Source organism: Athene noctua, chromosome 1, assembly GCF_965140245.1.
Source record: "Athene noctua chromosome 1, bAthNoc1.hap1.1, whole genome shotgun sequence".
Lineage (NCBI taxonomy): Eukaryota > Metazoa > Chordata > Aves > Strigiformes > Strigidae > Athene > Athene noctua.
This window is the reverse complement of record NC_134037.1, coordinates 194856631-195000809: the sequence shown is the minus strand read 5'-3', so window position 1 is coordinate 195000809 and position 144179 is coordinate 194856631. Positions and strand designations below refer to the sequence as shown.

Sequence of the window (144179 nt, the reverse complement as noted above, 5' to 3'; positions counted from 1 at the left end):
TTTGTTGCAGCTAATGGATACAAAGGTCAAAGAGTGTACATGAATTTAAGTCTGTCCTGTTAGAAAAATACATAAAAGAATTAAATTAAGACTGTACGGGCAGTCTTAGCTTTAACATTCAGGTGGTTCAACATTTTTTAACTTTTATGAAGCTTACTATTTTATATAAGTGGATTTCTAATACTATGTCTCTGTGTATATATATGCACATCTACTCTCAGGCTGTTGAAAAAAATTTCTTGGAGGATATTTTTAACAAGATACAGATTTCCCACCAAATGTGCTGGTTATTGATGAGAAAACCAGAAACAGATAACAGAATAAAAAATATAAATTGTTTAGCTTTCAATAAAAATGCTTAGGTTTACTTCATTCTTTTGTTAATTATGGTGTGGGATTTTTTAAAATTTGATTTTTCAAAAGAAGGGGCACTCCCCTATCCTTTTTTTTTTTTTATTCTTGTTGGTGTCATTGAAATATATGGCTTTGCTCTCTTTTATTCAAGAAAAAACAAAACAGCATGGGGAACATCGGAGGGGAAAAAACAATAAAATTTTGACATTTCCCATGAAAACTAAATTACTTCTTCAACCAGCCGAAATAGGCACCCAGGAACATGCTGATGCTTTTCAAATTGTAGTAGATAGAGGTACTTAATCACTAGTTTAAGTAGAAAATGGGCATCAAGGGAATTTTTCATGGGGTGATTTAGCTATACGCAAATCTGTTGTGCACTGTAGTACTGAGGCACCCAGGAGTTGAACACTGTAGAGCTTGTCAAGGGATTAGGTAACAATAAAGATTTAGAGCCAGGACAAAACTAGATGTAGGTGGGGAATAATATCCTGGTCAATATATCCTCTGGTATAGACAGATAGATAAACATGTAGATAAAACTTACTACAGCAATGTTCAAGCAAAATGCACCACAGGCAAGGAATTGAAGAGAGACTCCCACAAGACACTGACAGCTTTTTCTCTTTTTCTGCCACTTTACTGAATATTTATTGTATTAGAAGCATCATGGCAAAACCTCAGGATCGAGTCCATTGTGAACCCAAACCTTCAGGGAATGCAATTTGCAATATTTCTCATCACTAATGTGAATTCCACAGAGCTTGTGGGTGCATGTTATTTAGTAGATAATTTATATGTGTGGACTAAAAGCAGTACTGATGTAAAGTATATGCATAAGGCAGTTTTTATAAACAAACTAAAGGTGTAAATAAATTGTAAGTTCATGTATTCATAGAGTCAGTATTATGCATCATAAAATGGTCTACATTAAGATATAGTCTGTCATCCTCCAAGTATATGCATCAATTTCTATCATGCTCATAATGGCTCAGTTAGTACCTGTAAAGTAGCTATAGTAAAACCACACTGAGCTTCCAGAATGTGAGGAAACAATTTATGTTCTTATCCTTGGACTCCTCTGCATGGGGACAGGTGTTTTTTGGTACAGGAAGGTTCTCCTGAACGACCCTAGACTGATGAGGGGTTGGTGTGGGGACAGAGCAGTCAGTATGGAAAACAAACCAGAAGTGTATTATAGAAACATAGTGTCACAGCCATTTTGCTCAGAGGGAGGAGAGCTGTAAGTACCCTTTGGATGAGCAGGAAAGCTACAAGTATTTGAGCCTGTGTGTTAGCAAGCTCTGAGCACCAGCGTGTTGATTTACTCAATGCTAGACCTAGACACGTGTCCTGTGGAGAGAGTCTTGCTGGGCTTATTTAGAGGTCTGTCCCTAAAAACTGTCAGGAGCATCAAAGGGGAAATGAAGCACAGTTATATAGTAGTCAAGAATGTTTTGCTCAGGAGGATAAGTCATAACAAAACTTTCATGATGAAAGGTAATCAGGATCTCTACTAAGTTTTGGGGATTTTTTAAATCTGAACTGGAAGAAAAAATGTATAAAACTATGTTGGTTAGAGTGCTCCCTTCATGTGTAATTGACCAGTCCCTGTCATGTTTGAGAGGAAACAAAGATTTAGACCAAGATTTTCCAGGTGTCCTAGGTCTTGCCCTTGTCAGTTTCTCCATGCCAAAGATTCCTCACCGTCTGCACAAACCAGAGTAGCTCCAGCAGAGGTGACTAGAAGGGAAACTGCAAAGCAATTGATGAACTGTTGGTCACCTGGGATGCACTGGGCGAGGGTGGGATCCTCAAAACTTATCTGTAGGCACCTAAAATAGGTTAGGCCAAGATAAGCTGTTCCAGAGGGTGATTACATGTTTCCCTTAGGATGGGCTAAACTGATCTCCAGAGGTGCATAACTCTCTGCACTGAGGAAGTTTTTCTGACTAGCAAAGAGGAATGAATCCCATCTCTGTGTGTTAGTCCCTTCAGGACTAACAGTACCTTTAGGCCTGATCTGGCAGAAAGCCCCACCTCTCACATGTCTGACAAATGACCAGTCAGTGGGGATTTCTCCTCCTAATTTTAATGAAAAATTTCAGCTGGTTTCACAGTCACCTCCATGCAAAGCTGAAACACTAAGAACTTTACATAGGACAGGAAAATCATTCCTCAATTATCTGTATTGAACAGTGTCAGAGCAATGTTGAACTTGAAGTGTACATGAAAACAAATCAAAGCAGTGATCCTCCTTAGTTTTTGTACCACATGTTGAGCTCTGTGTGTATCACTGGGTGTGAAAACTGTCTCCCCAAGTCAAGGGCTTAAAAACCAAGTATTTCAGTCCTCTGCCTCAGTTTGTCATCTTAAAATCAATGAGATATAACATATTTTTTTCTCTCCTTTATCTTTCACGCATGTCCTTTGTGGATTGTAAGTGTCTGGGAAAGTCTTTACTATACTACAAAAGTTCTCCTAATCCGGTGTATATGTAATACACAGGAATAATGACAATTAATATCAATATTGCAGTTCATTAGATTTACTGAGTTCTGGCCCATGAGTTGATGGGAAAGAGTTTCTTTAAAAATGCAAAGTCAAAGTTATTTTTGACTGTGTTTTTTGGTTGTTTCATTTGGGGCATTTCTGCAATGCAGAGTGAGGGAAGACCTGCATTTGCCTGGCTCATGCTCTGAGCTGAAAGTCCTGTGAGTGTGATGGAACAGATTTGAGCCCGAGGTATAAGTGGTACTGAGAATTAGGATCACAGAATCATAGAATCATAGAATAGTTTGTGTTGGAAGGAACCTTTAAAGATCACCTATTTCCAACCCCCCTGCCCTGGGCAGGGACACCTTCCACTAGACCAGGCTGCTCAAAGCCCCGTCCAACCTGGCCTGGAACACTGCCAGGGAGGGGGCAGCCACAGCTGCTCTGGGAAACCTGTGCCAGTGCCTCACCACCCTCACAGTAAAGAATTTCCTCCTGTATCAGGATACCCTGATACAGGCTCAGTGTAGTATTTTTATGAGCATGTGGCCCGGTTTTCTGCCAGATCTGGGGCCTGGCAATGAGGCTTATGTCATGTAAGTTGTAGCTTTAAGTAGGCTTTGAAATCTTTAGGACTTAAGTTGGCTGGAACAAAATCTATCTCCACCAAATAAACCCTAAGACCCTTAGTGGTGATAGAACTTTTAATGTAAATGGTCAAATAGGGGAAGGCACACTTTGTCCTAGACCAAGTGCTCTTCAGGAGGGTGGACTGCCAGGACAGAAAAGCTGGAGTCACAGTGGAGTCAGTGCCATGAAGAACAGGAGTGCAAAAAGTAGTACAGCACGGTTTACACAGAGCAGCAAACCAAACTGTGTGCTTGAGGAAGGACATGTCCCTGAGCAGCGTGACATGGTGATTCCTCTCAGTGTGACACGGTGATGCCTCTCAGCTGAGTGTTGTAACACATGGGCCTTAAAGATCTGGCTTGACCAGCACTCCAGGGATGCCGATCAGCTACAGAGGATTCTTCACGAGTTGAGAACACATGATTACTTTTTATATGCAAGATACTCTAATTATCCTATAGGGATTCATTTCAGGTTACAGAATTTTTATTTAAAACCATTTAATTTTCAGTGGCTGTCACTTGAAGTGGACAAAGCAGATGAGTACAGGAAAATTACTTAGCACAGATTCAGACCCTTCATCATTTGCATACACTCATATAACATAATTTTTATCTTCTCATACAGAATGGCAGCAAAACTCTAATATGTATAGAATACAGTGAATTGCTAGTGTCAGACCATTAATAATATTTTGAACAAATATATAATTTTACATTATACTTGTACTCATTTTCTGGATAAATAAATAGCAAATATTCAGGTTCAAGTGTGTGACACAATATTGTAATACCTCCTATACTAAACTTTTATGGGCAATAACCAAAATGTCCACAGTTATTGTAGTAAAGAGTGGAAAAACAAACAAAAAAAGATTCCAAGACTTCTGGGAAAGGATGCAAATTCATATGCTTTAGGGCATAAAACAGTCTGTGGATTAGGAGGAAATTTTCCCTGTGGGCAAGTTGTCTCTGTAACAACCTACTGCAGAGTTTCTGGCATGCTTGTCTGAAGCTAGCCAATTTTATAAACAGTTTACTGAAGGAGGTGGAAAACTTGTCTGATCCAGTGTGTCCTCTGTGTACTCACATGAAAAATGAGACCCTCTTATATTATGCCTACTATGAGCAGTTTCATCAGCTGTAACTCTGTTCTTGATACTTTTTCAAATGTAAATTAAACCTACCAGTGAATAAGGTTTCCACCTTCCCCTCTTCCTATTCCTCTCCCCATTACAGAGGACTGTAAAATGCTATCTCCTTATACTCCAAACAGATAACATGTCTGGCAAATAATACCTGTAACTTAGCAGAGTGCCCTCAGTAGTTGGCAGTAGTGTAGGAAAAGTCTCGACAAGTCTCTGCTCAGTTTTCCCTGTAGCACTGAGTGATACAGCTGAGGCTCCTCTTCACCTGCCTGATGATTGTGATTGCAGGGATTTTCCATGAGAAGGCGTCTTTAAGTAAAATGGTAATTAAAACTCATTACATGAGCCCCATCAGAGGGGGACAACATTTTAGAAGGTCTGAGCAGAAGCTACAAGTTCATTGCCTCAGGAGAGGGTAAGCTGTGCTTTCTCAGTGCCTATGCAACGTGTTTTATGTGGGCTTTTTAGTCATGGGGGCTCTAAGCTATGGTCTCCAACAGTAATAAATATAGAAGTGGTCCATTTAAGCTTTCACACATGCCTTACACTTCTTCTCTCCACCCTTGTGAGAATGTGAACCCACTCAGGGAACTCAAAGGAAAGCTGTACCCCCACCTTAAGGGGAGGATGCAAGTTACAAAGTATGGGTATTCAGCCTTCTTCTCAAGACGTCTCCACTGGGACAATGGTCCTACTCCTCAGAAGGAGAAGGGGAGAGCTGCAGAACCAGCACTGTTACCAGCATTTAATGCTATATTTCTTACTTTGATTTTGGGCATCTCAGTGTGAAGTCAGTGAAAGCTGCAGGGATTCAGCACACTGGAAAATCAGACCCAGCTTGTCTTAAATTGACTATCCAGAGCAGAAAGCCACTCTGGAAAAAAATTTACTCCAATTCTTTTAATACATTTAATACATTTTATTGCCAAATTTTTTATTTAAAGGTGTAACAGCACTTTCCCATCACAATCGTTTTGGTACATCTATTGTTTTCTGTGAATATGGAATATTATTTTTTGTATTGCTGGTTAGTAACTTTTGCTGCATCTCAAACTTTCTGGTTTATTTCTATGGAGGTAGTATAAATCACCTGTCTTGGGATTTTCCACTGTGCTGCACAGAAGCAGTCGGTAAGGATGTGGTGAGGGTGAGATTTGTCAGTGAGGTTTGGTGCATGGATGGTCCCAAGTCACCTGGTCTTAAACTTGTACAAGCCTTGGTTATAGCCCATCCCTGGGGCCTACAGTAAGATATAGGCTCTGACTCCCACCGTGTTATCCAGCCAACTAGAAGTACCTCTGGTTACAGAGCAATTTTCACAGCAGGACTAATTTTTGGAGCACTGACAGAAGTTTTGAGGGCTATTAGTTCAAATAAATTTGAAAACTGCTGGATTATAGGACAATTTACAGTTTAGCAAGCTGTTGCCTGAGGATTTTTTAGCAAAATAAAATAAAAAAGGAGAACAAAATAGAAGCATATGAGTTTATGCTAAAATTGTCCTTCGACTTGGGGCATTTCAATTTTAACTCAGAGTGGAGATTTTGGGAACTCAGAATTTTTACAAAGCAAACCCAAATCCAAGTGTCTCAAATTGACCACCAAAAGTCAGAAGCCACTTCTGACACTTTTTGGTTTTATTTTGTGTATGAATTATTAAACTGCTATGAATTACCCATTCATCTTCAGGCTTCTAAACTGAATCTGAAAGACTGTACATTCTGTATAATACAGAAAAGTGAGATTATGCAGATGGAAAGTACTTCTCTGCTGCAGTTTTCTCCTAAGATGCCTTACAAATACTAAGCATCCAGCCCAGAATGCAGCTGGGTGTTATTCAAGTACTTATTGAGGGATGGTACAGGGAGATGTTGTATGCATGGAGATAGGAATATCTGAGGTTCCCTCCAAGAGGCAATAATTCCAGGAAGCTGTGCTCAGAGAAAGGTGTGATGCTCCTTTCAGCGGTGATACTAAGCTTGCCAATTTGTTTGAATGCCAGTACCTAAGCATTTAATGATTGTTTTCCCCTTCCCCAAGAACTTCTATGGAGATTGTAAAACATTTATGCTAGGACTACTAATACATAATTTTACAACCTACCAGTAAGACCTTCAGGGGCCTTCCTCCAAAATACTTGCTGCTAGTCTGGTGATGACCAAAGTTTGCTGAATGTGTTATTAAGTAATATCCATTAATTCAATAATCCACCATAAATTAGGACTCTAAGAGGCTTTCTGTATTAACTGTTACAGATTTCACTGAAACTTTATCACATGACAGTTTTCAATTTCAGTGAGCTGCTCCAGGTCAGCAAGTAAAAGGCAGTAACAAAGCAAAACAAAACATGTAACAAATTCAATGAGCATCTATTATCAGCCTGATTACACACTGCGCCACACAGAGTCCTAATGATTTCATTGAGGCTCCATGCAGCATAAGGAGTCTCCCATGCAGATTAGTTTACAAGATCAGGGTCTCCATATGGAACATCTCCTCCCTCCACCCCTTCCCATTCTGTATAGAGTAGTGTAAAACAAAGGCCTGCCTTTCTGCATATTTACAAGGTTTATTTGTCAGTAGGCTTGTACAATGACTTAAACAATAATAGCTGAGAAAATATTCCTCAGTGCTATTTGAAGCCTGTCTTGTCTTTTCTTACTTTAGTCACTCACTGAAATCTTCTCTGTCCAGTCACCTTTCTAATAACCATGTTGATGCATTCCTGCTGCCAGTGTTATGTATAGATGCCTAAATCCATTCAGTTCCCAGGCATCCTTTCGTGCAGTGTAAGGACTGTGTGTGTAATATTAACTAAAAAATATCAAATGTCAGAAACTTCATATTGATACTTTGATCAGAAGCAACATGAGACTGAAAGTTTTTGAACAACAAACCATTTGAGAGTGTGTAACATGCTTGTGAAAATATTCATAGCATAATTAGATAAATAACAGATCCAGTGTCTATTTTTACTTTCCCTTGATGAGAAGCTTTGCAGGAGAGACTGCTGGTAGTTAATTCTCCCTAACAACAATCTGTGTAATCACAAACCCCAATTAGCTGTGCCTGTTCTATGCTATACAAACTATTTCCTTAGCGCTTCACATCACTACTTTGTAATTAGCTTTCATCTACACGAGCTTTGACTAAAAAAATATAAAAGAGTGTAAGTGATTGTACTGCCACTCAGTATTCTGCGAAATAATCGCTAGCGATTTCAATCAGATTAATTTTATCACCCGTATTAAGGAAAATTACCTCCCTCTTCACTCTCTACAGCTGAGGGCTATTTCATTTCCTGAGATGTTCATAAAAGCATAATATAAAGCAATCTGTAATTGTAAATATCCTTCCCTAATAACTTTGAGATATTTCCTTAATACATCTTTACATTTGGAGTTTCCGTTCCATAAAATACAGTAACAAGTGCTCTATTATGTTTTAAGTGTGTGCTGTTAAGCTGGACAACTTAGCGCTGTCCTTCCTGTTTTTACATAGGGTTATATTTAACTTGCAGATAATGGGAACAAGGTTTAAAAGTGATGGAGCGGAATAATGGCGTTACAGCAATAATATATCTTGCCTTTGTGAGGAATAGAACTTTACGGCCTATTTCAGGTCAGCCAACACCAATTCCATTTTTCACAGCCTGACAACTTTCACCTTCACCCACACTCCAGATGGGTAGTAAAAACTACTTTCCAAACAAGACTGAGGTTTGGCTAAACCTGTGCTCCACACCTGGGGAGAGCCCTTCTGATACTTAAAATCCAAATAAAATAATATAAAATAAAATAAAAAGATCAGCCTGCAGTAGCCACACGCCACTGGCTCATGTGGTGAACCCCTCAGGTACTCACAGAGAAAAGCAAGCGGCTCAGATCCTACAGAAGGGGTCATAGCAGGGGAATTTCTGCAACTGCAATGCTTGCGCGTTCAACTTCTTCAGGGAGGACATGGCATTAGCACAGATTTAGCACCTGGTTTATGGGAAATGTGAAGTGTGTGCTAGGAGGATCACAGCAGCCCAGTATATCACCACCACCAATATTCATTAAGGTTCTCAAGCCACCAGCACTTTTTGCTGAACGCAGATTTAGGAGACGTGCACTTGGGATAGCTTGTGTGGGTAGCTCCCACCCAGGGCAGCTCGGAACACAACTGACTGTTCCCTGAGTTGATCAGACTCCTGTTTTTATCTGTAAGCTTTGCTCCTGAATGTACCAGAATATATATAAAAAAAAAACCCAACCAAACAAAACCAAAACCCCAAACAAAAGCGCACAAAAAAACCCACAAAAAGAACTGGGTGACTAAAGTACACTCTCAGCTATGCATATATGTGTTTGCATTGCAGGCCTTGCCCCCAGCATCCCCAGATGCTCCCATTGGGACCAATGCAGCCCAAGGCTGTTTGAAGTTGTCCCTGTTCTCCTCAGAAAGCAGTCTTCCAACCTTTCAAAAGTAAAAGCATCTCATTGTCTGAGCAGCCTCGTTTATATATGTTTCATATTTTGCTTTAGCTGGTTTATCCCTTGGACTATCTCACTTGTCCCTAATTACTGCAGCATGAGAGCTGTCTGTACACAGGAATTCCACCTGTCACGCTGGAGAGATGACTAAAATGTGACAAAGACTGAGATAGGTGAGGAAGCATCCCAGCTGGAGAGGATAAGTCTCCCTGCCTGCTGTGGTGTAGTCTGAATTGTTCCCAAATAGCAAAGCCCCAGGGGGAAATAAGGTGTTTGCGTAGCAAATCACGGGTTTTTCCGGCACACTGTGAAACGCCGCACATTGTTGTACGTTCCTTGGCATGTTAAGACTCTGTACTGTGTGTGAGATGAATAACATAATGTGTCTTGCAATCTTATCAATGGGATGGGGTTTGTTAGAGAGGCGATACTGTTTTTCAGTGTCATGGCGTCAGGATAGGCATGATGTTACAGATAACAGCTTGCTGAAATCAAATGTATTGTACTCACCCTTCTCTCCACAAGAGCAAGATAAACTTTCCAAACTTTTTAAGCAGGTATGGGAAGAACTTCATTCTCCTCTAGAGCAATATCTTGACTGTTTACAAACATGGCTCTTTGTATACATGGATGTATACACCAGATAGAGAGGTTGCAATGGGTTAATTTCCTTTGCTGTTCTCCTAAGACAGAGGACAGACACGTAACCTCCAGTCTTTCCCAGTATGTTTCCATAATGGTAGAAGACACTGAAGACCAGGTTATACACTTCACTTGAGCATGATGGAAATCCTAAAGAATTATCAGGAAGTGATTTTTCAATTGCCTGAGTCTCTGCAGGAATCCCTGTGCCTGAAACTTTTCCAAGGATATTGTCAAGAAAGAGGCCTGGAGCTGGTATATCCCCACATGGCACAGGTATTCCCAGCAGAACTGTCAGCTTCCACTCCCTTTTTTTCTGCTAAAGGAGCATGCAGGGACAGGGACACATCAGGCAGAAACATTGAATCTCCTGGGGAAAATGAGACAGAATCAGTGTAAGAAGAAAGGCTCAAGTTTATAGATCTCCAGAAAACTCAAACATATGCTGAATTTTCATTTTCTCATGCTTAAATTTCCACTTCTGAGAAGGCCGGCTAATAAACAAAGGCATCTATTACAGTTATACAAATGTTGCATCCCCACTGTTTTATATTGTCAGGAAATAAAGTGAAATTAGTCAAAATTCAGCATCCCTGGCAAATATCTGAAACTCTTTTCTATGTGGAATGAGGGTACGGCTAGGGCTGAAAGAACATGTGTTTTCAGTCCCACTGAAAATTTCACTGTCTTCATATTCGCTTTTATCCCATTTTGGAACAGAAAGCAAACGTTGACTACTGAAACTTCTGAAAATCACGAAGTTCAGAAATGTCAAAACATGTCACTTTAATATTTCTGATCTAAAGGAAATGCTGAATATTACAAAACTGCAATACCAAATAATATTTTTTGAATGAAATCAAAGCATTTCATTTTAGCTCAGTTCAATACTGATGTAAATCTCTCTGAAATGATCTTGATACCTCACAAGAGCCAGGGTTTAGATGCCTTGCATTACTAATTTTTCACTACAGACAGATTTTACAAGTGTGCCATAAAGTACATCATCCATCATATAAATTCCCAGGTTCACCCCAAATAAGACATTCAAGCGCATCTTGTGATATATAATCCACTAAGGACATGTTTCTGGATGGATCTTGGTCACCAAGATGTTAGGCCCAACAACACTGTAGAGCAATACAGATGAATGTTGAATTGATCTGAAACTAAATATTTAGTTTAGTTCAACAAGCTGAAGAGTTTTGAATTGTGTTGATCCAATCCCAAGCAAGACACTCTTCCAGATCTCTAAAGGCTGGTGATGTAATTGTTCAATGTTATACTGAATGACGTGTATCTGTACAGTGGTCATTCTTAAAAATAATCTGGTCTTCATTGGGGTAAAATAATATGCATTACTGAGTAGTTATACTGATGACCTCTGCCACTTTATCATTATAGTTTAGAATACTTTGAGTTATTTCACTGAGATAAAGTTAGCTAACATAGTGACAAGTTTTCTGACCACTATAAATACATATTGCTGTCACATTTAAACTAGTAGATAATTAATGCAGAGCCAGCTGCTACTAATATACTGTACTAAGACTTGTTAATACAAGGCTCTAATAAAGCTGTTAATACTGATAATACCATACAGCATTTAAAATTGTTGCAAAATTTTCCTTAGAATTGTCTCCTTACTACAGAGAATTTTGTTACGTTTTGGGTTTCTTTTTATAATTAAACTCCAACAGCATACATCATGTTATCTGTCATAAATAAAGTCAGACCTTGCCTCAAGGGTCTTGCAGCTTAAAAGGCAAGAACAAAAAAAAAGTCAAGATGTGTTAGAAATCTAAAACAAGTAGGATTCATTTTTTGCCTTGTAACAGAAGCTGAAGACCCAGTCAAGTGCAGGGCTTCATTGTTTGTATGCACACTGCAGACAGATAAGAAAAGATAGTCTTTGTCCTGAAGAGCTTGAATTAAAATAATATAGATCTAGAGGAAAGTATGGCTTAACAAAATTGCTTTTTGCTTGTAAGAGTCTCTTCATTCTGCTTTTCACTCAAACCTAAGAAAATCTGCAGTAAGGATGGACCTTTAAAGTCACAAACAAAACCTCTTGAAATCTGTGGAAGTTTTGGAGTATGATCTTAAAAATTGAACACCAGTTACCCAGATGTCTGAGGAATATCCTACCATAAATGAAAGGAAGGCATTCTCTGCTAATTCACTCACTGTTACAATAAAGCTAACTGAAAATGAGAATAGTTCTGATCATCAGAGTCAGAAATTGGTATTCCAACAGTTTCATAACAGAAATTGGTTTGCCTCCATTTTACTAAATTATACTGTTCAGTAGTTAGAAACTCATTTTATAAGCAAATACGTACTTACCTATTTTTTAAGGCTCTGACCCGCTGCTCATCTTAATGGCTTATAACTAAGAGTGTTCCAACTGGTTGATACCATCTGTCTGAATCTGCTAGACAAAAGGGTAGCGGACTAGATCTGTGGCTCTAGCTCATTTAGTTTATATTCAAGAAACTGCGACATTAGTCTTCAGTATGGAACACTGTTGAAATATTATGAAAGCCAAATGATTGTTTTTCTTTAACAGGAGAAAAAAGAAAAAAAAAAAAAAGATAACACAACCAGCGAGTAATTAAACAGGAATAAAAAAGAATGACATGGCAGCTGTGGACTGTGTTATTCTCTGGTCCCTAGATACAGATGAACATTGAAATAGCCTGTCTTCTGGGGATTCAAAAAGAGGCACAGAAGGGGAAAAGTAGGTTTCTGAGTGCCCAAACTTAAAACCATCTCACTAAAATAAAGGCAACATGAAAGAGGAGTAGATGGCTGCTCTGAATTGTGTCTGGAGACTGGATTTGTGTGCTTGTGTATCATAGCTGTGGATGGTCTATGGTGGGTTCCCATGTGAATTCAAGGAATACAATCACCTCCAGTAAGTGGAAAAGACTGTCAGTGATAGATGGAAAAACCCTCTCTGCTGCAGGAGGTGTCAGAAGACCGCTCAGCACACGGATGCTAACTGCCTTCAGGCATAAGCAAAAGGCAAGTTTGTGTCAGTGACCAACATAGTTTCTGACATGCAATGCCCATGACATTCAATATTAAGGGTAAGAGAGATCAATGCCTCATTTTATAGAACTCAAAGTTTATGCTCTAAAAGCCTGTGTAGAACATAGTTTTCACCCTAAGAGTTAAACACTGACTAAACCCTTTTCAACATAAAGGGTCCAATTTGCTAATGATTTGTGTCCATGCACAAATCAACTTAATAGCACTATTTCTGGAAATATTACAAGCAGAGAGATAAGTTTCACATTCATCAAAGCTGTTTAAATCCATTTGGAACCTTTTTTTTTTTAAAAAAAAAAGAAGCATTAAAAAGATTTAGCAGTTTAAGGAGAGATCAAGGCTATTTTCATACAATTATTTGAAATTGTTAAAAACTGCCTCTGCGTTTTCTAAAATGCACATTGTGATGCCATTAGGGCAGATCTGACAGGAGTGTAGACAATGGATTTTTTTCTCCCTTGTATTGTTTGGAGTTGCTTTAAGGACTCGACTCTGGCCATTTGGATCCACAGCTGTCTTGTTCCCTTGAGAAACAGATATTATTAGTTGTAATTTGTGAAGAATCAGAAAATTATTTCTTTTTTGACACTGATGACTATACTTACACTGCAAACTCTTATCAACCAAAAAGCTGTCTTTAAAAAGACTTGGTGTTAGCAAGAATTTTTTTTCTCCTCAGCAGGAGAGATTATCACAGAGTATCATGGTAAAAATTAACGATTTCTTTTTCCTTTTTTTCCCCCCAAAATTAATTAAACATATACTTAGTTTGTTGCATAATATAATTTGTCTGTGTTTTATAGGGCTTATCAATGCCTGTGGGAGTTCTGAGCACCTTCACTGAAAGAAACCTATACAATAATATTTTCCCCCACATCTCATTTGTCCTAAATCAGGCAACATAGTTAAACATACAATGAACTAAGTTTCCATTACTCCTCTGTTATTCAGCCCTGCAACAGCCATCAAAATTAAAATTTCCTTTTACTCCAATCTAATTAAAATTAATTGAAAGCACATGCTTTAAGTCAGCTTGCCATACTGTCAATATAATCAGTTTGTCTTATTCTAGATAAAGCCATACCTGCTTGCTAAAGGTATACACGTTCTGCCTTCTTCACTCACCTTTGAATATTAATAAACTACCCAGAAGGCAGGTGAGAACAGTTTTCTCAGTCAGTGCTTTGGCTTTCGGTGAAAAATACCTTCAGAAGATAAAACAGTAGTCCTACTACCCAGAGACCCCAGCCAGGCCATGAAAAGAAGCTGAAATGGTCTTTTAAGGGATGACTCCTTCCGTGTTTTGGGAAATACACGATCATTGTGATTTAAGAAAGTGAGTCTGTAGGAAAAGAGATGAGGAAGACAGACACAGGAATGAAGAATGCACACTGGAAATGTTTAGCTTGCACAGATAAACAACCAACATCTAATGGCATCATAAATCACGAGACAAAACTCCTTTCTTTGTCTGGCACAAGGACTGCCAGATAATTCTACAGGCTACTGATTGTACATAATATATGCCTGCTTGTTGAATGAGAGAGTTAAAAATAATAATCTGATAAATATTTCTGAAGTACTCAAAAAAGCAAGTATCTTTTTTCTTTTCCTATACTTCCAGTCATTTCCCTGCCTGCTTGTCTTCTTTTGGTTGACAGAGTTTTGTAGGTGAGATACAGGCACAAGTATGTGCACACACACAAACATGCACATATGTGCATGCATGCTTACTGTGTGTTTTGGAGGCACTACTTTGTCCCGGAAACAATTCCATTTTTCCCATTTCCAATAAATATGGTAACTAGGAACAAAAATGCAGCTTAAAAATCAAAGGACAGACTTTCCTGGCACTGCCAGATACAGATGATGTAATGTAGGTAAATCAGGAAAATCAGTTTCTCTTATGCCTCTTCCTTTCTGTTTGTTTGCTTTTGTAAAAATAGATTCCTTCCTTAAGGATTAATCACTTTGCACATCTCTAGACCAGCATTAAGTGAGTAGAATCAGTCCACTAATGCCCTCCATTTCCACTGTAACTTTCATCAAAAGATCTCGGAAGATGCTACTACAATATATAATCCTCACAATGCCAGCACGAGTATTAGCAGCTCTTTTTTACAAGTAAAATCACAACTGATTTTTGGCAGCAGTGCAAATATAATCAACCCCCTTGCTTTCCCCTTCTCCCTTTCCAAGGTCCTAAATGTATGTGTTTGTTCCCACCTCTACATCTTGCCCTGGTCCAGCACAAGTGTTAGTGAGCCATGGATAAGACAGCTTATAGTGAGCCAGGATAAGAGAGCTACATATGCTGAAAAAATACCTTTCTTTGGAGGCAGAGAAGCCTCTGTTTCAGACAAGTCAGTGCCCAGCTGTGACTCACCAAGTACATGTTTATGCCAATACAGCACCAGGATAGAAACAAGCGGCCAGGAGAACAGAAGGGCAGTACTGTGCTTGGTGAAGCTATCACACCATTGAATATCTACCTGTAATCTAAAAAACTATTTAGATCTAGGGTCCTGTCTCAGATTAAGATCAAAAATGAAATCTTTAGTTGCTCAAGGTCACAGGGAAAGTCAGCAGACACAGCATACTGTCCCAGAGGTCTGCTTACTGGGTCTGAATTGCCCTGACAGAGAAACCCTGTTTAAAATAGCTCTTTAAAAGTTTTCAGTGACTTGCTTCTCAGGATATATAATTGCACATTACTTGTGGCATTTTAATCACTTCTGAAAGTACTGTCTGGAATTGTAAAGTTATTTGAAGACAAAGCAATCTCCAGCATGCATAGTTTAAAGTGGGCAAACGGTAGAACTCTGCACTGCTCACAGGAACATTAACTAGGCCTTTTTCCCCCTCCTTCCCTAAACTGCATGCCAAAAGATGTATGATCCACTTTCTGAGCCAGGTCACCTTTAAGAGCACAGTGACACGCCACAGAATTATTCTCCAGTCCTCACCAGAGATGTCTGCAAGTGCAAAGCCTGTGACAAAGGACTGAAATGACAGCACTTTGACTCACTTCTACATTGTGTTTGTTTAGGAAGGTCCTAGAAATTGTATTTCACCAACCACATTCGCTATCAACACACAATTATCTGGCTTAATCATGTGGAACAGTGGCAAATTCACCTGGGGCTTAAGAACTAATGACATTCTCGTCTGAGCTGCTTTAGTGAAATGGCCTAGCACCTGAAGCAGGAACAGCAAGATTGCTCAAGAAAATTTGGTTTTCTTTTTTCATTTCACAGCATAGGGGCTCTGCTCAAATCAACAAACGCTCCTGATTAAATAGCTGTGGTAGTTGACTTATTTGCACTTGTGTGTATGGCTCTGAATGTACATTGAGAATCCCTAACCTTTACAGGAAAAGAATTGTCTGTGACTTGTTTTTAATATATTGTCTTTTTGACATAGAGAATAGTCAAATAATTTTGTGTTTGATGATTGTGGTATGATGATATCTGTAAGTCTGGGCAACCCCAAATATTCCAAAACTAGGACAGGGGCAACAGCAAAAAAAACCCCACCTTTTCTCACGCTGAATGTATTTGTGTCTATTTTTGTCTGCAGTCTGGGCAGGGCCATTTAAATTCTGCTTGCTCAACAGAAATTCAGACCCTTATGTTGGCCTCCCTCCTAGTATACAGGAGATGAGTTGTGTTGCTGCTGACTATGCTGCTCAATCTCAAAAGTTTACAGGCTGGCAAAGATGAGAAATTGAGTGTTCAGCATCCTGAAATGCTCCAGAAAAGGGGTAAGAAGTGTTGGAGGATCACCCGCTCCTCCTATTTCGGCTGTGGGAAAGAAACTAGCCCCATTTCCATGATTTAAGTCGGAAAGAAAATTCAGAAAGTAGGTGACACTGTCACACTCACTTTTCATAGTCATCTTTAACACTTCATGCTCAAGGACTCTGTCTGAGCAAAACACCCACAGACTTGCACAGACAACCACAAAACAAAGCAGCCCAAAATCAGGCTTGGTATGAACACTTTCCCTGCTATAAAAATAAATTAGCATTAACTACAACATGGATATTGGCTCAGATTGATATACAAATGAAATTTAGTTCATATGGATAGCTGCACAGCCACCCACCCACTCAAAGCTGATTCTGCATTCGACTAATAATAATGTTGTATCCTACTAATGCAGCATCAGCACTATGCTATATTTTAAGCAGAAGCCCCTTGTACAGCTGCTATAACCTTATTACTTCCATGAGCATGAGAAACATTCATGTAAAGTTGTGTGTGAACCAGTTTTTGCTCGATAAGACTATGTAGCCCACATTTTGAAAGCCCAGTGTCCTATCACTCATTGCCTGGCCCATTGTAACAAAGCTCTGGCTGCAAAATCTTTGGTAATTGCTGCAGGAATCAGTGATTCAGAATCCTCTTGGGGAGTAGCACTATTGCAGATAGTCCTGTTAGGTTATGTGCAAATACGCATTTCCCCTTATGGGTTAGTGCCTAGATACAGTCAGGCATAAATCTGACCAAAAGAGTTTTGCTGAAAGATAGCAAAGGCAAGTCCAGTTTCGTAAATACAGGGCTACAAAGCATCCATAGCTTCAGAGGTCCACAAGGAAATGATTCAATATAGTCACAAATGAAGTGAGTTTGGTTTGAGGTTGGTCTCCAGTGGAACTGGTTGCTGACCTGTTGTGCCATTTAACTGTAAAGAGCTGAAAGTTTGCAGCAGATGGACTGAGATAGGAAAGAGTAGAGGTGCAGAATTATTCAGATTAGCTTTAATGTAATGTTCAAGCATCTCAGGAGGAGGCTATAGTATTCTTTTGTTTGCTGTGGTACTATAGGAGCTACATCAACATAAAACTAAGTAAACCAAGAAAAAATTGGAGGCTATGAGGGAAATCTTCATAACAAGCTTTCTGTGCTGCAGAATGCTGAGGCTTACCTGAAGAGCCCACTACAGCCATCAGAATAAGCTGTAACCACCACTACCTTTGAAGCCCTTAGCATATTGCACTGTCCATGGAACCTCTCAAGTGTCCAAAGATGGTTTCTGACACATACTTCAACATTACTGCTGTTGATCTCATGGGGAGCTTTGGGTTTCTAGATGCCCCAAGGACAGTCCACCTATTTAATTAACAAGCACCAGGCTTGGCATTGTGTCAGCAACTGCATGACAGTCTGCCCTTGGTCTCTGCAACAAGGCTTTGCATGACTGCAGAGATTATTTCCTCCTTGATGTCTCACTCTGTCATAATTGTAGTTTCGTTAGCACTGCAGATCACTGCGTGTTTTAAATCTTAGCTCACCACTAGTATAAATCATTATAGCTAGACTGAAGTCAACAGTTACAGCAAATAATATTGACAGAGAGTCCAGACAGTAAATCCAACTCACTGACATGAAGAAAGTGCTTTTTCAATATATCTGTGTTACTGCTTCTGTAAGACTCCTATGTGCTCTAGGAAAAGGCCATGCTTTAACACCGGAATATCTAACATCTGAGGGAGAAGGCCATAGTTACCAAACTGGTTGTATTTCGGCGACAGATAGGGGGATAAATGCAGTCATCATGGATTTGTATGGCTTCTGTGTCACCAGTGCATTGCCATCAAGAGCAGTTAAGTCAGAGTTCAAGAATTTGAGGACACAATAAATTCACTGTATGCCAGTAGAAGAGTGTCACTGATAATGAGGAAAAGTTGCTTCCAAATGGTCTTACCCTATGGTTGTTTTGGACATTTTGCTGTTAAGGCTGTAGTATTGGTTAAATGACAGAGAAGTAGAAAATATAAGACTGGGTGCATTAATGCAGGTATGTACATGAGCCCTATCATTAAAGCATTTCATGCCAGTCCCTACACAGAAGTTACTATACGTACATCACTTATCACTAATACTAGGTTTCATTGGGCATATCTGAATCAGGAAATAATATGGTAATTTTCACAGTCACCAAGTGGAAAATATTTATGGTGCAGCAGTTTAATATATCTGTATTTTATATTTCTAAGATTGTACCTGATGACATAATAAGAGTTTGAGTTTAAATAACAGCTGGATGATTTCATGAAGAAAAAAAATCTGCACTGGTAGAAAGCTTACTCCTTTATAAAAAACATTCTCCACGTTCATCAGGATTGCCAGCCTGGGGCAAGCTTAATTAAAGTCAATGGAGAAAAAAATTGAATACTTAAAAGTGCTATTTGGGGCTCACAGAGCTTGAATGACTCAAAATATGAAATATTCAATTACTAATAATTGTGAGGTTTTGTTTGGAGACTCCACACTTCACATCCTTCCCCTTTCTTTCTCTGCTAGACAGAAGGGTTAAAAGAGAAGAAAATTAGCAGCTCAGCTGCAGGGGTGAAGAGGCACCCACATTTCCTCAGCCCTTCACTCTTCATCACCCTGGTCTCTCCTTTGATTTGGACCTTATGCTTGCTCACTTGCTCATTTGCTCCTTCCCTCCGTCCATGAAACACGCTCTCCTCTCAGTCTTTCTTTTTTACTTGTGCAGAGTGTGATCATGATTCATGAGGCAATGATCTGACTTTGAACGTGACCTTACATTTAGCAGCTCTGTTGGCTTAGGTGCCTGGGAGAGTTTGAATTTCTTACTGACTTGGACATACCATTTAACAAACCCAAATGCTTCAAATGGTGATTTGGAGGAAATGGTACCAGGACTTACTCTTCAACACAAGTTCAACAGGCTTTGTAAAGGGATAATTTGTTGGGCAAGGGCAATGAAACTTTAAGTGGTTTTATTTACTGAATTGCAGTATTAGAGGAGGTGAGCTCAAATTTAAATATATCCCCTGCTCAAAGGTGCATCAATTCCAAATATTCAGTTTTATATCATGGGAGGCAGAGCTCGTTGGGATCAATGCTTCAGTAAAAGTGCTGTGCAAGAGGTCAAGCATTTTCCTCAATGTTAGAATTAAAACCAAACCAAACCAATGTTTTGATCAATGTATTAAAATAGGACACAAAAGAACTGAACTCAGACTGCCAGACTAACGTTAAAAGTTTCCTACTTTATTTCAAATATACTCCAAGTACTATGAACAAAGAACAGCTTGGGCTCAGTTTTGGGCTGTTCAACAATTCCAGAATTACTGGAAGAAACAAGAGTAAGTTCATTAAGTGTCTGATAAGGACAGGCTATTTGAGTGAATTTTTTTTTAGCATATTTTGCTTTCTTACAATAAAAGAAAATCCTAACCTGGAGAAATGGCAAATTAATTAACATATTCTCCAGTACTTAACGACAACTCAGTTGAAGGCAACTCTTAAAATATGAAACCCTTGACATTGCCAGCATAGAAAAATAAAGTACATGTTTCTCAGTGGGTACCAGGGACCTATATTATGTCCTACTGTTGGTTACAGAATTTTCAATATTTTCTTATCCTTTTTCACTCATATGAACTGCAGCTTATAGCAGTGGTAATCATTTCCTGTGTTTGAAAAAGAGATGAAAGCATTCATGGATGAAAGCAAGTTGGATTTAATCTCCTTCTCTCTCATCCAGTGCACTGTACTGATCATTTTCCAAAAAAACAAGACTTAAGCTCATTTTTGTCATGACAAAACTAGTTTCATAATAATCAGATGGCAATTCCTAGTGTACACAATTCTAATATAATTACCAGGAGGAAATGTAGAGGGAGTTGCAGGTTTGAGATAAAGAAAAGCCTGTGAATTTTGTATTAATGTCTCAGACTCTCTTATTTGTGCAAGTAATCAATCTTTCGGGGAGTAGAATAGTAATTCTTTGTGAAAAAATGACAAGAGTCTGAGGAAGAAAGAAGATAATCTGAGTTTCATTCTGTACACAGCAGGTCAGCTGTGATTGACAAAGCTCATCACAAAACTATAGCTCCTGGAATAATCCCAATAGCAGAGTTTCATTTGCAGCCGAAGCAGTGTTAATGACATGTTTAACAGCTGCTTGTTGAAGTTTGGAATCTGCATTAACCTGCAGAGCAGTGAACAGAGAAATGAGGGGAAGTATTGAAATCAAGCCTTCATTATGCTGACAGCCCAGGGTACAGGGTAGCCAGGGGTTTGTGGAGCAGGAGGGCGGAGAGGCGCAGGTTTGGAGGGTTCAGTTGCAGATAAGGATGGTCAAAGAGATGACAGTGTCTGATCAGTGAACACGAAAAGCTGCAAAAAGGAACTGACGTGCTTGACTCAAGACACCAAGGAAGGGAAAATTAGACAACTGGAATGAACAAAAAGGGAGAGGTGGAGAATGAAAGGCTGACAGCATGGCTTGTGAAGAGGAGAACCAACAGCACCATGCCTGGCAGGCTATCACATCCTTCAGCCAGCCCGTTCTCCAAGACTGTAGTTGTTCTCTTTAATCAAAGGCCTTTGCCTACCCTATAAAAGGGACCAATTTCACAGCCCTTTGTCTCCTGTTGATATCCATTTCAAGATAAAAGTATATTTCCTATTGAAGAAACAATGACATGACACTGAGTGCCTTCCCATGACACACTGGTATCCAGCAACTAGAAATTTAGAAATCCTGGTCTGACTCCAATCTTCCTGCAACAATGCACATGTTAAGAGCCAGAGTGTGTGCTTGAGTTGCTCATATACTGTACTGTTCTATGCCAACCACTTCTCTCATACTGCTAATTCTAATGTCAGTGACACACAAGCAAAGAGCAAAGGCCTGAAGTCTTTGATCTCTACATGCATGCTTCAAAATCTTGGCAGTGCCCGCAGGCATCTTTTGATGGAGATGGCAATTAATAGAGACATATACATGCAGTACCTTTACAGGTTAAACAAAATGCTTCACTCTGTGTTTTGTTACCCTGAGCACTAGCATCAGCTTTGGCTTCCGCTAAAAGTCATTGGAAGGCCATCCCTAACACCAGTTATGTTGACCTTCATTCTCTGAGGGGCTGCTTAGTGTTTTCTGTTGGACTGGGTTGTTCTCTGTTGTTTCATGATATAAATGGGATACATCTAGTCCTTTAGAAAACCATATAATTTAGACATGAAATTGTAGGTGGAAGGCACTTAACTTCCACCTCAGTCCCAGACTCTTAGGTTTCCAGGCAGGTAAAGCCAAGCACGTTACAGCTTGAGCTGAAGAGCTCCCCAGGCACCTGGCAATATGTCTTTCCAAAGACAGACACTTGAAAACATAGTCACATTTCTGGTTAAGTTAGTCTAGCTAGGCTAGTCTCAGTAGACCCATCACAGTGCCTCTAATCTACTACTATAGGTACCTTTACCATTAATGGTAAAGGATGGTCCCTTGACCATTCCTGAGAAGCTGGAAAAGAATTTTGTCTTTCAAGAATATTTGGAATTCAAAGCCAAGACATCCCAAGGGTAAGCACAGGCCATGAAAAGCAAATACAAATTTGGAGGTGCAAGTCTGACCCAAGTTTAGAGGTCACACTAACAGTAAGGTCTACCATTCAAACTGCCTGTGATTTTCTTTACATCCCTACAGCTCCAGTGTTTTATTTGTTACCTCTTTTTTATTTTTAATTCATATATCTTTGTCTCTAGTGAGGGTCAAAATCTCTGCCCTGGAACAACATTGTCTGGGAAGCAAGCCAAAACACAGTTGATGCTCTCTCAAAACAACAGGAGAAAGCAGAACAACATTGAATTGGTATGGTCCAGAGGCTAGAGCAGGAGTCAGAGACCTGAGTTATATAAATACCTTCAGAGTGACTTATCATAAGACCAAGGGCAATATTTCCTGACATTCCAAGTCAGAAGGGTTTTCGTTTACAGAAAAATCAAACTTAGGCTAAATATTTAATGTTCCTATGGTCATTTTCTCTCACTTGCTTCATTGCATGTGGTGAACAAGTTTGAAAGTATTTTGGTGGGAAGCCTTTTCACAAGCATTTTTGCAGACAACCTTCTGACATCTTAAGGCACATAGCAACCCAAACACTGCACTAGGGCAAAAATAGAGATAGAAACATATGTAAGGTAGAAGTAATATATGTCATCTCTTGCAGTTAAAATCTTCTGCCACCACAGAAAATATATGTATTTTGTCTGTCTAGCCTCTTGTCCAGAAAAATCTTCTCATCCAGTAAAAAGTTGCACTTACTCTCTCAGCTGTCCTGTGGACTTAGGTGTTTAAAATCAGAAAAACTTTCATTTTAATTTTCTTATGTTTAAACAGACATTTGCTTACAATGAATAATGTCAGACACTGCTTTTAGTCTTCTTTATGCATACCTGCTAGCTATTGCATTATCAGAAGACTTAGTATTGTTAATTTGTCCCCTAAAACATATGCGACGGATTTACACAGATCCTGATGGTTTTGACAGTAAAATCTACTCCTGGGACAGTCTCCTTAATCCATGTTCCCAAACCAACCTGAGGGCAAAGACTTAATGATAGTAAGCTGTTGAACGTGAAAATAAATAACAAACAAAAGGAAATGAGATGTATCTATGGAACAATTTGTCAGTGTGTTTATATGCCTTTGTTTTGATTTTCACAACTACTTTTTAAATAAAATGAATATGTTAGATAGAGAATTTTCCCAGTGAGAGTTTAGGAATCTGTATTATTTTCAGCTCAGCCTTTAATTTTGCAGTGGCCAAGAAGTTTATTACAGAGAATATAAAGTCAGAGACGGGTTTAGTTTTTGAATCTAAATACACAGAGATTCACAGTGACCAGAACTAACCACCAGTACAGTGGCTACTCCATTCTGCTTCACAATATCAAACTATTATAACTGATATTGAATTTTTGCATAATTTATGAATTTGAATCTTTTCTATATGATAATAATAAACATTGAGGGGTCTGGTAGTATCATATACTACTTATGCTCTCCATACCTGACATTATCAAGTGCTTTATCTTCTCTCATTCATCTTCTCTGCAATAAAGTTAGCTAATACATACTAGTAGTACAGTTGTAACAGTAAAATCTCAATTTAACTTGGCTGTGCAGAGGTTGGAAGACCAGGCTTTGCAGGAGCTGGGAGACAGAGTATGTAGAGGCTACAGTCTATGGGAGTTTCCTTAGAGATAAATATTTCCCAGTGTAAGCAAGCAGCATTTAAATCAAAACAGAAGTCAGTACAACTTTGTTTGAAAATACCCTTTGGGAAATAATACTGTTGTGATAAATTTTGCTGTTGCCTTCTCCAGTGACCATGACTCTATCAGATCTACTTAATGTTCTCCATTAATATTATCCAGCTTTGCAAGTGCTTTAGAGAGGCAAAACAGTATCACAGTATCTGAAGCGTGGAGAGATGAAGGGCCTTACCTGAGACGCCCTCATCAGACCAGAAGTACACTCTTGCCTATCCCCTCAGCCACACATATTCCCTATGCACAATACTCAGCAACCTGACAGTTGAACTAGCCAGGCTTTCAGCCTTGTCCAAGTAAATTGTCAGCAGTATTCCAGGAAATTGGGATAAACACGCATAAAAATTACAATGAAGCTACTGAAATTTCCTCACAGCCAGCAGTGGGAGTTAGATATACAAGAAATTTACATAATTTTCGCTTGTTTACTGCCCACCGAGCACCCTTACTGAAAAATCCTTTGAAACAAAGGATATTAACCTGTCATTGTATTTATGCTTTATCACAAATAAGTCTCTCCACAGACAGTGGGATCAACTCTTTGCACAATAAGGAATTATCAAAACAGGGATTGCCCAGTAGGAAAAGGGGAATATGCATAAGATAGAGAAAAAATTGATTTTCATCCTGTTTTGGTTCAAAAATATTGTGACCCTTATGTGGCTTTTTTACAGTTGTTTAATTTCAGACCAAGGAAAATAATTTTTTTAAAAAGTCAACTTTTGACCAAATACATCACATATACACACTAGCCTAATTTGGTGTAAGGAAGCAAGACAATTTTGACACTTTTTAGAGGGAGCATATGCTATATTTACCATTAGCATTTCAGGGCCTTTTTTATAGCCAGATAAGAATGAGGTGGCAGTAACATAAATGAGAATCAAACTCCATACCTGTCTGAACAAATTTCTTGCACTAATGGGTTGAATTACAGGAGATGATCTTGTTGCCATATGTGCATTTTTCTCCTCTTAACCATATGGCTTTATTGCTAAGCAAAATATTTCTAGATTTCTATTTTTTTCATCCTCAAGCTGGGACAAATGTCAGCATTTTGAAATTTTTCCCACATTAAGAATCAGGGGGAAAAATTGTACCAAAGCAGTTAAAGTATTTCCTTTACGTTTCAGACTTTTACAAAAGTTCATAGTATAATTAGTCTAGCTTACAAAGCAATCAGTTATTTTGAGCTGGAAATAGGAATTTTATACAGAGAAGGTCAGAACAGAGTGATAATTTATTGGGATTTTGAGAAGTTTGAGTTTGAATGAATCAGCATATTTAGAAAATAAATACTATTTAAGTTGAACATTTTTTCCACTCATCTCCAAATAAACATAAAGCATGCTTTGTGATTTGAAAGAAAACAAATAAGCTTTATTTTAGTGCAGGAAGTGACTTAGGGAAAATGTGAAAGTGGGAGAGGGAAGTAGACAGAGGTAGGTTTTGTAGAGGATCAGAGGTTTCAAATCAGGCATGGAACAAGACACAGGAAGAAGTAATGAAAATGAGCAAATAAATGGGGAATGGCAAAGCACATAACACAAAAGATAAGGAGCTTTGTTAAGGACCGTGATTTCACCTGTAGCAAAGAGAGAAAATGTGAAGTCCTCACTTTGTCATTAACCTAGCTATGACATAAGAAAATTGCTGCCCTTATTTCGATTTGATCCAAGAAGGGTTGATGAAACCCTGTGGTCATGAGAGAACGTTAAACTGGGCCTGTGGTTTTAACACCCATTATCACATATAACACACTGGGTGCATTCCTGGAATGTATTTCCTGGTTTAGTTTCAACCAAAAGGATTGTTTTACATGCCCTGGGACTACCCCATGATGTGAACCAAACTGGTAAGAAGACCCTGGGGCAAATTTGCTTCAACAGCACACTCCTGAGCTGAAAAAGAAATACTGATGTACCAAATCTTTGGCTAGCTTTGTACAGAAGGATAGAATGAGTCAGATCAACCCTCCTTTGAAATGGCTTCCTAACTGAAATGAGAAACAGTAGAGAACTATCGGGATGAGTGACAGCCGCCTTTTAGCATTTTCCCACCAATGTCCTGCTCACATTGCAATACGAAAATACGAGTGATCCTTCATGTTTCTCTTGATCACAGGCATGAAAGAAAGATCAAGACCACTGATAACCTGGAGAGTTAGGACAGAAAAAATATGGGGAAATGATCTCCACCACACTGTAAGGCAGAGGAGCTGGTTCTCTGCCACATTTTCGGGAAGAATGAAGCAAGCAGTGCTGCCCTCCAGTGCCCATGTCTATTTATCAAACATATATAAAATTATACTTGTTTCTTTTCTGAGTTAAGTAAAGGTGGCCCATCCACCTGTGTCCAAACCAGTAATTGATGTCCTTTTAATAGAGTAAATGTCATTTTATGATTCCAAGTCCTGTATCCCTACACTGATCCATGGTCCCTGGGGGTGGGATCTCAACCTCCCACACACATGGGCTGATGGTAGTGTCCATGAGGTTCCTCCTACACCTCTGGCAACATGACTAAACACTCAGTCCAGGTGGAAGGATGACACTATTCCAAACCAACAAACTCCAAGTTAATAAACTCCAATCCTCTTAAATTTATCCCTACTTCCACCAGTTTCTCTTGGTCTTTGATAGTACTGATGACCACAATCTCATGCTAGTCGATATTACGTTGTGGGTAAAAGTCATCTGCATCAGTCGACCCATTTTCCCAACCCAGTTATAAAGGTCCACATAAGCCAGACAGCACCACCCTTAAATGCTGTCGGACTGAGATCAACTTTACCCATGGGCATGGGCACTGGGCAAGCCACTAATAGTTGATGCCAAAAATTAGTTACACCTGTTTAAATTCTATTAATTATTGATGAAGCCACTTGATAGGGAGGAAATAACTAAAACTCAATCACACTGGGCCAGAGGCCAACTTAGCTACCCTGAAGGCCATCCAGCGGGACCATGAGGAGGTGTGACCTCTGTTGGGCATGTTCCCCATCTACATGACCCAACAATATAAAACTTTTCCCAGTCACATATTCCAAAATATGGTTATTCCATGTTAAGAAAGAAGACACCTCGGACATTCACCTTGCCACAGCTGAAGGGACAGAAAGAGCCTGCTCTTGTTTTAGCAAAAGTCTTCCCATTCCTGAAGTGTCCTTAAATAACTTGGAAAGAGAGACCTTATCCTGTTCAAGCCTGTAACATTGATCTAAAAGCAGATGCGTTCTCTGTGAGTATCAGTAAGAGCAAAGATATGGGCAATTATTGCATATTTCATAATATGCATATTTTAGGTTTTAAGAACTGAGTTAATTTATGTTTTCCCTGATATTTTTAAAGGTCATCTATCCTTTTCTTTAAAAGATCAAAAGTATGAACTAATACCGTAGTAGATGTTCAAGCCTGCAAAGTGTCCCTCCTCTATGACATGACTTAGGTGTTTGTTCCTTTTCTTGCTTTGATCTTTTTCCAGTAGCATGCAGGCACTATAATCTTTAAGTCTGAACTGAACTTGCAAACCCCTAATGACTGAGCAGACTAAAAACTGAACAAAAGTAGTCTTTTCCATTCATTGTTAGTAGGAATAGAGGAGTCTTCCGCAATTTATGCCATCAGCATGGAAGATGTCCATGATTATTTACCTTTAAATGAAAGAAGTTTTACTACAGCTTCTGCTAAAGCTAAATTTTAGCCAGTTTTGCCATGCAGCTGCCCTCACAGAAAGCTACTGTGTTCAGGACCAACAGTTCAATAATTGTCTGGGAAGAGAAACATTAGATTAATCCTTCAATGGCAAACAGAAATTGAGTCCTTTCTTCTGCCTAGCATGGTATGAAATGTGCTCAGGAAGAATCTTAAAAAAAAAAAAAAAAAAGAAAGAAAGATAGTTGTCTTACAAAACCATAAGATAAGAATTTAGGGGAGAAATTAAAAGGTATTTCTGGAAGGTAGGAGCTGATGCAATTTGGCCATTAGTATCTCTAATGGATTTTGGAGCATCATTATCTCGAGCGATGCTCTGGTGTCCGAGTCAGCTGCAATGGTGGTGTTCACTAAATGGGCAGCTGGTTTCCTTCTAGACCAGTTATTTGTATCACTTTGGCCATTTCCTCACTGCAGACACACACACCATGTTTCATTAAAGCCAGAGGCTCTCACAGTGCTTCATGAGAGGTATGAGAGGTATGAAGATGGTGAGGCAGACAGAAGGGGTTAGACAAGGGATCTTTAGAAGACCCTAGGCCCATAAGTACCCAGTTCCCATGGATGTGGGAGTTTTTGAGGCCCTGTACTGACATTTCCAAATCAAAATTTACAGTAACTGGGCAAAAAAACTTAATATTCGACTTTTTTTTAGACAGTTGTATTTTCCCATGGAAGTGGACTAAGACATTTTTAATTCTTGCTCAGGATGAAAAGCTATTGAATGTTGACAGCCTGAATGTCAACCTGGTCAAGTCATACTTTTAGTATGTGCTAAAGCATGTTACAGGGTATACATACATACAAGCACTTTCTCCTTCAATTTAGAAGTATGACACATGGTTCTGTACAATGACAGTGACTCATTACTTAAGTTTTTGTTTATTATGTGGGTAGAAGTTTAGGAACTCCACATCATCCTTTATTATAATGTGTACAGATTTAGTTATTTAAGAGCAAAATAATGATCCATTAAAAAACAGCTATCTGGGGGACTGGCGTGAGCAATAAATCTATCTGATAAATTTAGCTTTCTTTTTCACAATCCAGCCATTATGAAAATCTCTTTTAAAGTCTATGAAATTATCTGAAGCAGAGCACTGTGGATATCTGATACACGCTCTCCAGGGGAATTTGGAGACTGCAGCATGTTCTGAAAGACCAATGAACTTACTGCCCCTTTCTATGTTGTCAACAAGAACTGCTCTCCTAGAGAGATAGCAGCCAGATCTCAGTAAGAAAAAGGGTTGAGAGCTGCTCTTTTGTTCTGGGATGGTTAATCTGAGTTTCTTATTCAGTCACCTTTTTGGTAGGGATGGGCTCTGCTTCTAGCCAAATTTTTCAGGCAAACTTGAAAACTAATATTTTATTTTCTACATATATGTTTGGGTATTTCAAATTCACTTCCCATTAGATATGTACATGTAATGTCAGACAAAAAGGACACTCCAGACTGCAAGAAATTGATTTCTTGAAATGTGATCACATCAGTATGCAGGAGGTGTTTTTGGCATACTTCTTTAGCTTTTGTTTTGTTTCAATCTGTTATAGTTTGGGTTTGTACTATTCATACATCTCCAATTTAAAAAATAATTTTTAAAAAATGTTACCCAGCAAAAGGCACTGGTATATGCAGAATTTGCCCAGAAACAATCATACCAGAAGTGACTGATAGCCACAAATTGTTTTGCTGACTCTGCAATATCATTAAATAAATAGCAGTCCTCTTCTTGCTCAGGCAACCAATGCACAGCACCAAAGCTAAAATCTTACTTGAGCTTTGGTTATCAGAAAGGAGGAAACCAATTCTCTAAGTCAGGAGTAGATGAGTGCACATCAGAGCAATGTTATGGCCATTTAATCGTTTTTCCATAAGAAAAGATTAAAATGCCTTAGTTATGCTAGATTAAATGCTCATTCGATAATTGCAATGGACAGTATGCTTTCAGAGTAGGACAATTAAATTAAAAGAAAGACAACTACAGAAAATGTACTAGTGGTAGAATTAGACAATGTTTCATCAGTCCCCAATGTCTCTACAGTAATGAACCTGTCAAAAGATAATAATATTTTAGTGAAAGGTGTGATTGGATAAGTCACGTTATTTATTAACTGTTACCCTAAAATATCACTTTTGTCTTATTATTAAAGAATGGTTAGAGGGCAGCAGGGATGCCTGACATAAAGCATTAAAATACGGATTATGGCTATAACAGGCCGTGGAGTGTATATGCTGTGCTGTAAACTCTGTAGCATAACTTGCTAATACCTGATGACTAGGAGCATTCAAGAAACCATAAACCAGCAGACTTTATACAAGTTCTTTGGACTTATTTGGTAATTCAGTAGTGTATTTAGCTAACTCCCTGGAGCTATGTTTGTCAAAACATCTTAACCATCCAGTGTCTATATCCTTAGCTTCTAAACTTGATTTTCAAACCATTGCAATTAAACTTTTTTTTTTTCTTTTTTTTTATGATGGTGATAATGGTAGTAGACAGAGGTGTGTTACTGAAAAAGAACTATACAGCAGCAAACACCAGCAAAACACCAGTCAAAGATCACAGCAAGCTCTCTGGTATTCCTATAGTACCTGCTTTTTATTGCAAGCCCTGGCTAGGTAATCTAGCTGCATGGTAAAGAAGGGATCTTTATAAGTCCACTACACAGGATAATGAAGAGGGAGGAAATAAGCAGTGGCACAACAGATGACAGCAAAAGAGCTATTATGAGAGGGGAGGGATGTGGCTACTATAATGAGGAGACTATATCAAAACCACAGATAGCATGTACACAGAAAGGAGCACTCAAAACATTTCCTCCTTTGTTTTCATAAAAGCAACAGAAATGAAAAATCAGGAATCCAGACTTCTCAAGAAATGCCTGACATTTTTACAAAAAAAGCAAGACACAAATAATTTTGTATTTATTTTATTTTCTTCTATCCGTATTTCCTCAGCTTGAGATCAGTGTTTACGAGTAGAATTATGCCAAATCATATTGCCCTGTAGCAGTTGCTAGTTACTCACGATATTCTGTCTTTCCTGTGGCTGTTAGATCACATCACACTGATAAAATGCAAGATATAGAGCTGAATACAGTAGAAGCTTTTAAACAGCAAACTGTATCACCTTTAACTAACTGTATGAGAGTGCCTAAAACTGTGCCTCAACTTCATTCTCAAGCAAAATGTATCTTGCATTTCCAGAAATTTTTTGGATTAAGAGAAGGTGAAAGGTTACCAATTAAACAAGAAAAAGCTAACTTTGTGGAAGCAGGAAAAACTATCTAAAGTAAACCCATTCATTGATAAAAATGCAATTACTCCTGTTAGACGCAACTTGATCCAAAGTGCTAAGTGTGGGTTTACAATCCCTCATGTTCCTTGAAATATAAAACCTTCAATAAATCAGGGGCACCAGCAAGTTGTTGACTTTTTCCATCATTGTCAGGAGAACTTCTGTTAAATGCATTAATTCAGGGAATAGCAGTGCAATACTGGACAACGGCAAACTGACAAAGTCCCACAAACACACCTAAACTTTCAAGCCTCATATGAAAGGCTGCTCATGGAAAAATCAAGGGTTTTATAGAAGAAAACATAAAGGATGCATGACACAGTGGGACAGGTATCAGGAGTGTGCATCTCACCTCAACTTCATCAGTACCGTTGCATCCTCGGCACACCCTCTTACCAGCCCACAGATGGGGCATTCAGGACTGTTTGAGACACACAACAGACAAGTGTGCAAATACACACCCATGTGGAAAAAAAAAGATCCCACAGAGTACATGTGTGCATATGTAATTCTTGTGCTTTACTCTTCATATTGAGTAAATTCCACCATCTTTTTAAAAATTGTTTAATGTTATCAAAACCAGAACAGACACAAAGTTACTGAGAAAACCCAAACCCTGGAGCTGAGGCTACTCCCCTGTTTGGTTAATTATACAAATCTTATTCCATTTTCCTTTCTGTGAAATCTGAAATCCTGAAAGGTTTCCTGACCTGGTTTGCATTTATGAAATTATAGCTGAATCAATATTCTGGTACCAGATTTCTGCCATACTCAGAATTATCATGAAGACCCTTTTTCATGGAAAACCAAGGCTCATCACTGCTGGAGAAAGGATGTCAAATATTTTATACCGTTTGACTCTTCTAAGGATTATTAGTGCCAACCTAATATGCAAGTGGGAGTATCAGAAATACACAGATTATACATATTTAAACCCTAACATGGGATTATATGAGAGCACCTACTATCGCAGAATTTGCCATTGACACAACATTATTGAGATAATATGGCTGTAGCAACTAAGGACACCACACCTAACACCATATCCAGTTTCACAGGAGGGGAGGAGAATGGACATAAGCAAAGCAAATTTGTGATTTACTGCAAAGCTGAATGAACTGTTGTCCAGAACAAACACATGCAAAATATACAAAGAAGAACAGTGTACCCTCCTAATCTGGAGACCTCCACACACAATGGGAACTGAAGAAGAGGTTTCTGAGGTGTTTTGTGGAAGGGCTGTTAAACATTTATTTGCATCTTTATGGCTGGCAATTAGACAGTGTAAATACCTATCTAATACCCACACACATACCTCTACACATTTACAGGATACTCTTGCCCCAAGGAAGTTTTTAGACCACATGGCACCCTTTGGAAACAGCTGCTTTAATGGTACAGAAGATAACCCACAGCTCAGGTTTCTAGAAAAGCATGTAGCCAAAAGAAAAAATGGCAGAGAAAAGATGGCAGAGAAAAAAAAAATGTTTTCAGCTTACAATAGATGGATACTATTTCTAGTGTCAAAGAAAGAGTTAATCTAATTCCCTAAAGCTCCTTATAAAATGACAGTTCTTAAAAGGGTTGTACCTACACTTATAGCTAATGATGCAAGATGCAAGGAAGTGGAGAATCAGGCCCACTTGACTCTAATCCTACAGAGTAAAATATATATTTGTACATTAATCAGAGCATGCACATAAATACCTATATAACAATACATAAGGAAATGAACAGATTAAAGCACAGAAAAGTCCAGATGCTGGAAAAGATTTTGCGTCCTTATTTTTAGCAGCCAGCATCAGCAAGATTGTCTTTCAAAGGAAGGAGAGAAACTGGCTTCACAAAGACACTTGCGTTTCAGGTCAGCGGTACTTAGGGAGTATTTCTGTTCCCAGATGGCTTCCTGAGTGTATTTATAAGATGCAAAAAAAGGACCTGCGAGTATTTCCGCACTCACTGCATTTTAATCTGGACAAGGGATTAAAGGGAGGTTCTTCCCATTGCTTGCATAACAGTCGCTAACCCACTTCACATACCGATGCCTGTCTGAACAATTTCCATGCCAAAAGGACAGAAGAAACTTGGTCCCTGAAGCCCTACTAGAAAACCAAAGATGTACATGTACATCAGCACCAAGGATCAGACACAAGTTATTGCCAGTCTCTGTTATTTACTCCTGAAATTCTTCGCACAAAGCAACAACAATGTACAATGATCTGATAAACAGTACTGCTTTATTTTTTTTCTTTCAAGGTCAGTTCCAAGAAACCCTTGCTAGAATCAGCTAATTAATTTTTGGCCTCTTTAACTACAGGGTATTTGAAGCCACATGTTATGAATCATTTTCAGTTGAGATATTAAAATCAGATTACAAGAGAAAAGCCTTGTAAATATTTGCCTTCAAATGAGGCTAAGAATAAATATATATTCAGTAATTCATCCATATTTAGCAGATATTAAAGAGACAAAGCATAGCTTTAAATTCACTTATCATTTTATACAAAGAGGGGAAATATGAAACTTGGCTTGATTAGCTTGTTTCTTCCTATGCTTTGTAATACCTTATTAAAATTTGAACTTTGAAATTGATATTATCAGTCAAATAATGTCAGCAGAAATATTTAATCTGTGGTTAGAGCTTTATTAATAGAACTTTTATTTGAAGTGTTTTATGTCCAAAGAGAAAAAAATAATAAAAAAGAAAGCCTGAAATGGACTTGGAAGATTGATTTGACTTCATTGGTTCCATTTTGAAACTCTGCATAACTTACTGTTAAAGAAAAGTCCCTAAATCCAGCTTCCACATGCAAAGACCTCAGACTTAAAAGACTACTGTGCTCTCACTAGTGAAACTGCTCCTTTTTGACTGGGAGGTATTCAGGTCTTTGTGCCACACAAGGTTCCACTGGCCTACCACCCTAGGCAGGCAAAGGCTGTTGTGTTCACTCAGAAAGACTCACAAAAGATCTTTTCTCTTTTCCTCCCCTACTGAAAACGTTTTAACCATTAAAGAATGTCGACACATAGAAGTGAAACAGAGAAATCATTGCTTCTTGCCTCTTTTTGACAAACAAGTAGTGTTAACAGATGAAATGAATTTGTAGACCTCTGATAGACCAAACCCCAAAATTAAAGATAATTATTCTGACAAAAAATGAGGATGACATTGCAGAGCCTCCAAGGGTGACATTAGAAATAAAAATCACTTCAGAATTTCACTTATAGATGAGCCGCATTTATGGAAATCTGAGTGACTGTCATTCATTGTATTCCATTTTGCACTATAGTAATGTCATTGGAAATAGATTTCAGTTTCCCCATAAAAGTATCTTTTCATCTCCACTGACACATGCACCAAACATTGCAGAATGCACCCTATAAAGAAATATATATGAGAGGGAGAATCATGAAGTCTTGCTGTGCATTCTTGTTTTTTCAGTAAATATTCTAGTTGTCAGTCCTGTCAGTTATGAATTTGCAAGGATAGGTTTTATCTTGAAAATAGGAGAGGGAGAGAGAAAGGAGAAGGGGAAGGGGGAAAGGTAAAGGGAGAGAGAATAGGGAAATGGAAGGGAAAGGGGGAGGGGGGAAAGGGAAAGGGAAAGGGAAAGGGAAAGGGAAAGGGAAAGGGAAAGGGAAAGGGAAAGGGAAAGGGAAAGGGAAAAAGGGAAAGAGGGAAAGGGAAAGGGAAAGGGGATGGGAAAGAGGGAAAGGGAAAGGGAAAGGGGATGGGAAAGAGAAATGGAAAGGGAAAGGGAAAGGGAAACAGAAACAGAAACAGAAACAAACAGAAACAGAAGGGGGAGAAAAAAGAAGGAAGGAAGGAAGGAAGGAAGGAAGGAAGGAAGGAAGGAAGGAAGGAAGGAAGGAAGGAAGGAAGGAAGGAAGGAAGGAAGGAAGGAAGGAAGGAAGGAAGGAAGGAAGGAAGGAAGGAAGGAAGGAAGGAAGGAAGGAAGGAAGGAAGGAAGGAAGGAAGGAAGGAAGGAAAGAAAAGAGAGGGAAGAAATAAATATAAACTGAAAGAATGAAGAAAGAGAAAGGAGAAATGTGTCCTAACAGGCAAATTCTAATGAGACCCCCAGGTTCTCAGTGTATGTGAAGAAATAAAAATAAAAATGTTGATTTCACAGGCAATCTGATTTCAAAAGTGTTTGATAATCTTAAGTTCTTTTCAAAAAATGCAATGCCTCCATTCATTACTTTGTTACCACCAAAATATTCCTTATGTAAGGACAAAATAGAAGAATTCTGCTTCTATTCTTTCTTTCTCTTTCTTTCTCTTTTCCACACATACATAGGTCTGAATATTTGATTAATACAAAAACTACAGGTCACAGCACTTATGAACAAAGTAGGAAAAGATAATGCTTGCCACTTTGGCATGGTTTTACTCAAGCCAAAACCAGTACAAAGCCGAAAACCCAAGAAATACCTGCAAAGATCTGACCATCCTTATTTAAAATTAAAACAAAACAAAAAACCTTTCAGGTCTCTATCTCCCTGCTGATTTGCAAATGCCTGGCTTTGATAATACTCTATGTTATGAGTAGAGGTTGTGGCATTATCCACTGTGAGCAGTTCATGAAGACAGGCACTAAAAAGAGGACTTTGAATTCTCTACTTGACATTTTCTTTGAGAACGAAATTTATGGTATGTGTTAGAAATCACTCTATAGTAGCAGGTATAGTAGCAGGTGTTTCACTCCTTGAATAAAAACTTGAATAAAACCACACTGCCACAACTGATGTTTCCATATATCGCAAAGGGGGCTAAATAACTTGCTTTTCCAGGACTATGGAAGTGAGGATGAGAAGAGGGATGAAGGGAGCTTATTACAAGCATGAAGTATTAAAAGATGTGATAAAACCACCAAAGTTTGTAACAGGGAAGGTTTTACTCTGTTGCTGGTGCTGTTTTACAACCAGTTTGCAGGAACAGAAAACCTCTGTGTCTAATGCTCTCCCTGGCAATGCTCCTTTTGCCCCCCCAGCCCCATGCACAGGTGCCTGCTGGGTGCAGTCCAAGGCAGGAGTACCACATGCCATCTGCGGCATCCCTCGGGATACCCCAGATCATCATAGAAATTAACTTGGATTTTTATTTCAAGCAGCATTAACTCTATTCCTCTTCCTAACCTACCCACTCAGCAACGGTCTTTATTCAGGTATGGACAAAACCAAACCAAACAAGGAGAACACAGTTCCTGCCAACCAAACACCAACCAGGGGCAGAAGCTTTTGGTCCAACTGTCCTTCAATTTACAGAAGCAGCTTTTCATGTAAAACAGGAAAAACTCTAGAAAATTCAGAAGTAAAGGTTTCTGCTTTGTGCTCCCCCAGCCTCAATCTTGTTTCCTTTCCGTTTGGGGATTTTCTTCTTTGTAACAATAGGCATTGCTTGGTACCTACAGATGCTACTGTTAATAGCACTCAGCCGGAAGGATAGCAGTTTACTTTGTTGTAACAATGTTAGCATTCACACTTTCTTAGTAGACCTTTACCATGTGACATTACTGGTACACTAAAGCAAGTCTTTAAATTTTAGTACTTTTATAACTAAAAAAAGGCTACCAGATTTAAAATTGGTCACAACAGTGAAGAAAAGGGCTGATATCTGTGACACAGGATCAACTTTCTTAAAAAGCATCCATTGCTAATGAATGTAGTCTAAATATTTAGCTATTATTTGGTTTAATTCATTTCCAAATACCAAAGAGCTACTAAACAAACTATTCCTGTTTATCCTAATATTCACAAATTTGTCTTTATTTTAGGAGAATTTAAAAACAACAGTGACATTAAATGGGCGATTGTCAGAAGGAACCAAGGGGTCTGGATCCCAGGTGTCACTGCTCTGCAAAGGAAGTTCTTCCCCACACAATAGAGGGAGCTTTTCAGAGTCCTGCCTCAAATTAACAATAATATTAAAGGCAAGTGTGGCATGATTATATCAGCACTTCTAGTATCTTCTCTACAGAACCCCAATATGCTGTATTAATTCAATGTTTCCCTTGGGATCGAGGCACAAAATAGCATGAAAAGATGCAAAATAGCATGCTGCTGTTGTTAGCAGGGGAACTTAATTGTGATATTTTCTATAGCACTGCAATCTCCTTAAGAACCAGAGGGCACAGTTAGTTTAATAATGTTTGCATGTGATGATGGCTCCAGTACGCATCCTCTGGGCAAGTCCACAGGATATAGCAACCAGTTGGGATTATCAAACTGAAGTGTGCATAGGCATCTCCTCTGAAAAGTGGCTATGATCAGAATACCCCGTTTTGTTGGGCACACAGGGCTGCTGAAAATCATTTCCCACTGGCAGAGGAGTACAGCCCGGTCATTGACCTGAGAGTTACCTTCCTTCCCTTTTGCTGAGCTGGTGGCCAGAGCAGGCATGCAGAGGACATGGTGGGAGCTGGATGTTTGGAAAGGTGTGAGGAGTGGCAGGGGAAACTGAATTATGAAGGAGAGAGGCAGCTGCTCAGGAAGGGCGGGAAGAAGGTGGCGGCTCACCAGGCTGAGCCTTCTGTTCTGCTGAGGAGGAGCAGAGGCTGCATGTGTACTCTTCCAGTAGGTATGTCAAGCGTATGATTGCTGCTGATGGAGAAAGAGTTTCAGAGAACGAGCACATTCTTTGTAATGCAAAGGAGATGTTTCATTATGAACTGGATGAGGAGCGTTACTCCAGCTCCGTGGATGCATGAAACAGAGAGGTGGCATCCTGACCCATATGGCGTGACCCAGCTGTCGAGGCACCATGGCTGCACAAGCCAGAAAGCTGGCTTTCTGAAAACATCTCATAAGAGTCAGCTTCTAGGCTTTTATATTCAAATCCTTAAATTCAAGTGTGTGGCAAGTCCCAGACGGAGTTTACCCTACAGTTGCTCAGTGTGCAAGCCCAATTATGACCTCAGCATTTGAAACAATATCTGAAATACATTTTAAGCAAGAAAGTAGCAAAGCCCCTTACTTCAGTATGCAGCTTAGACAAAATTACAGACTAGCCGGCATCTTTTTGGATTATAATACCACCTACACAGCCACAGTGTGAATCTTGCCCTGACGAAAACCTTCAATGTTCCGGTTGTGAGTGTTGTTGAGAAAATTTTAACCTCCCTGAGGGAACTTTTTTTCTAACGGGTTAAAAAAATTTCTATACAGCATCAATTCTGCAGTTTTCCCTTTTAATGAGTGAAACCAAAGTGCAGGGTCCAACTTTCCTGCCACTCTTTTACCATACAAAAACAATGCTGGCGTGTGCTTCACACTGCCTACCCCCGTCACCCAGTGGGTGAATTTTGTAGCCTGCCTTGTTAGTGGCACAGCAGGCCGCCAAAAGGAAACCGAGTTGTTTGTATGAGATGAGATGTTGGGCTGCCAACTGTTATAAATCTTGTGCTACTTACAGCTTCGGCTTTTCTTCAAGCCTACTCCACCCCCTGCTGTGGTTTCAACTGTTGGAGCAACATTAGGAGGCACAACTGAAAGCAGTAATATTGGCATTTGTGGGGAAATAAGAGAAAATGTGAGGAGGTGGCTAAACAAAAATGTTTCATTGAAAGAACTGTAAGTACAAGACCTGTAGTCACAGAGATTTGGGTCCTGTGACAGCAGAAAGAGGAATTGCCCCCTGTAATATTTACCTGTAGCTGTACCCATTGCCACCGGCTTGTTTTGTTAAGTGTAACTGCTCGTAACCTCACACGTGCTTCCTCACTGTCATATCATATTAAATGAGCTATAATTGTCGTCTATTAGAGTGCAATAACCTAAAAGTGATAGTGCATGACAGCACCTGTCAACACGTCATGGAGGATTGTATGGAATGCTGAATTATACCCATTTTATACCACATTAATGAGGCAGCTCATTCTTATCCAGTCATAAATAAACAGGTTTCAATTTCTTTATACATCATGAGAAGCTTTTTTTTTTTTTTTTCTTTTGCACAGAGACCCACAGAAGTAACAATAAGATGATCTATTGCCTGAAAAGGAGTATCAGATTGTGGTCATTAATGACAGTGATTGTGTTATTTTTATCATTATTAATTGCTCTATGAAAACATCTTGCTGTGACTGTTTCTCTCCATTTTTCTGGAGAAGAAAATAGGGAAAAACATAAAGAAAAAAAAGATTGGTTGTCCCTAACAAAGTTATAATATAAAATAAATGAATTGTTTGATTGCTTCAGCAGCACCCAAAGGATGGACTGATACTGGCAGAAACTTGCTCTCCTTAAGATCAATGGCTGTGCTGGAGCCTGGTTCTTCATAAACTCTTTAAGTCAGGTTTGAAATGGGAATGGAAAGAGAAAAAAGGAAAATGACAATAGGGAGAGGAAAGACAGAGTGAGAGGCTTTCAGCCAAATCAAAAGAAAAGCAAACGTATCAAAGTGCATGTATAGTGCCTATTATTTTCTGTAACCTAACTGGATCAAGGTGTCTTCATTTTGAATAGCTGCTTAGCCTTCAGAACCATAAATAACTGCCTGTACTCTTGTGCTGAGCCCGCGTGAGGAGAGGTCGACACAGTCCCCTGCAAGTGAAGATGTTTCCTCCCCGACCCAGGCAGAAGTCCTGTGCACCAAATACACCAGGTTGGTGATGCTGAAAGATGGATGTGGGAAGGCTGGTCATGTTAGGCATTTTTTTTCCTTTTCTTGCTCAAAGTTACTCAGCTAATGAATGAAGAGTAGCCCATTCACAAATTCTTAAGCGTATATATGGTATGACATGCAGAAATAAAGCACACTTCTTAAGAGAGAGGACCAATAAAGAGTAGATGGTATTTATAAGAGATACAATATTTTCAGCATAAGGAAAATTAAGGAGTTGGGAGGAAAGAACCAGCTGCTAAAACAATCACTAAATCCCGTTCCTTTGCCAGGCACCTCTTGCAAGGCTTGTGTGTTGGGTGTCTTTTGGGACCCTGGGAAATAGCCTCTGCTCCTTTGTTATCTTTGAAATGTTGCAGGAAGAAAAGCAAGCTTGAAAGCACAGCCCACAGGAGGCATGTCTGCTTTTCCCTAGTGAGCAAAAATGAGAGATCCATCCTTGGGACCTGACACCCAGGCAGCCAGTGGGACCAGACACTGATCTCAATCGTCCTTGGCTCCACATGGGACCCTCAAGTGGCTCTCTGCTCCCATGGTCACTACCAGTTTGCTGCAGGAATGATGACTTATCTGAATACTCTGACACCATACATTATTTTATTCTGGTTTATTTCACAGGACTGGTCATTAGTAATTTTGCCAGTAGAGTTTTGGATGGACTGCTTAAGGATAACTACTTTCTTAATTTGTCAAGCCTTGTTTATTATTTACATATCACCTTAAAAAAGCCTACAGAATCACTTCACTTGAGTACTTTCTCTATAATCTTTGCTTTATAACAGAGGAGTGGATTTAGAATTATGCCCTTCATCTCCAACGGAACTGAGTTAAAAATCATTATTTAAAAATCATATCATCATTTCCCTCAGAAGTTGTTTGCAACCTTTCTTCGAACAAATGCACTATCCTGTGAAAGCAAAGTGGAAGGACAGGGGGAACCAGTGTTATTAGGTACTAGACAAACAGATCAGGTCAAAATCGTTCCTAACTTTGGCTTGATTTGGCTAATAACTTTGACTGAAAAAAAATTTATTTAAAAAAAGATAAATTCTTTTCACATTTTCACAATATTTCAACATTTTGTTCAAAACTTATTTCTAAGCTCTCTAAATTAAAAATGCATTTAATGAGCATTTCAATTCCCGCAACTAAACGAACCATTAACTTTGACTTCAATCCCAGATCACTTTTTTTAAACTTTTTTTTCATTTTGCCAAGAAAGCAGATAAAATTTTATGTTTCAGGTCAATCCAAAATTAATGATTTTTTTCTTCAGTTTGACCAGTGAACTGAAAAATCAATTATTCACACAACCCCACTTTAAAATGGCTTGGAACTGTCTAATTGCGCATGTAGGCAGTTACTTTGTATGATCTTATTAGCACTCTCCTAATTCTTGCTCTTTCCCCTCCTAACTGTTGTTGTGTCTTGTTCCAAGTCAAACCATAGACTGTTGCGGACAGACACTTTGCCTTTCTGTACGCCTGAAATGCATGTGTAGGGCAATCATCCCTACACCAGTGGTATATAAGTGGCACAGGGCTGTGTCCATTACATGTCCATCAGCCCTCCCTAACACCTAGATGTTTTCCTTGTCACTGCAAGTGACATTCCCAGCATGTGGGATTCATGGCCTTCTATTTTCTCCTGAAATTAATAATTCAGTTTTACAGACTAATTATTTAACCTTTCGTATTGTGTCTGTCCACTGCCATCTGAACTAGAAGTCAGCTCAAGGAAGGAAACTCAACAGAAAACTTACAAATGTCCATAGCAGGAGGAGAGCTAAGTGTTTGATTTTGAAACTGGAAAGCAGATGAAAGAAGTAGCAAATGAGAGAGAAGGTTGGAAGAGTTTCTTTTCTGCCTGCTCGCCAATGCTGGCAAAGGAAGAATAGATAAACGAATGAATAGCTCTTGCTGTACATATAATTACCAGATCATTCAAATACATCTTTATCTTTCACTGTCTCTTCCAGCTTTTTTGTTGTTTGGTTTGTTTGTTGTTTTTTTCTTTCTTTCTTTTTGAAAGAAACATGTGATACTGTTTTTCTGGTCTCTGCTTAGACTGGTCTGAGTTTATTTCAGTGGACTTACACCTCATTTACAGTGTAGTAGCAAAGCTTTCTTTGCAACCCAAGAATAACACTTTCATTGAGATGTGCTGTAAAAATGTTCGATCCCTCCTCAGACCCAAATGGCTATTTCACCTTGATCCAGACAAATGGCAGATGCTGCCAAAAGCTCACTGTAGCAGAGACAGAGTAGAAAGCAAGGTTTCATTCATACAATAGTCCACAGATCATCCATAAATAACTTCTATGTTGATTTGGGGGTTTCTTTAATGATTTTTAGTGTCCTTACAAAGTTTTACCGCATTCCTCTTCACCCCATAACTAACAATGCAGTTGTAACAAATCTGCCTTCAAACACCATGATACGCAGCCTGAAAAAACATGTTTCTCTCTGAAAGAGGACTTACTGGCAGCTTACAAAACAAGCCTCTCTCTATTTGTAAAGCATTTCCCATATATCCTCTGTACATATAAATCATAGCTCTCTGCCTCTGACCGAAGCTGACCCAGAATCCCTGCATTAGACTACTGTGTACTGTTTCAGTGCATTGAAGAAAGGCTGGTAGGGACAACCATGATCAATTGTCATGAAGTTTCCACAGAAATCTTGATGCTAGCCTAGAGAAGTGACCTTTCTTGTCCTGTCCCCTGACATCCACGCTGTTACTTTCCATCAGCAAAGAACTACAACTGTAGATCTTCTTTGGGATCCTAGTTTAGAAGTTAAGAGATGGCAAATATAGCCATAGAAAAACCATCACAAGTCCAGACCCCAAGACTAGCCAAGACATTAGTTCAAAAGAAGACAACATTTTTGATGCCAGTTATGTCCTCCACTACCCTGGGTGCAGGCCACAATCCTGCTCAAAGCATCTGAGAAGCAATCAGCACCTGAGGCCAGAGGGACAACTCAGAGCAACATTCTACATTGCCAGCAGAAAACTACAGACCACTTCATATGTAGGAACATACTATGGAATAAATTGTACCTACTTAATTAACTGTACTTTGCAGTTCTATATTATTAGCTGCTGAGGGCAACTGGCGGCTTGGCACTGTAGGCAGCGTGGATTACATATGCAGCCTGAACCTGCTAATTGAGTCTGAGCGAGTGTATGCAGCTCGGCTGGCTGATGTCCCAGACCCTCCTGCACCGTGAGCAAAAGTGTCTCTGGGTCTTCTGCAGGACACCCGGTGCAACTATGTAGGTTCAAGTAGCATCACCTCTGTAACCTACACGTGGGGAACAACTTGCAAAGCACTTGTTCACTGCATGATACCAAATCTGAGCTGTGATTTGCAAGGGCTGTGCTGGCTATGGAAGGAAGCTTTCTTCTCCATGGCTGCATTTCTAAGTGAATTTTTATCTGACACCCGAGTGCCACCCACATTTGCCAGCTGACGCCCTGAGTCAGGCTCTGCTCCTAGTTTCGTAAATTCCATGGAGACCCCAGGGACGGCCAAAGCGCAAGAGTAACTAGATCTGGGGCCTTGGTTTTGGTTTTTGGTGGGGTTTTTTGCTACTCCTTCTTTATGCCAGCAGAGTTTAGAAGGATCAGTACAAATGATACAGACTTGTGTAACGTCTGACATCAATTTCAGCAAAATCTGAGCTCTCTACAAAAGAAGTTTGCAGTTTAATTAGAATGGCTTACATCCAGCAAATGTGTTCAGAATAAACAAAAATTAGAGCATAGGGATGATTTTTTTTTTTTTTCCTAACAGTAGCTCAAATACAGAGAGGGGAGAATTTAATTAAATCCACACAGTCCGGCAGCTGCTTGTGGTTGGAGGCCAAGGGGAGACCCTGCAGGCTACGTTAGATAGGGTGCATGTTGTCCAATGTGTTAGTGGGAAAAGGGAGGGAACGATATTAAGCCTCTGCCCAAAACCCTTCTTTTTGTGGTCCCAACTCTGCATAAAGTACTGGACAGGATATATGAAGCCTGATTCATAGATTATTTCCCATCTTTTGAACTCCTCTTCTTGCTGCAAGTATCATGGGTAAAACACGTTAGCTTTTATCTGAGCCTTTCTCAGCACCCCATAAAACACAGCTTTGTGCACTAGAGCACAAACAACACCAATAAAAGTGGTGCACTTAAGGGCAAGATTTTATGGATCCATCTGCCAAGCATTTCTTCACAAGAGGAGAAACACATCATGAGTCTAAGCAGAGGCCAGGTCTCACCAACCTGTTTGTTGCCAGCAAAACATCAAGCCATCCCCATGATTGCCTGACCTGGTTTCTACATTTTAGAGCTGAATCTGAAGAAATCACTGAGACACTGACTCTGAGGGAGCACTTCAGGGAACAGAGCATGGCAGGAGATGATGCTGAGAGCACTGAAGCACTTTCCTTGTTCACCCTTCACCAGTCAGGGTCCTCACCTGCAGAGTGATCTGAGTCCCTCCCAGGCTGAAGGAGAGGGAAAAACATACATCAGATTCATAATCAGTCAAGGAGGTGTCACATTGAGCCTTCCTGATCTCTGGGAATGGCAGAGTGGAGTAACAGTCATTGCCACTGAGTAAAACTGGTAAATGGCATGCAGAAAACATAAGGGCATTGCTCAACTACATGGCTAAGTAAATGGGACCCCACAGTCACAGAATTACGGAGTTATTTTAGTTGGACGGTACATTTGGAGGTCATCTGGTTTGACCACCTTCTCAAGACTGAGCTAGCTTTGACATGAGTAAATCAGACCTACTGTAGTGAGGGGGCTCAATCAGGCATGAAGAAGAACATGTTTTTTAGAGCCCTCACAACCCTCTCTGACATCCTCAGTCCCCTGGAACACACAGAAGCTGCCCGAGTCTCTGATGGGGAACCAGGGAGAGACAAGTAGCCCATGCAGTGTTCAAGCTGCCATGTAGCACGCATCAAGCCTTACCATTTGTCTGGGACAAAACTCTATGAAGTGGACCCATGCCAGTTTTCCCAGAAAGCAAGGCAATTGAAAACAAGCCCAGTGTTCATGTCACCAGCATGTCTAGACCATGCCTAAGAGGAGATTTCTGTGAGGTGCTGAATTCCCCTCTGTCTCTTCATATAGGCTGTGCTTACTGTCACAAAAGACATACTTCACAAGAGTAGTCTGGGGTCAAAACATATACAAAATGTCTTCAAATGTGTGTCCTTCCCACTGTCTCCCGTTCTTGGTTTTCCTCTCTTCCCTCTTCCCCCACTGCTTTTTCTGATGTATAGACTTCTGATTTTGCTTGGGAAAGGTGACCATTTAACCTCTGCCTCCCCAGGCCTCCAAACACTTTCCCAGCTGCAAACACAAGGGCAGAGTACAGTCGAGCACTCACCAGGAGGGCCCATGCCCTGGGAGAGATGTACTATTTGCACAGACAAAAGCTCCTCCTGCACACCTAGGTGTCAGCAAAACCTGACCACCCAAGTGTTTGTGCAAAGAGAATAAAAGGAGCAAGAACGTGATCAGATGGAATCGCGAGCCAGCTTTAGCAAACATGGGCTCTAATTAATTTTTTCCTCCCATTGTTTACTCAGCTTTGCATGTAACTGAGAGCTGAACTGGGCTTATCAGTAATTACTAACAGTTCTGGAAACTTTACACGCTATTGTGCTGTGTTACTATACAGGGTAGTGATCCATGGAGATGGGTGTCCGTTCATTGCTAAGCAATTTTTTAAAAAATCAGAAAACTCCTCCAAGCTTCTATTAGTGTTGCTGCGATGGAGGGGGAAAAAGGGGAGAAGCAAAGGGTGGCAGCACATCTGCTTCAGATCTAATTATGAAATTTTCCCTGACATAGTAGTGGCATGCTACCTCGGCGGCAGTGTCAGAGGATGCTCTGCCTGCAGCCAGGCTCCTTTCCCGGCTCTGGAATTGCATTTTCCCATTCCATAGTGACACCTGCTGGGAGCAACTGAGCGGAGACTCCCCCGCTGCTCCGCTTGTCAAGGGGCTGCGGAGTGCAAAATGAAGGGTCTACGGCAATCAGGCAGATTGATTGCCCTCCTTTCCTTGCAGATTGAGCCGAGCTCTTATCAGAGGGAAAACGGATCTCTGCGGCGTGATTAATGCTCAGAAACGCCCCACGCAAACAGCCCCTCAGAAGCGGTTGCTGGAGCATCAACCGGAGGGCTGCGAGAGAATGGAGCAAAGGAGATCAGAGGGATGTTTGGGTGCAGAGGGCCAAATTTAGCCCATGTGGCAAGAAGGCGACAGCAAGGGTGAATCTGTCTGTCCCCTTTGCAGAAGCTGAAAGGTCACGCGGGAGAAAAGGTCATATTACACTTGCTGTTTGCTGACAGTCTGTCTGTAAATATTGGTCACTGTAGGAAGACAAGATCCCGGCTCAGTACCTTTGGTCTGAGTCGATACGGCCATTCTGATAGCAGCCTTAACTGTGGCTTCTCTGTGCTTTCTACTCTCCTTTCATCCTGAGGATTTCACTGCTCCTGCTCAGCATTTAGATCCCGTCATGCCTGGCATGTGGGCAGCAATAACTGGGGAAACGGAAAAATCTTGCCCTAACCCTGCACTTTCCCTGACTCAAAGCTGAAGGGAAGAGACGACCCAGCAGGAAAAGTGCCAAAATGTTTTAGAAATAAACGACAGACACCAGAGTCATCACACATTTTCCTAGGCAGGATAGTAATTTCTGTAATATATTTTTAACCGTGAGGAGTGATGGGAGGGAAGCCACTTAAATCTAATGCAAACGGAGGATTTGTCAGTTACGCAGTTTGTATAATGTCATACGTAGAAAATGTTACAAAAGTGAAGGGATTGTGGAGAGGAGAGACATTTCTAAAATTGGAGGCCGCCTTTTAGGGCTTTAGCCCCCTCACTCTTCCAGATCACTGGGAACGTTTTTCTCCAAGGAAGGGCAGGAGCCGATCTCAAAAACTGTGACAGCTCTCTAAGCTACATGTTACTTAAGAAACTTCTCTCTTCTTCTCACTGCTACCTCTTCCAGTTCTTGCCAACTGCTGCTTCTCCTCATTTCAGCTCTTCAGTGATCCCCAACCATTTTAACCACAGCAGGGCAGTTTCCAAATGATTCCAGGCTGTTTTCTTCTTTCCTTCAAGGCAGCAGCAGCTTCTGTAACCAAAAACCTTATCTAATATGGAGGCTTCCTGCTGTTTCAGTTTTGGTTCCAGCCTTGGCTTAAAAGGTGGGACCATTTGCCCAGCTGATGCACAGTGACAGCATCAGTTATGAGCACGTCTGGAAATTCTTCAGAATTTCCAGCACTGGTTCAATAGGGTTAATTGTGCTGACCTCATTTAAAAAGCACTTTGAGATCTTATGAATGAATATAAGCATTTTAAAAACCCCATGTATTATAGTTATTAATATGTATTACTCTCACAGCTAATTATTTAAGCAAGAAATTATTGAAGCACCCGTTTATAGCAAAAAGTAGCCCAGCACCACAGGAACAGGAGTCTGGTAGGCTGTAAAGAGCTTTTAGCACAACATCTGGGGCTGTCCTGCCCCAGAAATGGCCTTTGTCGTTATTAAGGTAATGCAAGACTCCTGTGAAGGGTAAAACGTGCTCAAGCGAATTAGCCTCTGCCCTGTGAAGGCCGATGAAACCCCAAAAATAAACAGCGACGCCGAGATACCTTTAAATGGATAAACCCTGAGCTAACAGCAAATGCTCCGCGACGGGAGGAGAAAAGCCAGGCTCTCATTAGCGCTAACAAGGCGCTTTCTCTGGAAGCAGCTCCCGGCAGAGCTCCTTTCGAGGGGAAATGAAGCCCCCCGGTGGCCGCCGACCGCTTTGCAGCCCCCGCTGGCCGCCCGCCTGCAGCCCGGCCCGGTCCGCACCGCTCCCGCACCGCACCGCTCCCGCTCCCGCACCGCACCGCTCCCACGCTGCTTCCCGCACCGCATCTGCTCCCGCACCCGCTCCTGCACCCACTCCCGCTCCCGCACCGCTCCCACACCAGTTCCCACACCACACCCACTCCCACACCCACTCCCGCACGGCTCCCGCACCCTTCTCCTGCACCACTCCTGTGCCCACTGCCACTTCCACATCCCCACCGCTCCCGCTCCTGCTCCCGCACCGCTCCCGCAACCGGGCTCCTGCGCTTCAGCCCCGCTGCCCCACAGCTCTGCGGCGAACCCCGCGGTTTTGCCGCAGCCTGCTTGCCCCTTGGCTCAGGGCAGACCTCGCCGCAGCAACACACCCCTGGCCCACACATCCCCACTCCAAAAATGTCGTTGTCTTCCTCCAGCCCGCTTTTATGAGTCTCTAGGTGAGAGTGAACAGTGGCAGGTTGACAGATGTAGGCATCAGCTGATGGGATTTCCATCCTGCATTCAACGTATGGGTTATGGCTTGCACAGGGGTGGTGTGGATATTACCTGTGTTCCCTCTTAGGCTGAACAGCAAATACAAATGTCTATAAACACAATGCTGGCTGCAGTTCTTTCACAGAGAAAGCAGTTGGCAGGCATTCCTGTCTCATGAGGGGAGAGTTTGTTTTTGCCAAACGTTTGTGTTGCGCTGAAGAACAGGTAGTTCAGAAACTCACCGCCGTACAAGTGTCCTTTCCAAACTTAAAGCCACGCCTGTGTCATTCTTCATCGGCAGAACCCAGGTGCACTGAAAAGCTGGCACGGGCCAAATTCTTTTTGTTAAATTGCACTCTCAGGGCTCTGTCTTTTTCTATTATTGGGCAGGTTTTCGACACTCTTGCATCTAAAGGTATCCCTATGTCTAGACATACAGGTGATAATTGAACATGCGGTGTATTTGTGCTGGAATAAGGAGCTGACCAAATAACCCAAGCATATGACTGATCAAAGAGTTTCAGATACCAAGATGTAGGGCATTATCTGTTAACTTTGGTCTCTCTCGTTCATGAATTTCCTCTGTTTCTGAGTGCAGAAGCTCCTTATTAAATTAAAGAGCCCATAGCTGATTCATGCAGTCTTCAAGGGATGTGCTCATTTCCCTGGAGAGTGGAGACATGGGTACAGATTACCAAGGGCAATTTGAAGGGTATTTCACAGGCATTGAAATACACATAGAATTTGTTGGGGTTCTCTTCTGCAGAGAAAAAATGTCAGACATGCCTTTTTATAGCAATTGATAATTGGAATATAATTACTTAATATTCCCATACATCTGAATTACAAAGTAATGCTTCTTACCGCAGAAAGGTTATCCACATATTTTCCTACTGGTTGAATCACAGGTTAGACTTATGAGAGGGTCTCATGTACTCGAACCAGCTGTCACCAACCTGTCTTTGAGCGTGTATGTCATTGCCTTGAGACAGATTTCTGTGGGACTGTTTGTACATTAAGGTACCACTACGTTTTCATTAGGGCTAGAAAAACTAAGCTGATAGGGGTTAGGCTTCTTTTTATCAGGCTAGAGCTTTTTTTTCCTGATAGTGACTAGAAGAAAGTGTCTCCTGTGGATTACGTTCTCTCTAGATACAGAGAGTTAGTGGTCTATCTGAAACGTCTTCCAAGGGAATGTGAAGCTCTTTACAGCTTCCATGCAGGACTGTATCAATCCAGCTGAAGAGCCAAACCCACACATTACCACATTCTGGTCTGAATCCCACCAGGCTCATTTCCTCAGATGCAGCTAACATTTGGGAAACCCAAGAATTAATGGTGCATTTTGCAACCTCAAGAACAAAACAAGCGATTGGACCTACAGTAAGGGTACTGCAGTATTGACACACTGGGCCTTGTTTCTGTGGGTAAATCAGAGAGCATAGTCCAGGCTGTAGTTCCTCCTCTCTCTTTGACCAACTCTGTCTTGCATACCACAGTATAGTCACCATCAGTTGGCAGAGCGCAGGACATGAGATAGCTTTCTGGAGCTGGTTGGCACATCCACACTGCATTTCTACATAGACGTCTCTGGAGACTGAATTTGAAGATGTATCCTCCCACATCTGGACCTCAGGGTGGGTCCTGGAGCAGCTCACATAGCTGTGCAGGCCCATCTCAGCACCAGGCACATCTGGGACTGTTGTGTGCATGGCAGCAGCACACCAGGGCCTCGAAGCATGCAGTGCTCCGAGGGAGCCTTAACACTTCCCTCCCTAAAGCCTGAGGGAAGGCTGAAAGGGTGCTCTTGTACCGGATTATGTGATGTACATGCCAGCGAAACAAGTTACATTATAACCTTAGCACTAGTCCTGGAACATAGAGGAATATGCTGTTCATATTGCTTTGACTAGCAAGTTGCTATTTAAAGTTCAGGGCAAAGCTTTAAACCCCGAAAAGGTTTTGATGTAATTGCTGGGGATTGGGGGTAACAATGATGAACAACAGAGACAAGACTTTAAGAAAAAGGAGTGGAAAAAGGATTATGTTGGAAACTTCAGTTTCCTAATCAATACCTACTGGAGCTTCTGGGTAAGCACTATCACGCATTTCCTGAGAGAGGTTAAATGCAAGCTGATCACAACAGCTCCTTAGTTTAATACATCTATCAGGGTTAACAATGACCTTGGTATGAGATCAGTCACTTTCTTTCCTATGGAAAATTCTCCTATTCTCCATTAATAAAATAATTAAATTTCCCGCAGTGTAAAGTATTTATTGGCTAATTCTTCTTGGGAGTCGCTTGTCTTGACTTTGTTCAATGTTTTGTAAAATTCAAGATTAGGCCCCTTATATTAAAAGCAGGATTCAAATCTATTTCAAATCTCATAATGGCATCCTCTCCTGCTACAAAATATCGTCCTGGACTGAATATGAGATGACAAAATTAGTCCTTTTTAAGAAGCAATCATCAAAGATCAATGATCATCAAAGCGCTTTACTTGGGGGAAAAAAGAAAGAGGACAATTTCAAGATAGCACAGACAGTCAATGAGACTGGAGTGCTTGAAGCTGGTGGAATTTTTTTAAGTCATTCACAAATACTATATCTACCCTTGACAGGTCATTTCATTCTATTTAGCACTTTTTATTCTCTGTGGTTTATAAGCTCTTAAGCAAATGTAAGAGGGAGGAAAAGCTAACGTGTCTGATAATACACTATATCAGGCTGACAACCTAACTGAATTTCCCCTGTGGTGCTAGCAAAACGCTGTTCCAAAAAGTAATAATGCACACAAAAAAAAAGAAAAGGGGGGGGGGGAAAAAGGAAAAAAGGGGGAAAAAAGGATCATAGAGATCATGCCGTCACATTTAATTTCAGAGAACAAAACCTGAAGCTGATTTCTCTTTAGATCAGTTGTATACCAGTTGGAACATGGGTGCCTAGCACTGCGACAGAGTAATATGATCTGAGCTTTAAATAGCTGCCAAATAACCATGTGGTGGCTGGCAGCATTAAACGTGTTGCAATGAGAATGATCTGTTTCAAAGTAAAGCCACATAACAGAGGATAAGTCAATCTGATGTGGTATAGAAAAGGAGGGGGGAACGTTTTCCATTATCTGTCTGTGTTTCTTTCTGGTTTAAATGTGTTTCCATCTTAAAGATGCATTAATCTAAGGTCTTTTTCTTCAGGTTTTAAACCAACCTGAATCATGTGCATGTCATTTCAGAGAACACCTCCTTGGGCACGTGGGCACAAGTGAGGGGAGAAAATGGTGTGCCAAATGTGAAAGTAGCACCACTGAGACCATCCCTTTGCTGCAACCCAGTTGAGAGTGGCTGCCTCCCAGTATGAAAGGCACCCTCCCTGTGCAGAGGCTCCCTCTAGTTTGTACCAAATGCATTCTTGGCAGTTTTTAGGAGCAGATAGGGAACATATCTATGGCAAATAACATGGGGTGTCTTCTGCTCTAGGCCCTCCCCTTATTCTCAGAGAAAAATGTGAAGCCTTGCAGCACTTCATGAGGACACTATGGGCTCTGTGGGATGTAGGGAAATATCAGGAGCAGAATTTAGAAGTGTCTAATACAGGAGATGTTGCCAGTCCTCCCTTCCTTCCTACCTTCCTGTCAAATGGCTCTCCTGATCCCTATTGTCAACTGGCTGCTGAGAAGATGACCCATATTGTGGACTGGAAAGATAGACCACTTTAAACTGGTAACGTGAGTAAAAGACATTGAGGGGAAAAGTGGTACTGTAAATACTTGTGATTCTTCATCCCTTCTGTCACTTTTGATTATAGACGACCAACTTCTGGTTTCAATTTCAGTGTCTCCACCGACTTCAGCAGCATTAATTCAGACTTACTCTAAGTTAATGCAGCAGAATTTCATGTGAACATACTTTATCTAGTCTTCACTGCCTGTAAATCACACTGCTGAAAGGACAGATAGGAAGAGGAGAGCCAGAGGAAAACCTGGCTGATGCATCAGAAGGTAAACAGTTCCTTTAAGAGGTTCAATACGACTTCTTAAAAGATAATAAGCACAACATACTTCGCAACCAGTTAGGATTTTGCAAGAATGGGGACAGCAATACAGACACTACTTAGTGATTGTCCTACTAGCAGTTTACTAGCACACTATAAACTACAGCTGCAGCAGCTAGGCACAGTGCAGAGAAACAAATCAGGCTTTATTTTGCATTTCCTCAAAGGAGAACATTGCTTTACCTCACTAATGTAAGTGTCAATAAACAGCCACATATTTCATGAAGGTCAGTTCCAGTGAAACCTCCAGCAGGCACCCCAGTGAGTACCAAGGATGAACCAGGGGCAAATCCTTTTCTGGTTTTGTACGCAGCTGTCTTTGCCACGTTGTGTCAGTGTGTCCCCCAGGAATCCACAACAGCTGCACAGCGGGCTGGCAGAAGGCATCACAGAGGGATGCTCACCCTCCTTTCCCTCCCTTCTTTCTCACCTCCATCCCCTCATTTTCTCACTGCCTCCTTTGTGGGCACTCATGGTCCTCGCCATGTTTGCCTTGGACAAGCGGATGATTGTCAGATTAAAAGTCATCAGAAAATGCTTCTTACCTACCTATTCCTTTCACCATCACTTTTCCAAACACGTTACTTACTTTAAAAAAAAATTCTCTTTTCTTCCAATATGACCACAGGCCATTAAGCCAGTGAGTCAGTTAAAAAAAAACAAAAAAACAAAAAAAAAAAACAACCCACAAAACCCTATAGATTTGTGAGAAACACAGTGCTTTGACCAATTTCACAGAATATTTTGATTACAGTATTTAATCCCCTTTACAATCTTTTACTCAGCTCTAATCATGAAAATCCCTGCATCACCGCCAAGGATTTTCTACACAAAAGCGTATCTGGAAGAATGCCACAGAGCGAGTCTCCTTAGCTGGCCTGTGTTCCCTGAGTTCTTACAAACCCATTCCTCTGCACACAGCTCTTTAATGAAATCAGAACAAGAGTTAGACTGTGCTTTTAGGTAATATCCATACAGAAATGCCTCCCCACCACACTCAACACCATTCCCTGGTCTGCAGCAGCTACTTACTGTACATCATGTGCTTACCTACATAAGTGTTTTGGAGGGCCCAAGCAACCCGTCCCCACTGTTTCAGACTCTCAGTTCTGTCGTTAACAGAAGAAGGTGGTATCCCATTAAATCAAATTGATAGAGCTACAGACTATTGCCAGAAGTGTGAGTCTGAGTGAAGAATTTATGAGTACTCAAGCAATTTCTACTGATGCTGGAAATGCCTCCTGAAGTTTCAAAGGAAACATTCAGAAACACTTTGGATCTTCAACAGCCATTATGTCCACAGTATGACCCAAAGGGTTGCCTCCAAAAGAGGCTGCCTCATACACAAGAGTGTAACTAATCTAGCTGCATAATGGAGAGAGTTCGGAAGATGCACATGGGCTGAATTAAGGCCTCCACGGGAGCCTTTGGCTCATTCCTTGCAGAGTTTATTAGTTGCTGCTGCACACATGGTTAGGTTTGCTGGAAGAAGTCCAGCTCTGAGGCACCTCTCAATTCCTTCAGTTTCTAAAAGTTGCAAGAAAGGGGCTCAAGCGTATTGCCCCCTCTAAGCTCTTGTGGAGAAGGATTCTCCCCTGCAGAGAAGTAGACAGGGTTTGGGGGGGTACCTAGTCAAATAGCTCTTGATTATTGAATTTACCTCCACAATTACCACTGAGTATCCTAGACTGTAAAGGGAGTAAATACCAACAGATTGTATTATTTGAGAAACAGTATGTGATTGTGTAATTAAGGCCAGGAATATTATACCATATGCACGAGGGACAGGGTTAATTTCAGCATTTCCTGACTAACCAAGGGCATTATGGTGTAACCCTAATGTTCTCCGGATGGCTATCATTTATATGGAGTTCATATATATACTTCTGAATATTTGGTTAAAATTCACCCATCATACTCTCTGACACAGTAATTAAAAACACCATGTTAGCTGCCAATAAAAATATTTTTGTGATTTGGTAATTATTCCAAACCTCATAGTCCCAGCTTCCCTACCCCCCGCCCTTGTTGTCTTCCTGTTCTATAACATATAAAGTTAATCTTGACGATGGAAAAATAAATAAGTAGCAGGGAAGGCTGGAAATCTTCCAATCACAAAAGCTCCCGAAATGGAAGCAACATCCAATCTGGCCCACCACATCTTCTAGGTGGGCACTCCTTTCCTGCCTTTTAGTGATGCTTTCAGTATTCATAACAGCTGTGGAATTAGGCCTTCTGAACAAGAAGAAGCCAACATGCAGTCTTTATTTTTCCCCATCAGTCCCAAAGTATTCTGCATTGAGTTACAAAGTGAAAACCAACACACTCTCAGATGGTTTTAATTTCAGCTTGGGCCCAATGCCAGACAAAGTTTCCCCATTGTTAAAACTCCACCCCATCTTTTCCATACCATGCATACAGTCCCATCCTCATCCCACCTTCCAAACATATGTGGACTTGCACACACATACACAGAGAACCAGTCACTCCTACAATACAGATCCAAATTCATCTCCCCTGCTGTCTCAGCTAGGCTCATTGCTTTCCCTGAGATGACTAATAGTCAAATTGAATTTGGTCTATAATGCAGATTTTTAATATTTGGGAAAAACGAAGGCTACATAAAACACACATTTTCATGTCCTAGATATTGTCTTCATAAGAAGCCTTTTTTAATAAAAAAGTCATTTTACATAACCAGGAAAATGTTTGTTGGAGCAGCCAATTATTCCATTCAAAAATAAAAGGGTTAAAACTTGATTAAAATATTAATGCTATAATTCAAAGTATAATTTCAGCATAACTTCAGCTACTGATTTAACTACAGCATTTTGGCTTACAGAATCATGCAACAGACACGGATTTCAGAATACTTAATTATACAGCTTTCAAATGCATACAGAAAAGAAAAAACACGTAAGGGAGGCAGTTAAACTTTTACATGTACAGACTAGCACCAGGTTGCTGTTCATGGCAATTGTCTTCTCTCTTGTCCTCTTCCCATGAATGCTGAATGAACAACTGCACTCTATTTTTATAAAGTGCAGACATGTTTGCTTGTATTAAAGCTAAGGCAAGTAGTGAAAAACAGGAGAGGAGGTAGATTGAATTACTGTGTTTCAATGTTTGTTCTCCTCTACCTTGTACCATTCTCCACAAGCAGAAGCACACAGTAAATGTTAAAAGGCAAACGTATAAAGTGTTGATTTGGCCCACTTCATGTTGGGCTTTTGGTTGCAGAAAATTTTTACCTTCCTCTGTTTGCAAAACTGAAAAAGTGCTGCTAATAGTTCAATATGGAGAACCACGTGTGTATTTTCTAAAGAATTAAAAACAACTACTTGGGACAAAAGGTGGTTCCTTCCTGTATTGAGTTTTGTGTCCTTTACCCTTAAACAAGTAACAGAAGAACTTCCAGAAGTCTGCCTGCACACTTAGGATTGACATAATGGTAATAAAGTATAAAATTGTGTTCCAGTTTACGGTCATGAAGTTTCACTAGGATTCCTGTATTACCTTCAGCAGCATATGACTAGTCAGAGTGTAAATAAATGGCACGCCCTACCAACAAGAACAGCATTCCTGCTAATAAAGCAAAAAATACTCCTATAGGAGCCAACATAAAAGACCAGCCATAACGTACGTAAACAGCAAAGTCTGGGCAATCCATTTTTTTCATGTTTGTGTAGTTTTCCAGATCAGCCATCACCTGGACCCAGATGACATACATCACGACTATCAGTGAAAACAAGACACCTGGAAAAGAAACACCAGGTTTTAACAACAGAGTTTGAGACAAGTGCTGAGTGCATTTACTGCAACACCTAGAAACCCACCAATGCCTGAGGCCCCATCTGCAATACTCGGTCAGCCATCACTGGGTATTTTTTTGTTTTTGGCTTCCTCTAACAAGCACTATCTCCATCTTGCTTCTGATTTCCACTGAAAAGCATACTCCCACAACAAGAGATCTATCTGCTTTTGGTAGGCAGACTGAAACAGAGGTGAGTTTATGGACAAAATTCAGGCAGGTATTTACTGTTTTGAATTCAAAAGTAAAAAGGAGGGGGGGAAGGAGGGGGGACAGGATGGGATGACCTGATAAAAAAATACATACTTTTTCTTCCCAAACTCTGTCACTGTTTCTATCCACAGTCTTTTGGATGAGGTATGAAAAGGGGAAGGAGGTGGAAAATCTTTCTATCATCTTCACCTCTCTACATTTGCTTCTTCTTTCTTATGAAAAAGTCTTTGTTTGGAACATACTAACTTCAGAGTATTCTACTCAAATATTTTGCAGACAAATTCAGATGTATTTAATTCAAAATCCTCCACATTAGAAATTAAGATCCCAGTATAGGAATAAAACCCAGCAATAAGGAAATAATAGCTATGAAGCAGGCTATTGGTATTAACCTGACTGGATACAAGAGTTTCCTGTAATTAATCCACCACATCATTCACAGCTTTTTCCCAACCACTCCACTGAAAGGCCTTTGGATTGTTTACACATGATAGTAATAGGAGCACATGTCCTTACAAACTTTGTTAATCTCTTTGTTACCATACACCATAAAGAGATATAAGAAGAAAGTGCATTTCAAAGATCAGTTGCATTTCTAATATTTCATTTCACTTTAGAGGAATGTGGACACTTGAGAAATGCAAGCCTGCAGCACAGATGCTTCAGCAGATTTGCTGGAAAACTGAGGGCACAAGTCTGAATTTTTTGCATGCTCCAGCCTGTACCCACTTGCTCCCTGAGCTCCAGCTGTCACAGCACAGTTACAGCAGCAGGACTATCTATTCCAACATTAAAATATTTGGAGGACACCACCCCATCATGTTTTCATCCCAGGATGTTTAGGTGCCTCACTAAAACCACAAGCCAGTGCATACTCCTGGGAACACTTATTGACAAATTTGAGTCTATAGGCTGTAGAGCCGCAGAATGTCAGTCAAATGTATTTGGGTCTTTTCCCCATCCTCCTAAATACTTGCAATGCAACCTTGAACAAATGGGACACTTGTGGCAAAACCCACAAATGCACTTTGTAAGCACCCATGGACAGGAGTTTGCTTCCAGACCCACCTGTCCTGGTAACCTTTCATGGTTACCTTTCCTCATCCCCACCCTGAGAGGTTGCCTCACCACCTCCTTTCCCTGTCCTTCTAAGCACCTACCAGGGAGCAACTCTCTTGTCATCACTCCCTCATTTGCTTCAGACAAAATCAGACAGGTTAGCTGAAGCAGTTTAAATTCGTGATCTGGTGACATTCTTGTTGGTGCTTTATGGTCAAAATCTAACAGCTTTACATTCTGGACATGCTGAACATCTGACGTGAGAGCTCACAACTCAATGCTTGTGAACATTATCTTTAGAAGCCCACCCAAAAATGAGCTGAAGTAGTTAATCTGAAGCATAATCAAAAAGTGACTGAAAATCCCAAAGAATTTGCAATTTTTATGAGGCTGAAAGAAGGTAGAAAAACTACATAAAGAAGGAGGCAGACACATTTCTCATCTATGAAATGTACTTCCAGGATTACATTTTTTGCTAGGGCTCAAATTCCTAACAAAGTTTGGAAAAAACCAACACTAAACTCCAAAAGGCATAAATTCAATTTTGAAAGTATTTTGCCTAAGTAAAACTCAATTTTGATGGGATTTAGTACTATGCTTGTATTAAACATAAAACTGGTGAAACAGTCAGAGAGAAGGATCACCTTAGGGCCAGACATAAAGAATGAGAAATAAAGACTCTCCAAATATAAGTCAAATTGAGAAGAAGATTCCTGTAACAGGACGTCTAATGTTAACAGATAATGTAGGCAGCATAGGAAAATTAGAACCAAACAGAGCTAGCAACTTTTGATGTAAAAAATAAAAATATTCAAGGCCAAATTAATAAATGGAATTGTTAAGGACATGGAAGTTTGTCAAGGTTTCAAAACTTCAGCAACAACAAAAAAACTATAGCCCAAAGATTTGGAAAGATACATTAATAATATGGCAAAATCCATATGAACATTGGAATTTACCTTTTCAGATGGCTGTGCCTGTGCATTTTCAAATGTCTGTAGTCTACTATTTATTCTCTACATTGGGCCAAACAGTCCAAAACAATAATAATTACAAAAAGTAGTGATGCATATTCCCTTACTATAGCAGTAGGTAAGTATAATCAGGCCTTGCACATCTGGAATGACGTCAGGGTCAAGACTCTGTCAGAGGTTCTTTAGTCTCAAAATGGGCACCCCTTGCTCTTCGGGCAGTCTGAAGCAACACCTTCTTAAAGTCTAAACTATAGTCAAGACCATGTAGGTGCAAAATAGCAAGCCAGTGCTGCCAGTAGTAAACCAGCTTCAGGGAAGCCAAAATCCATCAGGTGATTTCACAGCAAGATGTTGATACCTGTGTGTGGCAAATTGTTGGGTATGGAAATTTGCTGACAAAATGTATGTCAAACAGAGATAAATGACCTTTAAAAGAGAAGAAAAAGAAAGAGAGAATATGTAAACTCTCTTAGTTAATTAAGGTACTAAAGGAGTATTTAAGGGTTCTCACTATCTGCTAATGGAGGCTAATTAGTAGATATATTGCTTAGTGTGTTCAAGAAATGTCTTGAACAGTAGAATCAGACTAAGTAAAAACTGACCGTGTCCTGTTGTCTCTAACAGCATTTCATTCGTTAGTGCTCCTTTTGTCTAATTTTCAGAGAGTTATGATTTCATGGGAGTCAAGCACAGGACTTTACTGAATGTATATTTATTCTGGGAAATCTGTTCCTTTAGTCTTGCACTGGCTATCTATTGTGAATGTCATGAACTCTCACAGCCAAACTCCAAGGCAAAATTACTGCGATTGAAAAAAAATCTCCACAATTTCATGAAGCAAATATTTTTAGGAACAATGTGCGTTATGATGTATTTCTACATTTTCGGCATTTAGACCTTTTGCATAGTGTGCAGGTGTCCATTTGCCCTTGCCTTTTAGTGACTATAAAATTAAAAAGCAGGAGTGATGGAGGAAATTATTCCTAGAACATGAAATATGTCCGAGAGAGATTAAGACAAATAAATACTTCCCTCCTCCTCTTTTTTCTTTTTTCTTTCTTTCCATTTTGATTTTTTTTTTTTAAGAACACACATTTGATACACAGCTCTGTGCAGTGTGATAAGACATGGACTTCTCAGAGGTCACTCTTCCCTGTCTTTTGCATTTATTCTTTTGAATTTCTTTCAAACAAATACTTGTGCATATTGCAGAGGAGAAAGAATACAGAACCTTTAGAAATGTCTATGAATTCAAGAAGCAGTTTGCTGGCCTTTAGTACTTATTCTTCCCACGTAGAAATGCCTTTCACTTGTCAATGGTGAATGGCTGTTTATGGCATGAATCTTTTACTATGCAGACATGAAGACAACAGGTGCTGGAAAGAATGATGTGAGCTTTTTACTTGTGCCTAGAAGTTTAGAACTCTTTATCTCACTTGAGAAAAACTTGTATGTATGTATATGTTTGGGGTTTTTTCAATTGCATTGTTCTGTCCTTGTCCTTATTACAGATTCTACCACCTACCTTGGCCTCTTGTAACCTTTATTTAAAAAGTATGGTTGACATTCCTCTCTGAAGTACATGCAGAGGATCCCACTTAAGAGTTATGGGAGTTGGCATATATCTCTGAAGACAGATTTTTGTCCTCATCTAGGAGCTAGAATTATAATAGCTTTTTTCACTCTTTTGGCAGGAAGCAGAAGTCGTACTTCTAATCTTGCTTCTTTGCAAGGGTGTGATTCTGTAATGCTCTGTGCACATCCAGGGGCTTGCTTGTTTGACATCAGCACAAGTGGATAGTTTCCACCATCACCCAGGCAGGAACGGGCCCAAGGTAATTATGGACTTTATTGAAGGCTGCTCTAAGTGACACCTTTCCCCTTCTTTTCCTATGACCTTTGAAGCAACTATAAGGCTTCTTACAGATTGCACTGCTGTAGCTGCTCTTGGTCCATCCTCTGATATTGTAGACATGGAAGAGAGGTAGCAAAGACAGCACTCAAGTCACTGACTGTGGTATCATTGAACTGATAGGCACTTTCTCCCCACAGGCATAGCATCTGTAGCCTCAGGTAGCTAATGTGGTTACAAAGTTTAACAGGGAAAGTTGCTAGCCAGTAAACTGACACCAATACTAATAATTGTATGGGCCTCTCCATTTGTGGTGGTTCAGCTGCACCATTCAATAAGTGGGCAGACTTTCTTAAAGCTTGAGATGAAGAAAAGGCATGTGTGTGACTCTGCCACAGATCAGACATCAGAATTGCTCTTTGGGTAGCAGCACAACTGAAATCCCATCTCAAATGCATGTACGTAAATGAACTCAGTGTGGGAATAACACAGGAGGAATTCAAGTTCACGCAGTCACAGCATGATGGATGAGCCACTGCAGCTACAGACATGGTGAGATGGCTTGCCTGATTGAAATGGATACAGACTCTTTGAGAACAGGCAGTTAAGATGTGTTGGGATGGCTGCAGTCTGCACAAAGAAATATCTTGAACGGGCAGAGATCATCTAAGTAACAGGAGCTTATGGGATAAGATCAACAACGTGCATAAAAAGGGTGTAGTCATTATGGGCATCTGCTAAAGGCCACCCATTCAATAAGAGGAAGTGGACTGGAAAAATAGTTATGATTTCTCATTCTCACAAGGGACTCAGCCACCTCCCAATATCTTCTAGAAGGGCAACTTGCAGAGAGCAAGTAATCCAGGAGGTAGGTAGCTGGACTGCATCAAGGATAACTTTTTTAAATAGGTGGGGAACAGACCAACTAATGGAAGTGCTTTGCTGGACCTGCTACTCACAAATAAGGAACAACTGGTCAGGAGTATGATAGATGGTGTTAGCTGTGGTTAAAATGGCCATGAAATGGCAAAGTTTAGTATCCTAGGAGGAATATGGCAGGTCAGGAGAACAGACTTCAGCCTGTTCAGGGAACTGGTAGGCAGGATCCCAAGGCAGGCTGCCCTGAAAGACAAAGGATGTCTTCAAGGGCAAAGGGGCCCAGAAGAACTGGTTGTTCCTCACAAACAACTTCCTTGAAGCACAAGAATGGTCCCTCTCAGTGTGCAAGATGTCAAGCAGGTCTATCAGAAATGAAATTAATTCACGCAGAGCTGCATTAGAAGAACACAATAATCAAGTTTGAAAATACTATTATTTCCTTTTACTCAGCACTTGTAACATCATATCTGGAAAACTGTGTCCAGTTTGAGGCCCTCTGGTGAAAGAGAGATACTGATAAACTGAGGTGATGACCACCAAGATGGTTAGGGGGATGGAGGACATGGAAAGGTTGAGTGAGCTGGGGAGTTTTAGTCTAGAGAACAAAATAGTCTTCATCTTCCTAAACGGAATTATAGAGAAGATGGGGATAGACACTTCAGATCTGCACACTGAAAGGATGAGACACAATGGTCACAATCTGCAGCAAGGACAATTTCAGGTGGACACCAGAAAAAAAGAAAAAAACCCAAACATTTTTCACAATTAAATTGGTCAATCTGGGACAAGTGCTCAAAGGTGCTGTAGAACATCAGTTATTGGAGACTTTAAAAACTTGACTTGGATAAGGCTCTGAGTTGCCAGATCTAACTTTGAAGCTAGCCTTGCTTTGAACGGGAGGTCAGACTTGATTTCCACAAGAGGTCTTTTCCAACTAAATTTATTCTGTGTCATTCTGGATCTCTGTTTAGGTTCCTCCTTTTATAGGTTCCTCCAAAAGGCAAGTCTATGTCCCTTAGAACAGATATGGTGAAGTGTCCCTCTGAGAGTGTTTCTTACTACTGACAATAGAAGTTTAAGCAGCTGGTTCATATAAAACACTTAGCTTTCAGATGGCTGAACAGTTGGCATGAATCCCATTCCAAATAATATCTTCAGCTGCTTTCTGAACCCTAAAATGGCATAGCAGACCACGCTACAACCTATTCTCTTTAGTTAAGGCAGAGCTTTTATTTGCTACCTTATTTGTCAGTTAAAGTTTCAAAAGGATATAGATACTTCAGTCCAATAACAGGTATTAAAACTGCTTCATCTAACATTTTTCTTTAAAAATATGTAAGTAGGAAAATGACTGATCTTCTTATCTTCTTCCAAACTTCCACAGAACAACCACCTTGTCTAACTTCTTTCTCAGAAGCCTACTATTCTCGTCAGTATAACAGCTACTTGAATTTTGTGGTAAGACAGCATCCAGGCCCTTTCACAACAATGTATGTAATTCCTCTTTTTCTTCAAATCAATATGCTGGTTTCTGTCTTACAAGAACTCAAACATCATCTATGATCTAAATCACATTACATCTGTTCATTTTCCTACTGGGTCTGTGTTTAAATAGACGCACATCCTGGCTGTATTCTGATCACATGTTGGCATGACCACTTCTCATCACACTACCCTTTCATGCTCTGTTTTCCTTTGGGAGGTAGTAAACAAACAGGCTCTCTAGGCCTGAAGGAGATGGACAGAAGAAGAAGGGGTCAGGGCAGCAGGGAACACAGTAGAGCACACCACCCTGATTTCTAGAGTCAGGCTAAAACACTCCTCTTCTGCATCATGTTCTACTTTATCTTGCTCTGCCCCAAATTATCCCAGATTAAGATATTAACTACTGTAAGGAATTCCTATTGGGAGAGAAAGAGAGAAACCAATTTCATTCTGTCATATCTTTGGGTCTGAGAATCCCTCTTACTCTCCATTTAACATCATGAGCTATTGATCAGTAACACCACAGAAAACCAAGTTGTTGCCCAATACACCCCACAGGACATAGTTTTAAGTACTGACAATGAAAAGTGTTTATAAGCTCTTCTTATGTCAGTATGGTCACTCCCACTAGCATGATTTTAATTCATGACATAGTTAAACCCTCATCCTGGCTACAGGAGTACTTGAGAGAAAAGCTGACAGCACCACACTATTTAAAAAATGTTTTTTTGAGTGATCAGAAGTGTTGGATTAGGATAATGATATTTACAGTAAGCACCTTCCCCAGGGAGCCCTGCCCTTCTGGTGAGACTGGAGTAGATGCAGAAGAGTTTGGTCAGGAACCATGTGCCCCTATCAAAGCCAAAATATCTTGTGTAAGGTGAATAGCTCCAGGGTCCTTATTCTGCTGCCACCACTACCTTTCCAGAAATCATAGCAGGATTTTGCTAAATATCTTTGCTTTTCAACAACAATGGTAATAATAAAAATAACACAGCTCTTCTCTGAAGCCCTGATTGAGAACAGTCCTGAAGTTGAAAGATACTACATATAGAGAGAGTAAAAAGTCAGAATTTCCCTTGAAGAATATCCACTCTATAGGGACAAAGGGTGAGAGGGGCAAAGAGATAGGCCCAAGGTCACACACTGGGATAATAGAGCTCACTTAACTTCACACACCTGAAAAAATAGTCTCTCTAGATTCCCTCAGTAAAGGAAAGAAAGGTATAGGGTTCCTTCATAGCACATTCATCTGATCCAATTAGGCCTCTCTTTCAGGATGAAATGAATCCCCATCTGGGGGAACTTCTTAAAAACCTACTGGTTTTACTGCCAATAAATGTTATTGCTTCTTGCAGGCCTCTTAGGGAAGCCAAGGGAGACTAGTACAGACTTGGGGATCTAACTTTTCCCTGCCTAAATGAGGGCAGATGAACTGACCCAGAGCGAAGAACACACACATCGCTTTGTATCTCTACCCATTGGTTCCTGGTGTCTTTCAAGTGCCCTTTTCCTCTCTAACAGCCTCTGCTACTTTCTAGTGACAGCTGAGGTTTTTTACAGATCACAAATGCAGAAAAATTGCAGGACTCACATGGGATCTTACCCTGCAAATTAGTGACAAGAACTATTGAAATATCTTAGGATTTTCATCAGACTATTAATATTTTTTGTATGTCTCTTGAAAGTGTGGAAGAGTAATTCTCAAGGGATCAAATGCAAGTATGCAGGAGTTTTTTCAGCAAAAATATTATAAAATACTTCCCACACTTCACTGAGAGTCCTTTAAAAGGGAATAATGATCACTAGCTGCATATGAAGAGCTGAGAGGTGAAGTGGGTAAGCAAGGTCAGCAGGTCAGTAACAGAAGCAAAAAGCAAGCCCAGGCCTCTTGGTTCTGACACAAGTGGCTCTACCCTGTAACACAATACTGCTCTCACAGGGCTGCCTCTCACCAGGCTTTATACAAAGAAGAACAGTGATTGACTACATACTATCAATTACATTCTACACAACTGTATCTTACACACCAGTGTGATGTCTTCCTAGACTTTTCAAGGTTAACCAAACAGCATCCCAGAAAGCTGCCCACATCAGCTGAATCCTGAGAGGGTGCATCCTCCATAGCACATGTGGGTTATGAGGAAGGATGGAATTCAGTTATTTGCTATCTTTCATCCACAGAGGTTTAGCGCTCCCACTAACTCATATGTGACAAGTATTTTGTGTATTCCAATCACATCCAAAACATTTATCCTGTGTTGGTCATGTCAATGTGGTCTGTCTTCCAACTTCTTTAGAACCCACTGTGATCACCCTGTGTGTCACTGATAAAAAAAAAAAAACCTCTCCTTAGCTAACAGCCCTTGAGAATCCTATAAGACAACATCCCTAAATATGCATTCTTTTTTCCTGCTAAAAAAAAAGTATATTGAAATTGCAGTGTAATTCCATGATTTGTCCTGGAATTTTTATTCTTAATCCAAAAGTATCTTTTAGAATAGCTTCATGACTAGATGTGGAAAGAATCGTCTCCATGGCAGGCACTCCAAAAGCCAAAGAATAGAAGCATATGCTTTTTCTTTCTTTTAACCATGATTAATATATTTTTTGGTCAAGGAAAATGAAAGAAATACCTCATCCTTTCTATTCTTTCATTGACTGAGCAAACAGTATACCCACCAGAAATGATGAAAAAGCCTCCTCCTGCTTTGTACAGAATGTGGCTGGCAAAAGGAGCTGCACAGATGATGAAGAAACTAGCCATCAAGATAGTGAACACTCCCAGGAGCATAAGAACTGTCCAGAAGCCTCGATAAACTGGAGAAAGGGAAAAAAGAAAAAAGGAAAAAAAAAAAAAACAAACACAACACTTTTTAGAACTTAAATAAATTACTTATTTGGCTAACAAAGAACATTCTTCTCCCCTCTCTCTTCACTTGCCATATTAACAAATGAATTTCATTCTATCATGCATATATGTTGTGTGTCATGTGGACCAAATTAGGTTTGAATGCCAGTCCTTATCTGATGATCACGGAAAATAGGTTGCAAGTTACCATGAATGAAATTCATGTGCTTCATATTTAGAAGTGCCTTGTAAGATAGCAACTTGACTAAATTTATGCTCTTTGGAAAATGGCACACCAAAGCTGTAGCAATGATTCTTTGGGATAAATGACTGGACTGATAGGATACAATTGTTTGATGAAAATTGTCTGGGAGAAGCAGAGAGATGCAACATCTTGACATTCTTAGTGGTCAGACCATATCACCAATAGCAATCTGTAAGTTCTCTATAATTTACAACTGGGTAATTCTCCTTACATACAGTCATATTCAATAAATGGAAATGTAAAGCAGGAGGTGGGAGAAACTCAAACAATGTAACCTAGGTTTCTGAAAAACAGTTAAGTATTGTAAACCAGCCTGTTCCTGCTCTAAAGCTCTTTGTATTTTATTAAATTTAAAATGTGATGTTTCAGAAGCCCCTGTTAGACAGTGCCAAGCAGTGCTGAATTAATGGATGCAGCTGGTGATAAATGAACCGAGAGTTTTGTGACATACTCTGGCCAAAAGAGTCTTTCTAACAATTATTTTTTAGCTGGTTAATTGCACATCCATTTAACAAAGTCATCATTTTACAAATGCTACAAGAGTGACATAAATTTCTCCCATGAATTTAAAAATTGGTACATTAACACAACCCATTAGTAAAATTATGAGTTGCAAAGATCTCCATCGTCGGATCTGAAAATCTTGAAGCACTGACAATTCAGTCAGTGAAAAACATTTCCACCCAACTGAGGGGAAGCATATAAGCCAGCTGGCAAGTCAGGAAAAGTGAGTCACAAAAGAAACTGCCACTTATCATTTGACAGCACCTACTTACTGTTATGGCAAAACACAACCAAGCAACTATTATACTGGCTCATATCCTGAAAGTTTCAAATTCATACAGCTTGTTAGAGCCAACTATTCTGGAATAATTCATGTTTGCTCTCATCTGAAATCTGAAGGTGCTCTAGACATTATCAGCTCATGCTTCCACTAATGTGTCCCAAAAATCTAGTTTTTAACTTGACCAGCTTAACTCATGTTAAAGTACACACTGTCTTGCTGCTATCAGCCTTGTAAATGTATTACCTAGATTACATTCACCTCATCACATTGGTCACACTTTTTAAATAACATCCTTTTTAATCCAGGCAAACATTAAGACATAATTTTTCGCCACACTGATCAGCAGATTTGGGCATAGGAAGGATGAATGTGTCTGAAAGTAGCTGGCAGAGGGTTAAAACTGTGTTTTGGTTCATATCCACTACAAGTCTTCTTTCCACATAAACAAAAAAAAAATGGAAACAGCAGGTAAGAAATAAGGTTGTGGCTCACCAAAGCAGTTAAGTGTGTATTCTGCTTTAAGTACTCTACCTCTTACGGGATTTAGGCACCTGTTTAAAGTTAAACACATAGTTAAATGATTCACTTAATGCAAATGAACAGTGAATGGAGACCTAGGAAGGTAAATCTCTCAAGTCTTTCAGTCTTGGGTCTCTGAAGCAATTTCATATTATTTTACTCATGGGGCTACTTTGCTAAGCTTCATCGCAGTCCCCAAGTCCATGGGACATTACTTCCTCATTTAAAACCTAATACCGCTAAATCAGTCTATAACCACCCAACTCTTTTACATGGATGGCCCAAGGTATTTCAAAGTCATGCTACATAATAGGACACATTGGCCAAAATGGACCTTGAAAAAGCTTTCTTCGATATCATTATGGTCAGTCACCTAAGTCATACAGCACTGTTTCTATTTTCTGAATGGATGAGGACACAAGATTTTTCAGCATTACAAAATCAGTATCCAATTTCATTATCTGCTCCTCATACAGGAAGCTTTGAAGTCTGCTTTTAGTGAAATTTTACCAGAAAAGCTTGATTTGTTCAAATATTCCTGGAAATGGAACACAAAAGGAGTACAAATGTACCTGATGAAAATTTGTTTAAACCTCTCTGTAACTATACAAGAGAAAAGCAGCTTCTCTGCTCCAACAGCACAACTATTTTATGCATTATTCGTGAAATACTGATTTGACCTAGCTATCACCTGAAATAATCTTCCATTCTATTTCTATAGAAATAATCATTTACTCTAAAGAATCATGGATAAATTCTGATGATCCTAATACTTGTTTATCCAGCTAACTCCGTCATTAAATATCAATTAGAAAACAGTATAGTTGACAGGTAAAAAGTCTGCAATGCTCCCAAGTCTGTGACTTTTCAAGCAAAAGACTACTCCATCTAATTTGCAAGACAGTAAGTAATTTGGATCATTTATGGCATAGGTCTGAGGAAACATCCTAAGAGCATTTAGACTTTTTCTTTAGCAAGGGAGTTAAAAAGCAACCATTTTTCTGCAAAGAGGGCTTCACTTATTTCATATTCAGACCATTTTTTCTCAGACACATTTCCCACCTTCTCTGCCTAGATGGCAAGATCAGTTCCTACAGGGCTAATAATTCAAAATTACAATGCAGCCCTACAGCTATCATTTAGCTTAGCTGGTATCTACAGATGAACACAAAAGAGCTGGTTGAAATTAAACCTTCCTAAGAATGAATTTACTCTTCAAGTCAAAGACTTTGCTGCTCTGAGACTGAGGTTAACCATGACAGATAAAATGCAACAGAAGATGCTGCTTTGAATTATGTTTCTTTATATCCCATGAAAAGGGCTGACACTGTGATCCAAGCAGCCTGTTTCAAGAAATAATGGTTCCGTGCACCTATATAAAGTGCTAACAGAAGTCTTACTGAGGCAGTTCATCTGGTCCAGATTATGAGTATCCTTGTCTCTGCAAGGTACTTCACAGATAAGTTTGAGTTAACTACCGCAAACACATGCATTATTCCAAGTATTTCCTACAATAGAAGAAATAATGTACAAGTACTACCACAGAGTCTGTGGTAAACCTATCTGCAGTGTTAATCTTAGATACCATTGCTCTGTGTTGCAAGAGTGCTAAACAGAAGGTTCTGTAACTTGTCTTGGTAAGCTGCCCCTTTGTTGGGTACAACATTTGTCTTGGCAGTGACAGGAAGGCCTAAAAATAAAATAGTACTTAGAGGAAAACAGGAGTACACACGGTATGCTTGTCTTCGAGCTCTGCATGGTTTAGCCTGTACACTATGAGAACATTATAGCTGCAGTATATTCCTCCAAAATTGCATGACCTGTAGTTTTCCCTTGCTACTTACTTTGCTCCCTAAAGATCCTAATTTAGGTGCCTCTGGAGACTTCTGCATCATTTGAAAACTAGAAGTATCTGGTTTTGAGTAAGGGACCAAATTTTGGAGAAATGGCTGAAGATTATCAAAATCACCCTTTTCTAGTATAGTAGACCCCAGCATTGATTATAAAGTGAAGGCACAGATTTATATGTTAAGATGTTACTGGTGCATGATATGAAAGACAAGCAATAATTATTTGACAAAGTTACACTGACGTGCAGAATAACGACTTTACAACCAGTAAGGTTATAAAGAAGGCATGTTTATTCAGAGCTGGGTGCATGGGAGATCGCTCCTCCACAAACATGCACCTTTTGGAGCGAAAAGCAGCTCCTTTCTATAGTGTAAAACGTTTACGTATTCATTATAATCCCGAGAATAGGGAGAGATATTACAATTAGTTTTGAGAATTCATTATCATAAATCCCGTCCCAAGTTCCTCCCCGTTGCGTCTGCACAGTGGTTCCTGGTGGTCTTGGGCAGGGGTCTTCAGGGTGAAGATTGAAGATGCCTCCTCTTCCTCTCATGACTTTTCACCCAATTAGGTCTTTTCAGCATGTCAATTTAAATTTACTTGAAACCCTGTTTCTTATCTTGGGACTCAGTAGTTGCAGCCCCTCCCTTATCTCAAGAGCCCATTCTGCTGAGAGCTTATCCTGCTGAGAGCCCACCCCGCTGAGAGCCTTGCATCTATTTTGTTAAAGCTTCTCACTTCAACACCTACAACACACACTTGTTGTGTAGGAGCCATGCACACCTCTGAAGCTCCATAATGGGTTTTTCAGGAGCAGATTAGCTAATGACACAATGCGACACCCATCTACTGTTGGAGATGTTAACATCAACTGCATGAAAACATACCACATATTTTATTCCCTTTGCTGATTTCAAGTGTTTTAAAGTGTATCTCAGCTATCAACCCATACATTTTCTATGGCCTATCAAAAAAAACCCGTCACTTAATATTAAGTTTAATATCAATATGAAATATTAAGCACTGCAAAGATGAAAAGCTTTTTGAAGCATGTGTGAGTACAGTGATGCATAAACATTATCAAGTATAGGCAAAATTACTTGGAAAAGTTGCCTTAATTTTTCACCCCCAAGTTCACATCCTAAAGTGAACCTTTCCTGTAATTTGACTGTGGATTGTATTTTAGAATATGTCTTTTTTACTTGTCTATTTAACATAACAGATATCAGAATGATTTTGACAAGAGTCCTGCCACCCACAATATAAAATATAGTGAAAGGTGAAGTGTCTGAACTGCTCTAAATCAGGATTATCTTCTCTGCAGCTAAACAGCTGTAAATGAGACCACAGATCTCAGCAGCAGTGCAGGAGACCTGGCAACACAGTAAACCTTGCAAGACTTTTCTCTGTTTTACTCAGTACCCTTTACTATCCTTTAGTAGTAGTAATCTTTTTTTTTTTTTTAATAACCTTAAAAATAAAACAAACACAATATTCACAGTATGAATACATAGCTTTTTTTAAATACTTCCTGCTTTATCACTGCTTGGTGGGTGGGGAGTTCTCCCTTAGTAAATGTACTGTATTACAGTCTCTCATGGGCAATTATGTGACTGGATTACATAACAGCATTTTTTTTTTCCCTAGAAATAGGCTACTGCTAACAATTCACTGTACAGATTTTATTTTCAGATTTCATTGCTGATATTTTCTAGATTACTTTAGGTTAATTTCAACCCAGTAACAAACCTGCCAATAAATTTGATCACACCATTTCATATTTAACAGTTTCTGAACCAGAATTTTGCTTCAGTCCTGCAAACACTGTATATTCTACATTATATTAGGCACTACTTCAAATGCTGGCAATGTGCCTAGTAGTGGAAAAAATAAGATACTAATAGTTAGGAAAAAAAGAATTATCAGCTACAAATCAGAGTATTAAACTAATTTGTCAGTGCAGCCCTATTAAATGGCTTCCAATTTAGCTTTAGGAGGCACCGGGGCAATTTACAACATTTAAGAAACTATTGTTTATTTCCAAATAAAGTTGGAAAAAAAAAAACTCAAAAATAATGACTTGACTCTAGTGCTAGATTTTGCACTTCTTTTTGTTAGGAATAATCTCACTATAGGCAAGGGGACTACTTGTACAAGTAAGGACTTTGTACCTTTTTCAAAACCAGGGGTAGTATTGTTATGCAGTAAAAGCATTTTATGTGTGATAGTCCTTGAATGTCAGTGTTAAGTAATCTAATGACAAAATACCATGCCTTAATCGAACTAGCAATGAATTATAATTTAAATACTAAAATATTATGTTTTCAGAATAGCCTGACAGGATAACCAATCTGATTACGATTGTACAAGCATATGTTTATTTTAGAATGTAGAAGTCACTACTCTGGCACTTGTATTGTATGGGCTAATTCAGTTTCTTTTATTCCTAGGTTGTAGTTTGTTGTAGATATGTTTGTGAATCAATCTGCTGGCAACACAGTGAGGTGCTGTCTAAGTCTACTTAAGAGCTGTACACTATAGTAGCTGTCACTATAAAACACTGTACCATCACAGAAAGTCACTAGAGTCAGGCTTCCCCTAAGCTTGTTTAGATGCCTGTTTTCAGGATAAGATAAACGACATGGTCTACAAATGTCTTTAAGCCCATTAACAATAAATGATGGTTAGCACAGCTGTAGACCACACCTTACACTGCAGGTAGGTGAAGTCCTTCCCACTCTGCCAACATATATCACAGAACCACTGAATGAACAAAACCATTATAACTGTGATTAAAAGGTGCAGTAAGCTGCGATTTCAAAGCAGTGCTATCCAACCCTTCAAAGCTGTTCATTCATCTGACAGTAATGATGAAAAGAAATCTGAGACATTAAAACATTAATTCAGATCTCCAATATAAGCATCACTATAGGCTTTTCTGTCTTTACATTTCCATCTAAGGCCATAATTCTTGACACCAAGAGCTCACAGCCCAGGTTTGTACAGCAGGATGAACCAAGCCTTTGGTCTAAAGCTTTGTAAGGTGTACTGTAACACTAAACTTCAAGGTTCTCGGTGTTTCAAGTCTTTCAGGAACTACCACACAAACATTGTAAAACCAACATACAAAAAGATATAAATAAGCTAAGAGGGGATAGATTGTGCCTATTTTGAAAGCTGGCCCAGAAAAGCTCTGAGCCAAATTCCTACTGATACTAAAGCCACAGGAGTTATGTCGAGAACTTGGTCCAGTCGCTGCACTCAGAAATCATCGGAGATTTTATGATCCTCAGGAAATGTATCTTTGCCTGAGACCTTCTAACTGGATAGTAACATGACACTCCACCAACAAGCCACACTTGTGTTTCCACTAGGGGCTGCAGTTAAATCCAAATTCCTCTGATAAGGTCCCAAAGCCAAACAGTCTGTAAAAGAAGTCACGTGTCTTTTCTTGCTCAGAAACTAACAGTTCTGCTAACAGAAAGTTAAACATTTTTAGAAAAATATGTTGTAGATACATGTTTGATTTTTCTAATGAAGTTTAAAGGTTTTTATTCAGGTGTTTATTTTTCTATGAAGGAGCAAACTAAGTATTTTTCAGATGACAGAATATTTCTTCTTATCCATTCCTAATTAAAACAGGACTTGAGGGACTCACTAAAAACACAGTGATAAACCTGTGTGGAAGAATTCTTTTTTTTCTCCCCAAAAGTGAGTATGTTGAGAAAGCTACAAGACACGAAAATGGTAATATTTTATCAAGAAACAGTGGCAGAAGCAAAAAAAGGGACAATAACATCAATATTTTACTAGTTTCCTTTTGTTCTATGTTCAGCTGATGCAAGGTATTAGATACAGCCAACTGGATACACAAATAGTTGAAGAAATATTGTTCTTTTTGAAATCAAACCAAGAGCTTTTACTGCTGGATTTTACAGAGAAGCATTTCTTGCACTGTGAATCAGGAAGAGGATAATAATCTTCTAGCATTTCTTAATTTAGAAACTGCAGTTGCAGCAAGGTTTTAAAAACTTGTTTGCCAATATCATGAGCAGGACTATCAAACTAGACTAAAGGAGAAGTAAGTTTTGAACTAACAGATGAGACAATAACATAACCTTCTTCATAAAAAGTTGTGAAAGGTTCTTGAACAAGCATACCTGCTCTAGTAAATAACTAAGCTTTGAATGTTGAAAATGAACTGAAGGCATAAAAAAAAACCCTCTTCAGTTTTAATGAGCTTGAAAGCAATCCAACTGTATCTATTTATATAGCAGGAATGGCTCTGAATATACTCTACCTGGGCCAGCATCTCTAGTACAGTTCTGCCTATTTTTAATCTCCTAATATGAAATATAGATAGGAAAATTATATTTGAGCAATGGTTCTTCTGGTAAACATTAACTAAAATTAATTAAACTTTTGATGATATTCCTTCTCCTTTCCTTATTCTTTGTTTGTCCACTTTTGTGTAATCATGGAATAAAATTTGAGGATCCTTTGCAAATGTATGAGTGAATGGTGGAATACAAACTCTGTCTAGATTATTAGGAGCTGATGATTGTCACTTTCAAATGGAAAGATAAACTGTTCTAGATGTGCTGTAAAGTTACAGATTAGATCTTTGAATGGTGAGGTCCAAATTCTTCCTGGACAAATTACTCATAATTTCTAAAGATTAACAGAACTATCGTCAGACCAATTTGTTTTCTTTTTCATGTCTGCAGCATAAAAAATGGATTCCGAACATGCATCTAAGTTAGCAAAGGTATAATTACAGCTTCAGGATAGGAAGGGACAACTTAAGTCAGTGATCTTAGAGACATGCAGCGTCCACACACCATGGGTTATTTAAAAAAACATATGAAATAGGTAGGAGTGATGCACTTCAGATACATTTGCATGATCTGATGAAATGTGACCAATATTTTTAAGTCGCATTTAAGAGCTGTAAAACCAGAGCTTTCCAGGCATTATTCAAACATAGGTTTTCAATTACTCTATATCTTATATATATGTGTGTGTGTGTGTATCTTGGTTACAGCACTAGAGCTTTTGAGTGTTAATATCTCAGTTTAACATAGTAAGTATCTTGAACTATTAAAGAGAATATACATATATTTAAAAAGAGCTTAGTTCAGAAAACAGGACTGCCTATTGCTGCAGCCTTAGGCTACAATATTTAGGTATGGCACACACTGTTCAGAGTAATTTCAGTGCCTCAGCTCCCTGTAGTGTCAATGGAAAGAAGCCGGCACATCCAGCAGTCGGTGCAGTATTTCTGAGTTAGTTGAATAAACTTAGGATCAAGGTGTTTCTCCTCCCTCCTCATAAAGTAAAAATGCAATGTATTTCCATGTGGTTATTTATTTAACAAAAATCAGCTTTATTGGAATGCATGAGAAGTACTTGTTTAATTCATTCAACCCAAGGAAGACACTTTTTATGTTGGAGAAAAAAAGAAATGTCTTTTCTTTATAAATTACTTCCATTCTGCCATCATGCTTAAAGCTAAGCATTCATTTAAGTGCTTTGCTGAATAGTGGTTTAAATATGCATGTTATGAGACGTATGAAACACCAAAACTCCATTAATTAAACTGTGTAGAGTGGTAAGGCTATTCTATACTGAAACAACCAAACTTTTTTCTTGAAACTATAGGCATTATATCCATTTGCAGCCAAAAAAGTACTTACTGATTGCAGAGTCATAGGAAGTTGAGTTGTGTTCATCGCGGATAAGAGGAAATGGTGACAGGTAAGCATGTGTACAATTCTTGGAAGGTGACTGGTTAGCTAAAAGTGAAAGAAAGCTAAAGATTAATATTTTACTGACTTAAAATATTTTAAGCCTGTTCTTCAAATGGGCAGAGTTTCATACATCCAGATTCCAGGTTATTTCCCAGGCAATGCTTACAGTGGATTTGGTTTGGTAAGAGGCACCAGCATTGTTATCCAGCCAAGGATATTCCTTAAAGGGCAACAGAGATTTGTACCATGAGAACAGTAAAGCAGCCTTGCTGAAGGCACCCTGCAATTTATATGCAGTGCATACGTATGCTTTTATATGCACATGTGACTTTCTCTTTTGTGGATTAATTATGTCCATCTCATTATTGCATGTCCCACCAAAAAAAAAAAAAAAAGAAAAAGAAAGAAAAAAATCCAGGAAATTACTTTTTCTCTTGTGAAAGAACAGTGAAAATATGAAGCATCTTCAGAAAGTTTAGAGTCTCAACAAATATGAATTTAGTCTATGGAATTGATGTCTCCTGAGAAGGGTAATTTCATCCTTTATATTAAATGCTTATAAAACTATCACCTTCTTCCTTGTAAAAGATAAAGTCTGAATATAGCTTAAACCACATTTAAATTTCAGATTCCTGACCACAGAATTTTCCAGATAAATAACAAGGGAAATTAACTGCAGTGAATATTACATTTGCCATCTAAGAGCAAGCAATATATTTAGCAAACTATGAGTTACTGAAATCAAATTTGTATTACACCTCCAGCTTTTCACAAGGATTGTGGAAATCTTGAAATAAGGAGAGGGAGCTCTGTACATCAGAGGTAGGGTCAAAGACAGGAAAAGAAATTTTGCTTGACCTCTTCATCATGGAAGATTTTGGGTATAAAATACTATCTGATCTTCCAGAATACTGGCATGTAGTGAAAGAAAGCAAAGGATCATCTGTGAATTTAGTAGAAGAATTCTTCTGGAGATGATGTGTCCTACACCATTTTCACAGTGGAATTGCCCATGCCTTCCTTAACCCACCCGCAGAACTAGTTGGATAAACTCTCCAAGCAAAAATTCATGGACCATCCTAACCACTAAGCTCTTTTTCACAACGTCACAGAAACAGTCTGTTTAACAATAAGTGGCAGGAGACTGTCCAGATAAGAATGGACTCAGATTAACAGGGCAGCCATAACTCTCACAGAATAAACTTGTAGTTAAATATGTATCATTTTGTCCCAGGGTTTCCTTTAGTACAGATTACAAAATTGTTTGTCAACAATTTATTTTAGGGTAGTTGAGGAACCTGATCACCAAAGAAGCCATATGAAATCCAGTGATTCATAAGAGAGAAAAAAAAACATTCAACAATTTTGAGAACAAACCACTCTAGATAATGTAAAAGGGAAGTTACTTACTATACCAGAAATTCCACATGCTGGCATTATTCTCTCCTACATTTCCACTAAACCAGCACCTCCAGAAGAAACCTTCATGATGGTAAGTGGCCTTCTCTCCCTATGGGGAAAAAAAAAAAAAAAAAAAAAAAAAAAAAAGCCATTATCATACAATTTTTAAATGGCTGAAAGAATCAAGTTCGACTGAAATTAGACGTCAAACTAAAACCCACCACCATCGTAATGAAGCACAGCCTGATTGAATATAGGTTAGCTATAGCATATCTAAACACATACTTCCTTTGAAAGAAGGTCATATTGCAAAAGTAGTATCACAAAAGATAAATTCATTTCAGAGTTGACTATAACTAGTTACAAGAGGTTTCGAAGCAGAAGGCCAAGATGAGTATATTCAGAAGTTCATACAGACACAAGTTCTTAGAAAATAAACACACCCAAGAAACCTACATGTATTCTTCTTGTTATAAATAAAAACGTGTGTACTAACCCCAACATCTTCAGGTGCTTTTGAACATCTTCCTACTTCTGTAGCAAGAAGCCAATAATCAGTTCCAAATGCCACCAAAAAAAGCAAAACACCCAGAGCAGCAAAGAAGCCTCCAAAAAATATCCCCACGCTCAGTTTCATTATCGAAGTTATCTTTAAAAAAATGCTTAACTACTTAAGAAGAAACAGTAAAATGAATAAAAATACTGAGAAAGAGACTAAAAGGCGGTTTGGAGAATACAGTTCATATCTGAAGAAGTTCCTATTCACTCGACTTTCTGCCTCTGCCCTTCTTCCCAATGCCCTCTGAGTTGATTTGCATCTCCTAATTTGTGTTCCATGTGGCCGACTCAAGCCTGACAGATGAAAAGGGCCTTCTATTTTAGGACACTGATGGCAGAGCTTCATTCTGTTTCTCTGTCTGGGCGAGGCCAGTCAGAAATAGCTGACCTTCCCCTAACTAATCAGGGATTGACTTGAAATATTATTGCAGCTGGTGCATCAACATCAGTGGAGATGGAGAGGAGTTACAACAGTTCTGTCCATCCACATGAACTGCGTTATGGAGCACATAGTAGTAGCAAGGACTTCCAAAGTTCAGGCTTGGTACTGAATGTTTCTTTGGCTGCTAGCAGGGAAGGAAATAGACACAACACTTCAGAAGTTACTATAAGTCACATTACTAAATGAAGGCTGAGGGTTTTTATGTAACTTTGAAATACAGTAGCCAAACTGCAGAGATGCCTTTGAAAAATCCTAAACTTATTCACAGATACAGTTAGCTTAAAAATGTACATCTTACCCTTAAAGTAATAGCTTTAACAACACTAAACTAAACATTTAACTTTTATTTATTCAGACGCATCTTATTTGCATATATCAGAAATGCATGCAATTAAAAATTCCTCCCAGTACCTGATAAAGAAACTTCAAACTTTTTTAAAAAAGACAACACTTTCCCTTACATGCGCTTTGGCCATTTTGGAAGATGATGAGGTAACACATTTCAATTCCAAGACACAAGAAAAAGGCTTTTGAACAACTTTTCATGCCAAGCAAGCCTTCCTAAATATCTCTAGTGGAACACAGGACATGCTTCTGTAGAGATTTGTTAAGTTTATACTATGGACCAGAGATCCTGCAGTCCTTAATAAAATTTCATTGGCATTATCCATCAGCAGAGTAGAAAATATTTCATGACATCCCATGCTGGGAAGTGCTAGGATCAAAAAAAGGATGAAATCAGTTTACACCAGTGTCATTTTATTGCAACAGACTTGGTCTCTAGTGACACCTACTTCCAATATCCCAGTATCTGTTTGGACAGTGCAGCAGTGTGCTCAAGAAAAATAAGAAGAAGACTGTTTCTACCACCTCTCTTTATTTCTAAACAGATGAACCAGATATGTGTCCTCTGTGTTTTTATAACACTACATTATCTGCCTAATGGCATATTCGCATTTATTACAAGTCTTATTTTATTCCAAACCTGATACTATACTAACTTCATACACAAGCGTATCTGGTATTTTATAGTCTTTCTGCATTGCAGTTTCAGTGTATGCAGAACAGTAAACGAATTTTAAGTCAAACAGACTCTTTTTGCCATATTTGCTTTCCCTGACAGCCACTGATGAAGTTCACTTGCTATAGCAGAAAGTGATATTTGGAAACATCACTTTGGAAAGCAATGTTTTATTGTAGTTTATAAAAAAAAAAAAAAATCTTCAGGAAAAAGAACACAGAGAATGTGCTATAAAAGAAATAAGACATGTTTTAAAAAAGGATTACTTGAAGGTTGAAATAATGCTTTAACTTTTTGTCAGCTCTGAAGTGGTCAGCCAGGTGCATTAGAAGACTGTTTTAGGTCCCTAGCAGCTGAAATACTCTAGTCTAGTGTCCAAAACTGCAAAAAAGAAAAAAAAAAAAAAAAAAAAGTAGGATTTAGTTCAGGACTAACATGCCCAAATTTAGAGAATTTCACAAAAGCTGGATGTCTTTCCATTATGATCAATACCAATCCAGTCAATGCAGACAGTGGAGCCTGGAGAGCAGTTCAGCACAACCTACGTTAGACTCATCTCAGTTCAATCACTCAGGCAGACACCTAGCTCTAGCTAGTACCCAGGGTATCCTGCTGGCTCTCAGCTGTCACTCCAGAAGGGCATATTTCTCTCTCAGTTTTAACCATATCTGCCAGCCCCCTACAGGGGTCTTGGGTACTCTCTTTCACCTCAAATGACACTAGGACCCTACATGATGGTGACTGAATCAAACCTGGACAGAGGGATACAGTCACCTTACTGTCATGTCCCACCATCAGATGCTCTAGGATGTCTAAGGCATCTACATTTGGTAGGCAGGTATGACAAGGAACTCGGATGAGACCCACACCTTTCTCGAATGACAACTATGGGCCAGGCTCACACCATCCAAAAGTGATGCAAGATACCTCTGTTCAGATGGCTGAAACCAGTCTCCATTAGTTAGTCAGGTCATTCTGGAGGCATTACCAAGTGTTTTAACCACACCTCGACTATTAATGGCAGCACAGATCCCTATTTCACACAGAGACATTTGAACACAAAGGTCTTAATCTGGAACTGAATCCCAGTCAGTGGGCTGGAGTTCCCAACCATTTTGCTCTTGTATGGGTGGCCTTACAAAGCATTGAGCCAAAGCTCAAGAAATTTTATTCAGTGAAAGGCAGAGATGTAGATAGTCACAACATAAACAAAATCAACAATACAAAGTTCTTCGTAATATCCATTTAAAAAAAAAAAAAACCACAAAAAAAAAAACAGATAAAATTGAATTAATTCTGGTGTTCTGTTTAACATTATACCATGTAGCTCATCTTAAATAATTATATTTTTCAGTGCTACAGTATGTGTTTATAACCTCCAAAATACCAGCTGGACAGAGCTATGTATGAGTACTGCAAAAGGGAACAAACCTGAAGTTGGTGAACTCTGACAGTGAAAATAATACAAATAATTTTCACTCTTATGCTTTATTCTACAATTCTCAAAGCTTTTTTCACAGATGGTTATGCACTGCTATTCATACCTGTAACTAAGGAAACTGCGGCACACAATGGTGAAATTAATTTTTCAACGTTACATCGGCAGTAAAAAGAGAACTCCAGCCACCTGACTCAGCCACTGAACCACAAATAATAAAATAAATAAAATGGCTGGTTTCAGTCTTGTTGCACCTACCTGGCTTCAGGTCAGAAATATATCAGTAACTTACTCTCATGAGTAGCCTCACTGAGATTAATTTGCATGAAAAGTTTCACTGAATTCAAATGACAGCTGAATCATTGCCTGTGTCGTACAAGTATTTATTTTTAATATACTGTACATACACTCTGGTGTCAGTTTAGCATGTTCATCCTGAGAGGATCTAATTTAATTATTCTCCTTTACATTTATGGCACATTCTTTGGCAGTGCTATCTTCCACATACTTTAACATCTCCAGTATTATGCCCCACTATGTCAGGAATGAATCAGAAGCCATGTTAAGACTTGTTAAGTCAGCTTAAAAATTCGTGTTATCCACTACTTGAATACTCACAGAAAGTCTCAGGGCACTTTCTATTCAAATAAATTTAATTCTGAGTGTTCCTCAATAGAAGAGAGAAAGTTTCAAGGCAGAGAAAACAGGGCCAGGCATATCAAGCCAAAACAATCATTATTCTGAATCTTAAACAAGGTCATTCCCCAACTCCTTCCAAAACTCCTAAATTTCTACAGAAAGACAGGCATTTTAAACCAAAATGACTTAGCCAAATTTATCCTTACAATAATGACAATGAAGTAATTAAATCAGTTTTAATATACAATCAATTTGGCTAATTAAGCCCAACATTCATTGATTTTGTTGATTCATAGTGTGAAGATTGAAGGCCCCCATATAATGGATGGTTTCCAATCTCATTTAACAAAGCTGGCAAAAGTTTTATGATTTTGTTTCTGTATATTTTTCAGATAGATAGGACTAAACTAACTCCTATATCTGTGTATTTTATTTACGTGTCTAAATAGCTCCAGCTCCAATATAGTATCTGAGCCCCTCCTTGTATTTAAAAATAGAAAAGAAGAAAAAAACAAATCAAAACAATAGCAGGCTGTTTCTTCTTTCTCCATCTGAAAGAAAAAAAGCTAGATTAGTTTATGGGAGAGGGAGGTTATTTGTTTGTTTGTTTATGTTTGTGTGTGATTGAGTAAGTGTCCTGTGTGTATGCTTGGAATTGGCAGGCAGGTCCTTATCTGTGCTGGCAGATATGTCCATGATCTAAAAACAGCCTTTTAGAACTGGCTGCATGTCTCACTATACACCAAGAAACAATTTCAGCAGCTGCCTCAGAGCCGAGTCCTTCTGAGACCTCAGTGCCCATTTACTGTTGAAGAAAAAAATTCTGAACACCGATGGAGTATCCCACCCGCTGATCCAGATCCTCATCCTGTCCATCTTCCCCAGCTGGGCAGTATGTTATCTATTGCACCTCCACAATCAATTGTCAGCAGCGTGCTGGGCAAACATACAGGGTATAGTACACTTTGTCCATTAAATCTTTGGCTGGAATGCATCTTACCTAACACTAGACAGCTGCAGGGTAGCTGTCTCCAATTAAGCTGGTCACCTCAGGTTTCCTTTACAGTCATATCGGCACTTTTACAGCACAGTCCATCTGACCTATTTTTGGATGACTACTCCAATGTGCAATGAATCATGTCCTAAAAGAGCAATTGCTTTTTTTTTTTTTTTCTCCACTGACTAAAATGGGGGCTGGAATAACTAGTTTGAGATCTTAATCTTAATCCTACAGTAAATCAGGCCACAAATCACAGAATCACAGAATGACTGAGGTTGGAAGGGACCTCTGGAGGTCACCTTGTCCAACCTCCCTGCTCAAGCAGGACCACCTACAGCTGGTTGCCCAGGACCATGTCCAGGCAGCTTTTGAATATCTCCAACGCTGGAGACTCCAGAACGTTTCCGGGCAACCTGTGCAAATGCTCAGTCATCCTCACAGTAAAAAAATGTTTCCTGATGCTCAGATGGAACCTCCCGTGTTCCAGTTTGTGCATTGCCTCTGGTCCTGTCTCTTGGCACCACTGAAAAGAGCCTGGCTCTCTCCTTTTGTCCTGGTTTCAGCTCGGATAGAGTTAATCTTCTTCCTAGTAACTCGTACAGTTCTGTGTTTTGGATTTAGTATGAGAATAATGTTGATGATGCACTGATGTTTTACTTGCTGCTAAGAAGCACTTATTCTAAATGAAGGATTTTTCAGTTTCCCATGCTCTGCCAGTGAGGAGGTGCACAAGAAGCTGGGAGGGAGCTTGGCCAGGACACCTCCCTCCATACCATAGGACTTCATGCTCAGTATATAAACTGGGGGGAGTTGGCCAGGAGGGGCAGATTGTTGCTCAGGGACTGTCTGGGCATCGTTCAGTAGGTAGTGAGCAATTGCACTGTGCATGGGCTTTATTTATCTCCCTTTTTGTTATACTCCTTTTCATTATTATTATAATTATTATTATTATATTTTATTATTATTAATGTTATATTCTATCTTAGTTATTAAACTGTTCTTAACCCATGAGTTTTACCTTTTTTTGATTCTTCTCCCCATCCCACTGGGAGGGGGGAGGAGTGAGTGAGCGACTGCATGGTGCCTAGGTGCTGGCTGGGCTTAAACCACGACATATCTTTATAGCCTCCCTTCAGGTATTTATACGTATTTAAAAGATCCTCCTGAGCCTTCTCTTCTACAGGCTAAACAGTCCCAGCTCTCTCAGTGTTTGCCCATAGGACAGATGCTCTAGCCCATTCATCATCTTAGTGGCCATTCATTGGACTCTCCTCAGTATGTTCATGTCTCTTTTGTACTGGAGAGCCCCAAACTGGACCCAGTACTCCCAGTGTGGCCTTACCAGTGCTCAGTAGTGAGGAAGGATCACCTCTCTCAATGTGTTGGTAATGTTTTGCCTAATACAGACCAGGATACCATTCACCTTCTTGCAGCAAGGGCACATTGTTGGTTCATGTAAAACCTGAGTACAGATTGTAGACGAGTCCTCCTCATGGATGAAATCAAGCCATTCTGAACACAGGTATCACTGAGTTGTTCATTCCACATAAGCTATACCAAGCTCATGAAGAGACAGATAGTGGCAAGTACCCTCCTTCTGACCTAAGGACAGAAACAGCCCCTATCCCAGCAACAGCTTCAACAGCAACTCTAATAAACCACCAAGAACAATCTTCTTTATGAGGCATTATATCTACACGTTTTTATGTATCTAGGATCCATTGTTAAGCATCTGCAGGAAAATGTGATAGACTTGCAGCCATCCAGATGAACAAAGCTGCAAGGTGCATATTGCATTTGGACCCTGCCTCACAACCTCTCTGTGCTCAGGACTCTGACACTCTACAAAGTGTCACAGATTTATTCAGTCACAGAAAGGAAGAGAAAACTTTAGTATGACTGTGAGTGGGTGACTGTTTCATGTATCCCATTCTTCATTATATCTTACATCAAATCTGCATTGGATAAAATAGGTAAAAATATGGGAAGGCACATTTTTTAATTGAGTCATAACACTGATTCAAGGCGTGATGAATCCATGTCCCTGCAAGTTGGGTAAGACAAATAGAACTATTGGAGGTACAAGAAGGTGCATCCAAGTTCCTCACATCCTTGGTGAGTGCTCTAAACTTTTCTTACAATTACAGGAAAGCCAGGCCAATAGCATTAATGTTTCCTGCTGTGCTTTAAACAAGTGACTCACCCAATATGCAATTTTCACAGAAGTGAATGAGTTGCCTAATCTTAGGAGGTGTTCCAGGCAGTTTCCCATGGACATAGTTATGTGCCTGCACCCCAGAAGTAGTCAGAAATTAAGAGTTGCACCCTTCTTCACCATTTTAATTGCTGTCTTACATGGGCCCTTCCACAGCAGAAAGCTATTATGGATCTCACTCTGAGTCAGTAACTCCTCCTATCTACCGCACAGACACTTTTTGGCACATATTTTTGGATTTTTTTCAGGAGGAATAAATCATAGGGTGGGGGGGAGGGGTGGACGTGAGGGGGGGGTGAGGTAGGTGTATGTGTGTGTGCGCGAAATGAGGGCACTGTAGTACAACAGGAAATGGACTGGAGTCAACAGGAGTCATAGAGGCCATCCTCTGCTCCAGAGCAGGATCAATAGTATCTAAACCATTCCTGGAATATTTATTTTATCTGTTAAACATTAATTGAAAGATAAAATGAATAGTCTTAGTTATTATTATTATCTGTTAAACATTAATTGAAAGATAAAAGGAAATAGTCTTAGTTATGCTACCATAGAAAACTCCAGAAGGGGAGAACCAGGGCCAATGCCTAATTCCTTCCTTTAACAAGATTTTCAGAAATGCTTTCCAAGTCACTCTGTCATGCCCACCAACACTTACAGCTTTGAGGGTGGAGTCAAAAGGTTTCTTTCCACATTCCTTAAATCTGCAGATCTTTTCAGAGACATTACACTGCAAATGTCTTTAAGATTAACAGCAGTTAATCAGACTCATTTACAGTATCTCTTAAAATGTTCTGGACCACTGGAAAGTTGAAAAGTTGAAATGACTGTTGAATGTTACCCTAATGATATGAAGCGGTAAACCATAATGGAATGTCATTGTTAGATTCACTAATTTTGATTACAAATTGTACATTTGGGGGTCTTGACCTTACCTATTTGTAATACGGGAATCCAAGAATATGTTCCATATCCTGCAATAAATTGCTGTAGTTGTCTTAGATCTGTCTTACAAAAGTATTTTATAAACTTTATTTAAGAATTTATGAGGTTTAAAATGTTCTCCGCTGTTGAAGGAATGAAAGCTTTTTTTTTTTTTTTGAAAACTGTTAGGTTTCAGATGACTTCCATCAGTGCTTTCACTTTGTCATGGCTTGGAGCACACACAGCCACTGAGCTGGCTGAGGAAGGGCAGCTGCAGACCGTCTCAACCCCTTGCTTGGCAGGTAACACCAAGCATTTACCACAGTGGATGTTTATAGTAAAGGGCTGCAGATCCCTCACCTCTTCTCATTAGCAAACTGAACCTCATTCTCCCCCAGACCAGTTCTCCTCCCACACAAAATCCAGCCCACTAAGCAAGGCTGAGGACAGTCCAATCTCCAGCAGATCAACAGTGTAAGAAATGTTCGTTGTGCCATTAACTTTTTTTTTTTTAACCCTCTCCATTTTTTTCAACACTGAGCTTCAATTAGGACAGCAGAACTAGAAACAATGTTGCATTAGTATTCAGAACAAATAACTATTACAAAAGTAATAGAGTTTTCCTGCTTTTCTACTTTAAGCTCGTCTCTTTCTTACCAAAAGATGAAGTTTGATTTTTGGGCTACAGAATAGCAATAAAAAATTATGGCTGCTGGTTATTTACTATGACTACCAAGTTCACCTTGTAATCACTGGTTGCCACAACAGAGACATAGAGCCCCTTAAGGGTTAGAATACTAATATATCAGGAAAGCTGAGTACTCAGATAGCATTACCCATAAAATCAGTAATTTTGATTCTATCTCTTTTTCCAGGTCATGGAAAAAGGGTTAGAAATGAGAGGAACATCTAGACGTACTCTTTCTTCAGGGAAGATTATCCATTCACAAATACAGTCTGGAGACATATCAGACAATTCTGAACCCACATGCTGTTTGCCATTTCTGAGTATGTGTTGCTGTACTGTCTTTAAGAATCATCCAGTAACAAGTCAGACACCTTAAAGTACCAACAAGTCAAATAACTTAAAGTAATCTAAGTATACTATATTTATAGTATCATTTTAATCAACCAACTATGTAATTCTGCCCCCAAAGATATTTCACTGGTTCTATTTTCCTTAAGACCATGTGTGGTGGTTTGACCTTGGCTAAATGCCAGGTACCCACCAAGTCACTCTATCACTTCCCCCCCTTTCCCCTTGTTTTCTCAACAGGGCGAAGAGGGGAAAGAAAATAAGATAGACCAACCCTTGTGGGTAAAACAAAAGCAGTTTTAATATAAGCAAAACAAGGCAAAGGTCCGCACGTGGAAGCAAAAGCAAACAGATTTATTCTCTCCTTCCCATGAAGAGGCGCTGTCGGGCCTTCTCAGGAGCGGGGCTCCCATACGCGTAGTGGTTGCCTCGGAGGACCAAGGGTGACCCCACCCCCTTCCTCCTTTCTCCCAGCTTTATACTGAGCAGACGTCACATGGTCTGGAATATCCCTTTGGGCAGTTGGGGTCAGCTGTCCTGGTCGTGTCCCCTCCCAATATCTTGCCCACCCCATCCCAGTGGGGGGGGGGGGGGAAATCTTGGAAAGAGCCTTGTTGTTGTGTAAGCACCTGTAAGGGACTTTTTGGACTTCTTGTCTGTCTCAACATTGCTATCGCACCACCACCATTTCCTGGCCTCGGTGTCCCGTGGACAGGGAGAAGTATGCTCAGGAGAAGAACTGTCCAGATGAAACCACGACATCCGCTCGAAGTTAAATCGGGACAAAGATGACATGCAGGCTGGCATGACCACCATGAACACAGGGGCGTGCACGCATGGAGGACCATGAGATAATGAGCCCCGTGGAAATGGGCGGACTTTTTGGAGGAATCTGGGACAACAAAAGGACTGCATACTTCTCTCTCTGGATATACATCTTTTCACTTCTGAAGCTTGGAGCACTATCGTCTGCACCAGGATCGAGTCAACAGTACATCACTGGATTCGTGGTGGTGGTAACTAGTCTTGCTGCATCTCTGCTGTTTTTCTTGCTTAGGGATTCTTACTTTTCCTTCCTTTTCCTCTCTGCCCTATTGCTATTACCAGTTGTATACCAAATAAAGTTCACAACGTTGTATGGCATCTGACCTCATTTGCGTCTTAATCTCGTTCTTGGGATTGTTTAAGAACCCTCCCCGATACTGGATCAGGACAGCACCCCTCAGCAGTAGCCACAACACCAGGGTGCTATCAACACCCTACCAGCTCCCAAAATAAAATACAGCACCATGAGGGCTGCTATAGCGGAAAATCAATTCCAGCTCAGCCAGACCCAGTACACCATGATAAATGGTCTTCATTGTACTTCATTCCTTTGTTAGTCCATTCCATTATCAATCATACCATCACTTTATTTGGGAACATTAGCTTAAGATTTCTTTATTTGGGATTATTGCGATTATTTTGTAATTGCAATGACAGAACATGAGTGGGAACCTCTGAAGAAGCAGGACCCATCTGCCTTCAGTTCAAAGGTAGCAGAGATATTCACCACATTACTATATAATAATGCCTTTTTATATATATTATGCAAAAGTAAAGATGTAATATGCACAATTCTTTAATAATCTAATCAAGTTCCCCATTACAAAAGCAGTAAGAGATCTGTTAAAGGAAGACACATATGTTTTCCAAATTTTTTTTTTCTCCGTGACCAGTTTGCATTGATAATGTTATTGGAGCATCAAAAAGTTCAGTTAGTCTCTGCTTTACAAGCCATTCTGCATGGAGATAGCTTGAAATAATAGACAAAACTAAGAAAGAGTTTTCATTGTCAGGGAATTCAATATTCCTGCCTACAATATTTTGTCCCCATTATATTAGATCATTTTGGTCTTCAGAATCTAAGAATACAGATTTGCTAACTCTGGTTTCTGAGACTTATAGCAGAGACTGACATTTACATAGATCCTCAAAATTTCAGTTGGGCTCAGTGTTTGCACAAAATCAACTTGCCTTGTATGCCAGGAATAGAACTCAAACTCTTGCAACATCTTCTAATCATCCACCTCTTTAATAGTTTCCTCTCATAAATCTTCAGGCCTTTTCCATTTCCAGAGTTAAAATTACCAAGGGTAAAATTAGTGCAATATTGTGCAGACAATGTAGTGTCAATTCCCATGATGCTCTAATATTTCAGTTTCTTGTAACCATTTTGTCCATTTCAGAGGAATTGTATGCAACCATGATCTCCATTATATCCAGAATTTTAAAAATCTCACTGATGGGATTTGTTATCAAAGAGGCCTCAGAGCTAAATTAATAGGGTGTATTGGTTAAGCCAACTATAAAGCATCACAGCCACTGGGATATTAAACAATTGAGTTACTCTGGAGACTCTTGATAACGTCTTTGTCCCTACACACCTGCTAGGCTAAGCTTTGCCTTGGTATCTTATAAATAAGCTGTGTATCTAGAAATACATCTTGCTTTCCAGTTTTGGAGGTTTGTTTTTGTAATTCTTCATAACCATAAGGACAACCACATTCCCTTCTTTTTTTCTGTGACCTAGATCTGTTGAAGACCCTCAATCCTGTGATATTTTTTTCTTCTGAAAAATATAAAGATAGAACTAAAGTTATCCTACTGTCAGTTACAGATTGTTCTCAAACTTTAACAACTGGTGTTAACTTTTAAAATTTAAATGTCATCACCATTTTTTAAAAGCTTCTTCTTACCGATAATTAAAAACAAGTTAGAGTGTCTCCTGTTCCCATGTGTGTTTTTGTTTTGTTTTTTTTTAAGTATTCAACACTAGAGCCCTTTCATTGATCTCTCGCCTAGCAGCTGTATAAAAAAATCCCCTCTGCCTCCAGCGTAAAGGTATTTTGCACGTAACAGTCACTTCCACCTGTTCATCTCAAAGATTTAAGAATACAGTTTTACTTCTCTGGATGCAAATACGTTGTAACATAATAGCTATCCACCACTCCATCTATCCCGGATTTTAATGGAAACGCAGCACAGCAGTGTACACGTGAAGCAGGAAGAGGGATGCCCTTCTTCTCTGGCTCAGTACCACAACTGCCAGCCACGTTAACACTGCACAAAAACACTTCACCATCAGAAACGCCTGGTGAAGGCACCGGGCTGAGCCCTGCGAGGGCCGAGCAACAGCAGCGGTGGTGGGATAGGGCCTCTTTTCCCCAGGAAGGAGGCAGTTTCAGAGGTGCCCGCGTTCAAAAGCCATCCTACAGCAACCGAGGGAGCGGTGCAGGGGAGGCTGTTAGCTCGTTCGTAGGGCCTATTTCTGCCTCCAAAGCTCCTTCAACTATCTAGCCCTCCCTGCTCTCCGTAGCGCCTCAGGCCTGAGCTGCAAAACTCTGCAGGGGCCCACACGCCAGAAGGGCAAGAAGGGCAAAGTCCCACAGGTGGGAGGCCGAGCGGGGTGTCAGGGATCCCGACGGCCTCCAAAACCCGCAGGGATCCTTACTCCTCCTCGCTTGAAAAAAACAAAAAACCCACCAAAAAAAACCCACAAGATGAAGACCACACTCGTGAACGCGAGCACCCCACACCGGGGTTTCCCCGCTGCCTTCCCCTCCGCCTCCACGTTCCCGCCGCGCACTGCGCATGCCCGGCGCCGCCGCCGCGCCGGTGCCCGGCCACGGTGCGCGGGCCCGCTGCCGCCGGCTGCATGGCGGAGGAGGAGGCAGAGGAGGAGGATGGAGGGCTGGCAGCCGCGGGGAGCCCGGCGGTGGCGGCGTCCGGCCGCTTCGTGCGGTGCCTTTACGCGGTCGGCTTCCTGGTAAGCGGGGAGGCGGCGGGTGGCGGCGCGGGGCCCTTCCGGCGCGGCCTGGGACGGGCGGCCGTGCCTGAGGAGGGGAATCTTCCCCCCCACGCGAGCCGCTGCCCGGCCCCGCCGCTCCGGGACAGCCGTTGGAGGCGGAAGAGGGACGACGGCACCGCAGCGGCTCCGGGGCCGTGAGGTGCCCGCGGGGTTGTCAGGAGGTACTGCAAAGCGCGAAGTCGGGCAAGCACACCCCCCGCTGCCCTCCCCCGTTGCCTGGGGGGCGCCTCAGCGTCCCCGCTCATAGCGGGCTCCCCGGTCACGCCTCAGATAAAGCTGCCGGGTTTTGAGCTACATCACTCCAGCTGCTTTTCTGAAGTTGGAATGTTTGTGGCGATAGTGGCTTGTCGCGACCGTATTGTTTTATCCGTGCAAGCAGTCCTGCAGTTTGATACAAAGGGATAAATTTTATCCCGTGGGTGCGGTGGGATAGCGCAGCACCCTTAAAACAAAGTTTTGCCTTATTCTTATTAGAGAGCTGGTCCTTGTTTCTCTCAAATACCAGTGGTCGGTGTAAACAAACAAACAAACAAAAATCCATGTTTTTTCTAGAGAAAAGCCCCTCACTGAAAGAACATAGAGTTCCTTTCTACTTTATAGAAGGTTTTATTCTGTAGTGATTCATGACCCTTGGGAAAAAGTAATTTAATTTAAAATTAAAAGGGATAACTTGGAAAATTAATACAAAATTAGTACAAATTTGCACACCAAAATGTAGATATATTCTCTTACCTACCTTTAGGCTGGGCAATAGAAACAATCTGGTTGGTTTGTGTCCTGGAGCAAATATTCCAGGAAAAGATGTGTTGGAACAAGCTTTAGTTTTTAACTCACTTTTAAACACTGTGGCTCTTCAACCCTGTAGTAGTACCTTGCTGACACCAAGCTGGAGTACACACTGAAATCAGCCAAGAAGTGAGTGTCCATTTAGAGGGTGTAAAGTGTGGTGAAATATTGTAATAATGAGCAGTTGCCTGTATTGCAAGCTTCCTCTAATGAAACAAATACAGCATACTTACTATTTGACATAAGAAATTATAGGTGAAATGAGAAATAACTACCCATAAGAGGATAGCAGTTAAGGGGTCTTGCTCTACGTGCATGCCTATGACAAGTCCAGTACTGACAGGGTATATTCCAAGACTTGTCGTTTTTAATGTCTCTATCAATGACCTGGATGAGGTCATTGAACCTCACTTCAGGTTTGCAGATGACACTTAAGATTGATTTATTAAAAATCTTCTTAAGTTGTGTGATCTCTTTGCTCACGCTAATGTATTTAATAATGATTCTAACCTTGTAAATCTCAGTTTCAACCATCAAAAGATTCTTATAATGACAGACTGAGAATTTACTTAGTGATATCCATTGTTACAGTTATTCAGGCTTTGGACATACAATGAATGTCTAGTCTAGTGCATCTCAGTGACTGGTAAAAGGTGATCTTGCTCCAGCAGGCATTCTGTAAGGTTCTGCTGCGATACAGAACACTGAAGGCTTGCCAGATAGTAGTAGTGAAAGAACTACTGGGTCAATGTAGTTATCTTAACAGAAGATAAAATATCAAAAGGAATGAGTAGGAGAGCCATACACTGTTCAGGATGGGCAGTGTCCTTTGCCCTCCTCTTGCAAAACATTTTTTATTTATGCTTTGCTTTTTTTCTTTTTTTTGTGTGTTTCTGTCTTTTCGCTACATTTCTTTAGTTATACACAAAAGCAGTTTTTAGGTAGGTTTAGATCTACCATAACTTCTTCCCTGTTGTGATTGAAAGTTAAAATACTGTAGACTTTCCAAATGTACTCTCTTTGCATAAGTTAAAAGTATTTTTGGGTGATTGAAATTACAGGCCACTTTACATTCAAAATAATAGGACCAAGTACTTTTCTTGTTAAACAGATAATATTCCTTTAATATATATTAGACTTTAACTCTTTAAATATATATTTTCAGAATGATTGTATTTAGAGGGGAAAAGAGAACTGCTGTTATCATAGTTTTCACTCTTCCGTGAGGCAATTATTTATGTTTCGGTTTATGTGGTTTTGTAATTTTGTACATACAGGATGCATTGTAGAGGTTACAACATACCATGCTGGCTATGAAAAATTTTGTTTTAATCTTGTATTGATACGGAAAAAATTTAAAATTTCTTTAAATATTGACTGTTATTAAGCCAGGTTGCCACTATCTTTGTAGATTGTTATTAAAACTTTTCCTGCCTTCTTTTCAGGATTTATTTGGTGTGAGCATGGTTGTTCCTTTAATGAACCTTCATATCAAATCTCTGGGAGCAAGTCATACAGTTGCTGGAATAATAGGTGAGTTGCAGTACTTGATTGATTTAGCAAAGAATAAGATAATGTAAACTGGATTATGCCTTACTGCAAGTTGGACATTGTAATATAACTCTTCCTTGCTAGTAGCATAATAAAAATTCAGGCCAATTTCCAAGTGAAACTGTGAGGGAACAGCGTTAGACCCAAAGAGCTGTCCAGCCTTGCGTACTGACAGTAGACAAAAGCAGGTGCTTGGGAAAGAGCATTCTTGGAAAGAATAAGGAAGTCTTGTAGTAACACTTGTGCAGATGCTTCTTCAGCATCCAAGAATTCACAGCTCAGCAACCTGGGGAGTCAGAGGTGTTGCTTTTATTTTTATTGTTATAGACTTTGCAAACAGTAATTCTGCAGCTGGTTCTCCTGAGCCTTCCAATGCCTATGATTGCTTCCAGTTTGGTTAAATTCCTTGCAGCTGCCTTTTGGCACATCTTTAAGGGATGTTTGCAAGTAAATTCTGAAGATGTGGAATTTTATCGTAAAAAAATGAAGTAGTAAGATAAATTCTGTGGTTCTAAAGTTCTTATTTATATTTTACAGTACTGTTTATGGTTTGTAGTGATACAAGCATGAAAATCTTTATAGCTATATGTGGTTGACGTGGGCTCTGTTATTCAGTTTTTGATTACCTTGCTTTTTATTTTGGATGAAATTTAGCACTTTTCATGAAATAGTTCTGGTTCTGCTCTGAGTTGACAGTTCTCTGAGTTGACAAGGTAGTATTTTAAGCAGCAATTCATCGAAAATATGTTTTCATTTCAACAGTCTGCTTTGATTTTTAACTTTAAAAGAAACTGGGTTTTGAGGTGTATTCTTATAAATGAAAGAGCCTAGCAGATGCTTCTCTTTGTGCTTCTCTTCTGTCACTAACTGCTGCTAAACGTTTAGCGTCCAAAATAAAGGAGTGGGGTCTGTGGTTTCTTCAGGGCTTCTGTGGTGCATTGTTACAGGTTGAAATCCCAAGTGGAAAGTAGTTAGTGCCTCCCAGTAATGAAATTCTCTCCTGATTCTGAGAAAGCAGTTACAAATGCCAAGGTCTGTTTTGTTTAATACACCATATGAGGCAACATCCTTCTGCATTACATAGTTTTATAAGTTTTCAACATTTGTTTTTTTTGTCATTTCTGAAACTGTTTCCTTGGTTATGTGCTAAACTCCACCCTTGATTTGTCCTGCTCCCTCTTCCTATCCTTCTCGTAAATTATTCCTAGATTTTTTCTCATGTTTCCCATTTAAAATTTTGTGCAGTTTTCACTTTTAAAAGAAGTTAGTTTAATTTTTAACATTGGTATTTTACTTGTTTGTTTTAGGATCTCTTTATGGTATAATGCAACTGTTTTCCAGCACATTCGTGGTGAGTTCTAACGCTGCGTTCCTGAGTATGTTGATATTTCTATGGATTTTAGGGGGGGAAAGAATGAGGTTATTAATAGTGTTTCTTGACATTTTGAAAATGTTTATAGCGTTCATATAAGCATTTTTGGTTAGAGGATCCAGTTTTTAGTTTGTGTGGAAAATGTTTGTTCCATTTATAGGAAATTGCCAGTTTTTTCAGAATAAACTAAACAGAATACAGACTTTAGACAAAAACTAGAATCCAGATTTGGGCTCAGATACATTACTGAGCATGTCGCAGTCACACAGTCTCTTCAGTGTTGGTGTTAGTAAAAGCAGTTACCTTCAGTGCAGTAGCCTGTCCAAAAAGCAGTATCACGAGGCAGCACATCACGAGCCTCTTGCCTAGAGTTTGCTTTCCCTACTCAGTGGATGGTGCCTTATAATTTGACATATGGCCTAGATGAATGCGTTACATCTTTGAACTTTGTTTGGTTTTGTTTTCTATTAGCTTTTGATTTTTCATATCCTAATCTAAGCAACAGTGCAAAGACTAAACCTCTTGAATGCATGCTTTACCTATCGATCCCTATATTTAGCCAGGAGAGCCTTTCATATTACACTGGTACCTCCTGGCTTTCAAGAAAGCAGATTTGGAGTGTCTCATGAAAAAACTGTTTCAGGGTTTGTTATGCAGGCCGCCTGGGATAATTTGCTTCTCTAATCTGGCATTTTCTTTGAACTGGAAGACCATTGCCTACCATTTTAAAAACCTACTTTCTGTTTGGAATCAAGCTGACTTATAAACATGTGACATGCAAGTTTACTGTTTGCCCTTCTCATAACTACTTGCTACTTGTCTGCTCTTGGATGACAAGCTCCTTGTAGCTAAGATCATTCCTTTTAGGATGCTCAACAAATGTCTAAGTGCATAGCGACCATTGATGCAAATATTTGTGGCTGGTTGTGATCACATTTTCAGAGGCCTACTACTGGTATTTTATGGTGTTTATTGCAGGAATTTATATTTTTTTAAGATAAATTATTCTTAAAAAAGCTCTATGCATGATATTAAATGGAATCATAGTTTCAGCAAGTGCACTGCCAGTAGGACAGAACTCTGCTTATGACTTCTAGATTTTGAGCACTTAGAAATATTGTGTAATAAGCTTATTAAGCTTTCATTGACAGTCCTTCGATCTCTTTTCTCAATTTAATTTAGAATTACTGATTGTTCACTGTACATAGTTAAATATTATAAAAAGCTAATCTTAATTTTTGGTTTTGTGAAAGGGCTGCTGGAGTGATATAGTAGGAAGACGGTATTCCCTGCTTGCATGTATTCTTCTCAGTGCACTGGGTTACTTCCTTCTTGGAACATCCCCCACTGTTCTCCTGTTTGCCCTTTCTAGAGTCCCTGTAGGTGAGTAAACACTTGGCATTTTGCAGTTTAAATTCCTTGTAGTCTGAGCTTGAGAATTACTATTAGAGAAGTCATGGTATGTGGGTGGCTGCATAGCATCATCACACAGCAGCACCAGCTGAACCCTAGTAATGGAAAAATCTCTACAAATCAAACGTTCTTGTGACTTTTTTTCTGAAAATAATTTGAAATGTATGCTCAACAACTGTCACAAATTTTATGCCACCTTGAAAAGCTAAATCTTGTGAGAACAGGAGTGCAGCAATTCCTTGAAAGGCTGTTGTAAGGTAATAACAGGTACACAATATACCAGGTCACTGCTGGAAATCTTGCAATGGAGAATGGAATGATATGTGTGTTATTGTTTTTTTCTCATGCTGAAAATATACCTCAAAGTGATACAACAAAATTTGGCTGAAATTTTAGGTCACTGCTTCAACAGAATATTTAAGTTGTGTGAAAGCACGTATGTTTGCAGCACTGAAGCTAAGTTTCTGCCAGGGTTGGTATCAGAGTTTGTACAATAGCTGAACATCTATTGCATATATTCTGATGTAAGTGTTGCTATTACTATGAATACATCTACTAAAAGGCACTTTTATGGCCATTAATTTTGATTTAGGAACTGTTAATATCTCCTAATTTGCAGACAATTTGCTAATTAATTGTTTGGTTGATATTTATTTACTCAGTAGAGGTAATACTTTTCAATGCTAACAGCACTTTGACAGCATTGCCCTAATCAGAGGGAAGGAACATAAAAGATTGCATTATTAGTATTCCTGCCGTATGTTTACCCTTCTGTGCTCTTCTTTTGCCACCCACCAGTTTCCCGTATGAATTTGGTGTGTTACAATGCTGGAAATCTTCATACTCAGCAAAGTTGGTACAGAGCTATGTTCATAAACAGACAAGCCATTCCTACCCCATGTTCCCAAACCCACCCACAAGTTCCTATTTTAGCAGCTATTTTATTCCTAGTGTGCTTCAGTGCTGAGCTTAGTTACTTATTTCAGCAAGGCTGCAGGAGCAGTCCTTCGACACAGATGACTGAACAATTTTGATTTCCAAGTCCAAATCCTTGAACAGTCAGGATGATGGACATGGCCCAGTGTGCTGCATGACTCTAGCATTCAAAAATTTGTGGTTAAGGGAATCTTAAAAATTTATCAATCGTAGAGATTTTGACCACTGATATTTCAGATAGCTGCTTTTAATCTTTTGGACTGAGCAATGCATGTTTATTATTTTGCCTATATTATGTTGCAGGTATTTTCAAACACACACTCTCCATTTCTAAAGCCCTGCTTTCTGACTTGGTTTCTGAGAGAGACCGCCCGTTAGTAATGGGCCGCTTCAACGCAGCCTCTAGTGTGGGCTTCATTTTGGGGCCTGTAGTCGGCGGCTACCTTGCAGAGTCAGAAGATGGCTTTTATCAAGCATCCTTCATCTGTGCCTCTATCTTCCTTCTGAATGCTGGTAAGTTGCATGTCGTATTTTGCATCTTGGAGCCCTTCATTCCTTGCTTTTGTGTTTTTGTGCTATTTGTAATACCTTGAATTCATGCTGCATTTATCATCTACGGCATACGTGTTCTGTATACCGATACTATCTTTTGAATTTGAACCTGCGTGCAAGAGAGGGAATTTTGAAACAGATAACCTCCGGATGCTTCTCCTTTGTATTGTATCTATCGTTTTTACATTCAGACACAGGAATGGGAATTTTTAATGTGCCCAAAGATGAAGACTAGAAATCAGGATTTTTGGCTTTAGCCTTCAGATTCGTTTATATGTTGCAAGTGCAGCATCTCAGTGTTCTCCGTGTTTTCACCGCATTTAAAGTTGAACTGATACTGTTACACTAGACACAATCTTTGTAATTTTGAAAAGTGGAATGATTATTGAAGTCCTTTTATAAATTTTGATTTTTACAGTAAAAGTTTTAATCTTTTTTTTTTTAAAATTTTAAAGTAAATTTCCAGTCAAATTGATGTCTTCCATGTAAAGTTCATGTAATTGAATGAAATCAGCTAATTTCTAATTGCCCTATTTAGGTCTTGTCTGGATGTTACCCTGGAGTGAAGAAACCACTGGCAATAGGGAACATCATCAAGGCAACAAAGGAACAGACAGCTTCTCAGCAAAAGCAACTTGTGACCTGCACTTGAAATCAGGAACTAATGGAGCTATGGCAAGCGGTAGTCTTTTCCAGTCTCCATGGATCCAAGTTGCAACAGTGCTGAAGAGGATTAAAGGAATTGCGTGCTCTGATCTGTGGGATGTATTTTTAGTGCGGTTGTTGATGTCTGTTGCTATACTGCTGTACTATAGTAATTTTAGTCTGGCCTTGGAGGAGAGATTTGGGGTGAAAGCCTTGTTCTCTGGATACCTATTGAGCTACAGCAGTGCACTTGGAGTCCTGGCTGGTTGTCTGCTCGGACCAATAACAAGACTCTATCAGCACAATACTTACAGACTTTTGTTGCACTCCAGCACTTTTACCTGCACGTTGATTTTCCTGTATGCATCAGCGCTGAGCATATGGATGGTCATTTTGTCTTCTACATTCTTAGCCTTTTCAACTACTATAGGTCGTACTTGTATCATTGATCTTGAATTGACCATTGGTGGGAATGAGGCCAGTGGAACGCTCCTAGGTGTTGGACAGTCTGTGACATCAGTGGGACGTATAGTTGCCCCTCTCCTTTCTGGAATTGCTCAGGAGTTCAGTCCTTGTGGCCCGCCAAGTCTAGGGGTTGGACTAGCTTTAGTAGCGATTCTGATAATGAATGCAAACAAACAAAAATACTGTAGCCATGGAAATGTTAAGTTAAAAAATCAATAGCTGCAGATTTGGATTGCATAGATTTATCTTACAGGAGAGGCAAAGTGAATCAACCTGGGGTGATGCTTACACCTGCCAGGCTTGTTCAGTAGTAGCAGGATCTTTTAAGAGGGCACGCTATGTTCATATAGAGGCAAGTACATACCAGTATTTCTGCTGCAGGGATGTTAACTCCTAGACAAATGATACTCTAACTGGTACCACTAGAACACTTGTGAGAGGGACTGGTGTTGCTGTATTCTACTGGCTGGGATTCTTTAATGGATTTTTAACTTTTTTTTGGAGGGAAAAAAAGAATTACATGAAATACACAAATCCTGCTTGCTTACAGTTGAAACGATGTTTAGATTGATAGATTGTTTAAAAGACAGAAGTTGATTCTTATTTAACCAGAGGTGAATTTTCATTATTTAATCAAAGGGAGGATTTGCAATTTAGCTCATTAGCCTTAATTTCTTATGCTGTGGTCTGCTGCCATTTGTCTGCTCTGACAGTAGCTTAATTAACAGAGTGTTTGCTTATGTGATTTTGTTAAGCATACTTTGTCTACAAAACTTGCTGCACAACATGTAGGCACATTGGGGTAGCCATCTGACCCCTGCTGATTCCTGGTCTTTCCCAGGTAACAGAATTGGCTATATTCTAACTTCGTATATTAAAAGACCTAAAATGGACAATTTTAGAATACAGGGTCATTCAGAGTGAAACTGGGACTGGATGTAAGCTTTATTGAAACTTGAACTTGGTGGTTCCTGTTTACTAGTAACTTCTACTGAGCAACTTTGTCATAAATTACTTGTTAATATTTCCCGTGCAATTTTTCTACCTTAATTTTAAGAATAAATTTGTTTCTTAATTCTTTTGAATGACTGTTAAAGGTGTGCTGGAGCAAGTAGCAGTAGCTCATGGATCTGGAGTAGTGCATTCTTTCTCATCTCTGGAGGCGTAAGTGACATTTCAGCGACAAGAGAAAAACTATTCGTTGGTATCTTAGTCTTCATTTAACTGCGCTGCTCTGAGATTACTCTCAGAGCTATACTGAGAGTTGTAGCACTCTCCTGTGTTGTTTATCGTTCAAACTCATATACTTGGCAGTCACCACTGCATTTCATTTGAAACGTATGAAAAATGTATTTTGCACTGTTCCGTATGCTTTTCCTAGTAGTACTTGATGAAAGTACAAAGTCAACAATATGTAATTGTTGAGGTTTGGGTTTTTTGATTAAAAACAATTTAGATATCCCCTTGAACACATCTGTGCAAATACTGTTGCTGCTTCAGGACTCATAGATGGTATTTTGCATTTTGTATTTTCTTCTTTATCTTATCCAGTGCCTGTTATCATTTTAATCATTGTTGAAACCTCAGTAATTCCAGTGGCTGCACCATGGGCATATGTATAGAACTCTGAGTTGTTTTAATTTTATATATTGACATAATGACTGTGTGTCTTATTACTGCTATGATTTCAATACATATCCTCAGAGTTCCTTATTGTAATAATCTGTGTTTCATTTCTCCCTAGAAACTTAAGGCATTTTTCAGGTGTCTTACCTACTCTTGCCTTGCTTGGTAGATGCCCCAAAATATTGTTGCCCTAAATTTCCTATTTTCTTTCTTTCCATCTTGTAATTATTTTTTTTTTTCCTTAAAACCACCATTCTGTAAATCAAGGACTTATGTTTTGCAACTATAGCAAGGGGTAAAGGAAAAGGGTAGACAAAAAACCCTGAGAAATTAATATATATTAGTGATTTTTCATATACTTCTTTGTTATATGATCTAACATAACATTTATCCTTCGAAGTTGCTGCACTGATTTAAAGCTGAATTCTGTAAATACCATAAAATTCAGTTTATGTTGGAAAATATTTTTATTTTGAAAAATAATTCTCCATATAAGCGAAATAAAAATTAAATAATCGAATTGAGAATTCTGCAGAAGGCTGTGGTCTCAGGAACATGTTACAAATTGATGTTACAGAAAAAATATTCTTTACCTGTAAGCCAAAATGATTTCTGAAGTGCTGCAGAGACATTTCTTTGTAAAGCCTCAGTTACAGAAAAGTTCCACTATTTTTTTTTTATTTTTTAAGCAATAGAAATAAAATGAAGTGACATTGCATGTCTATAATTTTGTCGCTGTGTGTTTTCCCCTGCTAAAACTACAGCACCAAATAGAGGTGTTCACGTCAATATGAAGTGCAGTTTATTTTTTTTCTTCAAGCTGTTCCTTAAAATGATCATTTGAATCTGCCTGCTTTTCACATAAAAGGCACAGGAGCCAATTCAACCAAGAAGTAGCTTGACAGTGAATGAAAAAGAATAAATGACAATAGAGAATTTAGCAGTTTGGAGATGGAATGCTAAAAGCCACTGGTTTAGTGCCTGGAGAGGATGTTTGAATCCCTTGTGTTGTCTCTGTGTTGCCATAACTGTGCAAATTCAGAGGGTGATGAGTAAATGACATCCCTGGAGATGAGATGTGACTTCCTTTTTTAAGTTGAGGGAGGAGCAGTTGCAGCTATCTTTGGCTTCAGTCTATGGGGCTTTACTGAATTACTCAGCAGATTCTTTAATCCAGTTGTGGTATCTGAAGACTGTAACAAAACAGAGATCTGAATATGAGCTAAAGAATAAAGTTTCTACCTGCAAATTACTGAAAATTTAAAGTTTTCCTCTTGCTTGCTGTTACTTTAGTTTAGGGTTGTTTTTCTTGGGCTTGTAGGCAGGGTTGGGGGTGGTTTTGCCTTTTGAAACTTCCACTTTTTTTAAGTGGCTACTTTTCTGCCCATTATGATCAGATGATGTTGAGAAGGCTGTGTAAACAATATAGTAATTTTTTTCTGTAAAACAGCTGGTAGCATATGATATGTACTGATTTTGTTGGTTTTAAATGATGAAGCAAATCTGGTTTATTCCATGTTGTGTATGTTGCATACGTTTGAAGAGATCCTTTATAAACATACCTGTTCCGTGGATTTCAGTTTCTTGTCCTGCTTTTTCTCTGAATTTACTCACTGCAGCACCGTCACAGAGGTCAGTACCATTCTCATTTTCTGAGAATGGGTTGATTATTGAGCAGATAATGCAGCAAGAAAACAGGACAAGTGTTGCTTAGTAACTGGCTTGCTCATTATTCCAAGCACTATAATGCCATCGCATTCTATCTGATGAGAACCTCTGTGGGTATGCTCAGGTCCTGCCAGCCTCTATTTGGTTATGGGTGCTGTGGAATACCCCTGGGTAAGCAAGGCTTTTTAGCTCAGCACTCTGGGATTTGAAAACCCAAGACTGGAGCGTGCTGTATAATTTTAAGGACTCATTCACAAAGAGCTGATCATGAATCTTGTAAGGGAGTTTATTGGAGCCTGCACTTTGAGAATCAAATGACTGTGAGTGGAGCTCAGACTTCTTTCTCATAAAAATGAAAGTTTGTAGTGCTTGTTTTAAAGGGAAGTCTTTAAAAACTTCTGTGTTAACTTACAAGGAGAAATGAAGCCAAATTTCTAGTTATTTTAAATCCTTAATTAGTGTCACAGAACTACTTTTGTGATGTGCGACACAATAGGAACTGCTCTTCCATTCTGTCAGATTTGTAATAAATAGGAGATTACTTAGATATGAAAAAATAAAGTAAGTAAACTAGGGTATTTAAAATGGCTTTTCCTTTTTCTGGAAAAAAATGGCTTTTTGAAACAGACCCTGTGGCAATTAGGGTGCTGTTGTAACTCACAAATTTAAACCTGCGCACATTTCAGATCATGAACCGGTGAGACTCATCAGAGCAGCCAATGTGACCACTGCCTTCCGCAATCTTAGTTCCTCGTATTCTGTCAAACCTCACAGGACAAAAAGGCTTCAAAGCTCATCAGTGCTGTGCAGGAACCGCATCAGTATTTGCAGACTTGGGAGAGGAATGGTGCCGTCTCCCATCGCATTGTCCTTATAAGATCTGTCTACCACCTGCAAGAAGAAATCTTGTGATGGTAAGATTCTTAAGTGGCTCAGCACGGTATCCAAAAGGGATCCAGCCACCCCTAGCCCTTCTAATCTCTGAGGGCTGGCTAGAACACAAGGGAATTCAACTCTTACCAAATTAATTCCTCACCTTAAATGCAACACTCCCAAATGCTAAGGTTTTTGTTCAGAGAATTAAGCTGCTGTGCAGTTTTTTGTTTTAAGTAGATCCCTATTTAGCTGGCTGTCTAATAAATAGGCCAAGAGGGAGATGAAACTTTGAGTTGAAAGTTGTGACAGCTGCCACTGCTGTTCCCACAACTGACAGTGTCAAACACAGCTGCAGGTTTATGTAGAAAGGGCAAGTTATATCATGATCTGCTAAAATGTGGGCTAACAAAAAAAGGACTGTTAGTCCTCCTGTCTCTCCCAGATTTAAATAGCACCTGAATCAGGTAGTCCATGACTTCTTCCTCTACTGCATCCTAAAGCTGTTCTTCCTCATGCTTGGACTTGATACCCCTTCCCTCATGTTTTCTGCCTGAGCCTCCAATTTACTGTTGGCCTGGCTGGGGCTGTGTATTACAGATGCCATGTTTTAAGCATATTTACAAGGATATTTTTATAGGATCAGAGCTCTTGTAGTACAAGAAGCATTCCTCCAGCCAATTTCAAAATCCTTCATTTTTTCTTCAGGAGCTGGGGGATGTTGTCAGAACTTAAAACAGTTTTGGAAATGGTGACCAGCTGAAGCATTTCTTGCAGTGTCGGCCTTAAAATGTTGCTGGTGTCTGGAATTGGTGGGCTTGGCATCTCTTGAAAAACGTGGTGCAGGGTGCAGTGTGTTTGCTCTCAGACACCTCAAGATACTCTTCCTAACAGCATGCATGTTATTTTGGCCAAATTTTTAACTTTGTTTCTCTATGTGATTTCTATGTGGCTTCAGCAGAGAAGGATATGCTCAAGTTTCTAAATTGTTTTGCAGCATGGTTTTCTTTTGTTGAACACCTGTAGTTTCAGTGGAGCTTGCATTATACTTTAGTATCAAGTAGGACAGCCCTTACATTTTGCCTCTTGCAGCAAATTATTCTTGTTTTCTCTATCAAATACCTGCTTAAAACAGATACCTGGATGTCTACCTACTCTCCAGCCCTTGCTATACCTACTTTCTTATCCCATTTACTTCCAGTTTATAGGTCTCTCAGCAGCTGAAGGGGGAAATTCTCAGAAAGCCATAATTCAGTGTAACATAGATATTTCCCTACTCTCCCTCAAACTGGACAACTGGGCATCGTGCTTCCTCACCAAGGCAGTAAAATATCAGCACTACGGAGTGTACTGAGGAGTCCATGCGGAAACAAAAAATTTATGTGTGAATTTGTCAAGTATTCCAGTCACTGCTGAAGATACGGTTTCCTGAAAAAGTGAAAAACATGTCCCGTCAATACATGACTTTCCCCATCAGATGGCGCTCGAGGACAGACTTACTGGGCACTTCATTCTCCAGCAAACTTTGACACAACATGAAAGAAGTCTCAGCAAACTAAGTTAGATGGGCATTTTGAAAGATCAAAGATGCGATTGAAAGTGTTTTCCCTTTGCAGGAAAAGGAAGATAGGAAAAGGCAGACCTCTGACCTCAACCAGAGCAAGAGTTGTATGAGAAGGGATACCTCGGACATAGCCCTGTGTCACCTGTTGCTGTCACCGCTACTGAAAAGAACACCCAGGAAAGCAGTTTCCAGAGACAATGAGGGTCTTACCCAGCAGTAGGGGAAAGGAGCCTGAAAGGGGTGGGAGGAGCAGGACTGAGGAAGGGAGAGAGCGTTTGCAAGGAGACAGAGTCCCAGGAGATTTGTGAATTCTGCTTCCTAGTGTAACCATGCGGGAGATTTGGCTTGATGCTTGTATTCTGTGGATCTCAAAGTGCTTTGGAAAGGTAACAATTTACTAGCATCTTCTGAAGCACCAAGAGCTTAAGACCATATTTCATAAAAACAACCTTCAATGTGCTTGTACTACGGGGCACCCACTTTAAGTACCAATGATCAGAGCATGCACTGTACTAATGCACAACCAGCAAGGCAGTAAGGTTCCTGAAAGCTGCATTCATTATTTAAAATTGTGCCACAAAAAATTACAATCATTTGAAAATAAAGGCAGCTCTCCCCAGATACAAGCCCATTACTTGGTCATTACCGGCACATGAATGAGAAAGCTCCACAGGGAGTAAACTGTTGATGTGCAACATTTCACATTTATTTATTTGGTCAAATAAAAAACACCTAATCTAAGCAGGCTGATCTGCAAGAGGACATGGTTTCAAAACTAAAATCCAAACTGGGGATTCTTTCTTATTCAAACATGATCCCAATAATGCAGTGACAAGAGTACTCACTGACAATTTTACTGTTGAAACATATTTTCCTGTTGAAAGACAAATTCATATTTGTTTTTAAAGCTTGCTGGCTCTGTTTGAATCCAGTTTTATTTCCAAACAGGAGATAATCATTAAAGGATAGCTAAGTCCTAAGGATTCCATAAAAATCATTTGATGAGAATAGCCATGACCATTTGACTGAGATTTCTAGGGTTCACGTAGCCTTTCCTCTGCAGCTTAGACTTTGCATTTGACACACAGCAGAAATCTCCATAGCTGAAACAGAAGAAAAAGACTAAAAGACCTGTGCCAATAAAAGAGTTTAGGAAGGTTTAACATTTCAAATACATACATGAAATAAATATTTTGGAAAAGGTGTTAGAAGAAGGAAAGTCTTAAATCCCCATTTATAAAACTAATTTGTCAACCTTGTCCGCGAACCTCTGAAAGAAATCTACCCTGTGATTTTAAAAGGAAATTCTGATTTTTAATAGTTCTTTCAAAACAAGTTTAAATTAAAAAAAAAGAATCTTATTGCCCACAGATTTAGAAATGTGCTAATGAAAAAGAAAAGTTATGATTTCACAGTGTACATTCTTCAATGAACGTCATCAATCTTGTAATAAGTAGAATGAAAATTATTTCTGCACTGCACTGAAATGTGTATCTGTGCTGAAGCAAGCTCAAAATTTAAGACAGTGGGACAGAAAGTGCAAATTCCTGAGACCTACAGTTAAGTATCATTTATTTTAATGCACCCTCCCTTCCCATATGCACTCAAATGGCAGCCATTTATGCTAGGATGAAGTCTGTGTTTCTTACAAGTATTATTAAGGTGCACAGTGACTTCAACTGATTCCAGGGCCCTGCTGTGCTACTTTTCTGTACAAACAAATAAGACGGAACATTTTTGTTCCTTGGAGTGCATAGCTCAGACAAAGAAAAGATTATCTTTCCCCTTTTACAGATGAGGAAACAAAAAGCAAAGTAAGCTGACCACAGTCACAAGTGTGAGTGAACGAGCTTTAGAGTCTCAGTGGTCCCCGACTCAAACAGGAGACTGCTCGCTTCATCTACATGCAGCGCTCTGCAACTATTCTACTGCTGTGTTTGCACTGCATCCAGGAAACTAAGGTGCAAAGAGCAATTTTGAGTAAGAGCATTATTTATCCACTTGATGTTTTCTCTTTTTAGGGTTTCTGGTGTCCCGCTAGGTGCTCGCAGATCTTGTTGACATTAGTGAAATTCAAGGTAATTCAGATTTCCTTTAGTGATCCTCAGTACTTTTCAAAGGTAACATATTGCCAAAAATTCAGAAAGTAAAAATTCAAGCTATTCAGGTCTTGTCTGTATTACAACTCCTTTCTATAAACTGTATTTGCAGTTCTCCTCCTACAGCTTGTTCCTTCTCTTTGTCCTCTTTTTCTGCATCACAGTTCTTCAAACAAATTGGGCTTCAGGAATATATTTATTCTTCTTACAAAGTCTATATGATAGGTGCATTGTGCAATTTTCAGTGTTACTCATATTAAAGCTTGGTTAAAACAAGTATTATTTGATTATAAATAAAAACTGAAATGATACAAATTTTTTTTACGAATCCATTCATCACTGGATTTTCAACAATGATTTTCAATGGATAACTGGTATTAAACCTGCATGACTTGGTTCCACAAGAGATGATGTGATAAGGCACATTTCCATCCTATCTTAATAGTGGAAATAATGTAGTTAAAGCATTGACATAAGTTATTTATAAAAGAGATAATTTTTTTTTTATGTCTTCAGCTTTGCAATTGCCAGTATTCCTTTAACTTAGTTATTGGCATTGACTTTGCCCAAATGGAAGTGGTTTGATCCACATTGAGGCTTTTTTTTTTTTTTTAATGGATCCCATAGTCTGATCAGATAGTTTAGAATCCTAATTCAATATGTCCATGGTTTGTTACCAATAGTTCTCTTTCTCCTATGTTCAGTATGGCTGGTTCTCAGGCTTATTTCTCTGCCTTTCCCCTTGTGATGCCTGCCTAACTAACCGTGGTGGTGGCGTAGGTCTTGCTGATCCATGGTCTGCAGACATATCTTCCCTGCTCAAAGTGCCAAATCTTGGTCTCATCAGCAATGGCTGCCTGAACCCAATGGATGGCTGAGGCAAGGTGCTTGGATCCTGTGGCTCTCCTTGTCCACCCTGGCTCCCATCAACTTCGTTCTTCCACTCCACCCTAAAATCAGGCGGTGGCCTCTGCTGTCTCAGTCTCTGCTCTCTCAAGATTTTCCCTGCTCTGGGTCTTAGATTGAGCACTGTGGTAGCGGCATCCATCTCGGAATCACTGCTGTCACCCACTGTTAATTGAAAACAAAATTAAGATTTTAGGTGAAGAATATTACTGTTTCAGGAATATTCGAATAACAGCACGCTGAGCACTAGCAGCCATAGAAGAAAGATTCCTCGTGTTTCCTAAATTTGGTGGTTTCTGATTAGACCTGTAATAGACACTTAACTCTCTCAGAACAGAGGATAAATTTGACTTGCAAACAGCCGTCCCCTCAAAACTGTGATTTTTAGGAAGTCCTCACTCAGCTGCTCCTTAACTGCCAAGTGCCCCCCAGTTTGAGTTGACGTTTCCCCAGTTCTGGCTCTGGACATGGAAAAACCTCTCTCCCTCTGAACTACTTGGGTCCTTGCTCATGTCCAAGCAGGAAACAAAACCGAAATTTTTCACTCTCACATCCCATGAAATCTAATCTGAGAGGCATTTCCGGAGCACAACCTGTACAGGGTCTCCAGAAACCCAACTCTGGAAAAGAAGCGCCAGTACTCCACCAAACAAAGGATCTCCCAAGGTCAATGTACAGATGGGAAGAATCATCCTGTCCTTAATATGCCTAAATGTAAGATATCAAAGAAAACACACAGGGCAAATCTCACAGGTGTACATGTCCACATATTTTCCCCAGCAGACATCTTTTAAATTGATTTGCATGCTTCAGTCATTTGACAGTCATTTTAACCATCATTTATGAATGCCTCAGATTTGTTCTTAAACTTAATTTAGATATGGTGTTTTAAATATATCAAAGCAAAGAATTGTGTTTGTGCAACTGTCCTAAGAACAACTTCCATTAGTAGCCTACATGTTATTTGTTTTAAAAAGGTAAGGAAGGAGTCAACAAAATATATCACCACTTAATTGTCCATTCACCTAGATAATTATGTATCAAGGAAGGTCTTTGTCAAACTGTGTTTGCAGGCTTTTTCCCCTTTTAATATGTCAAATAATACATTTTTTGACAACTGAATAATCCGGAGACACATTTCCTCTTTAATTCTAGGTGACAGTAGGTGACCTCTGCAGACATAACAACAAAATAAAAGGCATCCTACATTCAGGAGACCAAAGGTGTAATTGTTAACAAAAGCATGGTCTATTGCTAAATTAATTTGGAAGAGTGGGAAACTAATTGGGGTGGGGATCAGGACATTTTATTGACTGTGCAGAGATTTCATCTTCCCAGCAAGAGATCTTTATGGTTGCTTGTCATGAAAGGAAATGCTCCTGAGCACGGTATAAGCATGGTAATGCAACTGGTAGTAACCAAAAGTAACATATAGAATTGGGCAAAGTTTTCAAATCACAAGGTTGTCTTCTTCCAGATTTTTTTTGTTGTTGTTGTTGTTAGAATTCAACTCCAACATAAAACATTTCTGAGTTTTGGCAGGAAAAAAAAATTACATTTTGGTTGTAAAACACAGCATTTTGAGAAGTTCTTCATGAGAACTGTAAACCAGATCTCATGTCCTCATTCTCCTCTCTGACTTCTCAGAGCAGTGTTCTCTACTCTGACCCCAGTGAGAAAAGAATTATAATCCAAGAGGGAGATATGGACATTATGGAATAAATACAAGGAGAATGAGTCATGGCAGTGTTTCTGGTGCAGAAGTGTTTCAGGCTGCTGCTCGCTCACATAAGGAGATGTGCTGGGAGGACGACACCACTATGACATGTGAACTGAGAAAACCCCACAAGACTCTGCTCGACATGGCATTTCTTTATCTTCAGATACTTGTGTTAGCACCCATCACTTTTAATGCTCTAAGACCCCTGCTAAATATCCAGCACCTAGAAATATGCTATGAAGGTATTAACTTTAGAATTAAAGCATGTGCATGTAAAACATTTAATATTTATTTGAAAATTAACATGCTGATTTCTCTACATCATCCCTGGAAAAACTTTCCTTCTATGTAGGTAAAATGACTGCAGCACAGTAAAAGACAGCAGAAAATTTTTCTTTACCTTTTGAAGATGTTTTATTTCTCACTCGTAGTTTCTCTGGGAGTTTAGTGTTTTTAGGAAGTGAAAGGAATCTTTTTGTATTTGCAGCAGCCTGTGTGCAAAGAAATATAAGAAACGTTAGGTTACTGCAGACTGAAGTACCTGTATAATGTATGTTAAGGTACATGACTGAGGCTTGAACAAGTTTATGTAGCTAAAGGGCTGGAGAGTAGTTTGAGATTAGCTAATATGTGATCTTCTGCTACACTCTCAAGTTAACACTGATTGCTGGTTGAGGTCTGCGCTAAGATAAAGACTGAGTAACCTCAAGCAGCTTAATCAAAGGAAAGCCTAGTGATATGCCTTCTGAGATCAAAGTTAATAAATGTATGCTCTCTAACCTCAACCTTACCTGTACAGGTTTTCCTAAGGAAGGCAACCGCTGCAAGCATGGCATCACTTCATGCAACTCCCATTTGAAACTTTTTATTAGTCAGCTGCAAAAATTAGGTTGAGACCAAAGCTCGGGCACAAGACCTAATCTGTATTCTGATCCTGCAAGCACTTTATACATATAAATGACTTTATACAGTTGACTAGTCACACTGAAGTGGACGGGGAAGTTAGGCACCAGCGTGATCATTTACCAGTGCAGGGCATAAAATCCTTGTTTTCCCAAGACTAAGCTCTAAAGGCCCTGGGAGCAAAGCACACCTCATACTTCCTGGAACATGAGAGGTACTTTCAGGACAGGGTGCTTTTTAAAAATTCCAAGTTTCTCAAGGGCATCCTTTCTTACATTTGATAGAATTATTTTTTTTTTAAAACTCATATAGTCTATCAGCTCTCCTCTGTTTCACACTCAAAAGGAACCTGAAAGGAAATCTATTTTCCATGAGAGACTCTTCCTCTTTGGATATTGTTGTGCTGCTCAGGACCACTATGCTTCCCTCTGTGGTGGATTCAACCAAGGATAATCGTTTTTAAAATTAGAGCCTGTACGTTTTAAAAAACTGTCAAGATACCTGTTTCTCTCCCTGCCCTGACAATGTCTCGATCCTGCTGAATCTCTTCATTATTCCACCTAGTAAATCACTTATTTGTATGACAAAGACAAAATATATAACTGTGAGATGGAAAAAAATCATTCAGGAACAAACTTATTGTCACAATCAATACCACAGTAGCCCTGGTAATGATCACAAATAAGATATAGTATGTATTGGAGCCATCATTCCAGCATCAGCTGCTGAAGGACAACTGTATCAATGAAGACAACAGTCACTAAGTATTCCTGTAATATGAAATACATATTTATAGAATAATTAATTTCCCTGATACCTGAAATGGGAAGGTGATTTGGGGGATCATCTTCCCTGCTGAATCAGTGTGCTCTGTTCTGAACAGTCTGAAGTTTACAGTGAAAATATTGCAGGATTGCCTTAAAGAGCCAAATATGACCATGCCACAGCACTTCTTGTAGGTGGAGGGGCTTTTCCTATTCTGTCAAATAGGTCAAAACCTAAAATCTTGACTACATTTTATGAATACTAAAGAGCTCACTACATTTTTCAAATTAAGATCTCACTCTGACTGACTCAGTTAGAAGTTCTCTTTCCCATATTTTGGAGCATACTGTAAGTATTCTGTCTACCTGAAAGTCATTTTAAATCCCTACCATCCATGCTTCATCAAAATACTGATAGAGTATACTGACCACCCCTTAGATGTATACTGTGTAGAGCCTGTTCCTCTGAGATAAAATTATGGCAGCAGATCCCACTCCCATATCATGTTCTACAAGACTGAAGCTTTGCTGAAAGGGTCAACGCAAATTAAGGAGCCCCTGTGTGCGACTCAAGGTGTAAGTGACATTATATGTGCAGCTGTCTTTCAAATTTAGGATATTTTTTTTTTACATTTCATATTTTTTTCTGCATGACATTTAGTTACAAAGAACTGCTTTCTATAAAACAACCAAAATGCAAGTACCGGTCTTTCTCTTGACAGGCTGTTCGTTTTCCTCAGGCTCTCCCTAAGGCTGTGCCGGCGACGGATAAGAATTTCTTTGGCCTGCTTTTCATTTGCATCTGCGGCGAGGCTGTGTCGGTTATATGACATTGTCTGAAATATAAAAGCAGTGGTCACCTTCTGAAAAACATGTCAAATGTGTTGATCTGCATGCACAGTGCAAAACAGCCTTTTTGCTTTAATGTTTTAATAAGCATCTTAAATCCTTGAGAACAAAATCATATCACAGATGATTAAGAACAAGAACAGAAATTATGCCAGCATTTTTTTCAGTCATCTGCTTCACAAGTACCTGTTTATTTGTTTGGTTTTAACCTGCTGATATTTATAATAAGGGAGAAATTAGAAAAAGCTGGGTTAATACAGTGCTTACCCCCACGTTGTACTACCTCAGTCAATATGTCAAGAGAGGACATACATTTGAAAGCAGTAAGATGAGTCACCTAAGGGGAAGTAATTTTTACCTCCAGCAAGCTGAAGCTTGCTCCACTTTGGAATGTTTTCTAAGGGCTCGGGCATTCAAACTACTTAGTCACAGGAGGGTAAATGTGAAATGTCCTTTTGCTTTTATTTCGCTATTTTTCCAGGTCATCACCTCTGCTGTTAATACAAACAATTTCAGAACTGGAGGCAAATGGGAGATCTAATCCCATATCATGAAGCAACCAAAATACTGAAATAAGTGGACAATGCTGGGTTGATTTTGCTCCTTTTTACATAATATAAGTATGTTGCTGGTAATATGACAAAAACATAAGCTTTATCAATAGTATAAGATCAACTAAGCTATTAACATAAAGGAGTATGAATATGTTGCTGTACAAATGATAGGACATGGATTCATAGGCAATAGAAGTAAATAATAGCATTGATTATTATTCTATGGTTCAGCAGATGTACTAGCCCAAAGATACATTAGGAAGGTAATCAGTATATTCAAAGAGTACTTCGACATTTAAGTATGCAAAACTTCATCCTTACTCGATGTCGTATTTGGTAGAGATTCTTTGTTAATATTTCCCGCATGTTTTCCATTTCAGTGGGAGAAAGCGGCTTTATCTTTCCTTCATGATAGTCACTGTGGCAAGATAAAGAAAGGAAAATAGAGGAAAGAGAGAGTGAGGAAGAATGTTTTTATGATTGGGAATTACATTTGTACTATTTCTTTTGTTAGTGTTAGAAACAACATTTCAAACCAACCAAAGAACAGGTGAAAACGTAACATGTAGGAATGAAATCTTGATCTCATCTGAGTCAGTGGTAAGGCTCAAAACTCAGTCTCCAAAATTTGATATAAATTACAGAAAATTGTAAATTTGATTAAGGTCCTTTTCAAAATGTCCCTCAGGCTTCCCCTGTAGCTATTCGCAGCAGATGGGCGGGCACTGGTTCAAATACATCTCCACTCTTCATGGCAAATCAGTGTTCCCATGAGCAGCTGCCCTTGTGAAACTACACGCTCCAGACGAGCACAGCTCCCCAAGTGCTTTGTGTGTGAGCTGCAGGCAAAATGCTCTTGTTTCATATCCACTTACTGTTCAGGTGACATTTGGACACAGAGCGTCCGAAGTCAAAGTGATTATCCTGCCCACAGACTGGGCTGTGAAATAAATTATGTGACCCAGCTGAAATGTTTGGCCACGCTGCCATCACTTCCTTACCTGAGAGACACCGAGGATGGGACCTTGCTTATCATTCCGCTCTCTGCCATCTCAATGGCATGTTTGATTTCCAGCTTCTTGTATAAAGAAACAATGCTGGATTTGGGCTGGTTCTCCCGGATTAGAAGTCTTCGCAGGTATTTATTGTCAAACTTTTTAAACCTGTACGTGAGGCAAACCAACCCAACCAGTTAATTTTTACTGTGCATAGTTAAGGAAAGCCAATATACTGTAGCTAATGAAATTGTGAAGGCATTTATTCCCTGGGTATGTGTCTGTTCATATTAACAACCTACTGCTGAGTAACATAACAAAGGGTCAAATTCATCTTTGCTTCAGATAGATAGTCTTAACCTGTCTTAACCTGTGTTTTGGTTAATACATTAACGGACAGTCTCCCTAGCAGCAACTTTTAACTTTTAGGTATTCTGTGTTATTAGACAATATTATTTTTAATTGTCCATTTTTACTGAGACAAAGAGAACATTAAATATTTACTGTAATAACAAACAAAAGGTCTAAATTTGCACCGACTGCTTTTTCTTTGAAACTTTAGCCTGCTCTTGTAAAACTTTGGAAGTTCTCCCTTCCTCTAAAGCAACTGCAAACTTCTTGGATGCTTATTGAAAAAATATTGATTACAGCTGGGGTTATTTTGTTTGTCAGAAAATATTTTGCCCTCCAGCCATTCTGAAATTATTCTTGAATTTGGGTCTGAAGGTCATGAGGAGGTGGGACCCTCCTTTGGTCCATAATCTGTTAATTAAAGATCTCACACAGACTGGAGAACCAGGGGCTGAGTAAATGAAAGTTGTACCCATGTCATGCACCTGTCAGGAGAGTGTCCTTACTGTGTTGCTCTCAAGACATTTGGAGAGGGCTCTTCTCAGCCCTTCTGCAGGTGATACTCCTCTTTGTATAAAACACTTAAATTCTTCTTGAATGAGCAATGCCCACTCTTTGGGTCTAAAGGATTTGGGTGTTAATGAGTGTGCTTCTGAGAAAAGGAAGTTAGATCCAAACCAATGATGATGATTCAGCAGCTGAAGTGAAAACATGAATTATTCAGGTATTGCCAGTGGTAATCTTCTTAACTGACACTAAGTCTTAAATAATACCATCAGGAACTGTGAAGCTGCCTGCCATTAGGATCTCTCATGCACCTCATGCCAGCCAGTGCCTTGATCTTTCTAGAGAAAGTCCCAAAGCTTTTGTACGTTTCCTGTCAAATAGGGAACTAACCCCTCACTTAACACCGCAGAGACAAGCAATTTTCAAGAGGAAAGCTGGATGGGATGAAAGGCTCAGCAGACATACAGGAAATGCTCTGAAACAGTTAGAAAGAGGGAGACAACAAGCACGCTCAGAAGGTACCATACTTTACCCTGGGATCGGAGGGCTGCCTTGCTTCCCAGCTGGAGATTCTGTTCTACTTGCTTGTGGTTTAGTAAAAAGACATTGTTTTGCTGCTTTCCCTTTGTAACCCACACGTTCTAAAAACAACTATCTGCTTTCAAGAATAAAATGCTGAAAATGAAATATGATGCCCAACAGCCTTCCTTTGTTGCTGCTGAGACAGTTCAGCCGCTCCGGTATAACAGAGTTTTAAATGCTATTCTTACTTATCTCTCCAGAAGTTGTGACCCCAGTGTCCACAGACATCTTCAATTCCAGTCTTCACATGGTCAAAGAACTAAAGGGAAAACATTGGTTCATTACATAAACTTATAGATATCACTTGGCTTGCCCTTAGGCATTATTAGTTTCTAACTTACTTCAGACCAGAAATGTCGAGTCAGAATTCAGGATGATGATTCAGTTGGAAACCAAGTGCAGTCTAACCAAACTGATTCAGACTCTGTTTTGTTCCCCTGGAGCTTCCTTAGCTCACAGCCCCAAGAAGACAGAAGTTAGTTGCTAATTTCCTCAATGTCAATCTTGCACAGCTTCCGCCTGAATCTAAAGATTTTTCAGACATTTTCACTTTTTTTAAGTTCCCTAACCACTCAGGGCTATGCCTGGAACTTCTCCGGGGACTTCCCCAGGCCTCACAGTGGAACAGGTATGACTTTGTGGAGAAGAGAACCTGAGTGGGCAGCAGTTCCCCACATCAGCCCCTTGTGATGCACAGGACAGAACTGATATGTGTAGAACCAGGTCCTGAGCTCCTATTTTAGGGAAATCTGGTACAGCCTCACCTTAAAGTATTCTGATCACCTAATACTAAAAACATACTCTTCCTCATCATATTATGAATTATAAAAGAGTAAATCAGTTCAGCTAAGATCTCACTTGATCCCCAGAGGCAGCTCGTTTGCTCTTAATTCAAGTACCATAGCAGGGGTCTCTCAAACTCAGGGGGAAATCCTGCTAGATATGTACAAAGGATAAACTAAAAGGACAAACTTTTAGATGCCTAGATAGACTTCACTGCTGAATGTGGCCCTTATTATTCCTCATTTTTTGAATTTAAAACCACCTGCCACAGGTATGCTGCAAGGAGAAATACAGTCAAGAATAATAAACTGCAATAACTAGAGACATACACATACCAAATATAAATCCATAAAGAGGCTGATGATGTGAGAACTAAGTAAGTTGAAGAGGAGTTCACATTTGTTTAATTAGACTAACTCAAATGCGATATAATGTAATTAAATTGACAAAGGTTTCCTAATGTAGCCAAGTTCTAAAATAACATGTATCTCATATGTGAAACAAACTACAGAAAGTTAATTTACCTCAAGAGGTGAACAATTAAGAAAGTGAAGATTCCAAAATAATGATACATAATAATGCAAATTTTGGTAATTGCCAAAGGTTAAAAATAAGCTTTACAGTTATTGTGCTTGTAACAGCTGTCAAAAAGAAATCTAAAAGAGCGTGTGCCTCTGTAATACCATATGCTGAATCCTTGTCTTACTGAAAGCCACTAGGAATTTCATCTATATGAGGGTTTCATCTATGACACTGAAGCTGCAACATACCCTGTTATAAATTTCTTCACTGACAGCAGGCTGCTTTTTATTTGACCTTTTGACATCAAGAAACTCCACCAGTGGGCGAATTGTTATTCCCTGTGAAGTAAAAAAAAAAAAAAAAAAAAAAAAGGCAAGTAGTTCTGGGGTTTTTTTTCATAAACATAAAGAAAAAACAAAGACTTTCAGTCTTTTGCATCTCTGTCAGAGCATTGAAAATGGCTGTACACACCTTTTTAGCTCTGGATACCCTTTCACCTTCCCAAAATCCAGCCTGACACAATAATTATAATAGTGAATTCACTCTTGTGATTAGCAGGTGTTGCACTTAGCTGTAAAGTCCTTATCAGCATACAGACTCCACTAATGCAACAGAAGGAAGGAAGGAAGGGGATCCCTAGAGCTCAAAGGTCCAAGAAGCACAGCCTGACAGACCCCGTCAGGAATATGTCACCACATCCATAGCATTTTTTAACTTTTTCTTCAGCTCTGTTATGCGTTAGAAAAACCCTTGCTTGTTTTCTGAATTAATAAACAGATACCACATCATTCCAAAGAAAATATTAAAAGTCCTATTTTTTATTGATTAATTCCAAAACAAGTACTCAAAGATGTGTCAACAGTAGCACTAAAATTGCTATATAACATCATGACACTAAGAGGTTTTGTAAGTATGTGTCCTTGCCTGAGTATTCTCAGAGAAAGAACAAAAAGTTTTGGCTATCCCAGAATGATATAATGGTTCTGAACAATTATTTGTGTAAGAATTGACATAATTTGCTTAATTATATAGGTGCACTGGCACAGGGGAGAAGAATGAATCTCATGGTGTTGAGATCAGTCCCTACTATCCCAGACAACCAGGTCACGTATTTCTTTTCATTAATGAATCAAGCTTTATCGTAAAAGTAGTTAGGTTTCTTTGCCCCATTGCTCATACTGGAACACTCATCCTGAACATCATTGTTCTGATAATTAGAAAGCTGCTTCTTAATTGCATCATGGTCACTTTGTACCACTTTGTTCTTGTGCCAACATTTGTCTTTTCAGTTTAAACAATGTTCCTCCTCGTGTTCACTCCCTCATATAAACAGTAATTATATTCCCTCTTCTCCTTCATTTTGCTAAGACCAAGGCATCCTGGTCTTTCACATGACAGGCTTACCAGTCCCATGATCACTCTAGAACATGACACTATTCTCTGATGGAAATACCTGTCTCAGTATATCTTAAGATCAGATTTGCCTTTCAACTAGTACACCTGTGTTTTCTTCCCTTTTTTTTCCAAACAAAAGGTTCCCATTTCATAGGAGAAATCCCTAGTAAGAAAGTCCAAGCAAGAACACATTTGCACTCATTGCTGTTAAATTTCATTCTGTTTCTTATCATATTGGCCCTCCATACTCTCTTCTTTCCACATGATACCCCATCTTGCTGTCACTCTGAAAACACCTTCCAAAGCCTGTCATGAAGAAATATCAGCAACAAAAAATTCCTATGTTTATGCCATGGTCAATAACAAGAATATTAAACAAAACCATCCCCGGGAATCATCCTTGAGGAATTCCATTAATAACACCTCATCAGCCTATTATTCGACCAGGGTGGTCAAATAAGGTGGTCAAATCAGGTGCCCAGAGGGGCTGGGGAATCTCCATCCACAGAGATATTCTGAACTCAGCTTGACATGGCCCTGAACAACATGATCTAACTTTGAAGTTGTCCTTGCTTTGGGCATGGGGTTGGACTGCAGACCCCCAGAGATCCTTTCTGACACCAAAGGACTATATGCTTCTATTTCCCTCTATAGGAGAAGCTGTCAGCTCCTTCCTCATTCACTTTACAATCATCCTAATGTCAGTCTAAACCTCAGTTTAACAAATAGTTAAGATAGCAATCTCCTATGCAGACCCCTCCTCCAAAGACTTTACAATAGTCAGTTAGATGAGATTACTCTAGAAAATAAATTGCCTTATCAAAGAACCATACCAGGTTTCCCTTTGGTAAACGATGTTGCATGTCCTAATACATTTCATTTATCTCCATATTTTAAATTATTCTATCCTTCAAAATAAGTTTTCACAATTTACCTGCTCTGATCAACTAACTGACTAACTCTAGCTGCCCCAGCCACCTTTTCCCATCCTTTCCCAAGCATGAGCACAGATACTTGTTACTTCCCACGGCACCTTTATCCATGTAAAAGACAGGCTAACATTTTTTCCCACAGACCTGAAATTCCATGTACGAGCCTCTCACATCTCTCTCACTGCTCTGGATAATGACTAGCGTGACAATTACTTGAGGGACTCAGCCTCCTGTACATTTTGCTGGTTTCAGTCACTTCCCTCTCTTTTGGTCACTCTTGACCAGGTTTCCATGGCCAGGTTGACACTGAAGACAAGTTCTTCACGTTCTCCCACACAGCCGGTGCTTTTGGATGTCTAGCTGGTTTGCAGCATCACTGCCTAACACCCAGACTCAAGCATTCCAGTTTACCTCCCAGTGCCCCCGGCGTCTTCCATCCCCTGATCACTGTGCAGCCTGTCTTCCACCAAACTCTTGAGTGAATGCACAACTTTAAATATTCTAACAAGGAATTAGTGCTGGGGCTGTACCCAGATTATCTTTTATCTCTACTCCAACCTCACTAGGTCTTAAATGCTTAATACTACTTATATGTTAGCATAAGTACTTAATATCTGGCATACTTTTGCTACTTGTCTGCGGTCTGCATAGCATTTTTTAAAAAACTATGACCATGGAGAGTACCTTCAAGTATGTTCCTTTCAGTAAGTTAAGACATTTGTTGTTCTACCCACTGCTTATTTACAACCTGTTTGAGAAAAAATGTTCAGAAGAGGACAGGCATTACCTGAATGAAAACGGTAAAGAATATCACCACGATAACAGCAGTTATGAACAATTTCTTCCTGGGAAACACAGCAGGAGGAAGCAGAAATACAAGTGAAAAACAAATAGCTCCTCGGAGGCCTCCATAGGCAATAATAAATTGGTCCTTAAAAGTGAGAGGAATTGTCCGGAACACATTAATGATCTGAGTCAGAACAAAAACACCTGAGGGAAAAAACCAGAAATACAGGGAGGATGGAAAAAGAGAAATTAAATTACACAGAAACCCCCACAATGCTAATATTTGTTTTAAAACACTTCCATTTTCTTCTTACCTATATATTACTGAAGAAATAAAATGTTATTTAGCAGACTGAAAACACCATGGAATAAAATTTTAAAATGCCTGAGGAGCATCATCTTAAATGTATTTAATGAGTTCATCACTTCAGATCAGCTGGATTTAGGTCCTGAGGCAGCTAATTGATCTCCACAAGACAGCTATCTGCTAGACTCCACACCTCTAAACCAGCAGTAATTCTCTGTCTCAGTACAGACCAAGACTCCTAATTTTTTTTAATAGGATTTGAGGCGCTTTTGAACACTTTGGCTTGTCACCTCCATCAATCTGTGCTTTGAATCTGGCAAAATCTTACTCACTCACTTAATTTTACTCAGACAGACAGGACGGATGAAGGACTGGGGATGAAGGATGACAGTGCATGCTGGTGTATCGAGGGCAAAGGCTCCAGGGATGTGGCAGACCGGAGTAAAGGTATAAAGACACGTGAAGGGAACAAGCATGGGGCCCAGGAGCTGGGGGGCAGTCAGGCTGCTTGGCTGCTTTTCAGCATAAGGTATTAATTGTGGGGTTACAGGCGTAGGAGGGAAAATAGTCCAGATTTCTGAACTGGAGGGAGACTTGGAAGCTGGAAGTAGGGTTGTAAAGGCAGATCAGAGCATGAGCTGCCTTTACACACAGAAAGACCAAATCATTACAGATAAAGCTGGGGTGAGGGGTAGGTTTAAGACCTACAAGCATGACCTGTGCTTAGGTCTCAAAGAAAGAGAGCTAGTGCTACAAAATGGAGGGATCAAGCAGTTTCTTATAGGAATTTTTTCTTCATAATATATACCTGAACACAATCTGAACAACTGCAGCATTTCCTGTTTTGATGCTATTTATGCCAATGACTGGGAAAGTCTCAAAGCTAGTAAACATAAATAAAAAACTCCTCACAACCTGTTTAATTGTTGTACAATTGCTAATTCTTTTAAGCAAAAGTTGCTTATTTCTCAATAAATGTTTACTTAAATACATGTACTCTGATTAGCAAGCAGACAGCCTCTGACTTTAGATGGGCAGGACCAGGACCAATCTGATTTTTGGGTTCCATTTTGGGGGAAGGTGGAAGCTGACCCTGAGATCTAGGACATATTACAAATAAGAAGACCATTCTACAAGCTGATAGGACTCTGTCTAAATTTTGGCATTTTCTACTTGAGAAGAGGTAAAGAGTTTCACTTGCAAAGAATACTGAAGTGTAGCCTGAGACTTGCTTACCCAGTGCCCTCCAAATTAAACAGAAAAGGAGGGTGAAGCTAACAAAGGCCCAGTTCCACTCATGGTTCTTCCCAACTGTAGAAACTCCCATGAAGATGAAGATTAACGTCTCACTGACACTGCTCAGCATCTTCATAAAATACTTTATTGTCGTATAGGATTTTTGAGAAACATTTTCCTCCACATATTTATTCATGGTCATGGCACAAGCTGTAATCCTGAAAGGCAAACATTATCCTGTATTTCACTGGCTTGAATTTTTTTTAGCCTCCCCCATTTCTACAGGATATTATTCACTTCTCCATAGTCCTCTTTAAAATACAAAGCATAAATTATTGCATAAACAATATCAAATTTATAGATTTGGTGAACCTACAGTTTTGGGCACAAGATTTTTTTTCCACAGTGGGGAGTTTTCTGAGGAGACATCTCTATATGGAGAGTTTTTTCACATATTAAATCCACATGATCTGTGAAGGGGTCACTCAAACTCTGTGTTTCGGAAGAGACAGAGCTGAGGAGAGCCAGGGGTAGCCCTGGAAAACAGGGATTGCTGCTTCTATTGCTGCTGAGAGACATCAGACAGGATGGCAACAGCATGTCCTGGGCCAGGGCTTCCCTCCCTTCCCACCAGCAGTTATCCCACCAAACCATTCCCCTCCCCAGTGTCAGTGACAGTAGCCAGCTCCTCTCTCCAGGCAAAGTAAGTAGCAAGGCTACAGACAATTTGTCATCCTCCACCACTTTAAGCCACTGCTTGCTTTGCCTGTGCATAGGGCTGAATAGGAGAAAAACACCACCAGAAATCACAGAGGAGCAGTTGCACATTTAAAGCACCTACAAATGAATGAAATGGGCATCTCTGCTGATACATAAAAGAACAGACAGGGCTTACTGTAAATATGCCTATGTGTCCATGCTCTGAGCTTGTGTCAGTAAACAGAGTTTCTTAAGCAGCAGGAAGAACAAAGAATGACATTACAGGATGTACATCACTTGCTCAGTATGGTTGCCCATGGTACAGGCATGGCAGAGGACGATTCAGCTATCAAGTTTATAGGTTTAAGGATAGCAGAGCTGGCTGGAGGATAACCTCAACGTGGTGCCTCAGTGTATGGAAGCACAGCCTGAACTGCCTAATAATTATCAGCGTGGGCCAGTGCAGCTGGCAAGTGCAGGGGCAGCCAATGCAATATAGCAAGAACACAGTGGGCAGGCTGTACAACAGCCACTTCCAGACCCACGGTCATTTCAGGATCTCAAAACTGCAGCTTACTGCCCGAAGCATTAGGGCTGTCAGGTCTGCATCAAAGACACAAGAAAACACTCAGTAATATTTATTACCTTCTTAAAATAAATAGTTCTCATGATTACAGTCACTTAGGAAAGCCCTGCAGCTTGGAGAGGTGGGGAAGCATGCTCTGGACATGGTTTGTTTTTGGATCCTGAGGTAATGGAGACACTGTAAATAGATGTCTGATAAGAATCTGTCAACAGATTAATCAGGATCTTTGCAAGCTGTAACTTAAAACACCTACCACGCTTAACCACTAGATTTTAAAGGGACGACAGTCTCATACATATAATCTTATATTCAGTAATATTTTGCATTCATTCAATTAGTGTCGCCTGATGAGTTGGTTCACCAGGATAACAAATAGTGCTGTCCATTATTTGTTACTCTTCAGGTAAGTAATATTCCACAGCTAATAATTACTTACTTTATGAATTTGGTATCTCTTCAGAGGACTTATGTTAGAAAAAAACCTGTTGATGTCTCTTTAATTTAAAAACTATAGAGTAATATCGTGTTAGAATTTAATATAAAACAGATTTCTTTAAATATGTAAGATTTTATGTACATGATTATAATATGTTCTTCCCAAAGTAAATTTTTACTGTCACAATAATCAAAGCAAAAGCTTAGGTGTGTTTTATTTTACATTTCTTATCCACATACATTAATTCTGGATTCCACTTTTGTGACCTGAGGTAGATGCCTTGATCAAGAAGGGGAGGAAAAAACCAGCTAATTGCAATCAACCTGCAACCTTCTGTGCTTCTGAAGAATAAAAGTCCTCCTGTACAAACAGTAGAGTTTCTGTCATGACTGCAACAAACTAGGCCACTGGGTTCAATCCTCAAATTTCTTTGACCTACTAAATTTACAGTAGTTTCAATGTCTGTTCCTTACAGCCTGCTAATTCACTGTTTGCAAACAAAAAAAAAAAGAAACATATATTAATAGTTCTGGTGCTTCACAGCCTTTATGAGAAATTATTAAGCAGAAGATGCAGCATTATAATTAGAAGTGGAACCAAGCAAATAAAGTTCAGATTCATATCTGTATGTTTTATGTCCATGATCCTGATTCAAGCCTGGCTCTAATTACAGTAGAAGCTCTTTCCTCTCCTTCTGAAGAGGACCTTCTCACTGCAGCTCACAGGGACATGGTGCAGTCCCTTCACTATTTCAGCCAGGTAACCTGGTGCAGGGGTTATACACAGATGTTTCAATAATCATTTGTCCTCAGAATGAGTACACAGACTTATCAGAATAGGGACAAGCACCTTTCATTCCCTCCTATTCCTCTGCCAGCGAATTCCTGCTTGCACAGAAATGAGGCACTGACTATGTATCCTATGTATTTGATAACACTGTATGTTCCTGCTCATGTCCTCCCCCTAAAGGATTGTACAGCATGTAACCACAAAGTCTCACTGAGTATCCTGACAAATCTGGTTATGAAGGAAGTGGGAATCAGTAGTTTAACAGACTCACGTGGATATAGGTGAAAAAGGGGAGATCAGGCAATTATTCCCTATAGGCTGAACTATAAATGGCCACAGAAGCATATAATGAATCAACAATCCAGGTTGTAAGGGACACTCCAAGGTCGTTTGGTCCAACTACATGCTCAAAGGAGGTCTGACTTTGAAGTCAGACCCAAGCAATCGTGCCATGAGTCATTCACTGCAAAAAATGACAGGGAACAAAATACCAGTGCATGTCACATTGTGACACAGAGCAAAATACTCTTTGTAGTTCAAATCCCAACAAGATGTGAAAAGCACTGGGTAGATTTACTCCAAGGGGATGCAGAGATTACGAGAGCACTTAATGCCCTCAGCAGCACTGCTGAGAAGGGGACATGCTTTACATCTCATGGCAGCTGAGACACCACATGGCTGCAGAGAGCCCTTCCTGTTCCTCCTGTGTGTTACTGATGCATTCAGTTCTGTTAGCTACTAAAAAATGCATTAGAGAGTCAAAAACCATACAGGACATTTTAAAGACAGCTTATTTTCTATTGTGCTGTTGGAGGGAAAAAATACTTTGTGTCTCCTCTTCTGCTTTGCACCCACTGAGGGACCAGTGTTACAAATGAAAAGGCATGTGTTGTTAGTGCCATGGGAAGGAAGCACTGGTGTGCTGGTGGCAGGCACTGGCATGTGGTGGGTCCAGCGACCTGCCGTGCCCTTTGCAATGTATGCCGGATGCAGCATGTCCAAATCAGTATTTTCATGCATACTGCCTCAATTTTTTCCATGTACAGTTTAGCCACACATTTTTGGTTTAGAAGCCCTTTAAGTATTTGATCATAGGACATCAAGGACATTTGACTTAAGGAGTGGAGGAAACTAGAAACCACACAAATGCTATGAATAGAAGCTAGGGAAAGAGATGGCACATTTATGAACTCGGTCAAAGTGGATGCATATGTTACTTTATTTAGGCTCATATCAGAGAAAGAAACCCATGCAATCTTTCACTCTTTACTTCTATTAAAGTATTAACCCCTCTTGTTTCATGGCATATTTCTGGTTTTATACTACTGAAATCATCAGCTGTAAGTTTCCATATAAATTGCTTCCCAGCCCCAGAAAACCTTATACTGGCATGACTGTGATATCAAAACTATCTTCACTTTCCTAAAAGATAATCATCAGATGAGGTGTTATCAAGTCTTAGTGATACTCAGACGTAACATCTGAGCTTTCATAAAAAGCTATGCTCCTAACGCCTGAATGACTCATATTTGACTCTAGAACAATACAAAGTCATTAAAGAAGGCTGGCCTTTAAAAATATTACTTGGAACCAGAGCAAACCATTTAAGCATATCAAATGTCATAAAGGCTCTTTCTAAAGTTGGGTTGTTACAGTATAAACAGCATCAAGCGAGAGGCTGTGTTCTCTCTTTACTGAAGCCCAGGAGTGAAAAGCCAGAAATGAAAATATTTTTAGCTGTTGGAAGGGGGAAGAATAACATTATTCTATATATAATGATGTATACAGAGAGCATTGTAACACACAAGCACACATATCAAGATACTAAACTAAATGTTTCTATCACCATAGGACTAGATTCTGCAAATTTTACATTCACCTGATCCTTACTGTGCTTGCAGTCCATCAGGAGTTTGTCTTAATGATATATACATTGTTTTCATTGAATGGTACTTACTGGCTGCTCACATGGCTAAGGGAAGACATAGTTTCACAATACATTGGCATCAGAAGTGAAGCCAGTTCATGAAGTTCTCAGCTACTGCTCCTAGCCACCACTGCCCCTACATCACTGTGGGCCACCCCTCAGCCATGTCCTTATGACTACTTGTAGGGTCACATGAGGACACGGGTCACCAAACTGACCCGGGTTAAAAATAACCCCACTGAAAATACAAGGGATTATTTTTAACTTGGAACACATCAAAGATACGGTTTATGGTGTGATACCATGAACAGTTTTAGTGACACAGCTGGTGTGGTGGCAAGCTGAGAGAATAGGATGGAAGCGGGAGGGGAGAAGCCGGAAATCCACAAGCCAGCATCACTGCCATGCACAGTGGAATGATGCCATATGGCAAAGTTTGCGAAATCTGGTCGCCTCTGCAATTTCCTTCAGCATTCTTACTTGGGTGCTATTATTATTGAAGTTTGCGGTACTTACGCCATGATGCCCGAGAGATGAAACATTTCAGCTGTTATGTATGACAAGTAACTGTACAGGAAGACAAAGAGTGGCTCAATCACTCGGATTTTATGGGTGAAACGGGTGGTAAAGGCTGCTACAAATCCCAAAAGGATTCCAATCAAAACTCCACCGATCCCCACTATAAAGAAGTTAGCAATCCCAGCGAATATGTCAATAACCTTAATTGTGCGCATCTGGCAGAAAGACTTGAACAAATTGTACAGGACCTACGAGAAAAAGAAAGCACATTATGTTTCTGAACTCTTCTTAATTTCCCTTAACATTATTATGTTCCTCTGCTTCAATGCTGAACTTTGAATTTCTCTATCTACCTTGAACTCACTTTCGAGATATGCTGTTGTTTACCTCTGGCATATTACTTGTCATCCATAAATATCAGGGAGATATACAAAGAAGGGTAAACATCATTATTCCCATTTTTGCAAATGGGACAGGTTTATTAAGCTATGCCATTCTGCAGGCCAGCAGCATAGATCTATCTAATCTTTCTTTAAATCCATTTATCTGTAGAGCTTCTCATTTCTCCACAAGTGGCCATTTCAGATTTTCCCCAGAATCAAAGAAATAAAAAAGGAGGAGGAAAAAAATACAGTTTCATAATCAGTGAAAACTCAGGTTATTTTCAAATGTGTTTGATTTATGTAAGATACTAAGAGCTCAAGTACTGAATTAGACCATAAATTCATCTGACATGGGGGGCAGGGGAAAGAGGGTATGGAAAATGACCACCCCAAGGAGTACAAGAAACATGACATCCATGGAGTGCTCTTTCTCTGACTTATTAACCATTAGGAATCCAATGGTTTAAAGACTTTTCAAACTTTAGATTATTTCCAGAGGTTTGGATTTCATTCCCATTAAAAGACCTGTTACCATGTGTTTGCCCAGTTTAAATTTCAAAGTGTTTATAACCATCCTTCAAAACAAACTGGGTCAGCAGGATTACCATATTTTCTTAGCAAAAGAGCCTCGTTGTTTTACACAGGAAACAGAATGATGTAAAGTCTACATTTTTCTAATACCCAATATTTTAGTTACTACAAAACTGACAACAGTGGAATCAGTTATTGTTAAAGAAACCTTAAAGGGTCTCCCCATTTGCAGACTTACTTGGGAGATTTAAGCATTGCCTGGTGCTGCACATATGGTCCCAGCCATCCGATACTGTGACTTGGTCATATTACTTTTACAGCAGGTTCACAGGCTAGGCCACCGTAGTCATAAAAAACACCTGACTAGTCATCTTGGGCAGCTTGCAGGAGTTAAACCTCTGCTTGCTTTCTGGACTTCTTAGTACATCAAACAGGTTTCTCTATCAGAAATGCTATTTGAGAGAACAATTTTTTATCAGTACTTGCATTTGCCAACAATGTAGGTGTTTGAATAGTGACTGGGAGGGTTTTGTCATGTTTGCAGTCTTGTTCTCTCTCACATGACAAAAAGTAAGTTGTTCAGCTCTTCTTGGCCAAAATTTGATAGGTCATACAGAGGTAAAAGTTCTCACTGTTGTCTAATGCAAAGACATGGACTATTATGGGTCATTTGGGCTAAGTGAAAGGAAAGAACTGAAAAAGAAAAAAATACATTCCAGAGCAAGCATAAAAAAAGAAGGTTAAATCAAACCCAGCATGGTGACCAGTAATTTTCATTACAAAGCAACAAACAGGACAAGAGCAGGAGCATGAACAATTTATTTGATAACAGTGATGCCCTCAGGATGAATCCACCTGGGAGAAGTGTCCTTTTTCACCTGGACACACCCCTTCACCTTGCTGCTCTGAGGCACACTCCCAGCCTTTTTGCCCTGTTCCTTGTCCTTATGGACTGTACAGGACAGAAAAGTAATGTCATAAGCTCCGGTGTTTTTCCACCTGTTTTGATTTATGGACCTTATGGATTTCCTTGAAGACAAGTATATCAGAATTAGCCTATTGACAATAGGTGTGCCTTTGGTAGTCACTTTACAAGGACTTCTTAGTTCACAGACTCCCAGGACTCCATGAATCACAGACTGAAATAAAAATACTGTTGACTTGTGTTGTTTGAGAAGAGTTTTCCTGAGTCACTTGTTGAAACTTGGGACTACCCAAGAGTTGTGTTATTCTTCAAGACACCTACAGAATTTGACCTGGCAGAACACTCCCTTGGCATGTATTAGGGAAGATGATTATTTTCTTTAATTGGAGTTTTAAATAGCCTTTTTTTATATTTTAAAATATGACTATATATATATATATAAAGCAAGTCTCCAAGTAAAGGCCATTGAGAGCTGCTTGTAAAGAAGCATATAATTTTGACCTACTCAAGCAATAGCCTTTCCATAACATCACCTCATTCTCACGGCAAAGTATTCACCCTGCAAACAGAATAGAGCCTGTTGTTTCCACATACAGACATCCCCACAAATCTCAAGTCTGTTGCCATAAGTTATTTGAAAGAAAAAAACCAAATGTTCTCCTTTGTACCTCAGATCAAAACCAGACTGCCATAGTAGAAACAGCAGCTAGGACTACGGAATGTCATGAACATGATTTTAATCTTGTTCTCATTGTTCTTTATTTACACTTCTGTAAATGAGATCAAAATCGGGTTCACTGCCCTTTTACTCTAAAGCAGTTCTGTTTTACAGCTCTCTCTAAACTTTTAGGTGAGTTAACACCAACCCTGGTCACATTTTGTAATGTATGAGAACAGCATTTTTTTCAAGTTCAAGATTTGCATTTACTAAACATCCTTCAGCTGAACTTGCTGAAGGTTACACCAAGGAATATCAGTCACAAATTGTTTTTTAATCTTTTCTCAGAGTATCTCTCCAGACACTAATTGCTTATTTTCATCAGTTCTTAGTTATTAGTTTTTAATTCTGAAATAACTTTAAAGCACTCTAAAGTAATGTTTTCAGCAGAGGCAGAACAGAGAGCACTGCTGTAATGTTTTCTAACATGGAAATAATATTATTGTAATGACACTGGTTCTTTCTTTGTGATTTTAAGCCCAGAATTGGAATTTGAACTGCTAACACTCAACTTCAACTGTGATCTTGCCATTTAATATCACTGTGCTAGTCATCACCGACCCAGTCTTTTGGTAAAGCACCAACTCTGAACAAGAAGCTAACTGGCAAACACTGTTCTCAGCCAAATTCAATCTCCAAAATTCCATCAGTGGGGGAAAATAATCATCCAAATGCATGGACATATTGCAAAAACTATCAGGCATGAAAGACCACCTGAGAAATGCAGCAGAGCTGAGATTCTTGAGAAAGGACACCTTGCTTTGTATCTAAAATGAAGATGTAGTAGCATGTTTTCTGAAAAGGGAAAGCATAGATGACCCTGCTATCCTAATAAAACCTTTTATTAGGAGCAGCCAGGCAGTGAAAGTGGGATAGCAGGAAGAAGGGCTTAAAGTATTTAGAAAGCATGTTTGTTAAAGCCATTCTGTTCTGCATAGCCCATCTGTGAGGCCTCTGGGTTTTTTGATACTGCAGTGGCTGTAGGAATTTGGCAGCTTCTGAGGACAGCCAGCCTACATTCAACTCCCCTCCTGCTTTGTCCCCACACCCCACTGGAGGCACCTGCCAGAGTAGGTGGAACTCAAGGGCTCCAGCAGATGAAAGCTGGAGGGTGTTGAGGTCTGCCTGATAGCTGGTTTTATCAGCTTTCCTGGTAACCCAACATAGGCAGAGGAAGAAACAGTATTTACAAAACATCGTCTCCTTTGAGCAGATAGCTACATAACCCCAGCAGCACCCCAGCGAGAACTGGTCCGGTAGCACCACTATGGGCAGGGGAGGCAAGGTCCTCTAAGGGCACCCCATGGATCTGTGTGATGGCCTGGGTCACGTTTTAAGCATAATCAGAATTGCAGGTGTGCAAAACCATAACAAGGAACCATTAGCACACCAATGCTTAGCATGTGGAAACAACTTGATCTCCAGCCAAGTGCTGCCTTTAAGCGATAGCTAGGAAGTAAGACCAAAGGTACTCTAAATTCCTTTCACTTCTTCATGAATATATGTATGGCCAGTGTCTTACTGGGCTGACCCTACAGACTGCCGGGAGTATCTCCCCTGTGTTAGGGCATCTGGGCTGGCACGCCCTGAAAAAGAACTACCTCCAAAGAAGGCAATAATGGTGCCTCCAGGAAAGCCATGCATCACAGTTACTAAATTGCCACGCCAGTGCCTATAAAAATGGTGTTTTGGCATAATTTGCCATTAGGCAATGGCACGCATGAATACTTCTGTCATCAGGATGCACTGTTTTCCTAGCAAATCTTGTTAGACTAACTGCTGCTCCAGTGGAAAGGGGATTGATTTTGTGACTGGAAAAGTGATTTTGGTTGGAAAAATCCACAAAAAAAAAAGGGTTTACATTAAAACCCAGACCTTTTTCCTCCAGAAAAGCTTGTATGAAAAGAATTCCACCACATTATCATTAAGAATGAATAGAGACAGACACAGACAGCTGAACTGCTGAGCCTTTCGAAACTCAGTATTTACACCCACTTATTTTCAGGACTGGCTTAAGTACCTGTTTAGTAATGGCAGGCAGTTTCACAGAATCACAGAATCATTCAGGTTGGAAAAAACCCTTGGGATCATCGAGTCCAACCATCAGCTCTACTCTACAAGTTCTTATGAGAAAAATTAGGCTTCAAGGCTAGCCCGTAAGAGAGGATGAGATTCAGCTGGCTGGATAGCAACAGAATCAGGTAAAGCACGAAGCATAAGTGAAAAAAAAAATGGTACTCTCACAAACACACAAGAAGTGGTCAGTACCAAGGCTAAGATTAAATTATGAGTTTTACATGTGTTAAGGCAAAGTCCTAGAAAAAGGGAACACTGAAGGACAGTTGTGCATAGAATGGGACAGGAAAAAGAAGTGACAGTGACAGGGAAGGTGCTGACCCAATTCATGAATCTTTCTGATCCTTTTGGCATATGAAAAACGGGACCTCCGTGTCTCACAAAACAGAAAACATGCCAGGACATCGTTGACACAGGCAGAATTTCAAGTAAGGCATGGATAAATGGGAGTAATGTCCCAGACATGGTGTCATCAGGTATAAACAAGGTGCATTGGGGGTGTTAATGGAATTTGCAGATCGCTGTCGTCAGGTCAGCACCACAAACCCAGTACAGCTAGTTAATGATTACAAATTACTGCCTCCAGATGGCTGTCATATCTCCTCTGTAGCCTGGGAGAAACGTATTGGTGACCTCAGGGCATTTCCAACTGGATGGGCACATGCTAGCATCAGCCAGGTCCTGTGCCGTCTCCTGTCCCATGATTTGCCCATTCTCTGTGTGAACATGCAGGGACACCCCACACTGGCCTCTTCTGTCCAAAGACATTTCTGCAGGTGAGGAAAACCTCCAGTTTTAGATTATAGAAGTAACAGAATTCGAAGGTACAGAGACGAAAGAGAGCAAGTAGCAAAATCCCTAGTGCAAATATGCTACCATTACACATTACTCTGGTGTAGTAAGACTACCATAGTTTAGAGAATTACATAAAAACATCAGCACTCTGTGACTTCCATCTATTAGCAAACCGTAACAACCAGACAAAAAGAGATATAACGGAGTGGCATGAACAATCTTTATCGTTTTCATTAACTAATCATTTATCAAGTAACTTACCACAGTTATAGCATCATTCAGCAAAGACTCTCCAAACACCAGGATGTAAAGCTGCTCATTGACATGAATATTTTCAAAAACTGCTAGCACCGCCACAGGATCCACAGCTGAAATGAGGCTGCCAAAGAGCAAATTCTGCAGCAATGTGATATCAGTCAAACCAAATGCACTGATCTGGCAAATTCCATAAAGTGAAATTCCAATGCCGATGGCATTCCAGAGTGTGCCCACCACGGCATACCAGAATATGGTACCAAAGTTCTCAAAGAAAAGACGAGTTGGCATAAAATATCCAGCGTCGAGTACAATGGGTGGTAAAAGATACAAGAAAAAAACATCACTGTTCATTACAGGTGGGGACTTCTCCTCTGCTCCAAAAATAATCCCACCAAGAAGCAATCCAACCAGAATAAGGAGACAGCTTTCAGGTACTATAGAGGGCAACTTGTGATAGAGATGAAAGCCTTCAAAGGAAATTCAAACACAAGAAAGTGAAATGGTTATTGGTACAGAATTCAAAAAATTATTCTGGATTCTGTTATCTTAGTTTCCATAGCAAACAAACAGCAATCGCAGGACAATTCCATTTCCATTGCAAAGACTGAACTGGACCACCACAACAGGTCAAAGCAAATCTGTCAGCTAGGGTAGTTAATTCAGTTAATTGGTGGGGAGACACTCCAGTTAACAGATAGATTGATTGGAGCAACTGTGTGCAAGGGTTCTGTTTGTGCAAGTGTGCAGTTTTCGTTAATGTGGAATCCTCCAGGAAAAAAATCCAAACACTTTTATAGGGCAAATTACACCCAGATAGAGAAAAAAACCCCACAACATAATAACCACCCTCTTCTCCATGCACATCTTCACAAAGGAGTTTAAGGAATATTTTAATTTAATTTTTGGAAGTCTTTTACCAGTCACTCATGGTCACTTCCCCAGCCACCATGGCATTTACAGACAGAATCATTCTTTTCATTTTAGCGGAGCCTTCAACTTAATTTCACAAGAAACAACACGTTTTCCATAAAGTGACACTAAGTTGTAGCCTGTATTATTATACCGTATTATATGAATTGTGGAAGTGTCAGGAGTCTCTCATAAAAATCTTCGCAAAGTACTGAAAGAGTGAATTAAAAAAAGGTTCTGAATGAGGACTTAATGGTTGAATGTTCCTTAGCCTACTGAAACTCTTGAAGCCATGCAGTCTTGATAGAAAGATTACCACTACTTGTAGAAGCTGGCTGCTCTAAGGACAATTTTGGTAATAAATGGGAAAAATTCTGAAGTAACTTACTCTGGCCAGCCTAATGGAACAATCAACCTTATGCACCAAGGTCACATTCCAGGTCCTGGAGATGCCAATCTTTTCCAGGCTCCTCCTTATCTATATTTGGCCCACATAATTATATAGAAAACTATCCACACCCACAAGATCCCACAATTCCTGCCTAACTAAAAAGCATTTAAATTATTTTAAATGAGAGCTGCACGGAAACACTGGGTGTGGTAATAACGGGCGTCTATTTCAGTAAAACTATTTCAGTAAAAATCACACCTGTAGTCGAAACAGTTAAACTAGTGCAAGCTTGATATATAGTTCATATCAAGTTTCCCAGTTTCAAGGTTCTGTATCTTGTAACACCTATTTTGTTAATTCTCTTTTCATCACAATTTTTTTCCAGGTAAAAGAAAGCCTGAACATAAAATTAGGAAAAACAAATGGTTAGGAAAGACCAAAGGGAAAGCTGTTTCAATCTATAGATTTTTTACTTACATATTCTACAGATATTAAAGCTATTTTTTAAAGGTAGGCAATTTAGGCTACATTTTTTTTTCCTTTCTGGATGAACACAAGACTGCTTTTTAGTATTTAGAAACAAGTTGCCTATGCAACTTGTTAGAAGGACTGCCAAATTCACTGCCATTTTTCAAAACCGGCATCACCAATATCCTATATTGGCAGAACAGGTAGTGACCCTGGAAACACAAGAATTTGCGGTTGGAGACTTGACTCTTCACCTTTCAGCAGCTTCCACATAAACGTTTTATGGTTTGCCTTAGTTTCTGCAGTGGCAGGATGCCAAAATTTCCAATACAGTGACTGAAGTTTCCCCTGAGTAAGCAGATTTTGCTAAAAGTTTTTTTAAGCCCTTTAGAAGTATCTTAAATCATTTTCTCAATAAAAATTGAAGAGGAGAGAATTTTTGTAAATGCACCTTTTAATGAAAACAAAATACATGTCAACCAGTTGTAATGAAATGGCAATGAAATGTCTGTTGTGAATATAAAAATAAAAATATTTTCCTTTTCTTCTTTACAAGTCACTTTGGAAAGTTCATACCCTCTCAGAGCTTCTGGGACTCCACCACATCCTTAAAGGTAATGGAAAGGAACCCACTAAGTTGAATGTGGTTTTTATCCATGTAAGCAGCATCAAAACTCCTGAAAGACTTCCTGCCTCCATGCAAAATCTTCAAAGGTGATCAGAGACAGGCTGTGGTTCCCCATTTAAGAGCAGAGAGCTAGGATTTATAATCCAAAGCACATCAAGTCTGCCACAGGTGCCTGCAGGATGAGGGACATCTTCCCTGCTCTCATGGATCCACAGCTACATGGTCAGGAGCATTCTGCTAACATATCCCCTGCAGTACATGAATACTCAAGACTTTTAAGTTGAACACAGGACTACAGCTACTTTCTCCTCCTCTGACCCTGTTCTTGAGCTCCTGACTATGCATCAACCCAGCTTCAACAGCCTAGAAGATGTTTACCCTCAGGCCTTTGGGCAGTAGGACACTTGCCTAAAGTGCAAGTTCAGTACTCTTCAAGCTAAAGGTCCTAAGAGGCCTGGTTTCCTACTTGGGTGAAATCCAGTGATCTCTGATGCTGGAAATACCACCGAGATGTGTACTGATTACACGCAAGTTTTCCAAGGGCTCTCCGAGCAGCTTAAACCTTTTTTCAGGAGGTAAGTGTTGGAAGGATATCAGCTCAATTCCCAGAAGAAACACTTCGAATCATGCATTTGTGATTAACATAGAAGTTAGGGGAATCTGGATCAGTTAGACAATATTTTATAGGTTTAGTACCATAAGAATTAAGCAAAACTGGGAGAAGGTAACTACTTTCACTGCCTAGAGACTGCAGTATACTTTGAGTGCACTGGGTCCTACTTAATATACTCATGGAGTCCTTTGGCATGTAACATACCTCCTATATGGTATCACCACACAAGATAAGAAATAAGTAGAGGTAGCCAGTAAATAACAATTCTGTTCAAAGCAATTTCTTAGATTTCAAAGTGTGTCTTTGTTCTATGCTGGAATAAAAACCACCATGTTTCTAATTGCTTTGTGAAAATGCAGCTTGTTAAAATGTCCAGGTTCTGCTTGACAACTCCAGGTTTTCCCTTCTCATGCTGTCTTTCTTGCTCCCTCTAAATCTAGCCTACAATGACACAATCACAGACAAGATCTGAGAAACCTTTCAGGTAAATCCCCTATAAAAATCAGCAAATGCCGGAACATTTCAGCTCCAGTGAAACTGGACTTCTGCGAAAACACATTTGTTCAAAAAGGCTCCAGCCGGGCAATGAGCAGGTGCTGCAATACAGCTGTCTTTGGGACCTTTCACACTGCGAGAGCTGTTATTAAATGAGACTCTATCTTCTGAGCTCCTTGCAGCTGAAAAGACCTTAGGGTTCCGTTCATAAAGGTTTGCTACTCGGCAGTGCCAAGTGTAAGCATTCAGCGCCTAGCCCCAGAAAGGAATTTGCGATGCCAGATTAAGCACCGAAGTTTCCTGGGCAGTGTGAGTCTAGAGGTGGATTTCACGCCACCTGGCATGACAGGGGCGAGATGCCTGTGCTGCCCGCCAGGGAAGGTTGGGGAAGGGATGCACCAGAGAGCCTCCTCTCTTGCAGGGCTGCTCTCAGGGCTACAGGCAGCAAGACCAGCTGGAAAACCCCTTTCCATTCCTCTGAACTGAGACACACATGGCCCATTCTTAGTAACACTGTAGGACGTGGCAGAGCCAATATTTCTGTATCTCAGTGGTTAGAGAACTGCCCATCCACACTACCTTCAATACAAAAGAAGGCACAAGTGAGTGAAAAATTGACGCCGTGGGAATGTGAGTTCAGTGACGGGTCTCCTGGGAATTCACTTGCTGGATAAGGAGGCACAGACGGGGCTCCAGGAGCAAGAACTGGATGTTCCTAATTCCAGTCCTAGAGTCAGGGCGCCGGCAGATAGGCGTGGTGAAGCTGAGCACCGCCACACCTAGGGCCTCTCCTGGATTCGGCCCTCATTGCTTAGAACACACACACTTGTAACACCAGAGGTGATGCCCTAGATTAGCCACACTAGCTTTCGTTTGGTGTAACTGAAGGGATTTAAAAGTTACATGCATTCTTCCTCATCTATGCTGTTTGCTTGTTCATTGTACTGCAGTCATATTGGCAAGTAAGTCAGGTAACTTTTTTTTTTTTTTTTTTTTTTTACGTTTTAGATGCCTATGCACTAGCAAAATATCAGGATAGTCAGAGTGCACAGCCCTACACAAATTATGTATTATTGTGTATATATGTGTGTTTACATGTGTCAAATGGCTTCCCTGTAATCTTTAATAAAACAAACTTTTTCACTACTCTTAGTTTATTCAACAGTTCTTGCTGTACCTAAACTCAGAAGCCAGAGCAACTTTACAATACTCGACTGGTTCTTTACCAAACTCCCAATTTTCTGGCTATTACAGTTCATTATATACTTGAATGTATCACATTTGAACTCTGTCCTGATTCTACACCTAAATACACGCTCAAGACTAAGTATGCATCTTTAATACATTAAGATACATGCATCATGGTACCTGCATCCTTAATGGATGCAACATACAATATTTCTGCAGAAAGGAAAGAAGCCATAGCAAGTTGCTTGGGTAGAGGATCAGGCCCCCAACTACAACGCCAGCTGTGGCAGGAGGTGAATACAAATGTTTGTTTTTGCAGAATCCTAATTACCTGATCACTAACCAGAATGTGACAGTCTATTTCAATGTCCCAAGCAGAAGCCAAAGTTTTAGGTTTTATCAAAATATTTTGTCAGAATGAGTACAATCATAGTTTTTTACGGAAATGTGCACTGCAAAAGCAGAGTTCTGTATCAAACAATTGGAATATGAGTAAACATTTTTGGGTTTTTTTGTCCCCACGGCTTTATTACTTAAATTATCTTCTAGTCAAGAAGATACAAAGTCAATCATTTGAGGAGATTTACTGATTTTTAAATGGCTCTCTAGTACACCTTTATCTGATAGTCCTTAGATTATAATACTGTGCTCATGTTTCTGTTTGGAACACAGAAAGCTAATTAAAAAACTTTATATATAAGCTGCACAAAACACCGTGAAACTATGCAATACAAATATTTTCCACATGAGGGAAGAGGTGGCCTTTCTTACTCACTCAGTGCCGGCTTTTTTGCCTTTCTCGGGACATAAATGAATGGTGGGAAAGTACGACGAGGAGGCTTACTCTACCCTCATAAATATTTGCTTTCCATCGATCCGTTGTTCTGTTCTGAAACTGTCATTACACCCGGCGTTATTTTAAGAAAAAGAAGGTAGTGCTCAAACGACAGCCGGGTGACGAAGGAAAAGCCAGCGGCGCACTGGCTCAGCTCTGCGTTTTACAGTCCTCGTAGCCCGGGGTTTTACGCGTTGCTGCAGAGGGCTGGAGGGAACCTCTTTCCTCCTCCGCACCTTTCCTAACCGAGAAAACCCCATCTTCTGCCAGCTCAATCACGGCCGGGCACCCCGCCCCGCCAAGGAGCATCCGCCGCCGGCAGCCCCGCACCCGCACCCGCGCTCCTCGCCGCCGGGCGCGGAGGGCCCCGGCCGGGCTGCCGTGACCGGGGAGGGGGGGGGGGGGGTTGGTGTTGGGTCGCCCGACGGCCCCGCTCACCGATCTTGGCGAGGGAGGCCAGCAGGATCCAGAGGGTGATCTCGAAGGGGATTTGCACGTGGGGGTAGTCCAGGGTGAAGACGTGGAGCCGCGTCTCCTCGAAGGCGGTGCCGCTGGGGCTCGGCGGGGTGCCGGTGCCCATCGCCGAGGCGCCGGGCAGCTGGCTCTCCGAGGTGGCCCGCGCCTCCGCCGCCCCGGCCGCCAGCACCGCCAGCACCGCCGCCAGCACCAGCACCGGCACCGGCGTCAGAGGCGCGGCAGGGCGCGGGGGGCCGCCGCCGCCGCCCATGGCGTCCCCGCTCCCGGCCCGGCGCGCCTCTGCCCTGCGGCCCTACGGCCCCGCGCCGGCCGCCGCCGCCGCCGCCACCATCCCGCCGCCGCGGGCACCTGCCGCCGCCGCGGCCCCGCCGGCTCCGCCCCCTCCCCGGTGACTGGGCGAGTCCCGGCCCGGCGCCGCCGGCCGGCCGCGGGCGCCCCGCTCCCCCCGCCCCGGGCCGGCCCCCCCGCCGCCCCCGGGCCCGGGCGGCCGCCGCCAGGTGCGGGGGCCGGGTGCGAGCCCGGCTGCAGCGGCGTGCGGGGCTCCCGCGCACCGGTTGCTGCCCCGGGACGCGCCGAGACGAACGGGCCCGCCAAGGCAGAGGCGCGGCCGGGGTGGGCTCCCGCGGGTGCCAGTCCCTCGGAAAGGCACCGGCGTGCAGCCGAGCGGTACCGCTGCACCTGTCCGTCCCGGCAAACTAGCTCCGAGCGTGTCGGGCACACGCCTGTGTGTACAGACACATCCGTACACAGGTCGGCTCTACCTACAGCTGAAAGTATTTTGGGTAAGAATTTAGTAACTGACTTCTAGATACATGTAGAGACGACCTGCGTACGGATGTGTGTGTATATACATATATTCCAACAGGGATACACGTATGCCTGAACACATACACGCATATGGATGTGTGTAAGTGTGTGTTTGAGGAAAGGGATTTTTGCTTACGTATGCGTATATATGTACGTGTATGAGTATATATGCGTGTTGCCATTGACAAGTACAGGAAAGGTGCTTCTACCAAATACGTGAAAGACAACATTCCGCTCCCACTAATTAAGGCTTAAATTCTGTTCATTCAGAGATTTAAATGAACGTGCTCTCTATACATAGATGAATATAGGTTCATATATATATATATATGTCTATACATGCCATATGTATATTATATATCGTACAATATATGATAAATAGTATATAAAGTACAATCTATAATTATAAAAAAATATCGTATATGAATATATATTATCTATATGTTGACCCCTATCAAACACGTGATAGGCACAATCCGGTTCCTGCTCATGAAGAGTGTTACATTCTGCTAATTCAGAGAGTTAAAAGATCACACTGTATAAACATATACGAGTGTTTATACATATATTATCATATATATGTATATAAATATATAACTAATAATATATTTATGCGTGTGTGTGTGTGTTTTGCCGATACTGAACCTCTGATTGAACATGGCAAAATCCTGTTCCTGAAGGCACTGGGGTTTGGTTCTGTCAGACAACTGCTGAGCACCGGCTTTCTGTATTTCCTGAAAGAATGGAATCTCATCCACAATTTACTCATGACTTCACCGCTTATGAGTAGGACAGTATTCCAAAGCTCAAACTCATAAAATCTTTATGGTGCACTGTTCTGCGTGCCTCTGTAGCAAAGCATGCCTTTCCTGACTTCAAATAAAACTAAAGCAGGTAGTAAGAGCTCTCCTTTTTTTCCCCAAGTACAGAAAAAGTAACCAGTGGCTACCATTTCTGTAGGGAGTTATAGCTCAGAATCAGTTAGCTGAGTATCTGTAGCTGTCATTTACCCCCAGATCCTGAAAACAGGGCACAAAGCCTATGGTTTTAATGACAAATTTTTAAAAATGACACTAATAAAAGTTTTTTCTTTATTTTATCTACAAGTCACCCAGGAAAAAGTATTTGAATATCAAATTAGTGTATGCACCGTTGAATCCCCTAGCTGCATGTGATATCTTTACAGGTCCTTTTATTTGTTATATTGGATTCTCTGAAATAAGAGAAACAGATAAATATTGCCAATTCTGAGGACATTTCCTTTATATGGAAAAAAATACAAAAAGTAAATGCTCTGTCATTCCTGAATCGCCTGGTCCCTTTCAAAAGACCGACCATCCATCAGAAGAGAAGCCTAACCCCCGGGTGAAGGAGACAGCATTCTCTCTCACATGCAAATCAGACTGTAAATCATAAATTCGGTCTAAAATCATAAGATCTGTAATTGTACTTGCATATTTCCTTTTATGACCTTTCCTGCAGCTGAAGGAAGCCTTTCTGAAAAATACACTTATGAAAGTGTTGATACCTGCTCTCTTAGGAGCAGTGTCACAGATCGTCTCTGTCTGCAGGATATTGCACTGGACTGAGAAATATCTTCAATAATGTCAATGAAAAAGCATTGGCAAGAGCAAGCTGGCCAAGGTTATTGGAGGCATGGTTATTTATATACTGTCCCATCGACCCTTTTCTCTAATATCACCTCATAATCACCCTCTATGCTGGGATTCATATCCCCATTCAATAATCGCAGCAGAAATATGCTGTAAAGCAGGGAACCAGACCCCAAAAATGTAGCCCTGCAGGCACTGGGAAATCATGAACAACTGGATTTTCAGTTTGCCACAAGAGGTGAAGGAAGACTTTTGGTGGGAAAATGCTGAGGCATGAAAAGTTGGAGGAAGGTCCCTTCTCATGGAAAATGTTCATCATTGCCGCCCTTTTCTTTGCAGGCAGTGAGGGATGACAGAGCTCGGTTGCTGCAGACTGGCAGAGACAGACAGATGCTTTGGCACCAAGGTCATGCCTTTACAATCACAAAGTCTCTTCCAGACACAGATATATGGAATCTTTCTTTGGGCATCATCCACATATTTGCCGTATTTCTCCTTTTACTTTCCTTCTTTCTAAAAATAATAGGGCACACACAACAGAAATCCTTCTAGCTCTGACACTGCTGTGGGTCTGGGTACTAGACTAATTTTTTCTTCTTTTTAAAATAATATCATGAAAATGAGAAGTTGGTAACTGGGAAGGGGAAAAAAAAATGAGGGAAATGTCATTAATCCTAAGGCTGGTGACTTACATGCCAGTAATAAAAAAGGAAAAAATATATACACACAGACCCAAAAAAACTGGGAGAGAGAAGAAAACTGGAGTTGAGATTAATTACTCAAGTTGATAATGTCTATTGCGACACCAAAATATTCAGTTTTATGGATGGATTGTGTAGATGAGACTATCCAACATCTGGATAGGAATTGCCTCTACAAGATAGCGTGATACAGCAGGGAAGTGGCCCATATTTGTCTTTGGAGCTTGTTGAAGTAGCTGCAGTGCAGGTCAGTACCGTATAAGGTGTTGAAGGTCTTGCGGAGTTTCTCTCAGTATTTGCAGTATATGCGGCTTTTCATTGCCATCAGTCCTGTGCAGCAGGTCCCACAGATGCTGAAGGGTTTCACCACCGGTGGAAGGTCTTTAAATCCAGGCAGAGATTTGCCTGAGAGTGCGGAGTGGGGCGTGATACTCCCATTTTCTCTGCTTCACCCAGGCTGTATGAGACAGCAGCCACAGCTTCGCTCCACTCCACCACCCCTCGCACTGCACCCAGCCCTGCTGGTATCTGCACAATAAGCAGCTCCTCTGGAGGGCATGGCTGGGGACATCGCCATAGGGAGAAAAATATTCCCAAGTCTCAAAGCTGCCCACAGTAGAGGGAGGGGGCTCCCCTCAGCCAGGGAGAGTGACAGAGGAGACGTGAAGGTGTGTCCCTGGCGCCGCGGTGTCTCGTCATGGCTCTGCCCCTGACAGCTCAATGCATCTGCTCTCACTTCAGAACAATCTTCTGTCGGGTCACTCCGCACCATTTCAATGATAGCACAAACAGAAAGCACGTACACCGCACTTGCCTTATTGTACTGATCCATAGAGGACCTTCCCGCAATGCCCCCACCAATGCCTCACTGCCCGCGCTGTGCCGCGCCATCTGCACCCGGGTGTACTTTCATCTCTTTAATTCTGCTCACAGGCATTGTCTGTTTTACCAGATACAGTGCTAACAGCATTTCACGTGACAAAGTGCATGCTATTTTATACATCAAGATGGTAACTCACATAATTCAGTTTGTTTACCTTTTAATCCATTTACTGATTACTACTGGAAATTACTACCAGAACAAGGAACCGCTCAGGCTATCCACAGCGTGCTGTTTGGGAAAGAGGCATTGACAGTCACACCACACATGTTTGCAATAGCTCAGGTGGTTCATACAGGTGTTATGACAGTTTAGTTTTACTTTTGCTATAGCAGGCATTGGGACTTTTTCATTGTAGATACGGCTTTGAGTTACAGGGTTGTACGTCATCCGTTATTATTAATCCAACTTTATCTATACAGTAGGAAAAGATCTAGCTTTACTGCTATTATCAAAACTCTGCTTTCATGAAAAAAAATGCTGATTTGAAAAATGAGAATTCTCACTGTATCATAACTTTAGCTACATTTCCAGGGAATCCCTAAAAATCATGAGGTTATATTTTCATACTTAATTTTGTGACCTCTCTTTAATATCAAGGCAGCATTTTTGGACAATGTTACTGCGACTATTTCAATAATCGGATCTCCTACAAGCAATGTTATATGTGTTGTCTAGTAAATATGATAAAAATATCAAAAAGGTTGGGGGAAAAATCATAAATTCATTAATAAATATTTGTCCCCAATTTTCATTGCTATTTTAGTTTGACAGACATTTCCAGCAGATTTAAAAAAATGTTATTTTCTACTGCTGATATTTTATTTTGATGGAAATCAACTCTGTGCAGCAGAGCTTTTAGGTTGCATAGTTCTTGAATTTTCCCTGACACAGTCTAGATAGCAGTATTGTAAAATCTGTGTTCCTGGTTCAGAAGAAAAGCATAAATTTCACCCTTCTTCCTAGCCACTTCTCTAAAACAGACAAAGATTTCCTCCAATCTTCCCCAAAAGTATAATACAGGAGACTTAAACATGGACCATCTTGCTGAAAAACATCAGTGCATTACTAAAATAAAATTGTTAAAAATTCTAGTATTTCCATTAGAACAAGGAAGGAAGTTTTTGGGTTACCTCCGGTAAAAAGGTGGTTCTTCTTGACATCTGCAGATACATGGGATGCACAGTAACAGAGGGAAAACCTGTGCCTGCAGTACATGCAGTTCAAAGAGTTAAGGGAGAACAGGCACCAAAGAGTGACATAGATCTTTTTTAGTAATTCAGAAATAGCTTCAGTGGAGATTTAAGGATTATAAAATACAAACGTGCTTGACTGAGAGTTGTTTTGTTTGGGAGGGGAGCTGGTCGCTCAACTCCATGCATTATGTTAACAAGTATTTCTCAAAATCTCTCTTCCAGTAGGGGTTAGACCCTTTTTATGAAGGCTATAGCATCAGGGCCTTGACCATGTAATTCTGTCTCTAAATCCATTAATTAGTGAAAGAATATCTCAGCTGTCGAGTGATTTATTATATTAAATCAATAGTCCATTGAGGATGTGTTTTTCCACAGACTTTTCCAGGGCTGCTTAGCAACCATCCCCATAAACCAGGTCCATTATAGCTTCTTCCTCATATGGGCACTTTAATGGCAGCAATTTAGTTATGCAGGTCTGAACTTTGGTAAGCCATTTTAAGGCCCTTACGATGTTAACTGTTGTGTCTGCACAACTCTTTTTAAATTGGAAAGAGTTGAGAAAGGGCACAGGTATTGGCAGCCACCTAATTTTCCAGAACCCAAGGAGTGGCAGGAGCAGCAGGCTACATGACTACAGGCACAGAGCACCAAGGGAGGAGCATAGCTGTTTTTTTAATCTTCGAAAGCAGCCCCGTGAATGAAGCAGCAGTGAAGCTGAGCATGAGTTGGCCAGTGCTGAATTCAGAGTGGTGCATTCTGCTTCTCTGGGGTCCCCTGAGGGTGCACGCAGGAGCTGCTGCCCTGCAGCACCAGTCACAGTTATTCCAACACGAAGCCCTGAAGGAGCAATGTGCTGCTGCTTCTGCTGTTTATGGGCAACCACCTCAGAGAGACAGAGCTAATATGGATATCAGAGTAATTGCACCTGTGTGAACACTCTCCCGAAGACTTTTCCTGAGGCCTTCCCCAGCCAGCTGGTGTGTACACAGGCACTTCTGCTCACCATGAGTAAGCATCTCTAGCAGGTTCAGCCAGAAAGCTCTGGGAGAGCATTTTGTGCCTCATACCAACTAACAGAAAGGTTTTTGCAGCGCTGCAGGTCATCAGCATTAAATATTATCCCAAAGAACAAAAAAGGGACCCATCGTCAGCTACTGCAGGGAGTGAGTGATGGTTACAGGTTAAGTGACATTTCTAGCTCTAGAGGGACACTTATAGACCAGGAAGGCTAATAACCCATGAAGTTAACTTTTGCCATTACTTGAAAGTAAAGTGCACTTCTTCTGTTCATAAGACAGGCAAAATCAAGATGAGCTGCCCGGAGGGAGATTGTGCTGTTTTACCTTTCTTTCATTACTTGTGTCCAGGTGATCTGGGTATCACTGGTAAATGACATTGTTGAGCACATTTGCTGAAAACCCAGAACTGGAGAAAACAGACTGGTCTCCATCTCTTAAGGTTTAGAACAATCTAATTGTTTAATAGCTAAGCAATATGTTTAATGTTTAAACTGTAAATTCCCTCTTTAGCTTATTCTGCACCAGGACACTTAGTCATTGAATGATTTCTGAGGCTGTGTCCCCACGTTGGCTGTCAAAAGTAGCCACTGTTCTTAAGCCTAGCACCTGTCACTGCCATGAATACAGAAATACTAATTTAAATGTTTAACTTTGGGGGGAAAAAAAGTTAATGACTGAAAGAATGCCTCCAGTTTCAGCCTTACGGTGGCATCATAACCGACAATGAGAATTTTCCTTTGAAAGCAGAGTTTGATAGGTTTATAAACTTGTTTTTGAATGCCTTCCCATAAGTTCAAGTGTTGGAGTTGGTGACTGAAGTGATTCCTTTAGTGCTACAGCCTATATTTACAACTCTGGCAACGTTTAAAGCAAAGAGAGTAACATCTATTTGCAAAGGGCAAGGTAAGGGCTATAGTCCTATAGTCCTGGGAGGCCTTCTGCTAAGCTAACTTTTCCTACTGGCTTTTTGTCAGTAGATTAATGGCACAAGTATGTTGAACAAATGTTGCTTTCAAAAACGCTGAGATCTTGGGCTTTTTCTTTTCCTGAAGAATATTTCATTTGAAAAGAAATGTTACAGTGTTTTTTGAGCAGCTCTGAAGCAAGAAAAAATATGTCCAGGCTGTGCTCTGTCTTGAATCAAATCAACAGCCACCTTATTCTCAGACTGTCCTACCATGACCTGTTCTTCTGGCCCAGGAGCTTTCTTCTCTGTGCTTGCACTCAGCTCATAAGCACAGCCTAACGTCTGCTTCCCCCTTCACCAACGTGAGACGGTTTGTATGGGATAGCAGGTTAGATTCAGGCCCTTGATAAGTGCTTTCTTAAAAGGACTCAGATCTTCAGGAGCAGTCTAGAAATGGTTACTGGGGTTCCTTACAAGAACATCATCCTGTAGTCAGTGATGCAGGTCAGTTGATAACCAGTTGCTGGAATTGCTATCCATATGTAAGTAGTACAGGGAGCTGTTCACCCCATGGCCCCTTTCTCACCTGCCCCTTTGTTTCTGACACCCTCTTGTCTCTCCCCTTTACACCAAGAACCCACCTGCAAAATGTAAACACACTCACCCTGTGCTTGCTCAGTCAGAGCTGACCTGCACTAGTCATCGCTGAGCCAAGAGGAACTGTCCTTTCACAATGGCAAAACCCCCTACCTTAGATCCTCCACAATCCTCAAAGCTGACTCTCTGTCCTGGGTATGTATACGTATTCCACAGAAGCCAGGGAAGTGTTCCTGGCAGCTGAAGCAGCCCCAATACAGAGAAGGTGTTTTGCAGTTTGAGCTGCACTAAAAGGTAGCTTGTGAATTGCTGCAGTGGTCAGCCAAAGAACTAACTGCCTGTATACTAATACTGTCTATGCAAGAGTTAAATAGTGAGCATATGTTAGCTAGGAAAAGAAGAAACCTAGAGTAGGTGATATTTTCTACAAACTTTCTGTTATGGTACAGAAATATACATTTCAGGAGTTGATGAACTCTTACTTTTTGGTGGTTTGAGTTTATGTTTTGATTATCTCTCCCCAGTTTTCCTTATTTCTTATTTCTCTTTATCCAGCCTACTCATTAATTACTCATTGCTTGCATCTCTTACGTCACCTTATTTTCACTGCAGAAAGTTAATAAGTCCTTGCAGAATCTTTAACTGCTGATCTCAGCTGCTTGGCTTTATGACCAGTAGACAGCTGGTGGGAACACAGGTCTTCCACCTGACTTGGTGGAAGTCTGGCTTTAAATTTTACACAGAATATTATATATGGCTTATTTTCATATAAATTAGTCTGGTTCATTGTTATTCCAAAGTCATGTGTAAAAATAAACCTTCCTCACCTCTTCACATAATCCTGTCATTGGGAAAGTTAGCACAGAACAATCAGGTAAGAAATTAATGAAAATCATTCATTCATTCAAGAAGAACTATCATGGGAAAGTCCACCCTCCCCAGTGCTGCATAAAGTGTGTTTGGGAGAAGACAGACAGTGAGGCTATGAGAGTCAAAAGAAAGCCTTTGGTTTGAAGTTGCCTGTAGGCACCATAAACATAGAATCAAAAGGACTGTGACTGTTAAGCTCGGCCTCATCACTCCAGAGATAAAGGGTATGGTGTTCCGCTGTATACAAAACCATCCCTAACCCACAGCCTGTTTTTTAGTACTTCCTAAGTGGCATAGCATCAGTACATGGGGTTAACAGAGTCTCAGACTAAAATATTCAATGTTGCAGTGGTTAGAATGAGCAGCAGTCAAGCATCAAAATCCTTTGTTTTATAGAAAGAGCTTTCGGTTGATCTCGGAGATGATATGGTTGAATCCCATGCCTCATTTAACCTTCCAAAAGAGCATAAAGAAAAATGTGCAATATTTTCATTATCAGAGTTTTCCAAATAAAAAATGAAGAGTAATAGGATGAATTACTAAT

General features: G+C 40.1%; 3 protein-coding genes across 5 annotated transcripts; 1 reads left to right on the top strand and 2 right to left on the bottom strand.

Annotated features, from left to right (window-relative positions):
* Positions 1-54588: 54588 nt before the first annotated feature.
* TMEM182 (transmembrane protein 182) lies at positions 54589-76418 on the bottom strand. 3 transcript variants are annotated; one of them, XM_074930403.1, is made up of 5 exons: positions 76122-76418; positions 75647-75740; positions 74183-74281; positions 64896-65033; positions 54589-55696 (listed from the first exon to the last, which is right to left on the bottom strand). In XM_074930403.1, exons 1-5 carry the CDS (start codon positions 76272-76274, stop codon positions 55473-55475), a joined length of 708 nt encoding a protein of 235 aa, XP_074786504.1. In that variant the 5' UTR covers positions 76275-76418; the 3' UTR covers positions 54589-55472. The 3 variants fall into 3 exon arrangements, with proteins under 3 accessions (XP_074786504.1, XP_074786495.1, XP_074786515.1); XM_074930394.1 differs by having other exon boundaries at positions 75647-75746; positions 76134-76418; XM_074930414.1 differs by having other exon boundaries at positions 75647-75737; positions 76140-76418.
* Positions 76419-88287: 11869 nt separating this feature from the next.
* On the top strand, positions 88288-100073 carry MFSD9 (major facilitator superfamily domain containing 9). The gene is made up of 6 exons (XM_074909223.1): positions 88288-88715; positions 90989-91076; positions 92402-92445; positions 93720-93849; positions 95119-95328; positions 95906-100073. Exons 1-6 carry the CDS (start codon positions 88605-88607, stop codon positions 96694-96696), a joined length of 1374 nt encoding a protein of 457 aa, XP_074765324.1. The 5' UTR covers positions 88288-88604; the 3' UTR covers positions 96697-100073.
* Positions 100074-102831: 2758 nt separating this feature from the next.
* LOC141961861 (sodium/hydrogen exchanger 2-like) lies at positions 102832-135328 on the bottom strand. The gene is made up of 12 exons (XM_074909211.1): positions 135007-135328; positions 129045-129508; positions 123353-123603; positions 118400-118617; positions 116858-117060; positions 113992-114081; positions 112627-112697; positions 111005-111166; positions 110325-110421; positions 109305-109436; positions 107334-107424; positions 102832-105378 (listed from the first exon to the last, which is right to left on the bottom strand). The coding sequence occupies exons 1-12, from the start codon at positions 135293-135295 to the stop codon at positions 105008-105010; spliced, it is 2439 nt and encodes an 812-aa protein (XP_074765312.1). The 5' UTR covers positions 135296-135328; the 3' UTR covers positions 102832-105007.
* Between the last annotated feature and the right edge of the window lie 8851 nt (positions 135329-144179).

Coding starts and splice junctions, on each gene's coding strand:
- TMEM182 (XM_074930403.1), bottom strand. CDS start 76,274: ATGAAACTGAGCGTGGGGATATTTTTTGGAGGCTTCTTTGCTGCTCTG. Junction 75,741..76,121: donor ATGTTGGGGTTAGTACACAC/GTTTTTATTTAT, acceptor CCATAGGGAGAG/AAGGCCACTTACCATCATGA. Junction 65,034..74,182: donor TTCCTATGACTCTGCAATCA/GTAAGTACTTTT, acceptor CCCTTTCTCCAG/TTTATCGAGGCTTCTGGACA.
- MFSD9 (XM_074909223.1), top strand. CDS start 88,605: ATGGCGGAGGAGGAGGCAGAGGAGGAGGATGGAGGGCTGGCAGCCGCG. Junction 88,716..90,988: donor TTTACGCGGTCGGCTTCCTG/GTAAGCGGGGAG, acceptor CCTTCTTTTCAG/GATTTATTTGGTGTGAGCAT. Junction 91,077..92,401: donor TACAGTTGCTGGAATAATAG/GTGAGTTGCAGT, acceptor TGTTTGTTTTAG/GATCTCTTTATGGTATAATG.
- LOC141961861 (XM_074909211.1), bottom strand. CDS start 135,295: ATGGGCGGCGGCGGCGGCCCCCCGCGCCCTGCCGCGCCTCTGACGCCG. Junction 114,082..116,857: donor TCTTTACCGTTTTCATTCAG/GTAATGCCTGTC, acceptor TTTACTTCACAG/GGAATAACAATTCGCCCACT. Junction 105,379..107,333: donor AAATAAAACATCTTCAAAAG/GTAAAGAAAAAT, acceptor TTCAATTAACAG/TGGGTGACAGCAGTGATTCC.